Source organism: Emys orbicularis, chromosome 3, assembly GCF_028017835.1.
Source record: "Emys orbicularis isolate rEmyOrb1 chromosome 3, rEmyOrb1.hap1, whole genome shotgun sequence".
NCBI lineage: Eukaryota > Metazoa > Chordata > Testudines > Emydidae > Emys > Emys orbicularis.
Genome location: NC_088685.1, coordinates 116,274,258 through 116,418,436, shown reverse-complemented (window position 1 = coordinate 116,418,436; position 144,179 = coordinate 116,274,258). Strand labels below are relative to the sequence as shown.

The following is a 144,179-nucleotide window of genomic DNA, read 5'->3' as shown; positions in this document are numbered from 1 at the left end:
GGCACAACTCACCAAACCTTATTCTAGGCTGGCTTTCTGCAGATAAGGGACACAGATCACACGCTTCCCTACAGAGCCCCCTAGCCAGCAAGCACAACCAGGGAAATGCTTAGGATTTAAAGGGACAGCTTGTAATTTTTACAGTTTTCAATACACCACACACTTCAAAACAGAGACACACCTATGTGTGGGATGCTTCTCTAGGCCTAACCTAAACCTATTACAATGTCTCCTAGAGGCAGGGGGAGCCTGGGACTATGTAATGGAATGGTGAGAGGATTGCTATTTATGGAGAAGTGTTAAGAGAGATCAGACTGGATATTGTATCAATGATGTAATTTAGCTTACTTCATTTACTTATGTATTTATAAGCCATGCTCATTTCTGGGGCATTTGAGCACTGTTTCAAAAGTTAAAACAAATGTGAAAATAACCTCAGTCAGAAACAACCAGCTTTTAAATGAAAACATAGTTGCAGATGTGCCATAAAGTTTAATTAAAGGTCTGAATATGTAAATATGCCTGGATTAGGTTAGTATGACTCAGAGCTAGATTGTCTCTTGTCCTGTGCAACTATACAGGGATGTAAGAGCCCCTTTTACATCCCTGCACAGGCTACCCAGAATTGGAGACTGTGCACATGGGGGTAAACAGGTTTTGTGCATCTGCCAGTTGCGCGCCCCCCCCCGCCACCAAGCTACATGACTGGGGAGGCAGCAGAGACAGATGAGTGATTTTCTGCCAGTGAGCCACACCATTCTTGGCATGCTCTTGAAACTGGGTAGCAATGCACTGCCCCTTATTATGTGCCCATTACATTACAGCATACCCTAAAATGTACAGTTTCATGTGCTGTAATGGCACGTTCAAAGCAATATTGAAACACTGGTCTTGTTATAATCAATAAAGTTCCCCCTGACTGCGAAGCACACATATGCATCCCTGGTGAAATGCCCTTTACTGCAGCTAGCTCTACACCAGTTAAATGTATCTCTAGTTTTTCTTCAAGCAAGTATTCTCGTTCATTTTGTAGATAACCATTTGGAGGTAATGAAATGCAGTGCCAGCATTTGGATTTTGGGGGGGGGGGGGTCACCCACTAAGTTATTTGGAGATGGTTACCCCTCAACCTCTTCTCTCCTTTCCTCAAACAAACCCTGTTACCTCTACTTGGTGTCTTTCTGAAGTGGGCCAAGGGGAGGCCCAGCAATCAGAGCTCCACTGGTTCTGCCTCAGACACAAGCTAGGAGAGATCCAGTCAAAGCACTTTAGACCCCACATTAAATCTGAATCTGTCCTTCTCACTGGGGGGGCCCCTGCTGAGGCGTGATAGCTCTCAAAAGACATTTCTGATGCTGTTCCAAGAGTGGAACAAACAGAATCATGGATATATTCTTCCTGTCACTACCATCTTCATCCCCCTTGCCACTGACTGCAATGCAGCATCAGCAGCACAGATAAATACACCTGTCACAAAATAAAATCCAAATGCTTTTCTGAGGCATGAGCATTCTTCAGTCTCCCACCTGTACCTCAGGGGGTAAGCATTTACTTTGTCCTCATGAGACACCATATGTCTGGCAAGCCCTGAAACCACTCTATGCTTAAAGAATGCTGCTTTCAAAAACTGACTTGGAGGACATCCAGGGCATACCATGTATGTGCACATGAAAAAAAACTGGGTCACCACTAGTCATCTTCTCTTCCTCCTCCTCCTCCTCCTCCTCCTGATGCAGGTGCTCTGCAATGTGAGGTAACGAGAACAGCAGGGGCTAACAGCATTACAAAACCCATTAATAGATCAAGTGCCCAGGGACACAGAGGTTTAAAACTCATTGTGTGAGCCATTCCTTAGCCAATAATTCCCCATTCATCTTATTTGCAGCTCACTGAAGCAGAGTATTCAATCAGAATTAATTCTCACTTTGTAAGAATGAGAGATGGCAAGTTAGAAAATCTTAGTAGAGCTTTATATCAATTACCAAAGCAAGCAACCAAATGTTTCACCACAGTAGGTATAACTAAACAACACAAGTGAAAGTTCTTTTGTAAAGCCATTCCTTCAAATGGTCATATTTTGGCAAGGCAGACATCATAGAATAAACAGTGGCCCAAAACCTACCCAAGTCCACATTATGGTTGTCATTGCATTGGAAAGTTCCCATAGGTAAAATTCCTTCTTCCCACATGTAAGCAGTAGGTAAAATGTTTCATCAAAATTTTAGTGCTTTTAAATGACTGCCTCTGGAAGAGAAGGGAGAAATTGCTGTGCTAAACTAAGACTGAAAATATTCCAAGGTAGAATGCAATGCAAGTTTCATGCGTAACACAAGAAGAATTTATATTGGTCACCTGATCTGTAACAAAACCCAGGAATTTTTGTATTGGTAGAAGCCTTAATACAGAGTTTGGTCTAGATTCACCCCAGGTTGAATAGGCTTCCATGCCCAAAGGGACCATCTAAAGCCCATTGGGGTCAATAGAAAGATTTTAATTGGGTTTGAACCAAGCCTACAGTGAGTGAGGCTGGCTGAGGAGAGTGCTTGACTCTGCTCCGGGGAAAAGATGACAATGGAGTTATTATGCATCCCCTTAGCAGCCTCTTCCATCAGGGAATCTATGGAAAAAAGACAGTCTTTTGTTTAACTGCACTGGGCCAGGGACACAGAAGATGTGGGTTCTATTTCCAGCTCTACCATGACATCCTGTGTGACCTTGGGCAAGTCACTTAGCCTCTCAGTGTGGAAGTTCTCCATCTGAAACTAGAGATAATATAACTGTACTACCTCACAAGGATGCGGGGAGGTCAAATTCTTTAATGATGTCTGAGGGGCATCCATGTACTACTGTGTGGAGCCTATAAATAATATTGAATAAATAAATAAACGTGAGGCCCCAGCTGCAGTTTAAAGTTACTCACCTGAGTGCAACTCCTGGGAAGAGAGGTTCTGAAAACACCGCAAAAAAATGGCCCCCCTGGTCCCTGGGGATGCAGTTTACACACACACCGTATGCTAATGGGGATGAATCTTATTTTGCTCTCTTATTTTGAGCAAGTCTGTCCCTACTGTATCACTTTGATTGAACTGAATGGCTGATCGTGTTATCCATAGGATCACTGGATGCATATTGCAGCCTGCGTAGCCCACAACACTTGTAACACCCATAACAATGTCTAAACACAGCAGCATTCTCGTTCTCTTTTGTTACCATAGGTCCTCACTGTACTATATATATATATATATATATATATATATATATATATATATATATATATATATATATATATATATATAATTGAGGGAAGGTCCTCATTTACCTTGTACGACCGTGACTCTCTGTTCAAAGGGTAGCAAAGAGAAAGCTGACACAGAATTTAAACTATGTTGTGACGTGATTAAGTCTGTACATTGTGCCCGGCCAGGAGACAATGAACAAAGCTCCAAACAAAACTACATTTGTTTTTAGTGCGAGCACTATGGGGAATCCCCTTTCTTCCACTAGGTCTCCTTAGCCCCACACAACTGCTTTCTCTGTGGGTTTGCCCCTCTGTCCTAAGTAGGGCCTTTTGCACTTAAACTTGGAATCAGCATCCAGCACCCACATAAAAGAGGGATCCGAAGTCTGAACCAAGCTGCTTCGAGACATGCCCACATTTCCCCTCCTTTAGTTCCCATGCACAAACTCAAAAACCATCTCACTTGTAAATAGTGCCTGCTTCACAGACCAAAGCTGTCCTTTAGCATGAATATCTCCAGCCCTTCCTGAATCACGGCAGCTTCCTTCAGTTGAGGATAACAATCAGGCGCTTTTCCAATTGCTGCTCTCCCTCCTAATCTACCAGGAGGGATTGCATTGATTAGGACATGAAACATTAGCCAATTTCTCTCTACCAGAGTCAAAATCGTCACCAAACCCTGCTGGCCTGGGGAAGTGCGGGATTAAGGCTGGAATGTGAGTTGAGCCCTGCCTCACTGCAGTGAAATGCAATGCTGCAGCAGGCAGGCTCTGGCCTGTAAAATGTCTCCATTCTTTTTCAGGATGTGAATCTCACTAGTGGTGACCCGGTGGAGGCTGCCTGCAAACCATGACAGTTCATTTTCCTTTTATAACAGTTGCCTCAAATCTCAAACTACACGCCAGCACCCTGGTACGGAGCTGTTTGAAACGCTAGTTTTGGCTCCTACCTGCCTTTCCTGTCTCTTTCTCTACAGTCTCTGCCTGCGCTACATGCTTGCAGTGAAAGATATCAGAGTTTTTTTTTTTTTTTTTTTTTTTAACTCCTTTAAAAATGTCATGCTGAAAACAATTAAAGGAAGCCATTTCCTTGCCAGTTGGCCCAGTGTTATCACAGCACTGCTCCTTCTATGGGGGCTGATAGCATAGGCGGTCTTTATGAGTTGCTGGGGAGTGGTCAACCTCTGCTCCACCCCAGGCCCCCACTCCACCCTTCCCCCCCCCCCAAGCCCTCACCCCACCTCTGCCCACTCCACCCCATTCCACCCCCTTCCCCAAGCACATTCCACCCTCGCACCTCTCTCTCCCCCCCGCCCCAGCGCTGCCTGAATACTGCTGACCAGCTGGCAGGAGGTGCTGGGAGAGAGGGGGAAGAGCTGATGGAGGAGAGGCTGCCGGTGGGTGCTGATCACCCACTAGTTTTCTTCCATGTGTGCTCCAGTCATTCCCATTTTTGTCCAGGCGCCCCCAACTGACCTCACCGAGACCAGCCAGGAGCACCCATGTCTGCCCAGGCGCCCCGACCAACCTAACCGAGGTTGACCAGGCGCACCCACGGGACGACGACGACAGTTAGCAGTTGTATTGCACCATCTGCCGTCCGCAAGGCAAGGCAAGGGGATGCTGCTGTGTAGCACTGCAGTACCGCATCTGCCAGCAGCACCCAGGAGACATACGGTGACAGTGAGCTGAGCGGGCTCCATGCTTGCTGTGGTATGTCGTCTGCACGGGTAACCCAGGAAAAAAGGCGAGAAACAATTTTTTACCGTTGCTTTCATGGAGGGAGGGAGGCCTGATGACATGCACCTGCGACAATGTTTTTGCCCCATCAGGCATTGGGAGCTCAACCCAGAATTCCAATGGGTGGCGGAGACTGCAGGAACTGTGGGATAGCTACCACAGTGCAATGCTCCGAAAGTCAACGCTAGCCTCGGTACTGTGGACACACACCACCGACTTAATGCACTTAGTTGGGACACACAATCGACTGTATCAAATCGATTTCTAAAAAATCGACTTCTATTAAATCGACCTAATTTCGTAGTGTAGACATACCCTTGGTGATCTCCTTGCTACTTGGAAGCCCTGACTCAGGGTTTCCTCCACCGTAGCCAACCCTGCTCTCTGTGGATCTTCCAACCTGACTTCCCAGGCCTTTTCCTTTGGCTCCGCTTTTCCTTGCTCACCTCTCCTCGGTCTTCCTTCTTTGTTTTTTTGGCACAGTAACCTCATCCTATGAGGCTCTGATTGCCATTTTCTTCATTCAGTTTAGGGTTTTTTTTTCCCCTTTGAATCCTTTTATTCAGCCTAGTATCCTTAAGGAAACACAGCAGGTTTTTGTTTTTTTTGTTTTTTTTGCCGTTTCCTTGACATTCTCACTAATCCCTTTACAGAATCCATGCTATTGTTACACAGCTATCAGATTGCATTATTTCTGTAGTTAAGAACATTATTTCACTTATGTCATTTCTGCTTTCTGAAGTCCCTGTTCTGAGTGTCATAATACCTGACAAAGAATCAGATAAAATTACAGCTGCAGCTGGTCACACATCTCTTATCCAGGTTAGTGCCAATGTTATCCCCATTAGTTCAGCCATCAGAAAGTCAATAGCCTTTTAGATTTCTGGATTCAAGACTAGGAACACAGAAGACTGTTCCCACTCTACCCAGTGTTGTCATCTTTAGATCCGGCTGTATAGACTTGGCAAAGCTGGCTCCATTTTCCATAAATAAATTCAGAAATTTCATTGGTCATAATGTGTTTAAACATAACCATGTTAAAGGGTTTTCCCCATACAGTTCCAAATCCACCAATGGGGAATAACTGTCTAGCTGCAGTCTGATTGCCCATGACTAAAATTTTTTAGTTCTCTTGATTTTTCTTTTTTATATATCCCCTTTACCCATTTTTTAACCTAATAGTATGAAGATGTCTGAAATATAATATAATTATGTCTACTAAGCTCCCAACAATCCTCATACATCTATTTCGTACGTCTATTTTCAGGATTCCCTTTTACCTTTGCCCAAATGGTTAGATCTAATAGTTTCATCCTTAGATTTATAGGTGCTTCTCCAGTGGTTATTTGCAGCACACATACTGGTGCTGTTATCATTGCGCTACATGCCAATTGCAGAGGTTGGGCCTGGAGAAGTTCCCAGTCTCTAAGAGTTATTTTTGAGGGTGAACCAAAAGCTGGCATCTGTAGTCTAACGCTGGCCTTATCAATGCTTTATTCATCATCATCAGTACCTTCTGAACTGCACCCCATTTGTTTCCAGCTATGCCTTTAAGTAAGTTCTTCCTACTTTTACACTTATGTTTTATCTATGTGACCTTTCCAAATTAATTTAATATCAAACTACTCCTAGGAACATAAACTTTTGAACAATCTGAATTTTTTCACCATAAAGAAATAAGCCCCAGTCTTTCCTAATTATCTTCCTTGTTAAAAGCATTCCCTTAGTTTTTGAAAGTGAAAATTTAAATCCCCAATCACTTCCCCACTTGGAAATTCTCTGGAGTGCCTCATTTGTCTTTTCCACAGCTACTTTTAGTCTTTATACTTAGTCCATATAGCACAGTCATCTGTGAAAAGGGAAATATCTATTCCCATCTGCACAATTCCTGGGAAGTCATTTATCATAATGGAAAACAAAGTAGGGCTGATAATACTCCCTTGTGGAGTTCCATTTGTAAGAGTGTAGGTTTTTGGTAAAGCTTTTCCCACTTTGACTTATATAGTTCTGTCACTTGAAAGCCACCAAACATTCTCCCTTTTATTCCAATTTTGGCTAGTTTAAATAAGAGGCTTTCCCTCCATAGCATGTCATATGCATTTTCAGTGTCCAGGAAGACTGATATTATAAAGTTCTTAATTCTTTATGCTTTTTTTTAAACCTCCATTTCTAGTCTCACTATATGGTCAACTGTTATCTTCCTTTTCCGAAACCACTTTGTGCCTCAGTTATAGTATAATTTTTCTTCACGTATTCCACTAGTATTACATTAATCATTTTTCGCATGATTATCCCCACATATGCTGGGAGGGCAATAGGCCTAGAAGCATCAGGTCTTGTATGTACCTTGCCAGGTTTTCTAATTAGTATCACCTAAGCTTGTTTCCATTCTATTGGCAGCATTCCTTCCCCCCCATATCATTATATAACCACGAAAGAATCTTTAGACTCTCTTCTGACAAGAGTTGAAGCATTTCATTACTTATATTATCTTTACCTGGAGCTGTATTTTTCCTTTTTCTAATGGCAGCAATAAGCTCTTGCATACTAAATTTTTTGTTTAATGCATCATCAGTATATGCTCTCCAACCATTTAATAGGTGGCAGTTTTCCACAATAAACTGTTTTTTCTCATGAAACCCACTGCTTTGATTCATATCACTCCTGACCTTCTGACATTCTTTTGCTAAAATGTCTGGATTTCCTGAGCTGGCGACCTCAATTTAGTTGTTTACAATCAGACATTTACTTTTACTTCAAATTCCATTCACTCTTGGAATTTGTTTATATATTTCTGAATCTTTGTTCCATTTCCCACAGAAATTTCTCCAACTTCCTTTGTTGTCTTTTTGATAATCCTTAGTGCACCGCCTTACATCTTTTATAATTCACTAAGTCTTTACTATTCATTGTGTGTTTTGCTTGCTTGTATGCCTTATTGCTTTCCCTGATTGCTAATTTGCAATCCTCCTTCCACCAGGGAACCAGATTTCTAATTTGAAATTTGATGGGGGCAATTTGATGTTTGTAGATGGCCAGATCAGGTGCTGCTGTAATTCCTTCTATTAATTTTTTTTTATTGAAGTCTCCTAGATTGTCACGTGTACAGTTACTACATAAATATTCATCACATTTAATCCCGAAAAGGACTCAATCAACTTTTCAAAAATTCCAGCTAGGAACTTCATTTGTTTTTGCCATTTCCTCGGCCTTGGTACTCAATAAGTATAGGGAAGTGATCACTTCCCATTCCGTCTTCTTTATGAATTTCCCAGCTGTATTTACTAGCCATATTATTTGTTGCAATTCCCAAATCCAAAACAGAAAAGGAGCCATCCACTGAATTAAATCTAGTAGGTGCGCCTGAATTCCATATTACCAGGTAAAGCATATCAATAAATAGTACTAAGCATTTACCATTTAGGTCAGTTTTCTTACCTCACTATAGCTCATTATGACTATAAAAGTTTCCACAGATTTTGAATGGGTTTTTGACATTATTAACTAGTTTTTCTAATTCTAAAATAAGTAGTTTTTACATGGTGTAATGTGGTGTCTACCTCATACAAGATCTGAATAGATAGAAAGGGCTAATGATCCCCATGACAGTTGGTACCTGGAGGAGAGTCACAGCTGGTAAGCTCTGATGATGAAGCCCAGCTGGGCAGGGGCAGGCTGAGCTGGTATACAACCAGGAAGTGGAGAGCAAGAAGGTACGGCAGGAAGGAATACTGCAGTCACCTCCTAGAGAGGATGGCAGTGGGTAAGAGATAAGGAGGAGGCGGCCTGGTGGGGGAGTAAACCTGGGAATACAGACTCTAGCAAGAGTCCGAGTCAGGGTGAAGTAACCACAGGGAACACAGGAAGTTCCAGTGATAACACAGGGGATGGATTGGAAGACAGAAAAAGGAAGGTAGGAAAGAGCCTAGGGAAACAGCAACAGGGTCTAGGATTGCTTAGACAATGGGTGTTAGTCACATGTCCCTGGGCTGGAACTCAGTGTAGGGGTTGGGTCCTGGTTCCTGTACTGGGGAAGTGGCACAGTAGGGGCAGTGAAATGGAAGACTGCCTGTGACTGTTCATCCAGTGTGACTCTGATATCATGGAAGGGGGAAACTATAGTGGTTTGGCCAGAAGGCCAAGCCATGAAGAGGGAGCATTCAAGTCCAGAGAGAGAGAGAGAGAGAGAGAAAGAGAGAGCGCACAAGCATCTGAAGGAGGAGGCATCTGACTAGTTGAGAGCAAATGCCCAGACACACCCACAAGGAGACACCACAGCAATGAGCAGTGAACCCCCTGACACATGGATTATAAACATTATAAATCCATATATACATAGGCTTGTTCTGCACTGGAATCACAATAGCATTATATTCAAAACTTAGTTTCTGCACATCCATTTTGACGTAACGAAGTCCCTCTTTTATACATATGCAGACCTCCCTTCCTCTGGTAGCCTCTTGATCCCCCCTGAATATATCACAAATTTACTTATTATCCATGTTTCTTGCACACACATTACAGCATGCTTTTTTCCCATTTCAAAGATGGCTTTCTTAAATTCCTTTTCATGCATTATTAAACTACATGTATTCCAGCTAAGGATCATTAAGACCATGTTATTTAAGCTGTATTATTGCCTTTATTTAAAATTGCATGAATACAATCTATCAAGTGGCAGTCTATCTTTAGATATTTTTCTGCTGCTTTGGCTATGATTTTAATCCTTTCAGTTTTCCCCTCATCTGCAAGGTGCATTTAATGACTTCTATACACTTCTCTTTACCTACAAGCAATACAGCACATCATCTCCTATTCCTCTCTTTCTCTTCTCTGACCAGAGATGTGCTCTGCAGCCCCTATACATCTTTTCTCTTGAGTATTTTTCTCTTTCTGTTTTCTGCAGTAAGAACCTTTTGGTAGCCTCCACATATGATACTTTTGGAATAATTTTAAATTTTTCTAGTTTGTTCTGCTCTTTATATGCTGCACTGTGGTTTCTCCTCCCCCCAGATGCTCCATTTAGGTTCTGTTCCTTCCGCACAGTTCCCATGCGAGTGATTTCCTCCACATTTACTGCACCTCATTTTCCCCTTACAAATGGCAGCGGTATGTCCAAACTTTGACAATTATAACACCTCATGGGGCGGGGAGGGCAAAGGGGGGGAATATATGGTTTAACCCAGAAATTAGGGCTGTCAAAGGATTAAAAAATTAATCACAATTAATCTCAGTTTTAATCACTCTGTTAAACAATAATAGAATATTAATTAAAATGTATTATAAATATTTGGGATGTTTTTCTGCATTTTTAAATATATTGATTTCAATTACAACACAGACTACAAAGTGTTCAGTGCTCACTTTATATTATTGTTTTATTACAAGTATTTGCACTGTAAAATCATAAACAAAAGAAATAGTATTTTTCAATTAATCCCCTATAAGTACTGTAGTGCAATCTCTTTATCATTAAAGTGCAACTTACAAATGTAGATTTTGTGTTACATAACTGCACTCAAAAACAACACAATGTAAAACTTTAGTGCCTACAAGTCCACTTAGTCCTACTTCCAGGCAGCTGAGGCACAACAGTCAGTTGCTGCCTGGAGTTTGAAGAGGGAGAACCAGGTGCCTACCTGGCTGAAAGAGCAGCAGGACCATGGACAGCTCACTGCAAGCAGGACTGAGCCCAGGGAAGGCTGCTGAGGACTCGGTGCCCAGCTGGCTGGAAGAGCAGCAGGACCATGGACAGGTCAGTGCGGGCAGGCTATGCCCAGGGGACTGAGCCCAGAACCTAGCCAGACTTAAGCTATGTCTACACTGGCAACTGAATGACAAAAATTTTGTCTTTCAGAGATGTTGAAAAAACATCACCCCTCTGAAAGACAAAAGTTTTGCCAAAGACAGCTGCCGGTGAGAACAGCAGTTTGTTGGCAGGAGTGCTCTCCTCCCGACAACACTGATACCACTCATTGGAAGTGGAAGTTTTTGTTGGCAGAAGAGCTGACAAATAGTGGCTACACTGCGTGCCTTTTAGCAACACAGCCATGTCGCTAAGCTGAACAGTGTACAGATAGTAAATAAGGGTACTATGATGGGCCCTGCTGGTCTGGCTGAAGACTGAGCCCAGGGAGGGCTGCTGAAAGGACACCAACTGAAGGTACCAAGGTGGGCCCCTGATGGGATGTTAAAGAAGGCAGCATCTCCAGGAAAGATGCCTTGGTGCCACGGCCTCACACCAGGGCCGTGAGCAAGAACTAGAGACTCTATACCCTTGAAGGGGGGACAGTGTCTGCGCCTTGCCTGAAGGGCTGAATCGCTGAAGACCCACCGAACAACCTTCGGCCGGGGTGGGGTGCTTGTGAGAGGCGGGTGCCACCCCTTTGTAAGAACAGAAAGAAAAGCAGGCTCACACCTGACCAGAAAGGGGGCACCCCCGAGAGGTGGGTGCTCCCTGTTCAAAACTGACTAATTGCAGGCACGTATCAGCCAGAAGGGGGCGCTCGTGAGAGGTGGGTGCTGAAACCGTTACAAGCCACAAGAATGATTAAAGGTTAGTAGGTAGCTAAATCACTGGGGTGCTAGGCAGCTGCGTCCCTGGATCACTTCCTACCAGTCCTCTCTCTTCCACAGGGTAAAGTAAATAACTAAAATACAAAGAAATTCTACACCTTCAGTGAGTCACTGGTCCCTTCATTGCAGGCCTGGTCACTACCGCCAGGCCTCAAGCACCAAGAGCTCCCATGTGCTCTTTCCCAGGAGCCCACAGTGCAGTTCAGCTTACCTCCACCATCTGCTTGCCACTGAGCTACTCTGCTCCCTTTTTAAGCTTCTCCTCCAGCCTGTGCAGGCTTTGCAGGTGCGGTGGGGCAGGGTCACATGGGCCCAAAGCAGCTGTTTAACTCTTTCCTTTGCAGTCTGGGGTTAATGACATCCTGATAGGAAAGTAGTACGTATTCTGAAGCCTTTATAGATTTAGGGCCAAATTCATCCCTGGTTTGAGTACATGTAACTCCACTCTAGCTAATGGAGTTGCACCCATTTCACAGTAGGTCTGAATTTGTCCCATTTGTTTCATATTTATACCTCTGAAGGGGAAGTTCTTCAGTCACCAAGTCATATTGATGTTGTTGATCAACAATACAATACACTGAAGGCCAGAAAATCACTCTACGTATATCTGCACACTATTTATATCAAATGTGGTCTCCTACCTAGCATGTTGATAACTATGTTCCCCAAATCAAAGTATTAGTTTCAAACCAGTTTATAAAGTGACTTTATACCGCATTTGCGGAGGTCACCAAACTCTTTCCCATTTACTTGACACTGTTCCCATAGTAACTAATGTAGTTCAAGGAGGGGGGGAAAAGCGAGATGGAGACTAATAAAACAACAGTCACATAAAATAAATGGCATAAACAAAAGTGATGATGGATAGGAGATGCCATAAAGTTTTTATAACCACTTATTTGGGAAGCCCTGCATAACTCACTCAGCACCACTCATGATGAGTAATGTAATTTATAATCAGAAAAATTAGAGATGGAAAAGACTCATTGCTTTATCCATCCCCCAGTCAGAGCAAAGTTACTTCATAGTGTCTATTTTCTAGAGATTTGCTGAGTATACTTTCTAACACCTCCGCCCCCACCCCCAATGTATGGTATCCTATTCTATTCAGGGTCTTATGCCCTACCCATCACCCTGTTTTCTGAGTGCCTTACTGGCTTATTTGATCCCACATTGTAATTTAAAAAAAAAACCCATCTGCAGTGAAAATACAGTCTATATTCTCCAAATGTAACATCTAATCTCACAAAACATCATGGCACCCCACCCCACCACATATTCTAAGCGTACATTTTTCTGTCATAGAACTTTAAAGGGTTGTGCTGTGCTGCTGCATAGAAAAGTACTGGCATACTAGAAAGCACAATGCCAAAAAAATTCTCTCGATAGAAGGCACATATTCCAAACTCCATCTTTGTGTTTTAGGATAATATTTGCTAGACAAAGCTGGAGCTAGTTGGAGCTGTCCTGGAAGCAACTACTCTAAATGCTGCTTTGTATGTATACATTTCAGAGGTGATTACATATATTTTTCCTTCTTCTAATGGTCATTAACTATTGCACTAACTATATAAGCATGGAGATGTACACAAATATCATTTCCATGGGCATCAGATAAAACTTGTAAAATAATTTCTTTATGCTCTTATCTGTTAAATATTTCCCCTAGCCCTTATGAGAAATTGTGGTATTGATGAGCTTCATTGGGCTTCCTGACCAACTCTCCTCTACCAGAAAGATGTCTATAACAGGGTCATGAGAGTAGTAGTGAAAGAGGAAGTATAGAGGGAATCAAAGGACCTGACAGAGATAATAGCTGTGAATGTTCTGCTGTAAGTGCAAAGGTGTGGCAATGTGCCTACACAAACAGTCTGTCTATCACACGCTCACTTATGAATGGATGTATTCATTGAAGTAATCAGTCGGGGACATGTCATTTTTCATGCACTCCAAGTCTTACATACTTTGTTTGAAATTCAGACTTAAAAACATCATATGATATGAAAAAGTATAGGTTAAAACATCAACAAAACTGAAATGGACTAATTTAGAGCACCTCGGATCAATTAATCAGGCAGCTTTGTGTAGTAATACCGTACAGTAACTGCAGATATCATCTGTGGCTTTAATCAATGGTTGCTCCACCTGCCAGAGTGAAAAATGGGAGTCTGACTATGTAAATATTCCATCTGAGCAGGGCTCTGTTACAGACTGAATCAGGTCTTGTAGCACATATTTAAAGATCATTTGAAATGAAAGACTCAGAAAGGGTTATCACACTTAAACATTTCAGTCCAAAATAGCCAGCAATTTTAATAAAGCCATGACCTATCTTAATTAGCCTGCCTGTTCTAACTAATCTGTTGCTGCCATTTAAACTCTTTAATAATACAATAGGCTGTCAGGCAACTACTGTACAGATCTCAGCCTGAAGCCTGATGAACGGAATGATTTTGCTCTTAGCAGGATCCATTCCATTTCTGATATAGATGGAAAATGGAATAACTCCTATTTATTTGAAGGGCACCAAAGTGTCAATTACTCCCTATGTGTATCTCATGTTTTTTTGATCCCAAATATCTCAGTATAAATCAATCTTTACAGGAGCCTAGAAAAAATGGCACTTAACTGGCGGATGCCTCCATTGCAATGTACAGCACGGTATGTAGCTTAATACAGTGATGATGAGTGAGATACAAGAACTGAAATAGGATAATTCACAATTCCTACTGTACTCTCATATAAAGGCCACAAATAGGGAGAAGCTCCTTTGCAGCAGTTCTCAAAGTATTAATAGGTCTAGAGGTGGTCCTAGGGAACCATGATGGCTTTAAAGAGGACAGGAGGACATGCACACTGTCTACAGTTTGACTTCAGTGCATGGGACAGAAGAGCCATGCAATAGGCTCAGCAGAGGACTCCTAATAAGTAAGGTTACGGTTTTGTCAGGGACATTTTTAGTAAAAGTCATGGTCAGGTCACAGGCAATAAACAAAAATTCACGGAAGCTCATGACCTGTCCCCGACTCACTAAAAATATCCCTGACAAGGTGGGTTCAGCACCCACTGCTGCTGGGGCTCCCGGGTCCCCCACTGCTGCCGTGCATGGGAGCTCTGGGGTCCCCCTGCGGGGTCCCCCGAGTAAGTCCCCACTGCCTGCCCCGCTGGCAGGCAGCAAGGACTCCCCGCAGCTGTCCAACCGCGGCAGGGGGACCCTGCAGCTGCCCAGCCAGGGCGGGCAGTGGGGACTCTCCATAGCTGCCCAGCCAGGGTGACTGGGCAGCTGCGGGGTCCACCATCCCCCTGCCATGGCTGGGCAGCTGTGGGGTCCCCCCACCAGAGCGGTGGCTGGGAGCTACAGGGGTGGGGCTGGCTGGGAACTCCAGCCCCAGGGCAGAAAATGTCACAGAGGTCAATAAAGTCACAGATCCCGTGACCTCTGTGACATAATCGTAGCCTTACTAATAAGGTATGTGGGGTGAGGGACTGAATCAAGCATTTGTAGCACAATTTCTAAATCTTTCCCTCTCCCCCACAGGTATGAGAGCCTGCTGCAAAGCTTTGCGTGCACAAAAGGCACTCACACCTTCTGAATGCACAGATACACTCTACAATTCAAAGAAAAACATCCCCATTCTTTCATTCAATCATGTCACCTTCTCCCCAGTAAAAACCTCAGGACCCGCTCCTCACCAAAGTTAGAAGAGCTCTGAAATATGCACTACTCCTCCTCCTCCTGTGCCATAAAGATTTGCTTTTATCTTTTAACACCCCACCCCAATCTATAAACTAACCCAACCCAAAATTCTCCACTTTGGATCCAAACTTCACAGCTGGTGCCCATCTCTATAAAGGGACAAAACAAAAAGCCAGCATCTGCCCAGCCCTGACCCTCTAAGATTCAGATTTGAACTTTGCAACTTGGGCTGTAATATAAACAAAAACAAGCCCTGCAGATGACTAGATTTAGTTAAAGCAAAGTCCTGTAATCAGGACAATCTGCAGCATGAGAGATTCTGCCTGGAATTCCAATGGGTTGTTCACAAGGAAGTGTCACAAAGTGCCAGCCCAGTGGTTTTATGAATGCAATCCACACAGTCCTTTGACTTGTTGCTTCCTCTAATGTATGCTGTAAATCACTGCCTTCTAGTTCAATGCACACACTGAAAGGAAAAGGTCTATTTCTCTACTGCAGCAGCACCTGAATAACATTATAATCTTGGGGGCTGGGGGAGGATAATGAATTCATGCACAGAAATATTGTAATGGGTGATCAGAGAACAGGAACATTTGCTTGCTAGAAATCAATGAATGAGCACTTTCTCATTGTTATGCATGAATGACCCAGGTTTTTTTCTTCCCTTCTTAAAAAACTAGAACAGGAGGTTTCAAATGCCAAAGAGGTTCACATAAAGGTTTCTGAAGTCAATTTAAGTTGCATTAAATAATGAATGTTAGAAGGAAAAATCCTGGATTTGCTGCTTGTATGGGTAAATTAAAGTGCCATATATAAAAGAAAGGGCTAGTTCATTGAGAAATAGAGCTGTGCGGTGGGAGATTGCCATACATTTAGATGATGCTGTTTAGAGAGCAATTTCTATTTTTAAGTAAGGAAGTAAACCACCAATCACAAAGTAAATGAGTAGCAGGGGGAAATTGTTCTTGTTTTCCTGAGCACTGGCTTTTCAACCCCAGCTGTGATCTATTTAACAATTTCAGCCTCAGGATGATCTAGAATAGCTACTGTTTAAGCTCTCTCTAAGGGCTTGTCTACACTGGCAAGTTTCTGCGCAGTAAGGCAGCTTTTTGTGCTCAAACTGCAGACGTGTACACACTGCCAAGCCACTTTGTGCGCAGAAACTCCTCAGTTGCAGCGCTGCAAAAAACCACCTTGACAAGAGTCATAAGGCTATTTGCGCAGAGGCTCCAGCTCTCTATTGCCAGTGTGGACACTTGATTGCTTTCTGCACTGTAATCGGCCTCCGGAGCTGTCCCATAATGCCTCTGCTCATTGTTTTGAACTCGGCTGCCGTGGAGACATGCACCCCTCCCCTTTAGGCAGGTAGGGTGTGTGTGTGTGAGATTGCTGTGCAGAGAGCCCAGGGAAGGAGGCTGGGGCTGATGTCAGGGTTTCCCCCTCCGCCTGCCTCAGGACTGGTTGCTTCCTGCCGCTGTCTGGACTTACAAAACAGCATCCTGACAGAGCAACAGAGGGTCCTGTGGCACCTTTGAGACTAACAGAAGTATTGGGAGCATAAGCTTTCGTGGGTAAGAACCTCACTTCTTCAGATGCAAGTAATGGAAATCTCCAGAGGCAGGTATAAATCAGTATGGAGATAACGAGGTTAGTTCAATCAGGGAGGGTGAGGTGCTCTGCTAGCAGTTGAGGTGTGACTTTTTATGGCTGACCTGGAACAACGCTTCCTCAGCTCTCGTCCACTCACGCCCCTTCTCTACCTACGCTACATTGATGACATCTTCATCATCTGGACCCATGGGAAGGAGACCCTGGAAGAATTCCACCATGATTTCAACAGCTTCCACCCCACCATCAACCTCAGCCTGGACCAATCTACACGGGAGGTCCACTTCCTAGACACCACCGTACAAATAAGCGATGGCCACGTTAACACCACCCTATACCGAAAACCCACCGACCGCTACGCCTACCTTCATGCCTCCAGCTTCCACCCCGGACACACCACACGATCCATCGTCTACAGCCAAGCACTGAGGTACAATCGCATCTGCTCCAACCCCTCAGACAGAGACCAACACCTACAAGATCTTCACCAAGCATTCTCAAAACTACGATACCCACGCAAGGAAATAAAGAAACAAATCAACAGAGCCAGACGTGTACCCAGAAGCCGCCTGCTACAAGACAGGCCCAAAAAAGAAACCAACAGAACTCCACTGGCCATCACCTACAGGCCTCAGCTTAAACCTCTCCAACGCATCATCAGTGATCTACAACCCATCCTGGACAATGATCCCTCACTTTCACAGACCTTGGGAGGCAGGCCAGTCCTCGCCCACAGACAACCCGCCAACCTTAAGCATATTCTCACCAGCAACCACGCACCGCACCATAACAACTCTAACTCAGGAACCAACCCATGCAACAAACCTCGATGCCAACTCTGCCCACATATCTACACCAGCAACACCATCACAGGACCTAACCAGATCAGCTATAACATCACCGGCTCATTCACCTGCACGTCCACCAATGTTATATATGCCATCATGTGCCAGCAATGCCCCTCTGCTATGTACATTGGCCAAACTGGACAGTCACTACGCAAGAGGATAAATGGACACAAGTCAGATATCAGGAATGGCAATATACAAAAACCTGTAGGAGAACACTTCAACCTCCCTGGCCACACAATAGCAGATGTAAAGGTAGCCATCTTACAGCAAAAAAAACTTCAGAACCAGACTCCAAAGAGAAACTGCTGAGCTCCAGTTCATTTGCAAATTTGACACCATCAGATCAGGATTAAACAAAGACTGTGAATGGCTATCCAACTACAGAAGCAGTTTCTCCTCCCTTGGTGTTCACACCTCAACTGCTAGCAGAGCACCTCACCCTCCCTGATTGAACTAACCTCGTTATCTCCATACTGATTTATACCTGCCTCTGGAGATTTCCATTACTTGCATCTGAAGAAGTGAGGTTCTTACCCACGAAAGCTTATGCTCCCAATACTTCTGTTAGTCTTAAAGGTGCCACAGGACCCTCTGTTGCTTTTTACAGATTCAGACTAACACGGCTACCCCTCTGATACTTGACATCCTGACAGAGAATCTCTGTCCCCCAGAACAGTGTCTCTCTACTCCACCTCCACACACACACACAAGTTGGAAAGCAGCTGGCAATGTAGTAGGATGCCCATGGAACAATGGGATTGGAAACCCGCATCATGTGACGCTGTGCCTGCCCCATGAGGCATTGCAAACCCTTCCCAAAGCACCCTGTGGCCAGTTGTACAGTGGGATAGCTACCACAATGCACTGCTGTCTTTGCCATTGCAAGAGCTGCTAATGTGGATGTGCTCCAGCGTCACAAGGAGCAGTGTGGACACGCAACAGTGGTTTAATTCCAGTGTTTTAATAAAAGTGGTATAACTTGTGGCGCAGAAACTTGCCAGTGTAGACATACCCTAAGAAAGCATGTCAAATGCTTACACTCAAAAGCTTGTCTCTCTCACCAACAGAAGCTGGTCCAATAAAAGATATCACCTCATCCACCTTGTCTCTAATATCCTAGATCACCATGGCTACAATATTGCATACAACTCTGGCTGTTGACAGCATCTCTAGAACTGCACATTGTGGAATCAGATACTAGAGAGGAGAGAACTTCATTTGGTCAGCTTCTTCATGACTGGCTTATTCATTTTCCTTTATATTTATAATACAAATCTAATGTATTTCTAAGGAAGGCTACAGACCATAATATATGGAGATATACCTATCTCATAGAACTGGAAGGGACCCCGAAAGGTCGAGTCCAGCCCCCTGCCTTCACTAGCAGGACCAAGTGCAGATTTTGCCCTAGATCCTTAAGTGGCCCCCTCAAGGATTGAACTCACAACCCTGGGTTTAGCAGGCCAATGCTCAAACCACTGAACTATCCCTCCCCCACGCCGCATGCCACTTTCCCACCAAGCATTATCATCTTTGTCTTTTATACTTCTAGAGCATAACCAGAGTTTAAACAGAATTCTTCCTTGTTCTTGAAAACATTCCTCAGAGTTGGCCATAAGGATGACATCAATGCTATCTTCTCTACCTTAGATTACAGCATCTGGCGGTGCCCGTTTGAAAACTCTGATGCAGAGCAGCACACAGAACATATTATCACTGCAGCATGAAGACAGGTGCAACAATACGTCCACAGAGTCCTTTCTTAATGCAAAGCCATTCTGTTGAGCCTTTTATTCTTCTGACTGCTGCTGCATTGTGGTGCAGTGAACTGCTCAAATAGAGAGTAAAACCTTTTTCTAGCATACATTAGCCCAAATGCACCTTTTTTTAAAAGCACTCCTAGCAGGGAAGATGTTGGGACAAAGAGAAAAGTAATCAGTTTGTTTAACTATTCCAAGAGAAAATATAAACTAACTATAGCCAAATCATGAACCCAATCTGTAATGTCCATACCAATAAGGGTTTACTGGGTGACTAAATGATTCCTGGGATTAATCCTCAGTTATGGAACCTTTTATCTCTAAATCACAGATTCAAACCCAATCCAGGTCGGGATGGCTGGAAAATTAACAGGTTATGGCTTGTCAGGAGCCAATGTAAAAGTTAGTTGGTGGTCTCAAAGCCGTTCCTTGTGCATGGATGTCTGTATCACAACTGGTACCCTCTTTGGCAGTCACAGTAGATGAAATGGGGTTGGAGACTAAACTTCCCTTGCACTCCAAGAGGTGGCCCTGCCACCTCAGACTGACAGCGCACATTACAGATGCTCTGTCCCATTATCTGATGATGGGAAAATCCTCCTGGGAAGCACTGCCACAATATCTGCAGAAGGGTGAGGAGTATTGCATTGGCGGTTCTGTTTGCACCTGACGGAAGGGCCAGGGACAGAGTGGGCATTGCCTGATCGGAAAGGGAGGAGAACAATAACTGGAGCACTCCAGAGATCAGAAGTGGTCTGTCTCTCACCCAACTCTGCCTCATACAAGAGGGGATTCCCTATGACAAAGGCTCAATCCTAAATATGGTGAATTGTCAGTAGTTTGGTGTATACTTTAACTTACAATAAGGTCTCTTCAGATAATAGCTTAGCTCTTTTCAGCTTAGTCACAAAATACCAATGAAAACAGTATTCTTTCTGCTTTTTGGAGAGGGAGAGACAGAGATAGTGTGAGTGCACTGATTATTTGGTTGTTTGGAGAATAGAGTGGCAGCAGGAAAATTCTAAAAATGGCCAGGGCTGCCCAGAAAACAAACTGAACTGGAATCATTGGAAGCTCAGTAAAAAAGGAGTTCCTTCTCCTCAGTGTTTATTTCATCCCGTATGTATTACAGTGAGTCCCTGATCCTGACAGGGTTCTGTTGTGCTACTGTAATGCAAATAAATGATTCCTCACATTTTTTTAATCAGGAAAAGTAAAAAGACAAATATATCAATGATACTATTCAAAAAAAGAAAAATCAAGCAGAAGAGAGAACATAAGAGGCAGTTTCAGACACCGGGAAACAATTCAGGAAGCATTGTCATTTGAAATTTTCAATGTGGTTAACTTGTGCTGTAACATTTGTTCCTGACTTTTAATATCAAGCACTAGTATTTGCCCTTACATAAAATTTTTCTATGCAGGAAGGGACCTTTTTTAAGCAGGAGGGAGGGAAACAGCCTCATTTCCAATTAAAAATATCAAGGAACTCTATTTTCAAGCCAAATGGGATTTTCTATACAAAATGCAAAAATATGGATTTTTGCAAGGGTTTTTATTATGCAAAGGTAGCTATCTTGTGGAAACTATGAAAACACTAAGAATAAGGAGGTGTAAAATCTTGCAAAATGGTGAAAGTTTGTATACAAAAAATCTGTGAAATAGAACTTCAGACAGCTGTATTAAGGATGAAAGTGCTGTATAAATGGAAGATATTATTAGAATTTGTAATGATCTCACCATGGAAATAGCTGTCACGTCACCCACCAAGATTATGGTTGTGTGGACAAATAAGAGGAGCAGATGATATATGAAAGCAGTTTATATGGAAGCATTTTCAGAATTAGACTTCAATGACAAGGGAAATGAAAATGACATGTGAGGTCTAATTGGAATTCCTTTAGTCATTTGCAAAGGATATTTAAAAGCCTTTTTCAAAAGCACTCTTATCAACATTTTCTTCAGGAATTAGAGTACTGTATAATTTAGTCCAAGTGTAAGCATATTAATTTTTCAGTCTGATAGCAAGTGGCAGACAGCCGGCAAATATTGATGTCAGCAAGTGAATTTTTGTTTGAGTCATATCAGAGAATGAAGACAGGCTTTAGACATCATCCCTTGACTGAGCAAGTAGTGGAATGTATTTCCCTGTATGCTGCTTCATTGGAGGAATTCTCTGCATGGGCCTGATTGACATGGGGGCTACAGTGTGATCATGCCACAGAAGAATGCAAAGTTACCAGCTCTCTCAACCTCAGCATCTTAGCTTTCATATTAAAAAAAAGTTCTTGCCCTCCTGGGTGTGGAGAAGCACTTCAGAACACTGCCACCAAGTACACCTCTACCCCGATATAACGCGGTCCTCGGGAGCCAAAAAAATCTTACTGCGTTATAGGTGAAACCACGTTCTATCGAACTTGCTTTGATCTGCAGGAGTGCGCAGCCCTGCCTCCCCGGAGCACTGCTTTACCGCATTATATCCGAATTCATGTTATATCGGGTCGCATTATATCGGGGTAGAGGTGTATTCTAATAGAAGACAAATAACAAGAACGTAATATTTTAAAAACTACTCATTTTTGGAGCGTAACTCATGGGGGTTTTTGAATGCTGGGTGTTGCCCATAATGAGGATAGACCAGACAGCAAGTTCAACGTGAAGCCTGGATTGTGATAAGTCAACTGTCACCAGTGAAGGCTAACTGAGCCCAGCTAGGAGGCCAGACAATGGGTCCTGAAGCCTGCAGTGGAAAACATTATGTACAGGATGCATGTGTCCTTGCGTTGAGTCTCCTCACCCCACTCAATGTGCAGGTTAAATATCAGCCAAAAAAATAGCTTTAAATCAAATATTTTTTCTACTGATTTAGTTTCCACACATATAATATTGACTGTGGCTTCCTGCCTGCAGTGCCTACTGCATCCCTCAAGGCAGACCTGTCCATGTACACTCTGATCATTAACCTGGCACTACTGAATGTTAATAAAACACTTGATGAGAAGCAAAAAACTTGCCTTGGGATGTCCATTCACTTTTGGAGACTAGATGCCCAAGCAGAATTGTAATAGGCTAGAGAAACTTTACCTTAAGATAATCAGTTTGAATCCAGTCCAAATCAATAATGACTGGAAGTCAGTTCTGCCTAATGGCTATTCAGGGACCAGGTCTTGCATGCCCAAGAGAGGCAACTTCTCGGCCTCACCAATGCCCTTACACTGCAGAGTCCTTCCCCACTCCCATCTAACTATAAGGTTAAAACACTAGACGGTACCACATCATACTTCAGGCTCAAGTGTCAACAATATGCTGCTGATAATATGGAGCTGCCTTTAGCTCTCTCATCCCCCTCTGAGGGTCACAGCTAAATACAATATGGAACAGATTATTTAGCATAAGTAGTTAACACATATTTCAAGGGACCATTCAAGGTAAGTGGCCCATTAACACCCCTCCAGTCATATAGAGGAAAGGAACTGAGAGGAGGGTAAAGCAGATGGGGGGTTGTTAGTGGGTTACAGATTGTTGTAATAAGCTAGGGGTCAGCAATCTTTCAGAAGTGGGGTGCCGAGTCTTCATTTATTCACTCTAATTTAAGGTTTCACGTGCCAGTAATACATTTTAACGTTTTTAGAAGGTCTCTTTCTAGAAGTCTATAATATATAACTAAACTGTTGTTGTATGTAAAGTAAATAAGGTTTTTAAAATACTTAAGCTTCATTTAAAAATAGATTAAAATGCAGAGCCCCCTGGACCGGTGGCCAGGACCCGGGCAGTGTGAATCAGCTTGTGTGCCGCCTTCGGCATGTGTGCCAGAGGTTGCCTACCCCTGTAATAAGCCATAAATCCAGGGTCTCTGTTCAGTCCATGATTTTTAGTGCCTAGCAAAATTATGAATTGAAGCTCCCAGGCTCATTGTTTGAAAGTGCTGTGCAGATTTCCTTTGAGGATGAGCACAGAGGTCAGATGTAGAGTAATTGCTTTGTGAAAAGTGTTCACCCACAGGTGATAGGAAAATGATAAAGAAAACACCCTATGTGAGTTCATTTGAGAGCATAGTGATTTTCTGGTTTCGGCCACTTAGTTATTGGGGCATTTAGTGCACTGGATGAGGAAACTCACATGTTGTGATAGGCATGTGTAGAACCCATGGATCTTGAAAGGTGTGTTGTGGGAGGGTGTAGATCATTGTAACAAATGGAGATGCGGCTTCAGATTTTACATCTGTTCTGGCAGGGTCTGGTGCTCCTTTGAGTTGGTGTGTCCTGACTGCGGAAATCTTGCTTCTAATGATGATCTTGGAGAGGTTGAGGAGTTGTTCGCAGAACAGAAGAGGGTAGTTAAGGAAAGATTTCTTTCAGGATGGGGTACCCATTGAGTATGGGTTGTAGTTGTTTGATGATATCCTATGTAGGTTCCACTGTGGGGTGGTAGATGACAACTAGGGGTGCGCAGTCAGAGGGTTTAAAAAAAAAAAATAGAAATAGGTTCTCTTTTCCAGCAACGACATTCTTTGTCCACTTACACCCAAGGGTGGTACAGGCAAAAGGTTATATTAGCGCTCTGGATTAGTCCTGCACTCCCTGCTACTCCTGTCTCTTCAATGTATGATGGGGACAGGCCTTCTTCACTGTACACCATCCAAACTATGCTCTGAATACAGAATTATTAATTTCCTCATCTTTTTTATAGCACTTATCACTACAGGTGTCTGAGTACTTCACATACATTAATGGAATTTTCACAGCATCCCTGTGAGATGAGGGGTGATTATTAACCCTGTTTTACAAATGGGGGACTGAGGCACTGAGAAATTAAAGTCAAAAGTATCTACTAAGTTTGGGTGCCCAATTTGAAACACTTAGGAACTGATTTTTAGCATACTTACCATTTTATAGCACTTTATAAGTTCAAAGCACAGTTCCACCTGCAGCTGCACTTCTGCAAATCAGAGTCAGGTCTCAAGTCAGGCACCCAGAAAATGAGAAACACACAAGTAGTGGCCACCAGTGAAAAGGATAGTTTAAGTGAATTGACTAGCATCACATAGGAACTCTATAGCATTGAATGAGGGAAGGGACCTGTGTAAAAAATAGTATGCAGTCATGTAATTAAAGACTGTATCATAACACAGACACACTGAGCCCAAAATTAGGTTGTACAATCAACCTTAATTTTGGAATTTTCTAGCTTTTGAGTGCTTGACTTTGCAATCTTAATAATGTTTTTAATGTAATTGTGTGTGTATAATGTCCTAGGTTAAAAAAAAAAAATCCATCCCCTCCAAGCTTATCCTCTTCCTTCCCCATTCCCTCCAACCTCTCTATGTCCCAGTTGTGTCTCTTTCCAACCCCTGGCTTCTCAACTCAGTTCCATTCCCCTTACCTACATAGTCTTCATTCCTCAGGCTTCTCATCCCAGTCTCCTTGCCCAGAAAGTCTTAGTCTCACTCGTTCAAGCTCCATACCAGTGACAGGCCCAGCCATCCCCAGTTTACCCACCACCACACCTCCTCATCCAGCCAACCCCAGTCTCTGTCTATTCTCCAATGCCAGACTCCATTCCCAGACTCCCCATCCTAGTCTACTCCCCAGGCCCCAACCCCCAAGGCTGACTCTTGTACCCTCTGCATCTGAATCAGGTATATTCCTCCTCCACCCATCCTTGGCCAGCAAGGGAGTCACTGAGAGAACAGGAGAGACAGACCCCCCTGCTCTCATTTCCAGTGCCTGGCCTCACCCATGGCGATCCAGAGCTGCAATTGCAAGGGAATGACGATCATCCCTGGGCTGGAGTATGCTCAGTGTGGATAGAATCTTCAGGGAATTTAGCTGAAAAGCTCTAGCAAGTCTCTATTGAACTTCTCCTGTGATTTTTCAAAGGCTTATAACTTGGCCATATTTGGCTGAATTTGCATGGGGGATGTGAAAGGCACATCCCCCCAAAATATGTCAGACACACCTGTGACGGGTTGGATCACAGAAACCCCCTTGGGAGCTGCCACCCAATGTACCAAGACTACCCCTGCTCCTGTTTTCCCTGCCAGCTCAGGACTCCAGCACCCTGTCTTGCTGAGCCAGACACTCCCGTCTGCTCCAACACAGACCCAGGGTCTGAATCACTTGTCCCAAAGCTGCAAGTTTACCTGAAAACGGCTCACAGAAGTGTGCTTGTCTTTAGCACTCAGATGCCCAACTCCCAATGGGGTCTAAACCCAGATAAATCCGTTTTACCCTGCATAAAGCTTATGCAGGGCAAACTCATAAATTGTTCACCCTCTATAACACATAGAGAGATGTGCACAGTTGTTTGCTCCCCCAGGTATTAATACATACTCTGAGTAAATTACTAAATAAAAAGTGATTTTATTAAATACAGACAGTAGGATTTAAGTGGTTCCAAGTAGTAACAGACAGAACAAAGTAAGTCACCAAGCAAAATAAAATAAAATGCACAAATCTATGCCTAATCAAACTGAATACAGATAATCTCACCCTCAGAGATGCTTCAGTAAGTTTTTTCTCAGACTGGACACCTTCCAGGCCTGGGCACAATTCTTTCCCCTGGTACAGCTCTTGTTCCAGCTCAGGTGATAGCTAGGGGATTCTTCATGATGGCTCCTCTCTTCCTTTGTTCTCTTCCACCCCTTTATATATCTTTTGCATAAGGTGGGAATCCTTTGTCCCTCTGGGTTTCCACCCCGCCTCACTGGAAAAGCACCAGGTTAAAGATGGATTCCAGTTCAGGTGACATGATCACATGTCACTGCAAGACTTCATTGCTCACTTGCCAGCACACACATATACAGGAAGACTAACAGGTAAACACAGCCATCTGCAGACAATGGTCCTGGTTAATGGGAGTCATCAAGATTCCAAACCATCATTAATGGCCCACACTTTACATAATTACAATAGGCCCTCAGAGTTATATTTTATATTTCTAGTGTTAGATACAAGAGTGGTACATGTATACAAATCGGATGATCAAACTCAGTAGATTATAAGCTTTGTAATGATACCTTACAAGAGACCTTTTGCATGAAGCATATCCCAGTTACGTTATATTCACTTATTACCATATTTTTCTAAAACTATCCCCGTTACATTATATTCACTTATTATCATGCTTTTATAAAACCATATAGACTGCACAACGTCACAACACCCCTACTAAATTTCAAGACCCTGAGGTAGACATGCTGCATGGAAAATTTCAGCCCAAACAGTTAAAGTTTGACAAAAAGTTATAAGCAACTGAAAACAGGGTCTAATAATAGGAAGCACCAGAGAATCTGAAGTGGTGCTACCAGCTTCGCCTGTAATTATTCATTGTCATACATGAATGCCAGTGCCCAGAATGCTCTGGTCAGGGACACATTGGGCAATACTTTTGAGTCTCCCTCAAGAGAAAATGGTGTGTTTTGTATTTGCATTACATATAAACTGCACAATTTATACATACACATGCTTACAAATAAATCTAGATACACGTGTGTGTGTGTATTGATCCTTCTCTTTTCTGCGCTACTCTCCCCTGTTTCTGCAGGCCTAAAGGCTTTCAATTAATTTTCATTTATTGTTTAATCTCCCCAGCTGCCAGCCATTCCTTATCTGTTCTCTAGCTCCTACCTTCCCCTGGATTTTTTTTTTTTTTTTTAAGTCTACTTGTGCATTCTCCCTTTGATCTCTAACTGTTCCTTTGTCTCTCCCTCCATTCTATCCCTCATTCACAACTCCTGCCCACTTTGCTTCCCTACATCTCACTCATTCATCTATCCTCTTCAGTTCCCTCCCTCACACAACATTCAAGGCCTGACTCTTGCTCACTTGCATGCATTTTACATTAGCTCAACTCGGTTTGAATTCTATGGACTTACACCTTATTTCCCACTGGTGTAAGAGCAGAAATCACATCCAGCATTTCTCTTTTTCCCCATTCCACTCATTCATTCTGTTGATACATTTGTATAGTCAATTGCTTGACTACACTTCGGTTCGTTATAAAAATATATTTAAGAGACCAAATAACCACTGTCAGTCAGTATTATTAAGCCAATAAGAATATAGCACAGGAAAAAGGTTCAATATGGTACCAGTCCCTGGGAAGCCATCTTGTCCAGCATTGTTACATTCATCTTACATAGAAGGTATGCTCCCCACGTTACACCCCAAAGCCATCTTTTTACCAGTAAAAGGTACTGCGTACAGCATCTGAAACTAGATTTAACCATTCAGCTTTCTACTTGTTTTTAATGGTACCATGGTGTACTCCTTATTCCTTTGTTCTGAACACATGGGTTCCAGGTACCAAAGTGCATGAAGGCACCTCCTGGGTATACATTATGGTAGGACAATCATATGTCTTGTCCTCTTCCTATGGGACATTCCTGTGCAGGCCTGTGACAATAATGCCTTTCCTGTTGCAATGGTCAAATACTCATATGTCCTAATCCTCACAGCTTTCCCATTTAGTTAAGCCAAAGCTTACTTCAACTAATGCAAGGTATTATGGGATACTTACCATAAATCAACAGGATTATAGTAAAGTTATAGGCCAATTTAAGCTACATAATTGCTATAATAGTTGGGTATGCAGTGTTGTTGTATCCATGTTCGTCCCAGGATATTAGAAAGATAAGGTAATATTTTTCATTGGAGCAACTTCTGTTGGTGAGGGAGAAGCTTTTGAGCTACACAGCGTCTTCCTGATACATGCTAATATTTATATGGTATGGTAATTATATATGCTAGCCAGCATATATTGGTCAACAATTCACTTATCCCTCTGCCACAGCCATCAGCCTGTCTTAAGCAGGGATTTAGCTGCCCCTCCCCATACATATAATCAATCACGTACAGCCACCCACAACTACAGGCAGCAAGCCACTCCCACCTTCTCCGAGGGTCCTCCACAAGGATTCACTGCTGCTTCTGTGTTTCAGTGGCAGGACAGGAGACATTCCAAACAGAGCTGCTCCTACAGCCAGGCTTGAGATGCCACTTGATTTCCATCTGGGTCTGGGGATCCAAATATTAGTGTGTTGCCTGCTGCAAAACTCAGGAGGCTTTGCTGCAGAATTTAGAGTCAATGTGCCATTTCATTTTCTCCCAGCTGCTGAAAAGCAGAGGGGGAACTCTGCCTCTCTCATTCTGGCTGCTGTGAGCAGATAGTGGGTATAGGTAGAGAAGTGAGAGGAAAGGGGTTAGACATTCAGGATGAGCTTATGGGAAGAGGTCTGGCAGGCAAGATGTTGTGGTGGTTAAAGCAGTAGCCAGGGCTATGGAAGACTCAGGTTCAATTCTCTGCTCTACCACAAAAGAACTTAATGACCTTGGGCAAGTCACAATCTCTGTGCCTTGGTTGCTCATCTATAAAATGGGGATAATACTTCCCTACCTCACAGGCATGTTGTGAGGATAAATGAAGGGATCTGAGGTGCTCAGATACAATGGTAGCAGAGGCTTGTGAGTACCTAAGATAGACAGGAGTATTTTGGGGTAAGGGTTCAGAAAGGCTGCCAGGGGTATGTTCTAGTTTTGTGCCTTGAGGGTCATGTAAGTGCCACTTGTCTGCAGCACCCCAGTTAGAGACAACTCCCAGCCCACCCAAGGGAAAGCAGAGACAAGCAGACAGAAAGGGAGAGTTCTATTCAGGTGCACAAGCAGGTACGAACACAGAAGACAAGATGACAGCCACATTTCCAGAGAGAATAAAAAGGCAGATTTCTGTGGCAGCTAACTAAAAATATCAATTCTAAACCCATAGGAAAAGTCGCACGCACAGAACCTTCATTATAATAGCACCTTTTATTAAACTGATTATGTGGAAAAATTGGAAAGAGTCCAGCGGAGGGCAACAAAAATGATTAGGGGTCTAGAGCACATGACTTATGAGGAGAGGCTGAGGGAACTGGGATTGTTTAGTCTCCAGAAGAGAAGAATGAGGGGGGATTTGATAGCTGCTTTCAACTACCTAAGGGGGGGTTCCAAAGAGGATGGAGCTCAGCTGTTCAGTGGTGGCAGATGACAGAACAAGGAGCAATGGTCTCAAGTTGCAGTGGGGGAGGTCTAGGTTGGATATTAGGAAACACTATTTCACTAGGAGGGTGGTGAAGCACTGGAATGCGTTACCTAGGGAGGTGGTGGAGTCTCCTTCCTTGAAGGTTTTTAAGACCCGGCTTGACAAAGCCCTGGCTGGGATGATTTAGCTGGGAATTGGTCCTGCTTTGAGCAGGGGGTTGGACTAGATGACCTCCTGAGGTCCCTTCCAACCCTGATATTCTATGATTCTATGATTAGTCAATCCAGTCCTACAATCCAGATCAACCACATGATCTGCTATTTATTCTATGCACACTGGTCTATCCCAATGTGAACTTGCATTTGTACTTTAGTGTCTTTTGAAGTATTACCTAATTTATTTTAAACTGTTAAAGATTAAACATTATCTCCAACCTTCAGTTTTTCACCTCGTTGTATTATTAAATGGTCAATATTTAAAATTGCTTTATGAGACATGGGCTAACAGTATGACCAGTCCTTCATTATGAATTAAATTTTGCTTTTATTCAATGGCATTGTAAATAATTATAGTAGCATATTGGGATATACTTTACATTGTATATCTGTAACAAAAACAGCTATATGTACTTATTAGTAACACAGTACACTATTACTGCTTAGACTAATGAAACAATACTATAAGGTCCACTGAGTTTACATGAGACATCTTCCCAACACATTCTGCCCTTGGATATATGCATGCAGGGCCGGCTCCAGGCACCAGCATTCCAAGCAGGTGCTTGGGGCGGCAATCTGCAATGGGCGGCAGTCCGTGTGTTTTTGCCGCCCCAAGCAGTGCGCCGAATTGCCACCGCAAACGGTGGGGGCAGTCTGTGTGCCGTTAGGGCGGCAGCAGCAATTCGGCGGCAGCTTCTATATTCAGCTGCCCACGGCGGCAATTCGGCAGCTTCTGTCTTCCGGCTGAAGACAGAAGCTGCCACCGAATTGCCGCAGCTGCGGAAACACGTGTGCCACCCTAACGGCACACAGACTGCCCCCGCCGTCTGGCAGCAATTCGACGCGCTGCTTGGGGCGGCAAAAACAGTAGAGCCGGCCTTGTATGCATGCTGATTCTACTCAGGTTAGTTAGGAGCTGCACATGTGGAACTGAAGGCACGACAGTTACTTTTTCCATAACTGGTGTTCTTCGAGATGTGTTGCTCATGTCTATTCCACAATAGGTGTGCGTGCTCGCCACGTGCACCGGTGCCAGAAGTTTTTCCCCTAGCAGTACCCGTAGGGGAGTACCTTAGCGACCCCTGGAGTGGCACCTCCATAGCACGGTATAAGGGGAGCTGCGTGCTTCCCCGACCCTCTGTCCTTCTTGCCAGACAACTCTGACAGAGGAAAGGAGGGCGGGATGTGGAATAGACAGGAGCAACACATCTCAAAGAACACCAGTTACGGAAAAGGTAACTGTCTTTTCTTCGAGTGATTGCTCATGTGTATTCCACAATAGGTGATTCCAAGCTATATCTGTTGGAGGTGGGAAGGAGTTCACAAACTCTCGGGATGGAGGACAGCCCTGCCAAACCCGGCGTCCTCCCTGGTGTGAGAGACAATCGCATAATGCGAGGTGAACACGTGAACTAAAGACCACGTGGCAGTCTTACAAATGTCCTGAATGGGGACATGGGCCAAAAAGGCAGCCGACGAGGCCTGCGCCCTAGTCGAGTGTGCCCTCACAATTAGTGGCGGAGGGATTCCAGCCAGGTCATAACAGGTACGGATGCATGAGATGATCCAATTGGAGAGATGCTGAGTGGAGATCGGCCCACCTTTCATGCGCTTGGCCGAGGTGATGAACAGTTGCGAGGACTTTCTGAACGGCTTAGTCCACTCCAGGTAAAAAGCCAGAGCCCATCTCACATCCACCGTGTGGAGGTGGCGCTCCTCACTGGATGCATGGGGCAGAGGACTGGCAGAAAAATGTCCTGACCCATGTGATAGATGGAGACCACCTTCGGAAGGAACGAAGGGTGTGGGCTGAGCTGGACCTTATCTTTATGAAAGACCGTGTACGGGGGCTCAGAGGCCAGGGCCCTGAGTTCCTAGACCTGCCTAGCCGACATGATCGCAACCAGGAAGGCCACCTTCCACGAGAGGCATGACCAGGAGCACATGGCTAACGGCTCAGACAGGGGCCCCGTGAGACAGGCCAACACCAGTTTAGGTCCCACTGCAGGACTGGGGGCTAACATATGGGAAGAGACGATCAGCCCTTAAGGAATCAGCCAGTCATAGCATGGGAGAATACTATGTGGCCCTGCACCAGCGGATGGAAGGCCGATATGGCCGCTAGGTGCACCTTGACTGACGCGGACGCCAGGCCCTGGGCTCTAAGGTGAAGGAGGTAGTCCAGAATAAGCTGGATCGGGGTGGCCACCGGGGAAACGCCCTGCTCATCCGCCCATCTGGAAAACTGAGACCACTTTGCCAAGTAGGCTCAGCGTGTGGAGGGCTGCCTGCTTTCTACCTAACCATTGAGCAGACACACCATGAGGTGGAGTGCCGCTAGGTTGCGGTGGAGGACATGGCCCTGGTCCTGGGAAAGCAGGTCCGGGCGGGATGGCAACGGCCATGGCGGGGCGACCGCCAGGCCCATGAGGGTCCCATACCAATGCTGCCTGGGCCATCACGGGGCAGTCAGAAGGACCTGGGCCTTGTCCGTCTTTAACTTTTCCAGGACCTTGCCCATCAGCGGGAAGGGGGAAAGGCATAGAAAAACTGACCTGACCAGGATAGGAGGAAGGCATCGGAGATAGCGCCCAGTCCCAGCCTGCCCCGTCCCAGAGCAGAACTGGGGACAGTGACGGTTATGCTGAGTCACGAACACCTGGGGAGTTCCCCACACTTGGAAAAGTCTGTGCACCACCTCTAGGTGGAGAGACCACTCGTGCGGAGAGTAGAAATCCCCGCTCAAGCGATCCGCCCGCACGTTCCGGGAGCCCAGAAGATGGAAGGCCTGTAGGCAGATGCTGTGTGCTATACGAAAGTCCCACAGCCTGAGGGCTTTGCGGCAGAGGGCAGAGGATCAGGCCTCGCCTTGCCTGTTGATATAGAACATCGAAGCCATGTTGTCTGTGAGGACCCTGACCACCAGGCCCTCCAGGGGTGAGCGGAAGGCCATGCACACCACCTGTACCGCCTTGAGCTCCTTGACGTTTATGTGGAGGGTCAGATCCTGAGCCGACCACAGACCTTGGGTCTGAATGTTCCCCACATGGGCCCCCCCATCCCGGGTCCGACGCGTCGGTTACTAGTTCCAGCAACGGGGCCCTGCCCCTGGATGGGACTCCTTGGAGCATGTTTCTCGGGGAGGACCACCACTGTAGGGAGGTGATCACTGGCTCGGGCACCATGAGGACTTTGTCCATCCTGTCCCTGGCCTGGGAAAACTTCGAGGCCAACCAGAGCTGGAGGGGCCTCATCCTGAGTCTGGCGTGACAGACCACATACATGCACGCCGACATGTGACCCAAGAGCTGGAGGCACGCTCTGCCTGTTGTCACTGGAAACCCTGTGATCATGTCAATGAGCCCCTTCAGGGTCTTGAACCTGTCCAGTGGGAGGGAGGCTCTGGCCGACGAGGCGTCCAGGACCGCCCCAATAAACTATGCATTGTACCGGGACTAACGTGGACTTGGTGTTGTTTACCAACAGGCCCAAAGTGGTGCACGTGGACAGAAGGAGCGCCATGTGATCCCGCACCTGTGACCGGGAGCTGCCCTTGACCAACCAGTTGTCCAGATAAGGGAAGATCTGGACCCCCGGGTGCCTGAGGTAGACATACATTTCGTGAATAACCTGGGGGCAGTGAACAGGCCAAACGGGAGGACCGTAAATTGGTAGTATTCCTGCCCCAACGTGAAACAGAGGAAGCGTCTGTGCCCCTCGAATATATGAATGTGGAAGTACGCGTGCTGCAGATCGAGGGCGGCATACCAGTCCCCAGGATCCAGGGAGGGGATGATGGAGGCCAGGGAGACCATGCGGAACTTGAGCTTCACATTGTACTGGTTCAGGCCTCACAGGTCCAAGATGGGCCTGAGCCCCCACCTTTGGCCTTCAGGATAAGGAAAAAGCGGGAGTAGTACCCCTTGCCTTTGAACTCCCCCGGTACCGCTTCCACCACTCCTAGGCCCAGGAGCCGCCCCACTCGAGCAGAGCCTCATGCAAGGGGTCCCCCAGGAGGGATGGGGGCGGGGGGTGGTTGTGCGGAGAGAAAGTAAACTGGAGGATGTAGCTCCAGGAGATGGTGTTGAGGATCCATTGGTCCAAGGTCAGCTGCGACCACTCTGGGAGGAAAGCACACAACCGATTGGAGAAGGGAAGCTTTATTGAGGGTGGATCCCTGATGAGAACTGGCAGCGCGCCCCCAGGCGTTCTGTCAAAACCGCCTTTTCCCCGCTTGCTTGCCCTTGGAGGACCCAGGCTGGGGGACAGGCTGAGACTGACTCTTATAGTCCCATGACTTTTTATAAGCGGTCTCGTATTTTGAATGGGTGGCTTGAGCGGGAGTCTGCTGCGGCTTGAACTTAAGTTTAGCTGGAGCCGGAACATAGAGACCCAGAGTCTGGAGAGTCGTCCGGGAATCTTTCAGGCCATGCAGCTTTGTATCCGTTTGTTCCGCAAACGGAGCTTTGCCGTCAAACGGGAGGTCTGCACCTCGCTGGACAGCCCAGAGAGCAGGCACCACGACGCCCTTCTCATGGGCACCACAGAGGCCATGGACTGTGCAGCCGTGTCCGCAGCATCCAAAGCTGCCTGCAGGGTTTCCCTGGCAGCCACTGCACACTCCTCCAGCAGCGCTTTGAACTCCTTCCTGTCACGCTCCTGGAGGGAGTCCTCAAACTTGGGCAGAGAGCCCCACAGATTGAACACATACCAGCCCAGGAGAGCCTGGTGGTTCGCCACCCATAACTGGAAGCTCGAGGATGAATAAATTTTTCTTCCAAATGAGTCCAGCCTCCTTGAATCTTTACTTTTCGGGGTAGGGGCTGGTTGGCCCTGTCATTCCCTGTGGTTGACCGACTCTACCACCAGGGAGTTAGGAGCAGGGTGGGTGTATAAGTATGTACCCTAGCGGGTACAAAATACTTGCATTCTGCTCTCTTAGAAATGGTGGCCAATGAGGCTGGGGTTTGCCACAGGGCATTTGAAATTTTCGCCACCCCTTCGTGGAGAGGCAAGGCCACCCTGCCCAGTGCCGAGGAGGATAGTACATTAAATGGGGAGTCTGAGGGCACCTTCATCTCCTCTGCCTGGAGGTGGAGGCTTGATGTCACCCTTTTTAAGAGTTCTTGGTGGGCCCTAAAGTCCCCCTGCGGGACGGAGGGAGGAGGGTCCATAATCGCCTCATCCGGGGAGGGTAAGGAGGTTGGTGCGGTACTTTGTGTGTCCAACAGCACCGTAGGGTCCACCACCTGGTCAGTCTCCGGACACGGTGCCGAGGATGTACGTCCCACCGACTCCTTCCTCGGAGGTCTGGAGAGGGAGGCCGATAGTCCTTCCGAAGCTCCGGCCACCAAGCAAGCCACCACCGGGGTCTGCATCAGGGGCCACAGTGCCCACTGGTACCATTGGGTCGGCCACGGGGCCCAGTGCCACTGCACCTGCTTTAGCACCAGCAGATGCGGCTGTTCGGCCTGGATGGTCTGGCCCATCGATGGACGACTACAAAGGGAGGCTGGGCTGACATACGACCTGCCGTTGTCCCTGGACCGGGAGCAATGCCAACCATGGGACCGCGATCCCAACGTGGAGGAATGGTACCATCAGTAACAGCTGCTCCACGATTGGCTCCAGTGGGCGGACCTGCGACGGCGAGACGCTGGCAATCGACGCCCAGGGCTGTGGAGGCGGTGCCGTGGTAAGGTCCTGGAGCGGGACGACGAACGGGAACGACGTCAATGTTCGTGCCGTGACCGGCTGCGATAGCCCCTCTGAGATGAGGACCTTTGGTGTCATCTGCTCGGTCCCGTCGCTGTTCGCTCCTCAAAGAGGAGCGGTGCCGGAAAGTCTCGGTCAGACGGAACCCAACCAGACAGCCTGGTGGGTGACGAGGGCGATCCACGTCGACTTTGCCCTGAACGGATGCTGGGCGGAAAACGGCATCAGGAACATTCCCTCGACCGAGACCAGTACCGAGCCAGGGGTGACTGCGGAGATCCCAACGGCAGCTTGCCTTTGGAGTGTGGGGCTGACATCGGCGGTGCTCTTGGTACCGGCATGGACATAACATCCCGGGCTACCTGCAGGGCCTCCGGTGTGTAGGGCATCCGGACATCCGGGGAGGCCTGCTCCGAATGGGCCGGGCTACTCCGCTCGACTTGAGTCGGAGGCCTAGAGGCCAGTGGGGATCAAGGACTGCCCAACATGGGTCTAGCCTCTGTCCCGGGTTTACTCCAGTGCTGCGGTGAAGGCGGCCTCTTCCTAGCCTTCTTGGAGTGCCCCATGGACGGGGAGCAGTGCCAACTAGTCGATGGCACCGAAGGGTCGCCGCGCATCGACACTGTGGTGCCCGGTGCCGACTTGGAGCGGCACGCCGGAGCTGGGGTCAGCGCTGACTCCATCAGAATAGCCCAGAGCCTAATGTCCCTTTCTCTCTTGATTCGAGGCTTAAACGACTTGCAAATCTTGCAGCGATCGCTGAGATGGGTTTCCCCCAAACAGTGTAAACGGTCCGTGTGCGGATCACTCACTGGCATAGATCGCCTACAAGTGTCACATGACTTAAAACCCGGGGCATGCCCCGGCCTGAGTGCTCTAGCTAAACTAAACTAACTAAACTAACTACAGGTACCATACACTGAACGAACAAGCAGTTTTGGGGACGAGCTACAACAAAGCTGGAGCAGAGCAGTTCCGAAGCACCTTCACTGGCGGCAAGAAGCAACTGAGGGTGGGGGGAGCGCACAGCGCCCCTTATACCACGCCATGGAGGCACCACTCCAGGGGTCGCTAGGGCGCTCCCCTACAGGTACTGCTAGGGGAAAAGCGTCCGGCACCGGTGCACGTGGCGAGCACACACACCTGCTGTGGAATAGACATGAGCAATCACTCGAAGAAGAACAAGTAGATACAACCACCTTCCTTTTACCATTTTTGTTTTTAACTTGGAAGTTTGCAGGTCTACTTATCACCCCCAGTGACGTGACAATGAACTGGTAGTGTTGCTGCCCCACAATAAATGATTTCTCACAATCCTGTTGCCTTAATGATATCTGAAATACTGCATGCCTCCTGGCAGATGCACTGTATATTGGATTAGCGTGAGGTTGTGAGAAGCCAAGTCACTATTCACTAAAGTTAGGCAACATTTTTCATTGACCTGTTTCCCCACCACCACCCAAACATGAACAACACTTTCTGAATTAAATGAAAGTTTTCATGAAAGAGTTTGTTTTCACTGAAAATTGTCAGAGGTTTTTTTCTCCACCTCAGGAAATTTTGGAGATGAAACATTTCTTATTTTTGTTAAAAAAAATTTCACAGAAGAAGGGTGGGGGAGTAATCATTTCCCAAACAGCTTTACTTTCAGTTAGTGATGCAGCAGCTTTATTATATATCAAAACAGTAACAAAGTCTTTTCAGTGCAAGCATCTAAAGAAAATTAGAGTCAAAACTTGCAAAAACCACCTCAGCCTTTGTGTCTACAATTAATTGGCCCGTCATTTCCATGTTTAAATTGGCTAGAAAGATATCTAACTACCAGACTGAAACTCAGCTTTCTGGTATACTCAATATCATGTCTATGAATGGAGAGGCAGGATTGTGGATCCTGTGAAAATACAACCCTAAATATTTGAGAGACCAGGACAAGTAAAAAGATCTAAAAGAAACTAGAGTTTTCCTACTAATGGATAAGATTTTTAGAAAAAGAGCATGAGACATTCTAGGACTGGAAATATTTAATGTAGGTGAAAGAAAAGCAAGCAATATAGGAAAGCCAGAACGTTTCACTCAGCGTAAGCCAACCCATCAAACTATCAAAAACCAGAGAGTCAACACCAATACAGCAGCCATTTCATGTTTTCATTGACCACATTATAACTCACCTGGAGAGAAAGAAAAAAAAAAGATTGCTGAACGGAAACATTAACATTGCCTGAAATATATTGCCATTGGTAGTCACTACTGGAATAACAATAACACACCAAATCCATGCCATCCCTTACAATAGTAACATGGGGATTTGCACTGTGGCTTGTCATTCTGGTTCAGCTCAGTAACCTGATAGGGCTCTATTGCTGGGGAATAAAATGTAAAGCATCTACTATAGTTAGCACTATCCTTACAAGTACAGCACTTCCTACCTACACTGATAAAAATAATCTGCATTGGTAGTTTATACATGCTGGAAATTTGGTTTCTGTTTTGCACTTCATATAATTGAGACAGCCTTTCTATAAATACTTCTGAGGAAATACCTTCCATTGAATGAAACTATTAAACGGAATATTGTAGAATTTTTTTAAAAACTGATACAAAGCTTGCAGCTATCTAAGGTACTTATATGGCCCTCTTTCCCATAGCATTTGAATCCCTCACAATCTCTAATGAACTTATCCTAACACCCAGTGAGGTAGGGAACTACTAACAACCCCATTTAACAGATGGGGAACGGAGGCCCAGAAAGATCCTTAAAGGTATTAGATGCCTATTTGCCTCCAGGCATCTAGGTCTACCATTCAGGTGCCACTAACAAAGTCATCACTCAGTTGCCACCTAAGCCCCCATGATATTTAAATCCTCTGCATGCCTAAGTTCTCTGCCAGCTGGCATTTGCCAAGCCGGCTAAGTGCGGACACCACCCCACAGCTAACAAGTTGTTCCAAAGCCCTAGGTCAAACTGAAGCCCCTAAGGCCCCAAAGCAGGAGTCTCAAACTAGGCATGGGAGAAAATCCTCTCTCACCTGTGAGGCCCAATCCCAGAGGCTTGCTCAGAACATGCCTAACACCTTTTACCTGCCAGCCCCTACTGACAGATGGAGAGGCAACAGAGCGCCAACACAAAAGACAGCAGAAGTGGGGGGCACAGGCAAATGGAGGGCAAGCATAAGAGATATCGAGCATGAGCAAGAGACAGAAAGACAGTTTCAGCTGTAGGACATGAGCTACCTAAGCAGCTGACCTGGTAAGGTGCCTATCTCTAGGAGAAGGTTCACAGCTGAGAATCCCAAACAGAAAGAGGCGCTTGTCTCTGGCCCGTCAGCCAAGCACACCAGGTCAGCCACTGAGGGGATGCCTATACTGAAATTAAAAACCTGCAGCTGGCTCGGGACCGGGCTAAGAGGCTGTCTAACTGCAGTGTAGACATTCGGACTCAGGCTGGAGCCTGGGCTCTAGGACCCTGCAAGGTGGGAAGGTCCCAGAGCTCAGGCTGCAGCCCAAACCCAAATGTCTACACTGAAGTTAAACAGCCCCACAGCCTGAGTCCTATGAGCCCGAGGCAGCTGGCACAGGCCAGCCACGGGTGCCTAGTTGCAATGTAGACACACGCTTAGGTGCCTAAATCCTTCTCCTCTGCCCACCCCTCAGCATTTCGCTTCTGGCTAGTTTAGACACCTCCCTGCTCCCCTGGTCTGCTTCTGCAAATCCCTTCCTCTCCTAATGCATTGTACCGAAAGCCTGGGCACTTAGCTCAGCACTCAAAGTTCCACTGGGCAGCAAGGCACTTTGGGGGTAGGCACTGCAATGCTAAGTGGACACCTAAGTACCTTGAAGGATCTGGGCCGGGGAGTCTAAGGCTATGGCTACACTAGAGAGGTTCCCTCAGCACAGCTTCACAAATGCAGCTGCACTGCTGTAAGCTCACTAGCGTAGCTACTCTAAGCAGATGAGAGGGAGCTCTCCCATCGACTTAATAAATCCACCTCCAATGAGCAATGAGAGAAGCTCTCCCGCCAACACAGCGCTGTCCACACCGGTGCTTAGGTCGGTGTAATTTATTCACACCCCTGAGCGACATAAGTTATAAGTGATTGGCCCAAGGTCACATATGAAGTCTGTAGCAAAGCTGAGAATTGATCCTGGGTCTCTCAAGTCTCTGGATAGCACCCTAACCACTGGACTATCCTTCTTCTCTGTATTATTAATTCATTCAGTTAACTTGGCTTGTAATGTGATAGGTTTAATTCTAAACAGGAGAAAGCCTAAGAATAAACTGGGAACAAACAGCAACAATACTTGGAATGATTACGCTTTACAATGGGAAGGCATGTGAGATTTATAATCACCACCCCTTTGCCTCCATCCCCCCCCCCCCCGCTTTTTTTTTAAACTGTACTTGGTTTCAGGCTGCCAAATATCATCTAAAACTAAAGGTGATAAAAATAAGAAATTGAGAAGCCAGTGCAGTAGATGAAAATATACGTAAGACTCAAAACAAACTAGGCAAAGCCACCCACACCTCCAGGTAAACACCACTGTTGGTATTCCAAGCTTATTCATATCATCTGAAGCTTTTAGGGCTGCAAACCAGGCTGTCTCCCTCTCAAAATCAGGTGCTCAAGAGATCTCACCTCCCTCCATAGCTGTACCAGTAACAACCTCTCTTACGGTATTTTGTCATTTCACATCCAGGCTAGCTCCAAATGGGGTAGAAAAGTGAAAACTAATGGGCAAATAAATTAAATGAACTTTTGCCAGTCCTAAAATAAGTTCATTTTGAAACTCTGGAAGAAAGGTCAGGGTGTGAGGTTTGTATTGCATCCAAGCCATCTCTTCAAATAACTCTACTTCTCCCAGCAGAGATAATGCACTATACCTAATCCATTCCATTTGTCAGTGAATATTGTTTCAAACTGACCTTCCTTCAGCCAACATAATTGCAAGATCTGATCATGATTGTGGGGAAGTCAGTATCTTTTTGAAAGTGTATAAGTGTATTTGGCTTGAGGAATTTAAAGCCACTTTCACTGGCAGAGAGAACATTCTATACCCAAACCCTTTTCTTTTATTCTTGGTTACCAGTAGATGTCTTTGCTCATTTCATTGATTAATTCCCTTCCCCAGTCTGCAGCATGTGACCTTGTTCTTTCCACAGGCTATTTACTAAGACCATGCTCTGTAGCAGAGGATAATGCAGACCTTGAATTGAGGGAGAATTCACTGAAATGCCTCTTCTCGTGTTAAAATAGCAGAATTAGTAGTTTCTGCATAAAAAGACAGAGGAAAGGAGTAGTCATAGTTAAATAAGCCCTAATAGGAACACTTCATACTTTGCTTCTGTATTGTTTACAGACTTATTTAACACAGGGGGGCTTGTTTAGGGGTTTCTTTTTATTCAATTTATTATTTAAATAAGGGATGAAAGGGTTGTCCTCTATACAGTTCAGCAAAGGGCAGCATTGTGCTTTCAGAAAATGGCAGTTTATTTAGCCACATGTAAGTGAGTTGCATATTTACCTATGTATCATTCTGCTATGCCTATTGTATTAAGCAGCCACATTAGTGCCTAATGAGAGAACAGCCTTCAGTTTCTATAAATAAGATTTTCCGAAAAAGGGACCAGCAAGTTTGGGGGAACCTCAATTTCTTAGGACCCAACTTGTGACACCTTAGGCCTGGTCTACACTACGACTTTAATTCGGATTTAGCTGCCTTAATTCGAATTAACGCTTGACCCGTCCACACAACGAAGCCATTTAATTCGAATTAAAGAGCCCTTTAATTCGATTTCTGTACTCCTCCTCGACAAGAGGAGTAGCGTCAAAATCGGTATTGTTAATCCGAATTAAGGTTAGTGGGGCCGCAATTCGATGTTATTGGCCTCCAGGAGCTATCCCACAGTGCACCATTGTGACCGCTCTGGACAGCAATCTGAACTCGCATGCACTGGCCAGGTGGACAGGAAAAGCCCCGGGAACATTTGAATTTCATTTCCTGTTTGCACAGCGTGGAGAGCACAGGTGACCACAGAGAGCTCATCAGCACAGGTAACCATGCAGGCTGATAATCGAAAAAGAGCACCAGCATGGACCGTACAGGAGGTACTGGATTTGATCGCTATATGGGGAGAGGATTCAGTGCTAGCAGAACTTCGTTCGAAAAGACGAAATGCCAAAACTTTTGAAAAAATTTCCAAGGGCATGATGGAGAGAGGCCACAATAGGGACTCAGATCAGTGCCGCGTGAAAGTCAAGGAGCTCAGACAAGCCTATCAAAAAGCAAAGGAGGCAAACGGTCGCTCCGGGTCAGAGCCGCGGACATGCCGCTTCTACGCCGAGCTAAATGCATTTCTAGGGGGGGCCGCCACCACTACCCCACCTCTGACTGTGGATTCCGAGATGGGGATAATCTCATCAGGTACACCTGATGATTCCGTGGAAGGGGAAGGGGAGGAGGACGACGAGCTGGCAGAGAGCACCCAGCTCTCCGTTCTCCCCAACAGCCAGGATCTGTTTCTCACCCTGACTGAAGTACCCTCCCAAGCCAGTACCCAAGACCATGACCCCATGGAAGGGACCTCAGGTGAGTTTACCTTTTAAAATATAAAACATGGTTTAAAAGCAAGCATTTTTAATGATTAATTTGCCCTGAGCACTTGGGATGCATTCGCAGCCAGTACAGCTACTGGAAAAGTCTGTTAACATGTCTGGGGATGGAGCGGAAATCCTCCAGGGACATCTCCATGAAGCTCTCCTGGAGGTACTCCAAAAGCCTTGCCACAAGGTTTCTGGGCAGTGCAGCCTTATTCCGTCCTCCATGGTAGGACACTTGACCACGCCATGCTATTAGCAAGTAATCTGGTATCATTGCATGACAAAGCCTGGCAGCGTATGGTCCCGGTGTTTGCTGGCATTCAAGCAACATCCGTTCTTTATCTTGCTGTGTAATCCTCAGGAGAGTGATATTGCTTAGGGTAACCTGGTTGAAATAAGGGAATTTAATTAAGGGGACAGAGGTGGCCATTCCTACTGGGCTGTTTGCCTGTGGCTGAAAAGAAATCCTTCCCTGCATTTAGCCAAGTGCAAAGGGGGGGGGGGGGGAGAGGATTGGCCCAGAGCTTTTCGCGTTTTGCTAGCAGGGATCTTCCCTGATACCAGCCACGCGGTGGGGGGAGGGATAAAGCACTCATCCCAGAGAATTCATGGCGGGTTGGGGGGGGGGAGGTGTTAGTTTGGTTCCTGCAGGGATCTTCCCTGATACCAGCCACGCGGTGGGGGGAGGGAGAAAGCACTCATCCCAGAGAATTGGATGGTGGGGGGGTGTTAACCTTCAGCAGCAGAAAACAAGCTAACAGGAAAACTGCAGCACAACGGGCTTTGCTTGGTATGTGGGAAAGCAGGGCGCAGAAGCCTAAAGACAGTGGCTTACCATGGCAGCATGCAAGCTGAATTCTGTTGCCCGGACCTGCGTCTGTGATCTCTAGCAGCAAAGCCACAAGCACTCAATATTAAGAGGCAAAATGCGACCTTGCACAGAAATCACATGTGCTATGTAATGTGAATAGTATTTGTCACCGTGAAAGAGTATAAGCATTGTTCTGAAAAATGTATCTTTTAAAAAAATTCTCTCCTTTTTTCACTCCCTCCAGCAGCTGCAAATGTTACAAGCCTCCCTCCTCCTTCCCGAAGGCTATCCCAGATAAGGCGTCGGAAAAAGAAGACACGAGACGAGATGTTTGCAGAAATCATGCAATCCACCAGGAGTGAAAGAGCTCATCTGAATGAGTGGAAGGAGACGGTTTGCAAGTATAGGAAAGAAGCCAGTGAACGTGAGGACAGGAGGGACCAACGTGAGGACAGAAGGGACCAACGTGAGGAGAGGAGAGACGCTCGAGATGAGAGGTGGCGTCAGGAAGATAAGATGAGGCAGGATGCAACGCTGGGGCTTTGCTCAATGCGTGAGCAAACAGACATGCTCCGGCGTCTGGTGGAGCTTCAGGAACGGCTGCTGGAGAACAGAGTGCCGCTACAGCCCCTGTATAACCCCCCTACCTCCTCACCATGTTCCATAGCCTCCTCACCCAGACGTGTAAGAACACGGGGGGGGAGGCTCCGTACACCCTCCCATTCCACCCCAGTGGACAGCCCAAGCAAAAGGCTGCCATTTTTTTAACCTTTTTTTAGTGGGCTTTTCCCTCCCGCTGATCCTCCTCCCAAACCCCACTCAGGTTCTCTCCCTCTTTTTATAATCAATTAATAAAGAATAAATGATTTTTAAACAATAGTGACTTTATTTCCTTTGAAAGCAAGCTGGGGGAAGGGGGAGGGTGGGTTCCTTACAGAGAATGAGTCAATAAAGGGGGCGGGTTTTCATGAAGGATAAACGAACAGAAATTTCACACTGTAGCCTGACCAGTCATGAAACTGGTTTTCAAAGCTTCCCTAATGCGCAGCGCTTCCTGGTGTGCTCTTCTAATCGCCCTGGTGTCTGGCTGCGCGTAATCAGCAGCCAGGCGATTTGCCTCAGCCTCCCACCCTGCCATAAAGGTCTCCCCCTTGCTCTCACAGAGATTGTGAAGCACACAGCAAGCGGTAATAACAATGGGGATATTGGTTTGGCTGAGGTCTGAGTGAGTCAGTAAGGATCGCCAGCGACCTTTTAAACGGCCAAATGCACATTCTACCACCATTCTGCACTTGCTCAGCCTGTAGTTGAACAACTCCTGACTCCTGTCCAGGCTGCCTGTGTATGGCAGCATGAGCCATGGCATTAAGGGGTAGGCTGGGTCCCCAAGAATAACTATTGGCATTTCAACATCCCCAACGGTTATTTTCTGGTCCGGAAAGTAAGTCCCTTGCTGCAGCCATTTAAACAGATTGGTGTTCCTGAAGACGCGAGCGTCATGAACCCTTCCCAGCCAGCCCACATGGATGTTGGTGAAACGTCCCTTGTGATCCACAAGTGCTTGCAGCACCATTGAAAAGTATCCCTTGCGGTTTATGTACTGGGTACCCTGGTGCTCCGGTGCCAAGATAGGAATATGGGTTCCATCTATCGCCCCACCACAGTTAGGGAATCCCATTGCAGCAAAGCCATCCACTATGACCTGCACATTTCCCAGAGTCACTACCTTTCGTAGCAGCACCTCCCTGATTGCTTTGGCTACTTGCATCACAGCAGCCCCCACAGTAGATTTGCCCACTCCAAATTGATTCCCGACTGACCGGTAGCTGTCTGGCGTTGCAAGCTTCCACAGGGCTATCGCCACTCGCTTCTCAACTGTGAGGGCTGCTCTCATCTTGGTATTCTGGCGCTTCAGGGCAGGGGAAAGCAAGTCACAAAGTTCCATGAAAGTGCCCTTACGCATGCAAAAGTTTCTCAGCCACTGGGAATCGTCCCACACCTGCAACACTAGTCTGTGCTTGTTTCCCGGGCCCAGAATCGGCGTTCCAAGCCTATAACCTGGCCCATTAACATCATAATCTCCAAAGCACCGGGGCCCGCGGTCTGAGAGAATTCACGGTCCATGTCCATGTCCTCATCACGCTTGTCGCTGCGCTGCAGTCGCCGCCTCCTCCTCCTCGCCTCTTTTTTCTGGTCCTGGCTCAGCATAAACTCCACGAGAACGCGTGAGGTGTTTACAATGTTCATGACTGCATTCTGGAGCTGAGCGGGATCCATGCTTGCTGCGGTATGGAGTCTGCAGAGTTCACTCAGGAAAAAAGGCGCGAAATGGTTGTCTGCCGTTGCTTTCAGGGAGGGAGGGGGAGGCTGTACCCAGAACCACCTGCGACAATGTTTTTTGCCCCATCATGCACTGGGGTCTCAACCCAGAATTCCAAGGGGGGTGGAGACTGCGGGAACTATGGGATAGCTATGGGAAAGCTACCCACAATGCAACGCTCTGGAAATCGATGCTACTACGGTAGCTTGGACGCACACCACCGAATTAATGGTGCCTAGTGTGGCCGAATACATTCGAATTTATAAAATCGGTTTCCTAAATTCGAATTATATAAATTCGGATTAATCCCGTAGTGTAGACATACCCTTAAAGGGACCTGCTTTTCAGAAAGTGCTGAGCAGTCACCCTTTGAAAATCAGGCCCCTTTAGAGGTGTGTGCTAGAAATTGAGGCATCCAAAATCTTGGCCATGGACCTTAGCAAGCTTTCAGCAAAATTTGGGCTGCACGCTTTCTGGGCTGGGGAAAGAGGGGTATGCTAGCAGTGGGAATCATAACTTTGGCTCAAAGATCTCTAAACCACACCAGCTAAACTACAGAAACTGATATTTGCCTGCAGAAAAATTCTTAACATTTTTTTTTAAAAGAATGTAACCCCCCTATTTTTGTGTTAAACCACCTTAGAAAATGGTGCCTCTTACTGTGGAGGGGGTTGTTTTCTATTAATGATAAATACCTTACAGCCTGTTTAAGCCTTGGAAATGTAATAAAGCAACATCAATTGCTCACCAGCAGGATTTCTAGTTGTTACATCTGGCACAGTGGCTCTTCACAGATGACCTGTAAAGTTCGCATCAATTATTTTTTGGCACACACAAATAAATATAGGTTTACAATAGTTAATTATTGAGGTCTTCTTCTAGTGACCAATTGAGGTGTGGGGGAAGGGTGTAGCTACTGGGATTCCTTTACTTCTGTTTAAGGACATGCCTTTAAAACAGCAAAAAGGATTAATTCCAGGCATTTAAGAACATATATAATAGTGCTGCTGCTGCTACTAATGAGTTTACCTTGGAAAAAGTGCTTTGTTCCCAGGAGGAAGGTTCCAATTCAGTAGCTGAAGACAATTTGGTAGGGGAAGATGTTAGAAAGCAGCTAATCAGCCAAGAGACTCCCTCAGGTTTTGCTTCATTTTTCCAAGTCACTGCCAACTTTTGCCTCTCTCTTGCTGGCTGCTTTTGATATGTCAGCTGCTAAAATGAGCTATTCCATTACTTTTGCTAAACTAGAAATATGGGAGGGGGGAGGATAAGGAATGAAAGGTGCTGATATACCATTTAGATACCAGAAGTATTGCATTCAAGAAATTGATGGAACTGACACTTTTTTTTGGTCTAAAGGGAGAATACTGGGAATCAAGATGGAGATTGAGACAGACAGACAGAAACTGCACACAAGAAATTACCTTCTGCTGTAGCTGCCATACCTAGTATTAGACACAGGATAGTTTGCTCATTTGTTTTCCTAAGGGCAGGAGACTACACTACATAAAATAGGCCACTTGTGTGTGTTGAAGACCCACATAATAGGAAAAGGGTTTCTGCTCAGTTTTGCAACTCCAGTGTTGACTGTCACCTGGGCATGCTGGTGGGGGGGAGGCATAAGAACAAAAAAAATTACATTTTTTAACTTTAGAAGAATTTTGGATTTGGTTACAACTCTTGCATTAATCAAAAGCGTTTGCCAATCTCTAATATTTAACAAATGAATTGTGTGCTTTAAGAGATTATTCCTATTTAAATCCTACGGGAATTTAAGCCCCCCAAAATACTTTAGAGGGGAACAATTTAATTATTGTCTGGATCAGTTTCATTTTCTTTTTTCCCCACTAAAGTCTATGTAGGACATAAAATGAAAACACAATATAGGTCAAAAGTTGGATTCTAATACAATATATAATCAATTTTGCATTCAGCACATATTACATTGCAATACAATTATTTCAGCAGGTTTGACAAATATATTTAACAGTAATGAACAGAGGGCAAAATTCTGCTTCCTACTACACAAGTGTAAATCTGGTTTCAGTTAAATTACTCTAGATTTACATTAGTGTAATAAAACTGAGCTTGACTTTACATGGTGTAGTGCCATGTAGATATAAAGAAAGGTCTTTGAGAAGGTCTTTGCATTTTCTATCTGAATAGGTGGTGACATTTACTAGAAGGAGACTCTCCTGGGTATGGTTGAAGCAGAAATACTGTCCTTTTCTGGAACGATGGCAACAGCAGGGTCTAAGGTAGCAGCTCTCTCCTGGGTAGCTTCTGTTTTCCTTCTAGGGAGGATAAGGGGAAAGCACACGTTAATTGCTTGTACACCATGAATTCTATAATGATCACTGTGGGACAAAGAGTGTAAGGACTGTGACCTTTAACACATGGACATATGCAGGTCCTCTGATCCTTCTGCATGGGAATAATCACTGAATCCTTTCGGGTTAGAAAAATATTACTCCATGGCTACATCTGCTGACCATGCAAATTGTAATATGCAGACTGTTGGCACCAATGGGTTGCACTATCACCAGTATGCTAATGACACACAGTTCTATCATGTTCTCCAAAAATATTTCTGTGATTTCTTAGTGCCTAAATGAGCTTTGGACCTGAACAGGAGCTGTCTGGCCAAGACTGAATTGGGACAAAAAGCAGGGGCAGGCTACAATTGCTCTTCCAAGTCTTCTTCCAAGAAGCACTAGCCATCCCAAAGGAACTGGGAAGAAGTCTACAAACAGAGCTGCTCGGCTGCACTGGTGAGTATATGCACAGCACTCCTTTAAGGGGCATAGCCATGTACATCTGCCTCCTAGCAACCTGCAAGCTTTAAGAGAAGGCAAAATGCTTCTATATGCTGCTATTGAAGAGGCACCGTTCAATACAACCTCCGATACAGGGCCATGGCAAAAAGTTACAGACTTTTGTCAATGCCCTCCAAACTTATTGTAGCTTACAGATTGACTCTAGCAAGGGAAGTTTGTAGCTTCCCATTTTGGCATCCCTTTCCCGCTTTTGAAATAGACTTTAGACTTTCAAAAGGCCCTGGACAAGGTCCCTCGCAAGAGGCGACTGAAGCTAAATAGTCATGGATGAGAGGCAAAGTATTGTCAATGGATGAAAAACTAGCAAAGAGAGCAAAAAGAGTAGCATTAAATGGTCAAATTTCATCATGGCAAAAATTTAACAGCAGGGTCCCACAAGGTTTCATAGTATGTCCCGTATTGTTTCATATATACGTTAATGATCTGGAAAAAAAGAGGAGTGGGACAGGGAGTGAGTATTGAGGTAGCAAAATTTGCAGATGACACAAAAGTATCTAGGTTAGTCAGGACTAGTGAGGTACTTCAGAGAGATTTAAACAAGTGAGGTGAATGGGCAACGGCAAATAAAATTGTATTGATAAATGCAAAGAAAGCAATACTTTAGAGACAAATATTAGATTCCTCAGATTCATTAATTTGCCTGTCTCAATGTGACTGGCTTCTTGTAAATGAGTAAAATATTTTCTCTGGTTTCATAGGACTTAGTTAAGATCACTTACCTCTGCCCATTTATAAATGGTGTATTATCCACAGTAAATCAAACAATTCCTTTGTCCATCTATACAGTGTTCTGGTAATATATGATACACTAAGACAAGACTCACTGTGGATTTGGCGATGATACACTTTGGTTTTAGTTTAGCTGGGAAAGAATCTCTCCAACAGAGGCAGAACCTCTCTTAAGGTGTACTATCTCTTGAAAGCTCTCCACTAAAGAGACGTACAAAACAGATTCTAGCTGAGGTAACATTGTTTATAGTTTATGTTGTTTTATTTAGTTTTCTCTCTCTCCCCCTTTCTTTAAGGAGTCTCAGTTAATAATTGTGTTTATTTTGTCTTTAATCATTATGTCCTCTTAAGGAAGGTGAGAAGAACCCTAAGTGACTGAAATAGTGGAGGTCACATCTCCAAATTGGCATTGAATGACAATCATCAAGATTTGGCCCCTACCATTTCTTGTTTTTCTAGACAAGAAGTTTTTAGTAATTTGGGGGGGAAATTACCTGGTGCTCATCACCTTAAATCATTCATTCATACAGAGAAAACGGATTTGAAGATGCCATTACTGCTGCCAAAGAAACGGTGGAAAACTTAAAAGTTGAGCCTGTCTTCAAAGAAATTCATATTCATTGGAAGACGAGAAAGTACATGGGTAGAGATTAGGTGATGGGAAGCTCCAAAGAAAAATTCAAGAAGGAGGTTTTTTTGCTCACTGGTTGACACTGCTCGAGTGTCCATCAAAGAAAGGTTTGGGCAAATGAAGCACCACAAAAAACCTAAGGGCTTTTGTATGACCTTAGTAAGCTCCGGCAGACAGGAAAACACACTTGAACAATTGTACATACAGACCCTCACCAGATGCTGACACACGGGGAATGTTCAGATGTCAATAAAGACCTCTATGTTGAATTGGACATCAGTCACATTTTGCCACATGGGAAGCAATCTCCACTTGCCAGTCTTTGGATCTCTCTGACGCTGTGCTTCACTTCACGAGGGCAAAGGTGGAAAAAGCGACCTTTTGAACTAAAGGACTTGGGTTAACATTCTAAGGCTGTCACCTACTGTAACACTACTTAATACTGGTCCACCCAACATTGGTGCACAGTTCAATTTCTTTGTGTTAGTACATTTCAGTTATTCTTAATATTAAAAAGTTTCTATAAGTTTAGAGGAAACTAATTTTTTTATTTGCTTATATTGGCATGAATGAATACGGATTTACAGATTCTAACGTGCTAATTTATCTTGTATAACAGGGATAAATCACGCATGCAAATCATACATCAAAGTCATGAAATGGGCTACAAATGCAATAAAAAGTAAGGTATTCAGAAGTTTAACAAATGGAAGAGACGGGGGGCGGCACCGAAGATGCTCCTTGCTTGGGACGCCATTTGGTCTAGGGCCAGCCCTGCTTATAGAGAGCAATCATATCTGCCCCCAGCCTTTGTTGTGTTAAACGAGCCAAGCTCCTTAATTCCCCTCTCACAAGGCATGTTCTCCATTCCCCTGATCATTCAAGTACCCCTTCTCTGCATCTGTTCCAATTTGAATTTATCTTTCTTAAATAGGGGAGACCAGATGAGATGTCACCAGTGCCTTGGACAATGGTAATAACACTTCCCTCTATCTACTGGAAATACCTCACCTGGTGCACCCTACAATTACATTAGCCTTTTTCCATTAGTGACTCAGTCATTCTGTGAGCAACCAATACACCCAGCTCTGTCACTTCCACCTAGTAAATCCCCAGCTTGTGGCAAAAATGCCTGTTTAGATTCTCAGTGCATGACCTTTGCATATTTCATGCCATTTCTATTACTCCAGTTTCCAAGGTCGTCCAAATCTTCATGTATGTTATTCCAAACCTCCTCTGTATTGGCAATACCTCCCAACTTTGTCTCCTCTGCAAATTTTATTAGCAGATTCCCACTTTTTGTGCCAAAATCATTAATGAAAAGGTGAAATAAGATTGCAATCCGTGTCCTCAGCCTTGGGACCGACCAATGACAAAAGGAGCTGTTCCACAGCCGTAGGAACTCCACCTCCCAAAGTGACAGTGGCTAGGTCAATGGAAGCATTCTTCTGTCGAATTACCTGTTATCTACCCTGGGGGTTAGCTTGACATAGCTACAGCATTCAGGGGTGTGGATTTTTCACACCCTGAGCACCATAGCTATGTCAGCCTATGCTATAAAGGCAGACCAGGCCTAATGTTTGTTGTGTTTCCCCCCAAAGGCACAATTTGGGAAGTGAATTGTAATTGGTTTTGGGTGTTAGCTAGACTCCACTGAAACACATTTTTAGCCTGAAGTCATTTTCTAACCAGCTTGTTTCTTTTTGAAGAGGATAATTTGTAACGGTATTGAGAGCAATTGCCTCACACCATGCAACCAAATACAATATTATCCCAGTGAGCAGAAGCCATTATCCCCATATAATCCAGAAAAACACAAAAGTTATCAGCTAAAATTTTATTCTCTAGCCCCAATTTAGTGAAAGTGCATCTATCATTTAACAAAAAGGCCAGTCTCTGGATTTTTAAGTGGATGATTATAAACAGAAACGGACTTGAGTTGCAAAATTCAGATTGAGTTTTTAGACATGCCAAAATTCAGGATGTTAAAGTGGGCTGTCCCTCCCTGGCAGCTGCATACAGATGGGCACCTCCACAGAGAACCATTAGGCTCACTGGGCTACATGCCAACCCAAGGGTCTGCTTGTGCAGATCGAGTTGCATGGGCAAGGCCTTAGTTTGGACCTTTTAAAAAAAAAAAAAAAAAAAGCCAGTTGCAGTGTGGCTGACTCATGATTTTATCATAGGTCGTTCGGGGGTTTTTCTTAAAAGCCCAGTAACTGAAGGACATGGTTACATGAGACTCTCAGCTTTCATTTAAAAGTACATTTCAAGCCCTCATCATTGCAGGGGGGGGGAAAAAAACAAAAACCAGGCAAATGTGACCCACCCACAACCCAAATTAAAAAACCCAAAATGTATTTTTTTTGAAGTCTCATGATTTCGGGAGGGTCAGTGGGGAGGGGGCGCAGCACTTGTCTCATGTTTTATGAACATCTAGGGTGGCAATGCTTGGAACATCCTGAGCGTAGGGTTGTTCCAATCCTCGCTTTTGGTTTGGGCCCATCTCTAGTCCTGCTGTACATCACTGACAACAGCTGCTAGATTTCCAATTAATGACACTTCAGATTATAGGTATAAAGTATCCAAAAGTTCAGGTTCTTATCCAAGTTGATCTAGAAATTAATATGTTATAGAAATTGGGCTAGTAATCTCATGAAATCAAGCTCACTTGTAGTCAGTTCATGTTTTGGACTGGGTCCCATTCGTCTCACCTCCTGTGGCCTTCCCTAGTTCTTATGCTATCACCGCAAAGGACTTGTGATTTAACATGCAATATATTTCTTTCTCCTGTTTGAATTCCTGTTACACAAAGGTGGTAAAAGCAATAAACTATTTTTTAAAAGCCAAGAAGGATCTCCAAATCTGCATTTTAAAAACAAGTTTATTGCCTTCCACACCTTTAGAAACGGAATTTCAACAGGAGAATGAAGTGCTCTTTTGGGTTAGGTCATGTGCCAACTACAGCCATAACAAAAGAACTAGAGGCCAGCTAATAAGGTCAGAAAAAAAACCATCTTAAAACTTACAAACCGTTTGCACGTTTTCAGATCCCCCTCGGAGTCTGAAGAGCAACAAGGAGGTGGAAAGTTAAGCAGTTATTTGTCAGTCTTTTCACTTAACCCAGCATATTTCCTGCAGAAGCAAAACTGTAGGGGCTCCCCACGTGATTGTTTTTGAAGAGGCTAGCCAGATATTTTTTAAAAACCAGTTTGTCCTTGTGTCAAGGGTCAAGAACCCAGTCTCGGAGTGATTAAGGACTAAGCCCAATGCCCAGATTCATACGAGAAGACATAATACAATACAAAAACTGGCAGTTCACACGCAAGGTACATCTGAGAACAAAAGGAAAAAAGATGACTCTTGAGATAGATAAAACCCTAAAGTGTCAATTCTATCATTGCAAAAAATTCACTGCTCCTGTTGGTATGGAAACAGAAAGACAGCACTTTTGTAAGTGTAAAGACATGAATCTTATAAACTAGCTACACTTTAAACTCCCCCCGGACTAGTATCATGTAGAAGCAGCAAATATTAACCAGCACTGGACTCCTTCCCCCAGGGGGATGTTTGAGATGGCCAGGAAGACCAAGATTAAGGACAATCTGGATATAGGAGGTATCAAGTTCAATAGGACCAGGTCAAGAAACATTCCAACAATTGTTTTTTCTCCCAGAAAAGGAATAAATTCAGGAAGTTGTTAGTTTATGATATTGCATGTAGTTATACCTATTAAGAAAGAGACTAAAGTTTAAGGGATATGCACAGGGGAGAGAGAATTACACATTCTTCAAGTTTGAGTTGGCAAGAAAACTCACTGCATTATAAGCAGGTTCTTCAAAAAATAATCAAGATAGGCCTGTGGGAATGGGGAAAACATATTAATTCAAGCTATAGAAGAATGCACCATGACAAAGCTTGAGGCAATAGATTCTAAAACTGATTTGGTTACCTAGTGCTTTGATAGGCTTGAAATTAAAACTAGAACAGAAGGATGCAACTCACTGAAGATCATTTATTACTTGTACAAGGTGTGAAAGTCCTTGAGAGACAACTTTAATTAAGGGTTAAGGGCCAAATTAATCTCTGGTGTAACTATTGTAGTCAACCAAGAAATTAAATCTTTCAAACTGCTGCAGAGGACTTAAATCTCCATTACAATGTACAGGCTGTACCTGCCTGTGCTGCACCTCAAGCAGCATTTTCAAGCCAAATCCAGAAGTGGCAACTAGATGTTATTAATTAGTAATTGTGTTTATTATGATAGTACCCTTGTGGTACCTACCACACATTCGTGATCGGAAGTTTGCCACCACTAAACTTTCCAAGTAACGTAGGTCCCCATTCTTCAACTGGCTGTATGCAGGCATAGGGATCTATCCACTGAGGTAGTTGCAAGATCAGAGCCATATTTGGCAATAGAGTTGTCAGTACTTGCCAGTGTTTTGTGTTGTTACCCACCTGTGGGAGGAGCATGTGCCTCTCCCACTCGATTACTTGGTGCCACCTTCTACCTTCAAGGGTTCAACATTAAGTGCATAAGGAGACTCTTAGCTAGATCTTCCTCCCTCCCTGCTTTGTCATTTTTAATCCCCTTGGAAGGTGACATTCCACCCCCACCGCTCAAATGCCCTCTTTTCAGGATTGCCAACTTTACAATTTACTTCTGTGGGCAAAAGGAAGCTTGCCCCATGACTAGAAGCATTTTTAATAGGTGAGTATTTGGGACAACCAAGTTATCTGCTTTTCTTCTCTAGCACAGGAATTTACTTACCTGCTCTTGTTGCCTCCAAAGTCACATAGCTGGTGTGATTAAAAGTCAGGTGGTCTGGAAACAAAATCCTTGCATGCTCCAGCTAAGTTTAGGCCATTGGGAAGAGTGGATAGTGAAGATTCCACATTGCTTTGGTGCCAGCTACTTCTGTAAAATATGCAAACACTAATGTGGAATTATGCAAAGAGCGTACTCTGAAAACCTATGTTCTTGTTGGCAACTCTGCTTGTACACTAAAGAGGCAAAACAAAACTCTGCTTCAATGTGTATTCATTATGGAGCCAATTCAGTACAATTCACTAGCAGATTTTAAAGCCAAAGGAAATTTGTATTGCAGCCCAACTTGGCCCTTTTTATTCAAGTTGCCCAGTTAGGCAGTGAAGATGACTTGCAAGATCTTATTTCTAGTTTCACTAACAGTGTGTGCTATTGAAACCCCACTCAAGTACTGTAGAGTGCTAGGAACACCCACACATACAAAGAGATAAAGCACCATGAGATCTTAAATCAACAAGTTAATTTCTCCTCTCACACCAGTGAGCCAAGGGTAGCTCCATTAAAAGTCAAAGAGGAGAATCAGACCTTGTAGGTCCCCAGGCACATTATACCAGCTGGAAAGAAAGGCTATTTAGAGTTCATTTCTGCTTACCAAACACTTTTTAAGAGTGAAGCATTTTCAGCATTACGGCTGGGGGAGTGGAAGCCCTTCCCAGCGTTGGCCCTTCCATAGTCACACAATCGTCAAAAACAAAAATCGCAGACATTATCCTTGATTTTTAAAATCAGCCCTAAGGGCATGATTTATCTGTTCCAAACAGTTCTTCAAAGGACGGTACCATTATTTCCAGCAATATCTGCTGTGTGCAAATCAGAAGATCACAAAGGATGCAATTAACGATGAAGAGAGCATATTACACCTTTCTGGCTAATTAACATTTAGCAACATTGTGCATAATTTTTAGGCAAAATTTAATATAGTGGCAATTTATTGTTTGTGAAGAACAAACAGCAGCAGCATAATTATCAATATATTTGTGATTTGGTGTAGCTTTAGTTGTACTATGCTTTATTACCACAGGACTAGAAAGTTTGCCATATCTAAAATAAACAAACAAACAAACCCCTTTATGGGCCAAGTCACAAAATTCAGACATAGATTCCAAATACCACAACTCTCAGGGTGTTCAGATCTAGGATGTTGCTACTAATAAGCCAGCTAGATTATTCAGAGAAAGCAAAGTTCTGTGGTGTTTAGAACTAGGGAGTTGTTCTAGGCCCGTCTCCATTAGACACATGAGGAGAAACAGGTATCCAAAGCTGGGAGATAGTAGGGTATAATATTCATCTAAGCCGATATTGTTCCAGTAACAAAATAAATATAACCACTAGTCTCTATGCCAGTGGTAAGTCTCTCAAACTGGAGTGTCTCTCATTGTCAATACTTCACTGAATTATTACTTTGGAGATTATGAAAAGGTCTCTAAGTGTGTACATGGCAGTACGTTTTCTAGAGGGAGGCATGTGAAAGCCCCTGAATCAGCTCACATAATGCATTCTTTAATGACTAGAAAGAACGACTTTAACTTTGTACCAAACCCAGAATTTGATTTCAGTCTGCAGAGACTATTGAAATCTAATACTCAAACATTTGAGGCTAGGTGGTAAATTAAGGAAGGTTCCCATATGAGTCACTTTCTTTAAAATGTGGTGTGGTTCCGGACATTCTAACATGCGTCAGTCTGCAGCATATCATCCTGTACAAGGACCATACGCCAAGACTACTCTCCACATCAGAACAGTGACTTTAGTCTTAAGAGACCTGCAACAGAGTTAAAGAGAAGTATTTCTGCTCTTTTGCTTCTTTATAATGCATTAACACCTGGAAAGGTTTTACCGGATATTTCTAGTGTCAAAAACGGGGAGAGCAAAGGGTAAAACCCTAGCCCCGTTAAAGTCAATGGCAAAACTCCCAGGATTTCACCTGAAGTGGGTCCAGGATTTCACCTGAAGTCTCAACTTCAATGGTTTTGGCTGAGGCCAGCTCTACACTACAGACCTATAACGGTATAACTACACCCCTCAGGGGTGTGAAAAATCCACACCCCTGAGCGACGCAGTTATACCAACCTAACCCCCCGGGTAAATAGCATTATGTCAATGCGAGAGCTTCTCCTGCCAACATAGGGAGGTGGATGAACTCCGCCGATGGAAGAAGCTCTCCCATTGATGTAGCTGCATCTTCACTAAAGCGCTATAGTGGGGCAGCTGCACCGGTCTAACTGTGCCACTGTAATGCTGTACATGAAGACGAGCCCTGAGAGACTCTTTTGGAAGATGGAGCTGTATCAAGACGTCAAGAGGGACAAGACTTAAAACTGAGCTTCTGTGAGACAAAGTTTTTAAGACAACCTAAAACTGTTTTCTTTTTGATCTACATAGATTCCTGGCCATGCTTGGGATAAAAAGGTCCCCTTGGTGACAGATTCAATACCTTCACTCTACGACTGATGACTGAGAAATTTTCCACTCCAGTTCTTTGGTCATCCAAAGCACATCAGGAAAAGAAAGTTTCATATTCCTAATATTCTAGTGTAAAAAATAAACAGGGAAGGCTTTTTTGAAAGCAGTTTTCAGGCTCTATCCATTAGAGAGCAGCAAATAACTAAATAAAATAATTTAAAAAAATTCCTCCTTTTCAGATGACTTTTAAAAGAAAGGGAATTCTCCAGATAATTTCTTCATAGAAACTCCCCCCTCCAACCCCACACCAAGCCAGGGTATTAGGCCAGCCTAAGCTGGACTGACATGTATTGACCAACTCGTTCCTTCTGCGTATACATCTGTAGAACTATCATTGAATATAGGCACTAGTAGCTTTGGGAAGTGTAGATGTAACAAGAGTCACAAGTTGTTCCATTTATTTGAGTAAATATCTGGTAAATAAAATCATTGATAAACATTACAAAATTAAATACATTTAAAAAAGCTTGCCAGCATACATAAAATTCACAAACATGTATTTCTTATTTTTAAAAATAAAATATGTTCAGAGCACCTTTGATATAAAATGCCTGACTAACTTCATCTACTGGCATATGGTAGCTTACGGAACATCTGGAAAATGTCCTTAATTAAGAAGTGTCAGGGATCCACTGAAAGTATTCCATTCTTGCTTTCACAAGAAAGGAGGACCCATAACTAACAAGTCCCCCTTAGTTCTGGGGACAGAGCTATAAACAAATGCTACACTGTTCTTTATTGAGAGGGGGATCTGCATTAAAACCTCCAATGCAAAACAGTGCTTTTAGTTTGTTCTGGTAGCACTTCTTTCCCCCACACTGTGAAACATTTTTTAGATGGTGATTGACATTTCTCAAGGTATCACGTCAGGCTCTTATACAGTAGGTTAATACAACTCTAACACACCGTGAGGTGAAGAGGAAATGATCTGGCAAAGCATCAAAGTCAATAAAACAATTAGAAGTCTACAAATTAAGCCCTTAAACTCCCCAGTTCTCATATGTTGCTTTCTGTATGAGAAGATATGCTGAAATTCTTCACCTTGGTGCTTTAAAATGGATTTATAAAATGGCAGCACTCATTTTGGTAATCTAAACGGTTGCCCTCTGGTAACACGTTTGCTTCAGCCACCATTTAAATAGTTTACTGTAACAACTCCCCTTCCAGCCACGTGAAACAGTATTCACACCCCCACTTTACAACTTATGTACATACAAGCACAAGAAACTTGACATCCATGAGTTAAATGTACAACCAACTAAAAATGTTATCCAACTAGTTGCTAGGGGAAAATAAAAAGGCAATTCTTCTAGCTCTGCAAGTTTACATACTCTTCTGATTCACCATGTGGGATTGCTGCCCTTCATTGCTATGGCGTGGTCACTAATGCCTGGGTTCTTCACCTGGTTCAATAATCCTTTAGTAGGATAGTGGAGCAGCATCCAAAAATGTTGGTATCCTTGATAAAAAAATTGACACTTAAAAAAACCCTTAAAAGCACATGAAATAGGACTCCCTTGAGTAAATGTCAAAACTGAACCAAACCAAACAAAAGTTGCTCGGAAAGACAATTCTATTTTAATAAAGGTCTTGTAGTCAAAGTCCCATTTCCCTTGCTAGGTTTCTTGTAGGAGTGCTACTATTTGAGTAGTTATATACTCTTCTTTTGAGGGGGGCTGAGCTTTCTCATCCCTCTTATCCGAGTTAGCAGTTCTCTGATAAATTCCTAGGGGGAAAAAAAGATTAGAAATAATCAATATTTTGCATCATCAAGACATCATAGTTTTGGTTTGTATTTTTTTTTTTAAAAGGAGGAATACTAAAGCAAACTGTACAAGCTTATCCAGGAGATAAGATTTTACTGATAAGGTGGAATTTACATGAGCTCTTGGAGCTATACGCACACTTCCATCATGAAATGGAAAGGAAAGAAACTCATTATTCCCTCCATGTGCAATACAACTCAATTGCTATTCATCTTCTACCCTTTTATTACACAAGTCTATTTGACAGTTGTCCACTGAGCAGCTTTTTTCAAAAGCTAGAAGCAGCAGCTCATGTCAAATGTTATGTTTCAAACTTAGGGCTGGTCTCCAGTTCCGTGGTAAATCGATCTAACTTATGCAACTTCAGTTAAGTGAATAACGTAACTGAAGTCGGCGTAGTTGGATCCACTTACCGCGGTGGCTACACCTTATGCTTCTCGGGGAAGTGGAGTACACAAATCGATGGGAGAGTGCTCTCCCATTGATTTAGCGTGTCTTCACCAGACCCACTAAATCAACACTTACCAGTAGATTGGTACTGCTGCAATCAATGCAGCAAGTGTAGACATGCCCTTAGTCTTTCTTTTTTTTAAATGTAGCTCTGTATGAGATCAGAGTTAAAATCTAAGTGCAACAAGGTGTTTTCACCTGCACTTTCCTCAAACACAACAGAGGCAATTTTGGTAACCTGCCCTCAAAAAATTTCACCTTCAGACAAAGATCAAGCTCAGGAAATTTCATCCCCAGGAGGACAGTTTCAGAAAGCTACAATCTTGAAAAATATGAAGTTATTATGAAACCTCTGACTATAGTGGTTACTACTGAGAAATTACTGACATTTATGCCACATCTACAGTGGAAAAGCTTGCCAAAAATGTTCCCTTTCCCCATCACTGTTAGCCCCACTTTTGCCAAACAAGTAGTCACACTAGGGTTCCCTCTAGTGCTACATGGGTCCCAGAGCCAAACCCCATTTTACCACCTTTTTAAATTAAAGGAAATTTAATTGACGCAATAATAGTGGGTCTGACTGAGGGATTCTTGCCCACATGAGGTCTCCCAAAGGTGCTTTCACAATTTCTGCGGAAGCTGGATCACCATAGGTGGGCATATATGTAAGTTTACCTAGTGTAGCCAAGGCTTACATCAGGCAAAACCAGCAGCTAACATCTAGATAGAATTTGAGTGGTTAAGGATGGTTTTTAAACTTAAAAAGGGCCAGTGCTGTTTAAAATAATAATAAACTTATGCACATGGTTCGTCTTTAATCAAACTAGTAGTCTGATTGACTTCAACGGGTTTTTCTTTCACATTTAAAGACTAGTTATGAGTCACAGGTTTGCAGAAATAGGCCACAATTTAAAATTGCTTTGTTATTATTTATCTACTATTATTTGTATATGATCAGAGCTTTTAGTTTACATTTAATGAATTCTGGTACAATATCACCTCTTAGTACAGGTAAAAATCAAACAAATTATACAAAATTAGTTTATCCCCGAATCAAAATTTTGATTAGATCCCAAAATTTGTTTTTTTAGTTGGAATTCCAACTAATCTGAAGATTTTTAATGTCATTTGAGACTTTTGGATAATTGAGTTTACCAGTAGTGCCATCTGTAGTACTGTAAAAACATATGGTAATTTGTTGACGCAAGTACTAGCACATGTGAGTGTCAGCTTGGCCATTAAGTTCTTAAATACTGAAATATAGCAAGCCAGGAAATAGCTGACAAGATTACTTTCATTTCCATTTTGGAATTGAAAGTACTCAGACCTAGATTTAAAAGATATCTTCATTAATGTCGCTATAGTGATATTAAATAAAAAATAAAGCCCTTTGCTTAGCCCATAACAAAAGTTGCACTTCCAAGTTTCATTCCCGGGGGGAGGGTTAGAAATGCCAGTGAACAAAGTCAGCACCTACATGCCACACTGATAGGCTCAAATACACATGTTGAAACCTTGATAAAACAAATGCTTAAGTTTGTTTGCTATCAGGGCTACAGTATTTATGGGAGATGTCACTATGAGTAACATTTATGGTTAGATATATATTTAACTCAAGAGAGGGGTCAGCGTGTTTCTGGATGGACTGCATGAGTCTCAACACATATTATTCCAATGCAGTAGAAGGAAAGCAAGTTTCCTCCCTGCCCATTTAGAAGAGATTTGATTAGGGGAAGCAGACTTTTTAAAACATGGAATAGATTTCTCCCTCAGCTGTCCCAAATGAAAAACAGTATGCATCAATGTCTCAAACATTGGATTAGGATAGTTTTAGGAGGAGGAGAAATTTTTTCCCCTTCCTTTCTGCCCTATTTGATCAGTCTCCCATTCCCTTTCTAAATGCCTGGAACTTCCCTATCTGCTCCCATAAAAGGCTGCAGGTACTTCTCCTCCTTTGCCCCCTGAATAGGCAGCTGCAAAACATCGAGCTCAGAACTTGGCTGACTCTTTAACGTCAATGGGACACAAAAGAGCTGCTCAGTAACCTGTGTACCTAAGAAGTGAGTAGAGGAACCCTTATAGCTGCACTTCTGATATTGGCATGCTCAAGTTTTCCTATTTGAAATGGGGCCATGGAATTCCACTGAGTCCTCTCTCACCCCTCCTCCTAGAGGAGCTGTTCAATAGTTTTCCCCCTTTGATATCAAATTTAACTATGGCCAGCTTACTTTCAGCTGAAATCTCTGTGTAAAATGAAAGCAAACATATGCATGGGAGATTATGAGCAATCAGTAGAAGAAACACAGTTTTAGAAATTCACAGAGGGCTTCCCCCTCCTTCTTTGAAGTAGAACCACAACCCTCCTACTCCTTATACAGAGCAAGAGGCTTTCATTTTACATTGGAAATTTCAGCTGGTTGCTGCTTAATACTCCCAATAGAACATCAAAATAAGCTGATTTGGCTGGCTGGTGGGTGGAAAAGAGAAATCCCCAGCCAGATCTAAGCTAAGTGAAGGATGTTGATCAGGAAAGGAGATAAATGAATGGTAATGTGTGTGGTTTAAGGAAATAAATGAAGTTATTAGAAATGATTTCCCCCTCAGGAGCAATTGTATTTGTGATAAGGAAATCTAAAATATAAACTTACGACTATCAATGCATTTGTAGGTTGCAGACACTTCACACCATGCAGTAGTTAATATATGCCACAGGTATGCAGTGAAGCAAGCTCCTAATCAGAGTGCTTCGAGCACATTTTTGCTTTGCACTGGGCATCATTCTGCACCTGATGCCTGCATAAAACTCAGATACTAATACACAGCTGTGCCTTTCTGCTCACATACTCAGCTGTTCTTTGCTTTGAAAGCATGCAAAGAGAAAGCAAGAAGGATCTCACAAGGCTGCAGATTTGTTTTCCTTGGCTGATTGGGAGATGGGAAGAGGAATGCACAATAAACCATTATGAAGCATTTTATAATCACCAAATTAGCTAACTCAATACTTCTGGCACAGCAATGGCCCTTTGCTTTCTTTAAATGCTACACAGAAAGGATTGAAATTGGTTGTTTGCACCTTTTATTCTTTACAGATATATAAGGAGGCAGCTTAATAGGTGGGGGGCTATTTGTTCTCTCCCCCACACACACATCCTCAGAAACAGGTTTCCCACTATTTACTTTTACATTAGAAATTCTGGTTCTCTCTACCTTGTTTTTCTTGGACTGCTTGATTGACTATGATTGAGAACTGGTAGGTTTGACAGTTACCATGCAAATGAAAGCTGATTGCGTTAAAGAACCTGATTTTTTTAAAAACCAAAACACTTCCCTTCCCAGGTTTTGTTAACATCTGTTTAACTCATATGCCTGAGAAACACTCAGGAACAACAGTTCTGTTAAGAATCAAAGGGCTAAGAAAGTTCGCTCTTTGATATCTCCAAAGAGTCCCTGCCTGCAGCAAAACTTGGCACCCCTCTTATTTTTAAAGAAGAAAACACAAAGAACCACACTAAGTAAGGCCTTTATTTTCAAAGCAGTAAAAAAAAAAAAAGGCACAAACCTCATTTAATTTCTTTTGAGGTCACCTGTAAACACAATTTGTTACAAATGTGGAGATCCCTGTTAATGAACCATGGGAGGCCATTGTTTCTAGAAGACATGCCTTTCTAATTCAAGAGAGCAAATTTGCATGAGAGAGAGTGAGACTAAATCTATATTTCATTTGAATTCATTTATATTCAGACCTTCAGGCATTTTCCCGGTCTCCCCCCTCTAACATTTTCCCTAGAATCAAAGGCATGCAGTTCAGATAAAGCAGAATTTTTTAAAAAAAGATGAAATGCTAATTCAGCAAGAGGGGGGAATCATTTCACCTCTCCCCTTTGGAGGTGTGATTCACTGTTTTAATGACCAACAATGAATTCCAGGTTTCCGGTTTAAGTTATTCCAATTAGTTCCAGAGTCTAATTGGACACCATCCCAACAGATGTTTCTCCACATGTACAGGATACTTGTGATAAGATCCTCTTATCCTAGAAATACTTGGAATCCTATACAGAAGCATTTCTAGTCTGGTTTACTAGACAAGCCAAATAAAGGGCAGTATTCATTCGCACAAAGTAACCTTTCCCTCCACAGTCTTAGCTCTCCACAACCAAGTAAAACTCCTGATGGGGTCATTGAGCAACACTGGCCACAGGCGGAGGACATCTCTTCAGAGGGACACTGATCAGCTGGAGCAATACAAGAACAGCGAGCTATCGCTGTGTTGGTCCCAGGACATTCAAGAAGTTGGCCCAATAAAATATATTACCTCACCCACCTGGTCTCAATAAAGGAACAGACTGACAGGTCTTTACACAGGTGTGTGTGTGTGGGGGGGGAGAAAATATTCAAAGCCTCAGCTGCCAGCAGTGTGCTAAAGATAATGCAGGGTTTGTTTCCGCTATGGTCCCTTGGTGGAACGGGGTGGTGACAGGTGCCTCAAAAGGGGAAGGAAGGAGGTGGAGCCATGGGTCTACTTTCTCTCCCCAATCTATATTGGTCCAAAGTGTGAGTGGATAGCAGTCCTCTTGCACACTAAGCTGCTCACGGAGACATAATCCCTTCCTCCAAGTTGTCCAGGGGATAGTGCCACTTCATTGGGACTGACCTTTCCCATCTCTATTGTGGCATTTAGCCAGTGGCTTGCACAAGGTATACCCTGAATATTCCCACACCTTCTGAACTATTCACAGGCACTGCTGTTTCTTCTCCCCCACACAGTGCACCAACATCACTACAATGGAAACACATTTCTGGTCCTTTGCTTATGTTTGTGGTATTAAAAGAGTGCAAATCTAGTGCTCTCCGGTGTCACGGTACAATGTGAAGCAGATCCTCAGCTGCTGCAAACTGCCATAGCTCCATTTACTTCAATGGAGCTAAGAATTTATGTACCATCTGAAGAACTGCCCCTATGTTCTCTACACTCGGTTTGGATTACTGCATGTCCTCTCTTGTAAAAGGTGCCTTTCTTTGGTGTTTAGTTTCCTACTTGGTTTTGAACAGTAAATATTACAACCTTGTGATTAAAGATGAAACAACAGTCACAAGTTCAAAACTTCAGGGCTGCAGCAAATTTATGATTTTTTGGCTTTGAGGTTGTAAACTTCTAGTTTGAAATTGAACTTGCTGGCCACATCTGTAGAGTAAACTGCACAATATGTGCATTGTGTGAGGCATTCCCAAACACTTGGCCCAAACTGTAGTCCAAAAGCTTTGTTACAAAGCTATCATTTCCTCTAGTTAGAAATTAAACTTGGAAAAATAGATCTGTAGGGAAATGCCAGCTCAAATGCGTTCCTCCCAATGCAGGACTGAAAATTTCTGAAATGCTCTAACTGTTCAAGTAGCCAGGGGGTACTGACTAAGTCACTTAACTAATAGAGTCCTGTATTTTCTTTTGCTGACTCCACTCATGGATATAGGATGTTGTTAAGCACATAATTTCCTGCCCAAGAGCTGCAGTGAAGGGGCAATTGCACCTTTGCCATTAGACACTGTTTGACTGGTTGAAAAATGCCAATAATTCTCAAAGTTTCCAGTGAGAAGGTGGTTTTTTTTTTTTTTTTTTTTTGGACGTTTCCACTCAGTGCTTTTGGTTTCCCCCTACTTTTCTTCCCTTCCTCCCTTTTCTCAGTGGAAAATAAAGGGTAAAAGGAAGAGTAAAGAGACAAGTTTTCTAGCATTTTGTCAAAAACAAAATTTCAAGAGAAACTGAAGTTTTCTATCTCTGGTATGTGTACACATACACACCACCCCAGTCAGAGACAGCCTAGACATGAATTATCAGAATTACCAACCTCATTGGTCTTGTTTACAACAGGAAATCTCCTACCATTGTGCTAGTCACTGTGGCAGCCCCACCAGCGCGAGCACTAATGTAGACCAGCCAGAGGTTTCTCAGACTTGCTCTAATACTAGCATTCTCAGTATTGCTACCAACGGTAGAGCTGCATCAGTGGGAGATTCTCAAAAGTTAATACAGACAGAGTCCTCAACTTCTTCAAAATAGATGCCTTGATAAAAAACTCATTCTTTTTCAGGTCCACAACAGTTCTTTAATATTCAATTTTCAATAGATTGTCAAAAAAGTTCTAGTGTCCTCCTTGACAGGTGACAATACCCAGAGGCTTTTCTATGGTGCTTATCACTGCAACATGAGTGCTACAAACATTAATTTATCACCACAAACACCCCCTGTGGTTCAGGGTAAGCATCCCCGCATTTGACAGACACGGAATTTGAGGAACAGAAATATTGACTTGCCCCAGATCTGTCTTGATCTTCTCACTCCCAGGACAGTGCAGAAAGGCCATGCTTCTTCCACACGCTAGAGTATAGGGATGGTATTCTTTTCTGAGAATGGCTAGCTGTTTTGAGCACAGAAGCTCAAGTTCTTGCAGAATACATAAATATTAAAATCAACTGGAACATGAAAATTTATTAAGTGACCCTCACGGGTAAAGAAAAATATGGACCCTCACCTCTTCATGACAGTTATTTTGCAGATGAGACTTAAAATGCTCTTTAAGTTTCTCCATCCATCTAAAAAAAGGAGCTACAGTAGTCTTCCAAAATATTCATTCACCCCAAAATATTCATTCTGTCACAGAAGGATCCCCAATTTTTGAACTGTGTATAATGAAAGGAGTATCCACTCTTAGGTGATGGAAAGACTTCAGCAATACAATTCAAAGTCTTGCCCAAGTTTGAAAAATTCAGTTTGCATACCAGACTTGGAGGCTTTTCTTTAAACTTATATTCTCTTCCCAAGCCTGGGTTTTCTAGAGGTATCTCAGTTTCTCTTCAGCAGGTGTGACCTAATCACATTAAGGAAGCAGGCCTTTATTATTTATACTTTAAGATCTAACAGTAGCTTGCAAAGTGTGCCTCTTAGCCATTGCTTTTTAGAAACAGTGAAGTTGGCATCATATGGCCAGAAGACATTTTTAGTTCCTGGCACACACGACCAAACTTGCTTCTGAGATTAGGGGACATATCAGTCACATTACACATTTTTCCTGATTAAGATGTTACACTGAATATATTTAAATAGCTTTTAGTCAGTGGGTCTTATTTTATATGCAAGCCAAACTATAATCCATAATACCTTCTTAATCAAAATGATTTGAGAATATTGAATGACTGATATTTCTTTATTTGAATAATTAAGTTTATAAAGTTATGAAAATGATAATTTACTGCAATATGCCAGCTTTAAACGTGTTTCGTTCAGGTGAAAGTAGCAGCAATTGCTGTCTTACACAACCTAAGCTTTTAGAATAACTGCGCATGCTCAGGAGTCTAGTTGTATTTTACTTTGAAGAAAGATAAACACTCATAAATTAGTGCCTATTATTATTTTAGATAATTTAAAAGAGAAAACCTTAAAACCTGCCACTTGCGGAGTGACCTAAATAATTCTGTTTCTTCAGATCGGAAAAGCCATTGAGTATAAATGCACAAAAGTAACTCCTAAAACTTTCCTTAACCTTCCGCCTCCTAAGAGAGTTGAGGAAACTAAGTAGAATAGACTTCAGATGACCAATCTGCAAAAATGATACCTTATCCATATAATGTAGCTTCAAGTTACTGAACTTTGATTTTATTGGCTTTCCTTTCATGTGCTGTAAAATTGCAGATTTCATGCTACATTAATTTTTTCTACTTAGAACTCAGGATCACAAGCATTTTTCAGGTGGTAGATCTTTAAATGTTAAGTCCTTGCCAGAAATAAAACTTATCATGTTTGAGTTACAGCTCCTTAGGAGAAATGCCACACACTACACTGCTCTCCACACGCGCGCACACACACACACCTCTTGCTCTTATAGAAATAATTCACATGCTAGTGTGATAAACAGCCAGATACACACACACACACACATTTTCTATATAGTTGCTATTTTTTTCTTCCATGTCTCAGGATTTTTTCTTTTCCCCTTCTCAACCCCAAACTGGGCAGATTACCCCACTGGCAGAGGAAGAAGAGACTCTGCTCACTGCAGTCTGTCAATTCTACTCCCATGCCAGCTCAAAGGGTCACCAAGGGAGTGAAAGGAGACTCTTCAAGGTAAGAGCATTGCCTCCACTTCACTGGCACAGGAGTCAAGGACCAAGAAATTAGAATACTAAAAATCTAATCCCCTATCATGGTGCCTTCAAACTTTGGCTCTTCGCTTTCAGTTTAACGTTAGTGGGTTTAACATTAGTGCACACACAAATCTACATACTATTCCATTTAAGCTGCCATACCAATTAACCCTGTCTTTATTACTGTAAGTGCATTCCTTCACGCATACAGATATTTTCTAAAATTATGTTAAACACCGAACACCGCCTCATTCTCAAGTGTCATGTGTATATTTAAAAGAAAGAAATAAAATTTGTATCTGTCTCAATAAAAACTAGACAGAATTTTGGTATAATAAACAGATTTTTAAGCAAAACAATTTTAGCTTAAACTAATTTTTTAATTATTAGTTAGCCCTCTTGCCCTACCCTTTGCTCCCAAAAAAGCCATCCTCACACATTTATCTAGTTGGGAGAATGGGGTAATCTTGCAAGATTAAAACAAAAGACACATTCAGAGCCAATCTAGATAAGTCCATTTGAGCTATTAGCATCCTGTTCTGCATCTCTTCACTCTTCCTCTCTCCACCTCCCCCACCTCAGAGGCCAAGGGACATCAGCAACGTCAGGTTCCTGACACCAGATCAGTCATCCAGACCAATAGCATGAAAAATAATTGAAGTTCAATGGCCTTTGCTGGAATATGTTGACTGGGTCATCTCAAACGTAGCACAACTACTGAGAGACACATCAGGAAGACTTGGCCTTTTAGCCTGGTATCTCTGGAGGAATCCCAGCAACGTATCACGTCTACCATTTCCATCACACTGAAGAATAAGCTATACAAGCATTAGTATCCAAGCCTTTCTGAGCAACATTTCCATCATCACAAACAAAAGACTTCGTTGGCCATGGCTGCAGCAATTGGTCATAAACAGACTTCTCCAGTATAAGGTTCCATAAGAATTTAAGGCAGAAATAGACAAAGAATTGTCCTTTCAACCATGACAGAGGTTTTGCCTGACAGATTGCTTCAGTATTCTATGTTAAAGAAAACAGCTCAGATTACAACCATTTCAGCCCTGTTCTCCCTTGAAGCAGAACCATGTTGCCCACAGCCGTGTTTAATAACGGCACACCCCCCTGTCAAGCACAGCTTGACTACAGCAGTTACCAAATAGTGGAATCCAAGCTACCATGCATTCCCCACCCACAACTGCAGTATCTTTGATACCAGTATTTGGCATTTGTTCAGAAAGTATTGATTTTTATAATGGGGACCACTTTATTTTAAATAAACTGTTCAGTAACCTAAAAGCTTTGATCATGCATTTTAGTACTTCAACTATTGCGGTTTTATGCATAAAGCCAAAATATCCGTTAGCTCACCAGGCTCACTCTTCCTAGTAAACATGTGCAATTGTATATATTAAAAGTGGTATAGGTGCATACAACTATTTTCTATTAAAATATTAAACTTTGATCCAAATATCCACTTAATAGAAGTCTGTTGGCTTAATCATTCCACTGTATTGTATTTAGGGTGACCAGACAGCAAGTATGGAAAATCGGGACAGAGGTGGGGGGTAATAGATGCCCATATAAGAAAAAGCCCCAAATATCGGGACTGTCCCTATAAAATCGGGACATCTGGTCACCCTGATTGTATTTGTATCCATTTATAAGGTGGCTGGACACATGCAGCTCAAACAAATGTCTGTATAATAAGATGCAAGTCTCTCCCCAAAGATAAGCTAAAAAAGACAAGAGTCTAATGGTCTTGTTTAGGAAACCAAACAATACATTTAATAGGTTGAAACAATGTTATGCAAATATAGTCATCCGTTCAGTTAGATTTTTATCATTTCAGATGAAGTAATTCCATTTGTTCACTTCTTCACATCTGAGCTTCACATCTTGATTTAGGTATTACTGAAGGCAACCAAAGCATTAGAAAAGGACAAGTAACACTACATTAATAGTTTGCACATTTTACCTGCATCAGAAATCAAAACCCTAACACAGGCTTGCACAACTCGTAAAGCGGTGAAGGCCATATTACTCCAAAGAAAACAGCTGAGGGCCGAAACCCTCTGAGCGCCGACAACCCCCCCCCCAGTGCCACCCAGCCCCCCCCAAAACACAACACCCCCCCCAACGCCGCCCACCCCACGGAAACAACCCCCCAGTGCCGCCGAAACACCCCCCGCGCCACCTGCCCCGTGGAAAAAAACCCTCCTTCCCCAGCGCCGCCCCCACCGAAACAGCAGTATTGAACCTCGGTAATATGTTATAGCGGGCCCCTAAGGTAGTATAATTAAGGTAAAAGAAAAATGTCTTTTTGCTAGAAGTAGAATAAGATCTTCCCCCCACTTTGTAATCAATTGCCCTGTTGAATAAATGAGGTGTGAATGAGGAAGGCTTGGAAGGCAGGCACCTCCAGAAAGCTGCAACCCTTGGAGAGGGCAGGGCCGGCTCTAGGATTTTTGCCGCCCCAAGCAAAAAAATTTTTGGCCGCCTCCCCTTTCTTTTTCGTGCCCCTCTGCCCCCGGCCCCACCCCAACTCCACCCCTTCCGAACCCCTTCCCCAAATCCCCAGCACCGCCTCCTCCCCCAGCGTGCCGCATTTCTCCCCCCCCATTGCTTCCTGCGGGCCCCCCCGTGACCTCCCGCCCTAGCTCATCTCCGTTCCGCCTGCTCCCCCCGGGTGTGCCGCCACTCCGCTTCTCCCCCCTCCCTCTCAGGTGAGCGAGGGCAGAGAAGCGGAGCAGCAGCGCGTTCAGGGGAGCAGGCGGAGGAGAGGTGAGCTAGGGTGGGGGGCAGAGGAACCGCTCCCCGCTCCAGCTCACCTCCGCTCCACCACCACCGCCTCCCACGAGTGCCCGCCGCTCGGCTTCTCATCCCTCCCAGCCTTGCTGCGCGAAATAGCGGTTTCGCACGTGGCAAGCCTGGGAGGGAGGGGGGAGAAGTAGAGCGGCAGCGCGTTCAGGGAAGCAGGCGGAGCGGAGGTGAGCTAGGGTGGGGGGGGGCGCAGGAAGTAACGGGGGGGTAGAGGAACCACTCCCCGCTCCAGCTCACCTCTGCCTCCCCCGAGCACCCCGCCGCTTGGCTTATCCTCCCTCCCAGCCTTGCTGCGCGAAACAGCTGTTTTGAGTGCGGCAAGCCTGGGAGGGAGGGGGGAGAAGCGGAGCGGCGGCGGCACGCTCAGGGGAGCAGGCGGAGGTGAGCTGGGGCGGCAAGGGCACTTTTTCCCCATGCCCCGGAGTCGGTACCTATGATGGCCAGCACCAGAATGCCGCCCCTAGAAATGTGCCACCCCAAGCACCTGCTTGTTTTGCTGGTGCCTGGAGCCGGCCCTGGGAGAGGTGATGGGAGCCAGACCAGATCAGTAGAACAGGTCAGCCACCAACTCACCACTCGCCTCCTCAGCCCTCCTCCCCCGGCTTGCCTACTCACCCCCTGCCACTGCCTGCTCGCTCGCCTCCTCAGCCCCCCACCCCTCCGGCTCGCCGGCTCACCTGCCCCCCCGCCACTGCCTGCCCGCTTGCCTCCTCAGCCTCCCACCCTCCCTAGCTTGCCTACTTACCCCCCATCACTGCCCACCCGCCTCCTCAGTCCCCCCTCCCCCGCCACCGGCTCACCTGCCCCCCCGCCACTGCCCGCCCACTCGCCTCCTCAGTCCTCCCCTCCCCCACCACCAGCTCACCTGCCCCCCCTGCCACTGCCCGCCCACTCGCCTCCTCAGCCCTCCACCCGCCCGGCTCGTCTACTCATTCCCCGCCACTGCCCACCCGCTCGCCTACTCAGCCCTCCTCCCTCACCCGCCGCTTGCCTACTCACCTCCCCGCGGGGCGCACAGTGAGCCCACACAGGCCGCATGCGGCCCCCGAGCCGCATGTTGTGCAGGCCTGCCCTAACACTTAGCTAGGAATAATCAACTTTCTTCCCAAGAGCACAATCCTGCTCAAGTCAAATAACAGAACTCCAGCATTCAAGGGGAGACTGTCAGGCCTGAAATGTTCAGACCCCCTCAACTCCAATCAGCATTCCCATATTTTTAGCTATTGTACGACTACACTGTTTTTAACAGGGAAAAATGGTATTCAAGAAAAGGGGTACTTTACCTCTGTTGGTTTGTAGCAATCTACAAGAGCTTCCTAGAAGTGAAACATGAAAGAAGTGTCAGTTTCTGTATTAAGTCATGTCAGTTTTGAAAAGTAAAAACAAATCTATAATCTTAGACTATCACACTTTCATAGTGTTTTTCCCATATATAATCAAGCTACGTCTATTAGTTTTCATGTAGTTTACAGAGGAGAGATGTGCAATCTTTACATTCAATAACAACTCCACCCAGAGTGTAGCAGCATAGGTGGAGCAAAGTATCTATAGCAGAAAGGGACTACACCACTGGGCTCAGAGGGGAAGTAGTAGCAGCTTCCTTAAAAAGGAATTCTACATTAAAAATCCCAATTTGTACATCTCCAAGGAGATGGGCGAGAGGAGGAGAAGCTAAGATTTCATACATACAAACACTACCCCCAACACACCCCAAGATTCAAGTAACTTTTCACTGGGAACTTTTCACTAGGGCATCACTAATTGGGTTCTTAACATGTGAACTGGGATGAATGTCTGTATACTAGACCTTGTTTCATTTCCTCTCATATATCTTAACTATTACCCATTTTATGGCAAGTCCCGCATTGGCCTGAAGTGTCATTTCCAGACACACAATTATTCTTTCTTTCTCCCCACTCTTCCCTCCCCCACTCCATTTCATTAACATTTACCTCAAACAAGATTATGGAATTAGAACAAATCTACTGTAATTGCCTAATTCAGCTGACATACTTTGGATTTCCCTGTTCTGTTAATTCTGGTTGTTGACTATCTTGATCTTTTCCCCACATTTTTAGATAGAGCCCTGAATGGCTACCAATGGGTTATGCTTTTACACTCAAAAAATTGCACATTTCAACAGAAGTTGTAGTTATTTCTTCATGGCTAGGAAAAGATTAGTAATGTAATGAAGACCACAGGGATCAGTATACATGCATTAATAGGGAATAACTCCAACACTGTCATGACCAGAACATCCACTGATTTCTGAGGTTCTTAAAGTTACCCATGGGTTTTTTCCTCTTCATATTTTATAATATGAATGACACTTGGAGAAAACTTAAGGTGCTCTACTACTTCTCAGAATAATTATCCCTCTCACTGGTGTACTAGACCTTGTGTTTTTACTATTGTCATCCTCATTCAAGGAGTTTCCTCATAATGCTAGGGAATCTGTTTACATTCAGACAGTAGTCCTAGATAGGTTACATTAAATTCCCTTTTCTCAAATTTAGGAAATACTCATTCTAAGGCTACCACCAGAGCGGAGTCATTCAGAATTAAGACATAGTGACCCTGATATGTTAAGTCAGCCATGTTCAAGTTTACTTTAGGAAAAATATTTTACCTGTAATTTGATAGCTCTCTCCTCTTCATTAGTTGCATCAAGAAGGTCATCAATGTCAATTTCTACATCTGGCATCTCTTCTTCCTGCAAAAGGAAAAATCAGGTTGAGTGCATTATGTTGTCCTTCGACCTAAAAGCTGAGCTGGCAGTCTAGCAATAGCATGTGCATTACCATCTGCTGGGGGTCAGAGGAGAAAGAAATCAATTAGAGACACCAGGTTGATTCTTCATTCCTAGGCCAAAAGAGGTCACAAACAGCATGCTTAGGCCTTGGTAGTATAGGAAGGGAGATTTCTCTTAATCAACTCTTCTGACAATTTCAGGAACAGTTAACTACTTCAAGAATAGCTGCATACAGCCCTCCTTGGATTGGAGCCAATGAAGTGTTCGGTGCGGGGGAAGGGATAGAGAAGCAAAAGTATTGCTTTGAAAATTATACTCTAGATTGGCCTTTTGGCTGTTCAGACCTTGTTTCGGTTATGGAAAGTCATGCTCATTCACTGTTAGCACAAAGTGACAGCCAAGTCCCCAGCAGAAAAGTTCAGATTTCTAGTGCCCACAATGAAGAAATGAGAAATCTCATGCACAAAAAGTCTTTCCCCGTAAGATTTTTATATTCAATTGATATCCCAGAGCTTTTGCATGACCACTGAAATCAGACAGATGTTACATGTGAGACAAAGCCATTCAGAAATTGGATCTTTCTGCCCACCAGTTTTAGGAAACACGAGCAGTAATATATAGATTTTGAAGTACTACATGCTTCTTCAGTCTCTCCAATAGAAAGCATTTTTGCTAAATTTAGATATCCCTGCTTACTGCATTTAAATTATGTTAAAAAAAAATTCTGTTGAGCGTTTTAACTGTCTGACCAAATACAATGTCAGAGTTGTTCCTCTGTACTTACAAGTATCTTGACATTAGCAGTCAAGATTCATTTTACTCATACCATCAAAATAACTAGCCAGATCACAGATTCCACCAGCAAACAAAACACCAACTAGGACAGAACTTAAGCTTCTCCTTTAAGCTAAGTTTGCATTTTGTTATTTCGTGAGGGATGTGGATGGATTTTTTTCCTTTTGAAAAAAGTAGAAATGTCACAGAAACATCCTAGTGTAGAACTGCAGACTGTTAGATAATATCAATATGGATATAGAATGCAAGTCACTTGCATGATTAGCAAATGCACTGCTTTGCAGCAGACACTTCAAGCAGTAAAAAGCAACAGAGGGTCCTGTGGCACCTTTAAGACTAACAGAAGTATTGGGAGCAATTAGTCTTAAAGGTGCCACAGGACCCTCTGTTGCTTTTTACAGATTCAGACTAACACGGCTACCCCTCGGATACTTCAAGCAGTAGTTAGGCGTGGACGTTCATTGAGTAAAATCAAAAATACTTTCAGTTGGAAGTTACTTTTTTCCCTAAAATACTGTGCGCACGCACACACACAAAACCACCAACCTCTTTGGGTACAAATTAAGTCTAAGAAGGGTGTTTTAAAAAAAAAAAAAAAAAAAAAAAAGGTACTTTGAAAGTATTGTGTGGACTAAAAAAAAACCACCATTCAATTGAAGTCAGAATTCTAAAGTTAAACATAAGAGCGGCCATACTGGGTCTGACCAAAGGTACATCTAGCCCAGTATCCTGTCTTCTGCCAGTTGTCAATGCCAGGTGCCCCAGAGGGAATGAACAGAACAGGTATTCATCCCGCCGCTCATTCCCAGCTTCTGGCAAACAGAGGCTAGAGACACCATCCCTGCCTATAGTGGCAAATAGCCATTGATGGACCTATCCTCCATGAATTTATCTAGTTTTTTTTTTTTTTTTAATCCTGTTATAGTCTTGGCCTTCACAACATCCTCTGATAAAGAGTTCCACAGGTTGACTGTGCGTTGTGTGAAGAAATCCTTCCTCTTGTTTCTTTTAAACCTGTTACCTATTAATTTCATTTGGTTACCTCTAGTTCTTATGTTATGAGAAGGAGTAAATAGCACTTCCTTATTTACTTTCTCCACACCAGTCATGATTTTATAGACCTCAATCATATTCCCCCTTAGTCGTCTCTTTTCCAAGCTGAAGAGTCCCAGTCTTATTAATCTCTCCTCATACGGAAACCGTTCCATACCCCTAATCATTTTTGTTGCCCTTTTCTGAACCTTTTCCAATTCCAATGTATCTTTTTTGAGATGGGACAACCACATCTGCATGCAATATTCAAGATTTGGGTGTACCATGGATTTATACAGAGGCAATATGATATTTTCTATCTTATCATCTATCCCTTTCTTAATGATTCCCAACATTCTGTTCACTTTTTTGACTGCCGCTGCATATTGAGTGGATGTTTTCAGAGAACTATCCACTATGACACCAGGATCTCCTTCTTGAGTGGTAACAGCTAATTTATGTTGGGATTATGTTTTCTAATGTGCATTACTTTGCATTTATCAACACTGAATTTTATCTGCCATTTTGTTGCCCAGTCACCCAGTTTTGAGAGATCCTTTTGTAGTCCTTCGCAGTCTGCCTGGGACTTAACTATCCTGAGTAGTTTTGTATCATCTGCAGATTTTGCGACCTCACTGTTTACCTGTTTTTCCAGATCATTTATGAATATGTTGAATAGGACTGGTCCCAGTACAGACCCCTGGGGGACACCACTATTTACCTCTCTCCATTTTGAAAACTGACCATTTATTCCTACCCTTTGTTTCTTATCTCTTAACCAGTTACCAATCCGTGAGAGGGCCTTCCCTCTTATCCTATGACAGCTTATCCACGGAATCCCCCATGTCCACATGCTTGTTGACCCCTTAAAGAATTCTAGTAGATTGGTGAGGCATGATTTCTGTTCACAAAAAACATGTTGACTCTTCCCCAACAAATTATGTTCATCTGTGCGTCTGCCAATTTTGTTCTTTACTATAGTTTCAACCAGTTTGCCCGGTATTGAAGATGGGCTTACCGACCTGTAATTGCCGGGATCACCTTGGGACCCCTTTTTAAAAATTGGCATCACATTAGCTATCCTCCAGTTATTTGGTACAGAAGCGGATTTAAATGATAGGTTACAGACTACAGTTAGTAGTTCTGCAATTTCACATTTGAGTTCCTTCAGAACTCTTGGGTGAATACCATTGGTCCTGGTGACTTATTACTGTTTAGTTTATCAATTTGTCCCAAAAACTCCTGTAATGACACCTTAATCTGGGATAGTTCCTCATATTTGTCACCTAAAAAGAATGGCTCAGGTTTGGGAATCTCCCTCACATCCTCAGCCGTGAACACCGATGCAAAGAATTCATTTAGTTTCTCTGCAATGGCCTTATCGTCCTTGAGTGCTCCTTTAGCATCTCAATCGTCCAGTGGCCCCACTAGTTGTTTAGCGGGCTTCCTGCTTCTGATGTACTTAAAAAAAAATTGCTATTACTTTTTAAGTCTTTGGCTAGCTGTTCTTCAAATTCTTTTTTGGCCTTCCTAATTATATTTTTACACTTCATTTGCCAGAGTTTATGCTCCTTTCTATTTTCCTCACTAGGATTTAACTTCCATTTTTTAAAGGATACCTTTTTGCCTCTCACTGCTTCTTTTACTTTGTTGTTTAGCCATGGTAGCTCTTTTTTGATTCTCTTACTATGTTTTTTAATTTGGGGAATACATTTAAGTTGAGCCTCTATTATGGTGTCTTTAAAAACTTCCCATGCAGCTTGCAGGGATTTTACTTTTGGCACTGTACTTTTTAATTTCTGCTTAACTAACCTCCTCATTTTTGTGTAGTTCCCTTTTCTGAAATTAAATGCTACAGTGTTGGGCTGCTGTGGTGTTTTCCCCACCACAGGGATGTTAAATTTAATTATATTATGGTTACTATTAACAAGGGGTCCAGCTATATTCACCTCTTGGAGCAGATCCTGTGCTCCACTTAGAACTAAATCAAAAATTGCCTCTCCTCTTGTGGGTTCCAGGACTAGCTGCTCCAAGAGGCAGTCATTTAAGGTGTCAAGAAACTCTCTCTGCATCCAGTCTTGAGTGATACATACCTAGTCAATATGGAGATAGTTGAAATCCCCCATTATTATTGAGTTTATTTTAATAGCCTCTCTAATCTCTTTGAGCATTTCACAGTCACTATCACCATCCTGGTCAGGTGGTCGGTAATATATCCCTACTGCTATATTCTTACTATTAAAGCATGGAATTACTATCCATAGAGATTCTATGGTACAGTTTGGTTCATTTAAGATTTTTACTTCATTTGATTCTATGCTTTCTTTCACATATAGTGCCACTCCCCCACCACCACGACCTGTTCTGTCCTTCCGATATATTTTGTACCCTGGTATTACTGTGTCCCATTGGTTATCCTCATTCCACCAAGTTTCTGTGATGTCTATTATATCAATATCCTCATTTAATATGAGGTACTCATCTTATTTAGACTTCTAGAATTGGTATATAAACACTTAAAAAACTTGTCACTTTTTAGCTGTCTGCCATTACATGATGTAATTGAATGGGATTTTTTTTTCATTTGACAGTTTCTCATCAGATCCTACCTGTACTTTATATTCTTCCATCCTCTCCTCCTTACTAGGACACAGAGAATCTCCATTAGTAGATCCTCCCCTAAGGGATGTCTCTGTCCGAACAATGTGTTCCTGCGCACCTGTCAGCTTTCCCCCAGCCCTTAGCTTAAAAACTGCTCTACAACCTTTTTAATGTTAAGTGCCAGCAATCTGGTTCCATTTTGGTTAAGGTGGAGCCCATCCTTCCTGTATAGGCTCCCCCTTTCCCAAAAGTTTCTCCAGTTCCTAATAAATCTAAACCCCTCCTCCCTACACCATCGTCTCATCCACGCATTGAGACCCTGCAGTTCTGCCTAACTGGCCCTGCGCGTGGAACTGGAAGCATTTCATAGAATGCTACCATGGAGGTCCTGGACTTCAATCTCTTACCTAGCTGCCTAAATTTGGCCTCCAGGACCTCACTCCTATCCTTCTCTATGTCATTGGTACCTACATGTACCATGACCATCGGCTCCTTCCCAGCACTACACATAAGTCTATCTAGATGTCTCAAGAGATCCGCAAGCTTTGCACCAGGCAGGCAAGTCACCATGTGGTTGTCCCGGTCATCACAAACCCAGCTATCTATGTTTCTAATGATTGAATTCCCCAAAACTATTACCTGTCTCTTCCTAAAAACTGGAGTTCTCTGCCCCAGAGAGGCATCCTCAGTGTGAGAGGATATCATGACATCATCTGGAAGGAGGGTCCCAACTATGGGATCGTTTCTCTCTGCTCCAGTTGGATGTTCTCCTTCCCGGAGACTTTCATCCTCCTCAACAGCACATAGGCTGTCAGACAGGGGGTTGGACCGTTCTACTGTATCCCGGAAAGTCATCTATGTACCCCTCTGTCTCCCTCAGCTCCTCCAGTTCAGCCACTCTGGTCTCCAAAACCCGTACATGGTCTCTGAGGGCCAGGAGCTCCTTGCACCGAATGCACACAGACGCCACCCACCCATAGGGCAGGTAATCATACAAGCTGCATGGGGTGCAATAAATTGGATAGTCCCCACACTGTTGCTGTACTTCTGCCAGCATTCTCTTTTTACTCCTGAAGCTCGTTCTTTTGTTGCTGTTTTGTTTTTACGGGGGGTGTTTTTGGTTTAAGTTTAAAAAACGTTAAGTGTATCTAGCCCCACACACACACATGGCCCCTCTAAACTCCCTCGCAAAACTCCCCCATTAGCCACTCCTCTGGTCGCTTAGAAGTGGGCTTTTTAAAGCCCTGGTCTTCCTGAGTAGCCCCGCCCCCTGGTTAAGGGTTGATGGGTGCTAGAGGGCTTAGGGATCAAAGCCTTGTTAAGAAGCTCTCAGCCTTGCCTAGCAGGCCGCTAGACTCAGCACACACACGGTCAGTATACGGGCCCCCAAACAAATAGACCACACAGTATATTTCAATCAAGCAGCAAGCACACCACAAACAAACACAAAACACACGCGTAACAGACAAACTTACCCCAAGAGTCATGTAATCACTCCTCCTTCACCTGGAGAAGTCCCTCGCAAAACTCCCCTGTTAGCCGCTCCTGTTCGCTAACTCCCTAGACCATTCATTAGTAGTTACTCAAGGTGCCTAACTAGCCTGGCCTACATTAATTTTCAAATCATCCATGTTAAAAATCCAGAAAACTGATCAACAGATCCTGCACCTTCACAATATTTTACATATGCAGTGTATTTTGGCTACTGTTAATTCCAAAACAAGGATTCTTTGGGTATTAAGATGAAATTCAGAATTTGTTCAATATTCTTAATACTTGTGTATATGTACTGCAAACTGTTATTTCATTAACATGTAGACATTCCTCTAAATCGTCACTACAGAGCTGTGTATAAATACTGATTTATATAGATACCCAGGCTACAAAACTATTTTGAGTACACACGCAAAGCAGGGTCAAAGTTAGTTTTGTTTTTAAACCAGACACATTCTGTACCTGCCATTATGGAATAGCAACGGTGGTCAGCACATCACACATAGTCAGGTACAATTTTCCAAGTAATCCAGGATCTGGGAGACCAAAAAGCCATATGTGCATTCTGATAAGTTTTAAGTTAGCTTCTTAGATTTAAAAGCAGCAACAGATTTTAAAATTGAATACAAGATTTCCCTGAAGAAATCTGCCCTATCCTCAATGCTTTCTTCTCCCATACTGATTTGGAGGCTTCCTCCAAATCAACCTGTTTCCCGCTTCTGCCTCAGATTTAATGCAAGTTCCAAGCCTGGGCTAAACATAGGCTTGTACAAGTTTGTAGGCCAGGTTACTGTAGAATCATGGAGTTTAAGGCTAGAAGGGACCATCAGATCATCTAGTCTGGCCTTCTGTATGTCACAGGCCACCAACATCACCCAGCACCTGCATACTAAAACCAACAATAGAAAAGAAACCAAAGTTTTACAGCCCATAGGAGACTAAACTATAGTGTGCTCCTGACAGAGCGTAGGAGGGACTGAGGTGATGGGTTAGGATCCAACCTTCTCATATAGGAGCCATATATCCACTGGGGGGGGAGGGGGCGGGAGGGGAAATCAGCCCTTACTAGGCTGGGCTAGAGTCAGACTGGTGACCAACAAGGTTTAGTAGCCCACTGGCAGTGTTCTGAGAAATCCTATCTTCCACTAAATGCTAACTTAGATTGTAAGCTCTTTGGGGCAAGGACTGACTTTTTGTTCTGTGTTTGTACTGCACCTAGCGCGGCAGCAGAGAATAAGCATGATGATAACACAACTTGAGAGGGTGTCTCACACTCACTCACATGTTAAGGTTTTGAGTGTATGGCTCTGTAAGTTAGGAAATGTGAGAAATAAGGTAGCCCATGCAAACTTTATTCAATCTGTATGTGCATATGCATATGATGCAGTCTTTACTAAAACTGTTATTTTTCTCCTATATGGTTTGTTAGCAGGGTTTAAACCCAGGACCTCATTATCAGACCTCTATACTGCTCAAGCTAAAGGAGTAACAGGTAGTAAAAGTAGGCTATCATCCTTCATGTAAGCCAGTGACTGGGGGTAGCTGGGAGGGTTGTGTGTGACACTTTTCCAGTGGTTACACAACTATTTGCTAGAAAGCAGTGCAGTGGCCCATGCTGCAGAGGAAGGCAAAACTCAAACACACCACCAACAAAAAAACAGGGTCTCTGTCAATCTGACCTGGGGCATAATTCTTTCCCAACACCAAATATGACAAATCAGTTAGACCCTGAGCATGTGGCACCAGACACTCACCCAGGAAAGAATTCTCTGTAGTAACTCAGAGCCCTCCCCTTTTAGTGTCCCATCTGCAGTTGTTGGAGATATTTGCTAACAGCAGTCATGCATGGGTCATATATCATTGTAGGCAATCTCATCACATCATCCCCTCTGTAAACTTATCAAGCTCAGTCTTAAAACAAGGTTGGTTTTTTGCTCCCACTATTCCCCGTGGAAGGCTGTTCCAGAAATTTACTCCTGTGATGGTTAGAAATTTTCATCTAATTTCAAGACTAAACTTATTGAGGGCCAGTTTATATCCATTTGTTCTTGTGCCAACATCAACCCTTAACTTAAATAACTCCTCTTCGTCCCTGGTGTTTATCCCACTGATGTATTTATAGAGAGCAATCATATCTCCCATCAGCCTTCACTTTGTTAGGCTAAAATCTTCCCTCATAAGGTAGGTTCTCCATTCCTCTGATCATCCTAGTAGCCTTTCTCTGCACCTGATCTAGTTTGAATTTATCTTTCTTAAACATGGGAGACCAGAACTCTGTACAATATTCCAGATGAGGTCTCACCAGTACCTTATATAATGGTAACAACACTTCCCTATCTGTACAAGAAATACCTCGCCTGATGCATCTTAGGATAGATTTAGCCTTTTTTCAGAACCACATCCCATTGGTGGCTCAGTCATCCTTTGATCAACCAATACACCCACATCTTTCTCCACTTCCAACTGATATGTCCTCAGCAGATAGCAAAAATTCTTGTTGTTACTTGCTACGTGCATGGCTTGCACTTTGCTCTATTACATTTCATCCCATTTCTACTATTCCAGTTTTCAAGGTTGTCTACATCTTCTTTAGGTTATTCTGGTCCTCTTCTGTATTGGCAATACCTCTCACCTTTGTATAATCTGCAAATTTTATTAACGCACTCTAGGGTGACCAGACAGCAAGTGTGAAAAATCGAGACAGGAGGTGGGGGGTAATAGGAGCCTATATAAGAAAAAGACCCAAAAATCGGGACTGTCCCTATAAAATCAGGACATCTGGTCACCCTAACGCACTCCCACTTTTTGTACCATGTCATTAGTGAAAATGTTAATAAAGATTGGTTTTTCCTAAAGAATATTGACCACTCGCACCCTTCCTCCAGCCTGACAGTTCATCTTTGAGTATGACCCATTGTATCTCCCCCTTTAACCAGCTCCTTGTGCTTTCAATTCTCATATTAATTCCCATCTTCTCCAATTTAGCTAATAATTCCCCATATGGAATTGTATCAAATGCCTTACTGAAATCCAGGTAGATTAGATCTACTGCATTTTCTTTCTTCGAGAAGATAACTGATTTTCTAGACAAAGAAATCAGGTTGGTCTGGCACAATTTACCTTTTATAAAACCATGTTGTATATTATTCCAATTGCTGTTTACCTCTCTGTCCTTAACTATTCTCTCTTTCAGAATTTGTTCTAAAATCTTGCACACAACTGAGGTCAAACCAACAGGCTGTAAGTTTCTCCCCCCCCCCCCATCACTTATTTCCCCCCTTTCTTAAATATAGATACTATATTTGCAGTTCTCCTGTCATGCAGTACAACCCCCGAGTTTACAGAGTCATTAAAAATTCTTGCTATTGGGCTGCCAATTTCATGCCAGTTCCTTTAATATTGTTGGATTGAGATTAACCAGGCCCCCTAATTTGCTCCCATTAAGCTGCTTGAGTTTGGCTTCCACCTCAGATGTGGAAATTTCTACTTCCATATCCTTGTTCCCATTTGTCACCATGCCTTTGTCCCCAAGCTCCTCCTTACTCTTATTAAAATTTAGGCAAAGTATTTGTTCAGAAGTTAGATAATTTAAGTATAACCTTCAATCTCCACCCCATCCTCTCTTTCCTTGTTTTCTTTTTATTTATATGCCTAAAGAACCTTTTGCTATTGGTTTTAATTTCCTTTGCAAGGTCCAACTCTGCTTGGCTTTTAGCTGTTCTCCATTTTTCCCTAAACATTCTGACCTTTCCTTGCTGATCCATCCCTTCCTTCCATTCCTTGTATGCTTTGTGCTTTCTCTTAATAACCTGTTTGAGATGCTTGTTCACCCAGTTCGGTCTGCAACCCTTTCCTACACATTTTTTTCCTTCTTACTTGGGATGCAGGTTTCAGATAGTTTCTGCAATTTATACTAAAAGTAATTCCAAACCCCATCCACATTCAGATCTTTGACTTCTTCTGTCCAGTCCCATTCCTTAACTAATTCCCTTAAAAAAAAAATTTAAGTTTTCCCTTTTGAAATCAAGGACCCTAGCTGCAGACCTTCCTCACCATCCCTCCCCCAAACATCAAGATTTGGCAGAGACTTTGAGCTGCCATATTACACATCTAGATTCTATTCCCATGTCAGGTGTTACATGTTAAGTCACATGAATTCTTTGTAGACAACAGACAAGGAAATGTAGTTTGTTAACATACTTCAGAAGTTTGATTACAAATAGTGGTAGTTATTCCATGGTTAAGGTTTAAGCCAATTTCCTGTTATAACCCCAATTCTTAAACTCTCACACTCTCCTCCCCCCCCCAATTTACCAGTCCCACATAATTATATATGGCCCATACCGTGGTCAAGTTATGAGAAGTCTGGGTTGGGAGGAAGAGACATTTCAGTTGCCTTCTTGGAGAAAATATATTTACTGTATTTATTTTAATGGGGATAGGGGGTGTATGGGAGCAAAGGGGTTGGCAAGGAAGATTCAGTCAAGTTGTTGCAAAGATATATTATCTATATTGCAGAAGTGCCAGCGGGCCCTCAACTCCTTCATGGCTCAGAGCCCCCTAACAGAAAGCCTGTTCAGGAAGGATAAAGATGAGAGGGTGGCAGTGTATATTAAAAACACCATTCCTTATTTTAGAGTTATTGATAACTCAGAACCTACAGGATCTTGAATGCATATGGATCAATGGAGGGGGTGATGGTGAGGCTCTGTTTCAGACCCCCAAATCAATCTAGAGAACAGGATAAGTCACTTCCTAAAGCACTTGTCTGTAATGCATCAAACACAAATTGTGGTGTTATGGGGACTTCACTTTGGGAGTCATGTTGGAGTGTCTCATGCAGCCAGTAGTAAGACTTAAGAGTTTCTAAAAATAAGAATTTTCTAACAAGAGATATTTCGCTCAATATGAGGTAACTATTATAGACCTCATTAAGACAGATAAAGATGAATTAATCACGGATTTGGAAGTTGGTGTTTGCCTAGGGACCAATGATCATGACCTGATTACATTCAATATGGGCAAACAGAAAACTGTTCCAACCAGCAATATATATAGTTAGTGTTTCAAGAGGGCTCATTTCCCAAAGATGAGGAAAATAATGAGAAAAATTGACTAGAAGGAAAAGTTTAAAAAACAGAAAAAATGAATGAAAACTGGGATTCTTTCAGAAGAGTTGATTAGATGGTCAAAAAACCATAATTCCACAGTAAAGAAAGAGGATAATTTTGGCTAAAAGCCATCCTAGTTTAGAGGCAAATTGAAGGTAGTAATCAGAAATAGGAAAAAAAGTAATATTAAATAAAAAATGAGGAAATAGATAGCAATTGATATAAATTAGAAGTTATGAAGTATAGAAAATTGATAAGGGAGGCTAAAGAAATCATGGCACAACCTATGGCTGGTAGGTCTAAGGACAATAAGGTGGCTTTTTAAGTACTTTAGAAACAAAAGATATCCTAACAATGGTATAGGCACATTATTAGATGGAGTTAGCAAATTGTTAATGATGCAGAAAAAGCAGAAGTATTCACTGAAGACTTCTATTCTGTATTTGGAAAGAAGTTGGATGATGAGCTTGTATCACATGAGGATAAATTACTTTCCAGTCCATTAGTAACTGGGGAGAATATTAAACAACATCTATGAGGCATAAACATTTTTAAGTCAGCAGAACCAGATAACTTCCAGCCAAAAGTTCCTAACGAGCTGGCTAAGGAGATCTTAATGTGCCAATATTCAGAAAGGGCAAATGGTCTTACCCAGGTAACTATATGCCAATTAAACTAACATCAATCTCAGGAATGAATGAAAACTGGGAGTTTAAAACAAAAGGAAGTATTTCTTCATACAACACACAGTCAACCTGTGGAACTCTTTGCCAGAGGATACTGTGAAGGCCACGACTATAACAGGGTTAAAAAAAAAAAAAAAAAAAAAAAAGAACTAGGTAAATTCATGGAGGATAGGTCCATCAATAGCTATTAGCCAAGATGAGCAGGGATGGTGTCCCTAGCCTCTATTTGCCAGAAGCTGGGAATACGCGACATGGGATGGATCACTTGATGATTTCCTGTTCTGTTTATTCCCTCTGGGGCACCTGGCATTGGCCACTATCGGAAGACAGGACACTGGGCTAGATGGACCTTTGGTCTGACCCAGTATGGCCATTCTTACGTTGGAAAAGCTAATAAGGAATTCAATTGAATTAAGGGTAGCAATATAATTAATACCTATCAGCATGATTTTATGGAAAATAGGTCTTGTCAAACAAGCCCAATTTCATTCTTTGAAGAAATAAATGTGGTTGATAAAAATAACTCTGTAAATATAATGTAACTTGGACTTTTGTGAGGCGTTTGACTTAATCCATTTAACATGCGCCCTATTGATTTGAGAGATGACAGCACAGGTCTGGTAGGGCAATACTGAGTGATGAAAGATTACATTAAAAAAAAGAAAGAAAGAAAAAACTAGTTATATCCCTTAACTCTACACCTACAAAAAAGTTTTCTTGTAAAGAAATAAAGTTTTAAAATGGCTGTCAACAGGACCTGGATTCCATTGACATAATTTCAATTGAAGTTGTTAAACAGATTTGATTGGGAATAGGCAATTTCACTCTTCCAGTTCTGAAAAAGATCTTTTGAACTTTATTGTAAGTGCTGTCACAAAGCATTATAAGCAAATTAAGACATGCAATTTAAAAAAAGAGGAATTTCAGTTATATTTCTTGTAACACTAGACAGGACCTGCATAACACATACAGTATAAGCCCAGAAAAATGAGGCCAACAAGGAAGATCTGGAAGAGCGCCTCAAATTAGGCATTCAGTGTGTCCTAAATGCCTTTTTGTGCATTTAGCACACCCCTACTCAGTTGCAGCCTGAGAATTCTTTACCTGGAAAGAGTTACAAGATGGCAATAACCAGCAGTTTGCAAAGATTCCAAGGACAAGCTTAAAAACCTGATCTCAATATCCCTAAATCTATATTCCATACACACATCAACAGGAGAATGACATGTTTTATATAGCCAAAATTCACAAAATCTGTTTTTAGAATTAGAATGGAAAATATACCTGCAGGGCCTCGATTACACAATGCACAGAATTCATTATAAATGCATGTTTATTTCAGCTGAGAACACATTAAGTAATTAATAACCAGTGATAATCCTTTCAGTAAGTGTGGGTAGAGTATGCAAATATGTCATTAATTTCCCTTAAATCTAGTTCCTCCACTTCGTATTATCTGAGCTAAAGTTGCCAACCCTCCAGGATTGTCCTGGAGTCTCCAGGAATTAGAGACTAATCTTTAATTAAAAATTATGTCATGATGAAACCTCCAGGAATATGTCCAACCAAAACTGGCAATCCTAAAAAGCAGACCCACTTTCTTATTCAGATATTTGTAGACCATTTTTCCTTGTTATGAATTAGCACTGACACACCATGTCACAGCCTTATAGGGTTTCTGTGATTGAAAAGGAGATAAGTTAGGAGAAGCATTAATGCTGTTGTTACAAGTTCTGTTCTGAAAGTTAGATTCCATTTGGCAATGAACACTGTGTACACTAAGGCTTTACAGATAAAGGCTGTAAGTACCCTCTAATAGCCCTCCTCAAAGATCTGGGGCTCCAAAGCAATACTTTTCTTTTGAAGGGCTTTGCTCTTATTTTAGTTGAGTGGGGGAGGTGTATGGGTAGTGATGAGAATAATATGCCTTAAGGCAACTATTTTGAAAGCCCCTTTGTGGCAATTCTTTATGGAGGAGGATGGGGAACAGACTTCAATATGTAAGGACTACAGAACAAAGATTTCCACTCCTTCCCCCTCCCCCCCCTTCACTGAACACATCCCCACAGGGAAAATAAGGTTAATCTACATAGACATGGCGCAGAGGAACAGCTGCTGTCTTTTTTGATGCCATTGCATCTTTGTCTTTTTTATTCAGTTACAAGGCTACAGACCAGAAACCTTATAGAAAGTACACCCCCAATTTCCCCTGGACAAACTCATTATCTAGGTTACAGGTTCTCCAAATGCTAAATATAAGTCAGATACTTAAGTCTTATGCTGTTAAGAATACAGCTGACAAGTACAGCACTTTGCAATGGGCGCCTGGTGGTGGGGGGAGGGCAACAGAAGTGAGAACAGTTGTCTTAAACTGTCAAAAGCCAGTTGAAAGGGAGAAGGGAAATGCAAGTTAACTATACAAATGCTTGTGTAAGTATAAAGAGATTCCCCAAGGTGAAGAGAAGTTATTTATGGAAAGAAAGGTGGGGCAGATTTCAGAGGATGCCTTGTAACAGATGCAGAAGCAAATCTTCAGTGCAACTAAAGTTTCTCAGAATTTGGGCAATACAAAATATGGACTGTTCCTTCTATCTTGGTCTGACATTCAGTTCATACATAGTAAAATATACTATGTGTATGGAATATGGATTGAAACTATATTAATAAGCCACACAGATAGCTGCGTTTTCATCTGAAGCATCATGCCACTTCATGTTCCACAAAACAAAAACAAAAAATACCCTAAGTGGTCACAGTCCATAGAAGAGCCTAAGCGTCAGGTTCCTGATCTGGCCCATTTTCATAATGCAGCTCAAGCTTTTTCATAAGGATGTTGCAATACTGCTAGCCTAAAGTGCTCGGAAGTCTTGATTCAGACCCCACTAGTACAATAAGATAGAGCTGGGTTTATTTTATTTTTTAAAAGGCCAAACTCAAGATTGTAAAAGCTTGAAAACATCAACCCTGAAGATTAACTATATTCTAAGACTATTTAAATGTAAAATTTGGTTTTCTATTTAAAACTTAGATTCTCCCAAGGGAGATTTTGTTTAGATATCAGGAAAAGCATTTTAAATGTCAGGGTAGTTAAGCACTGGAACAAATTACCTAGGGAGGTTGTGGAATCTCCATCATTGCAGATTTTTAAGAACAGGTTAGGCCGAGGGTCGGCAACCTTTCAGAAGTGATGTGCCGAGTCTTCATTCATTCACTCTAATTTATGGTTTCGTGTGCCAGTAAAACATTTTAACGTTTTTAGAAAATCTCTTTCTAAAAGTCTATAATATATAACTAAACTATTGTTGTACGTAAAGTAAATAAGAGGGTTTTTAAAATGTTCAAGCAGCTTCATTTAAAAAATTAAATTAAAATGCAGATCTTATCAGTTTAGTGTTAGTGTGATCCTTGCCCTTGCTGAGTTTTCCAATGTCTGGCACGTATTTGGATACTTTAAGCTGCACACAGGGCCGGTGCAAGGAAGTTTCGCACCCTAGGCGAAACTTCCAACTTGCACCGCCCCCCCCCTTCCCCCCGTGGCAGCTAACCCCGCCCACCGGGCAGCTAACCCCGTCCACCCACCCCTCCCCCCCCGAGGAGCCCCCGCCGCAGCAGCTTACCCACCCCCCCACCCGGGGAGCCCCCCCTCGCAGCAGCTACCCCCCCTTGCAAGCCCTCCCTCCATGGCAGCTAACCCGGCCCGGGGAGCCCGCCCCAGCTCACCTCCGCTCCGCCTCCTCCGCTGAGCACGCCGGCGCTGCTCTATTTCTCCTCCCCTCCCAGGCTTGCGGCGCCGATTGGAGGAGACTTAGAGCGGGGTCTGTGTGCTCAGCAGAGGAGGCAGAGTGGAGGTGATCTGGGGCAGGGAGCGGTTCCCCTGTGCGCCCCCCGTTACTGCGAGCACCGCCCCCAGCCGCCCCAGCTCACCTCCACTCCACCGCCTTGCCTGGGCGGGTTTTTAGGCGCCCTCAACCACTAGGCGCCCTAGGTGGCCGCCTAGTTTGCCTAAGTGATTGCACCGGCCCTGGCTGCACACAGGCTTCTGAGGGATCAGTTGTTAACCAGCTCCGAGAGGGACAGAGGACAGATTTCATGTGTGAAAATACCTATTCACACAGGTATGTGGATCCAAATGCTGAAAGCATTGCAAACGCAATTTTCTTCAAACAGTTAAATTTCACGGGCAGGGACGTCCAGCAGGTCAGAATAGGGGCCCCATGATCTCCAAACTTTGATGCCCACAATTCTGAGCTTTTTAACTGAATGAGCTGCATTTTGAAATCTTCAACACCCATCCACTGAAATACAGACAAATCCAAGTCGCTTTCATTGAACTTTTCACGTTTAATTAGAAAAGAAAGCATTGGGCCAAATCGCTGGAAATGTTGACATCTGTCAGAAAATTCTGATTCCAGTTCTTGCATGTACATTCCAATCTCATCGACACGGACAATGCAACGTGTCGATAGCTCGTGTGTGTGTTGGAAGTCGTGGAAAGTCGAAGTTCGAATCTCCCGAGAAAAAACTGCTAGTTTTACAACAAATGCCTTCCAGGCTTCATAAAGATCCAGAACCGTTTGCCCTGCACCCTGGAGACAGAGATTGAGTTCGTTTAGGTGAGCGGTGATGTCAGTTAGAAACATGAGCTTACACAGCCATTTGTCATCATCCAGTTCAGGGTAGTTTTGTCCTTTTTCCGACAAAAAGGCCTTGGTTGCATCAAAACAGTTTACAAAGCACACCGAAAGCTTGCCACGACTTAGTCACCGAATGTTGCTGTGAAGTGGAATGCCGTTATAAGCACTGTCCATCTCTTCTAGCAGTGCTTGAAACTGTCTGAGAGTCAAAGCAGATCGAGCAACAAGGAAATTCACAATTCGCACCACTGTATTCATCACATTATTAAGCTCTGAATTAGAAATTTTAGCATGCAGGTATTCTTGATGGTTGATACAGTGAAATTTGACTGTCGGGCGGCCAATTTGATCTTCAAATAACTTTACAAATCCCTTCTGTTTTCCGACCATGGCAGGCACACCAGCTGATGTCACACAATATTTTTCTGATGTCAACTCCTTGTTCTTCAAAATGGTTTACAAAACTTTCCACTATATCTTCCCCTTTTGTTGTGCAGAGCCTCCCAGACCAGTGGCAAGGACCTGGGCAGTAAGAGTGCCACTGAAAATCAGCTCGCGTGCCGCCTTTGGCACGTGTGCCATAGGTTGCCTACCCCTGTGTTAGGCAAACACCTGTCAGCAACAGTCTAGATTATTACTTAGTCCTGCCTAAGTGCAGGGGACTGGACTAGACCAGTGGCTCTCTACCTTTCCAGACTCCTGTACCCTTTTCAGGAGTCTGATTTGCCTTGTGTACCCCAAGTTTCACCTCACTTGAAAACTACTTGCTTACAAAAATCAGACAAAAATACAAAAGTGTCACAGCACAATATTACTGAAAAATTGCTTACTTTCTCATGGTTACCATATAATTATAAAGTAAATCAATTGGAATATAAATATTGTACTTATATTTCAGTATATATTATATAGAGCAGTATAAACAAGTCATTGTCTGTATGACATTTTAGTTCATACTGACTTCGCTAGTGCTTTTTCTGTAGCCTGTTGTAAAACTAAGCAAATATCTAGATGAGTTGATGTACCCCCTGGAAGACCTCTGTGTACCCCCAGGGGTACATGTGCCCCTGGTTGAGAACTACCTGACTAGATGATCTATCGAGGTCCCTTTCAGTCCTACATTTCTATGATTCTATGGTCCCAGGAGCTGGGACTTTAAAATACTAAAGTATTATGAGATTTAGAAGAAGATTAAATATTGCCCACTTTCTCAAAATTGCCCTCTTCAGTTAATCATCCACAAGAACTAACTTTACACAGTCCTGCATGATACGCTTACCACCAGAGGCACACAAAAAAAATCTAGATATACATATTTACATCATTAGCTAACACTTCTACTTCTTAACACCAATACAGCTGCAGAGCGACACCAGGGATTGCCAAAGGTCTATCCCTGTATCCAGATTCCTTGCAGACTTGGTTATTTAGACTGTATTACAACGGTAGCCATATTACAGTTTCTGTGGGGTTGGTCCACGGGTATTGCTCCAACAGCATGCTAGAAAACAGGCGGAGATTCTGTCTCAGGTTTGGTTCATTGGCTGCCAGAGAGTAAGAACTATAGATAAAGTATGTGCCATACCCCGACTGGTTAAGCAGAAGTACAAGCTACAAGAGGAGTCCCATCCAGCCCAAAATTATACCGTCTTGCACTGAACAGGGAACTATACAGCGTAAGCTCATACAGTTCGCCCCCCCTCTCAAAGTGGAGAGGAATATACAACAGCCTCTTGCCCCTGAGTTATGATTCCCACACACTGGTTTAGATAAAGCAAAAACAAAATTTATTAACTACAGAAGATAGATTTTAAGTGACTATAAGTGATAGCAAACAGATCAAAGCATATAACATAGCAAATAAACAAAAACACAAACTCAACTTAATATACTAAATAGCTGGGTGAGAATCTGCTATTCGTAACCAAAAAGAGGATACAAGCAGGCTGCAGATTCTGAAGGGGGAAGCTGCCCTTGCTTACAGCTTGGAATCCCCAGGTGTTCCATTCACAGGCCAAAAGCCCCTTAGCATAAGTCCAGCACTTCCCCCAGTTCAGTCTTTGTTCCCCAGGTGTTTCCAGGAGTCTTCTTGTGTGGGGAGCGAAGAACACTAGATGGTGTCACTCCCTCGATTACATAGCTTTTGCATATGGTGGGAACCCTTTGTTCCCAAAGCTTGGTTCCCAGACCAGTCTGTGGAAAAACACTGACATCCCAAGATGGAGTCTAGAGACATGTGGTCTCATCACATGTCCTTGTAGAGTCATAGCAGCCATCACTCACAGGCTGTTTGGAGCGTTCACAGGAAGGCTCCCCAGGTGGGAGATATGTCTCCCCTAAGGCCTATTGTTTTTCCCTAATGGCCCTTCCCCAGCCACTATCTAGAATGAAAACATCTTGTCTAGTTGGAGTCTCCCAGGTGTAACTACATTTGAAATAGAGATTCATAGTCAATACTCATAACTACAGATACAAAAATGATACATGCATACGAACAGGATAATCATATTCAGCAAATCATAACCTTTTCAATGATCTTACATGACCTATCTTGCATAAAATACACATAATGATGCCATACTCGTATTATAATCATATCACTATGGAAAAGATGGGGTGCAGCGTCACATGTGTCATCAGAGGTGCTATGTTTCAGATGAGTTTGCAAACACATGTTGCCCACTTGTGGCCATTAAATATCCTTTTGCATGAATAAGGGACAAGGGCATCAGCTGAACTATTGTGGCCAAATTACAGTAGGAGAAAACTTTCTGCATGTGTAAATATCCTTGTTGCTTTAACTGGATACCATATGCCTCATTTCAAATCCTTAAATCATTGTGTAGTGTTGCTGGCACCATTACAATGACTGTCGTGTTCCACTGCAGAAATGGCTGAGTGTCTGTGGTGGGGGAAGAAACCCCAGTATTTATGTAGTTTGCATTTCCATGACTAGCTGAGGTTTGTGCAAGGAGCTTAATCAATAAAAGGAAAAGATATATGTTTTAACTTTCTCATCTCTTTCCAACAGGGGTTCCTTCCACCTTTTCACAATATTTGAGCTGAACAGGGTATTTGTAATGAACCAATAAGTCTACCTTTTTTTATTTATTCAGGTACCTGTGAACACACTAAGAATTTATGTACTCATTTTTCAGCCCATGAGTTCTTTGCACCATGTTTTGACTACAAGTAAAATTTTCAAAAGCCGTGAGTTAGGAGCTTAAGTTTCATTGAAAGTCAATGAGACAGACTCATAAGTCACTTAGACAACTAAAAATGTTACCCTAGATCTTAGATTTGCTATTTTTATTTACCATGCAAAGTCATATGATTTGTTTCTGCTCCCTGAGTGGCTGACTGAAGCTTTAATCAGGAGATGTGCACTTACAGGCAGATAATAAATGTCTGTTCATGCACTTTTACTAGTGTTTGCATAAAAAAAAAAAAACACTTCCCTAATGTTTGTGCAAAAACACTGATGAGTACCGGCCAAAAGCAAAACCAAAAAAAGGACACAAACTTGGTTCAATAAGCAGTTTTTTGGACTCTAAAGATGTTCAAGAATACAGTTTTGCATCATTTGCCCTGTTCTAGTGTCTCAGCCAAATCTTTAAGTATTTACATCACTTCGTTTGAGGAATAAAATTAAATGTTTGGAGCGATGCTATTTTTGGTTTGAATCTAATTATGTAAGTACTGAAAACTTAGGTAACACTTCTATAGTTCTTGAGGTCAGATGGCTTCAGTTATAAAGTTTGGCACTGACTAAGAAGATTGGTTTAATGAAGAGTTTTGCAGGTTCAAGAGAAGTTGCTAGAGCACCTCATCATGCTTTCTGCTCTCTACTGGCACACTCTCAGATAAGTTTATAGGAAAGAGTTAGTTATGATCTAATTTAATGGCTGCGCCTGCGTCCAGGAGAGTTGCCTTCCTAGTCACTGCTCTGCCAGAGATGCAAGCAACAAGCTAGTTTCCATTATTGCTTTAAATTCAGTTTGGACAACCAAATACTAAGATATTGATATTACTGTAGCACTGTACAGTTGGGGTGCATGGAGCTTCGCGGGAAAAAAGAAAAGCAATAAGTCCCTGACTTGAGGCGTTTACTGTGGGGATAATGGAATGGGTAGGTGAGTACGGGGTAGATAAGGGTTACAACAGTAAAATGATGAGATAATGCTTTGTTCTTTAATTTATGTTGCTTTGATACATAACTGCATATCTATAATTTATAGATAAGTGTCCAGTTCCTTTCCTTTTATGGAAGGGTTATGTCTGTCCTTCCAGGGTTGTCAGCTGGGGATTTTTATCCTTCGGGCCCTGAAGTTCAAGGTATGTCTTACCTCTAGCTTAACTGCACATGCAAAAGCATTTTAAGATCTATTGTACCTGCTTGCAGGTCCAGGGTCTTGTTTGTTTATCATCCAGTTTTATCCCCACTCCTACCAAAACCCTGCCAACACATCTAAGCTTGCTTGGCATCTTTACAGCCTTGTTGACAGCAGTTTGAATTCCAGGCTTCATGCTATATTAGCCTCAGCCTAGAAGACCTTAGGAAGTTTGACAGAAATAGCTTCCCATTTAACTCCAAGGGTACGTCTTCACTTACATCCGGGTCCGGATGTAAGCAATCGATTTTCTGAGTTCGATTTATCGCGTCTGGTTAAGACGCGATAAATCGATCCCGGATCGATCCCGGAAGTGCCCCGGATCGATCCCGGAAGTGCTCGCCTTCGACGCTGGTACTCCAGCTCGGCGAGCGGAGTACGCAGCATCGACGGGGGAGCCTTCCTGCCGCGTCTGGACCGCGGTAACTTCGGACTAAGGTACTTCGAATTCAGCTACGTTATTAACGTAGCTGAATTTGCGTACCTTAGTCCGAAGTGGGGGGGTTAGTGTAGACCAGCCCCAAGTGTGCACCTTAAAGCGTGTATTGGGAACACCCCTGTCATACAAAAAGTGGTCTTTGTACTTTCACACTGCATCACATTTATTCTTTCATGAGACCCTCTAAGACAGATAGGCTCTAATGAAGCTGTGGTTGTTAGACATTAAAAAGTCTTAGTACAAGTCATGCATACATTTTTTATTTGAATGTATTTCCCTGTATCTAAAGCGTTGAGTGCAGTATAGCAATGAAAACCACATAAACACACTTCCAAAAACAAAAAAACAAAAACAAACCAACCACCACCAAACCTCTTAAAAGCCCTCCTCAACCAAGTCCCCAAAACAAGTTCCACTGCACCATCCTACCCCTCTCTCAATGCAGGCTCCCTGCCCAGCGATGATCTCTGAGAACTGGCAGCTTTTGAGTTGTCCTGAAGTCACCTAAACAAGGCTCCAGTGACTCAAAAAGGGAGCTGAATTCCAAAACAAAAAACGATCTTTTCCCACCAAGGATATCCAGCAACCACCCTTCACTAGGTGACTACTGAGCAGCTAGCTCAAGCACCTCATATGTTCACAACCATTCAAGGAGCCTCTCAAATCATCTATTCATCACACACATCTCTTCCTAATCAGTAACATGGTGGGGAAAGGTATTCTCCACAATCCATGAGTGGCAGGAAAACCACTTCACCTCAGAGCTTCTAGAGCCTCTAGTTGTGAGGTAGCATTACTGCTGTTTGGTTTCCTCAGACCCAGCAAGACCATACGAAATTAGTTCTCTTCCCCACAGAGTTTAAAGCTCTTTGTAACAAACGCTACTTCAGTCTGCGACAGGACAAATGCAAGCTGGATTTAACAGCTAGTCCTTAGTACCTCACACGGAGTGGGCGCTATATTTAGTGTAACCAGAACCTTTCCCCCCCCCCCCCCCCAGTGGCCTTGTCTGTTCCATGAACCAGATTCCTCTCTTTGCAAGAGGACCTACCAAGAGGCACAGCCAACATAGGCATGTGCTAGAAAATCATGGGTTAAGGGAGGGGTGGGGGGCAGTGTTAAGTGTTAGTTCTTGTACACCTGGTTTTCCCCCTCACCGTTACACAAGTATATATTTGGTTAAGAATTTTATAACCATCAAGCCATTTGTCTCTTTGGATATAAAACAACCCTGGTCTGATGAGGAGATATGAGCAGGGCAGTAGTTGTCCTATATAGAGGGCCTTTTTTTAAAGCCTGACCTGAACCCAAAATGAGCACAGCCAATCCGAACCCAACCCAAGAATGCGGAGTCATTTTCAGACCCAACCTCAGACACTTTCCCCAGAACCGGTGTCAGCGCCACCATCTCATGCTTGTGGCTTAGCCTTGTGGGGGCTGCAATTCATCTCTAGCCACCTCCTGCCCCCAGGGTCAGTGCAGCAGCAGCTGCATGCCCCACTCCTGCCAGTCACCACCACCTCACTGTGCTACGATGCGAGAGGCACTGTGACTTGGCCACCCTCACTCCACAGCACACAGAGCACAGCAAGGCGGTGGTGGCCGGCAGGAGCAGGTCCTGCAGCTGTTGCTGCAATGACCCCATGGGAAGGAGTGGTGATTGGAGAAGTCTCAACACAAGCCCAAGAGGGTTAGGCTGTTTTAATAAAGGGAACCTGGGGCAAAAAGTCAAATATTGCTCAGATGTGCAGTCCCTTCTTTTGCATCTGTTTTCATAAGTTCCTTTACATGACCAAATATGTCTGGAACCTCCTTCCTGAGTCCATGCACCATGACTCAACAAACCCTCCTCTCAAAATACACTTCAGGGGCTACAAACCCAAGTCATCAATTTTATATTCCTTAAGAATGAAGCAGCCACATGAATCTTATTGCGGTCACCTTTTTCCTCCCAACCCCCTTCGGGCTGACCATGACAAGCTAACAGGTCTTTAAACATCCTGAACACTGTCTATAAAAAATGCTAACATTTTTAAAAGGGCACTGAAGACCACCACATGTTTTTCCCCTAGTTTTGACTTGTCAAGAGACTGATAGAAGAATCAAGGGTTGCAACTAAAAATCCTTAGTTTCCAGCAAAGTGGATAACTATCACTGGCCAAAGGAAAGTGTATGTTTCTGTTTCCAGTGACCGTTCTGGACAGTTCAGGGAGAATTAACAGTTATGGATGATATGGGGCCTTTTTTTCAAATAAAAAAGGGAGAGAGAGAGAGAGAGAGACTGACTTACGGTTCCACAATCAGAGACTGAAAGAACATTCATTTAGGACACATGGAAATAAATGTTTGAGAAGGGCAAAGCCAGCTATTTTCTGCTTTGGCCCAGGATGAATGTACAAAATAAAGAGGGACTGAAGTGTCTAATCTGCATACAGCATTGCATTTCAAACTCTTGCAGTGGCAGCAGGGGATGTCAAGGGAGGCGATTGTAATTGGCTCTGCTGCCCATCTGTTGAGAAAACAGATAATGGAAGTAAAAGTTAAAAGAACAGGGACTCCAGTAAGGATTCAGACAACCCTTTTCTATCCACCTCTACTGCATTCACCACCCTCGTTTGAGCATCTGAGTTGGGGGATTGGATGGAACTCAGACCAGCTAAACGTTTTATGAATATATCAACAAACTTAATACCGCTATAATGTACAAGAGCAAGTTGTTTTGCTAATGCACTGTTCAGTTAGTATTCTGGCTTAATTATACTCTGCCATGTGGCAAACTAGACAGAGCAGATGGACAATAAGCTCTATTAAATTGTCAAATAACTCCACGAGTTCTGATATTTCTAAGCTTACAAATCTTACCAAGCTCAATACCAACTACCATTCCAGAAATAATAGCATAAAAAAAATTAAAGTGGCTGCTTTTTTGAAGCTCTAATCCTGAATTTCACTGAGCAACTTCAGTATCTATCACAGCAGGGGCTCAAACTCATTTGAAGTCACAAGCATGTGAGAATAGAGCACAGTAATCTGCAGCAAGCCAAGAAATAGCTGACTTTTGAAGTCAACCATTTTGTATCAGAAACACAATGAACCATAGTATTTGGATGAAAGTCATTTGGAACTAGGATTAAAGTCAGACAGTTTTGTTATTACAAAGAGGAGGGGCTGGGCAGGGCACAAATTTTAGCTACAAAAAAAGTTTAAGAACAAGTTTGAAAATATTTTGTTCTCTATCACACAAAAAAGTGTTACGGTTAAACCCAGAAACCCTACATTGTACCTCACTCCGTATAGTACTTTGATCCTCACATCACAATGTGAGATAAGGCAGGAACCTACTGTTTTAAAAACAGTGAAATTTGAGCCTGGTTGAAAGTGCATAAGTCTCTTCATGTGAATGCAAAATTCCAACTCAAAACACTGCTACACCTAGTTTTGTTGTGTCAGCATCCAACTGCTCCAGCCAATGCATCCTCTTCTAAGCAACCCACTAACTGAGAAGCATTCTATAGAAGGTTAGGGCTCCATTTTGAGATGCTTTCTGAGCTGGGGTACATCTTCTTTACTCCTCACTCCCCTCATCTGTTTTAGCATTTTGACAAACACTCCTTCCTCTCCCTAGCCACTTTCAATGATAGCAGGTTTCCCTTTACAGGCCTACAGGTGCTACAAGTTTCTACTTCAGTATTTTCACGGAGAAAAAAAATATGCTGCCATTACACTCAACTTCCCATCCCTATGCAGTTTTGGAGCATAGCACTTATGACAACCCTAGTACCAATTGTGATTTTAAAAAACATGACCTACATGCAACCCTACGGCTCCACAGAGCCATTTTAAAACCACACATCGAGAGAGAGGAGACTGGTATTTTTAAAATGCTAGGACAAGAAACTTGGCAATTTCTATCAGGATAGCTAGGCCATTCCCCTTCCCCATCAAATAAAAGCATCTGTATCAGTGGAAAATGCTTCATACCTCTCTCAGGGGAAGTTAGCATTATTCACCATTTTGTAGGAAAAACAACTGAGAGCTTACAGAAGGTCATGCGAGGAAGAGTTAGGACTCAGGTCTCTAATATATCAAAGTCTCAGCCATTTTGCCACCCTGTCTTTCAGATGGAACAAGCCTAATGATGGGCTAGAGCAGCTATATGACGCAGTGTTTACCCGGGGGGTCTGTGTCTTTCTGTGGTGAGACCACATATTGAGGTTTCGGAGTCTGCAACTTCCTCAGAATTAGAGGCTCAATTTTATATCCACAGGTCCCAGGCTCAGTGCCAACAAGTGACCTAAACAGTGTGTCCTTACATTTGGATATGCTGCCTCTAGGCACTACATCATATAAATGTGCTCACAGAGCCAGGAAGAGAATCCAGGAATTCTGATACACGTGGAAGAGGTCTGTGCTGGGGATCTGAAATTTGTGGGTTCAATCCCTGCTGATGATCCATAATGGAGAGGGAATAGTAAAGAAAACACGTGTAAGTGTGTGCACACACACACACACACACACACACACACACACACACAGTTGGAGAGGAACAAGAGCTAAGTTGGGACCCCTGAGAGAGAAAGGAGAGGAGAAAGCTGAGTCTTTCCTGTCTCTTATTCCTGTTGCTTAGTATTTTAATACATTTTAACAGCAATATAATTAAAGCAATTTAACACATTTAATCACATTAATGTCTCTAACAACCTGGAACCATGACCAACAGGGGGCATCAAACACTCACTCTATATAAACAAAAGCTTAAAAACAGAGAATGACAAATCTAGTCTGAAAAGCAATTTCACATTGAGGTTTCGGATTTATTACTAACATTTCTGGGGGGGAGGGGGAATACTTTAAGTATTTTAAAAGTGGACATTGTACTGCTAAGCCAAGAAGGAAATAGTAGTAAGATTTCAGTTCAGTTCAATGAGATTTTATTGACATGGCAAGCTATACAATAGTAGCCAAAATGTAAAAAAGGTAGCCCCATCTGAGATCTCTAACAGAAACAGGGGGTATGATCCACCCAGGAAAGAGTAACATACTATGCTTGGGTTTGGATCCCTTGTGTCCATTTACAGAACAATGTTGCAATTTAGGCCGTTATATTACAAGAGAAAGAAAACTAGTTCCTCTCTTTGTAGGTCTGAGTTCAAGATATCCAACACAAGTTCTGCATTTGGAAGTTGTAGAGAGAGGCTTATGAAACTGAAATCTGATGCAACGCAGAAGTTTTTAAAAGTTTCCTACTTAGGAAAATGTAGCAGTTAATTCTGATAAAGTTCCCTGACATTCATGCTAAGTAGGCAACTTTCCTGCGAAAATATTCTTTCCTCCTGTGTTTTAGCTCTTTATCCTGAATTAAGGCAACCAAGGTTATTTAGTTCCCCAAAACATGTCTGTCCTGTTTTGATGGCAATCCAAACTGGCACCAGATAAAGCAAAAGCCTCCAGGCCTTCCATTTGAAGTGGTTTGGCAAACCCATCTGCTGGCCTGAGCCTGGAAAAGGTTTCCTGCCCACAAACATTAAAGCCCTTCTTGCTCAGGCTTTAAGCACTGCCTAATACCAGTCTAGGAGGTCTTCACAATTATGGAGCTTCCTTTTATCATCGTTAAGACCCAGTGCTTGAGGCAATCCAACAACTGCTTTTTTCCCCAAAAAATGATTCAGTTGTGACGCCGTGAAAATGTTACACTAAATTGTGTACAGTCGCTCCTTTTCCACTGGTCCCTCCCAGATTTCTTTAACGCCCTTACCATACTTCATTTTCTGGTCATTTTAATTATGCTGGAGTGCCATTATGTAATATCTGTGAGGGATCACATTTTTAGAATACCTTCATTTTATCAATGGAGAACTTCTATGGGAGGAAGAGAGTCAGTATAATCAAAGTGGCAGATAGGGTGACCAGATGTCCCGATTTTATAGGGACAATCCCGATTTTTGGGTCTTTTTCTTATATAGGCTCTTATTACCCCCCACCCCCTGTCCCAATTTTTCACATTTGCTGTCTGGTCACCCTAGTGGCAGATGGATTTTAAAATCCCTTCAGGCCCAGAGTAATATTAGTAGAATACCCAGTTTCAAATTAAAAGTTAGAGTGAATAGTTTTGACATGTTCAGACACTAAAGAGACATTAGTATTTTATCAACAATAGACCAGAGATGCCAAAATAGAAGAGCAAAGTGAGAAGTGGCAGTTTAAGAATTGGCTAAACGAACACCTGTCAGACATGGTCAGTGGTGGGGGCCCATGCCCAAGGACCCCAGCCAACTTGGGGCCCCCAGAAAAATCTCCCCCGCCACAGCCCTGGGGCTGAAGGAGCTCCCACAGTGGGGTCACAGATTCTCCAGTCTTGGGGCCGCAGCGAGAATGAGTGGGTGGAAAGGAGCGAGTGGGGCGGGGCTGTGGGCAGAAGGGGCCAAGGCTGCTGGCAGAAGGACTGAAGTGGGGCCACAGTTATGGCACTGGGGCCCGCACTTGCTCCAGCCCAGGAGACCTTAATCCACCTCTGGACATGGTCTATGTATGCTTGGTCCAGCCCAGCCTTAGCACAGGGGGATGGAGTAGACCTCTCAAGCCCTCTTCCAGCCCTACATTTCTGTGATCCTAAGTTTCTCTTTCACTGTTCATCCTGCATCCACGAAGCTAGACAAACTCCTTCCATGCCCTTAACATACAGGGGAGGGCTCTGCATGTATGCAGCCTCCAAAAGTGAACCAGATTCCACGGTGCGCACACACACACACACACACACACACACACACACACAAAAAGCAAGCATTCTTTCTAGCTCACTCAGTAGAACTCCTATGCTTTGTTCGCCGACAGCACTTGAAGTGTCACGCATGTCATCACAAGGTGGCATAATCTGTTCCTTTTGCTGGCTTATTACTCATTTGTTTGTCATCAGTTTCATTTGAGGCTAACCATCTTAGTCACTGGACTCACTAGAGAAAATAAAGTTTAAACTTTACCTGACAAGTGACATGAAGTCTCCAGGATTTTATGAAACTGCATTCGTTACGGGCTCTGCATGACCGTATCAGTGGCAGCTTAAACTATTGGATCAACTATTGACATGAAACACTGAGGAATTATTCTAGCAGTTTAAAGACAATGCACTCTACAAAATACAGTCACAACTTCCCCCCTATACCTTCAAATCCCACACTATCTTCTACCTGGATTTAAAATATATACTCAACGTATACTAGCCTGGGGACTAGGCTTCCAATACCTGTACTGACATACTCCCAGAGCCTCACCTTCTGCAGTTTAAAAGTACAAATGTGAATTGCATACAATCACCTTTCTATGTGCTTTTTTTAAAATGCAACCTAGTTCATCTCTCTTGGTTTTGTTAAGTCTTCTTACACCTCCTTCCATTTTTATTCTTCTTTCCTAGAAGGCCACGGGGCTTCTTTTCTGCACTGTCATCAGTTTCTTCCTTTTCTCTCCCCATACATCCATTCTTTTAGTCCTCTGCTTCCTCCTCTACATTTAGTCTCTCCTCTCAGTTCCCTCCAGAATCACTGTATATTTATACTGCACTACACTTTCGATCAGATAAGAAAAAAGCCTCCTCCCTCCTATTCCTCCATCTACATGTATACTGTCCTTGGGCTTGAACATTTTACCAGACACTTGAGAGTTAGAGAATGAAACCTACTAGCCCAAGGACAATAATACAGAAGGCGGTGCTACTCATTAGGGTATTGCCCCTGGATAGAAGGCAAACCTCTCAGCCTTTCCTCACACCTGCTAGGAAAATGGAAGGTGCTGAGACTGCTATCAAGCTGCAACTTCTGGACACTGCTTGGGAGCTCCACATTTCACATCAGCCTCGGGCTAGTCGGTGTCTAAACTTGAAAGCTTTCCCAAGTTTGCTAGAGAGACAGGTAGAGGAAAATCTAATCATCTGCACCTCCTGGCTGCACCAAGGGAGCATACACAGGGATTTCAGCTGTTCTACTCCCCCCCCCCCCCCAGCCTTCTGTCTGACATGCAGAGGCATCTCCATTACATCATCCAACCCCAGCCTCCATTTTGGGGTCCTTCTCTCCAGTGCCAAATCAGGCAACTCTGTTTCCCCCAGGCAGCACCAGGATGAGATGATCAACCTTAATTCTTCTGAAGCTTGCAAGAGTTCTGAGCAGCACCACCCAGGCCCTGCAGCCATTTGCAGACTTGGAGACTGCACAATATTGGTTTAAAATATTTATTGTTTAAATTGTCATTTTTGTCAGAAAGCCAGAGACTTCACTTCTCTTTTATTAGAAAGAGAAAGCTATTCTGTGGAGGTTGGTGGCACACACACCAGGAAAAGCAGCCTGCTCACCACAGAAATAGATTTTTCAAGTCTCTCCAGCAGTAACCTGTGCCAGCATGTTACATTAAAAGATGAACATGACCCTGTGTGACAAGCCACCCATTAGTTTTATCTGTGTAAACCTCCTGTCTGGCAGCATCTCCATGTGAACTATGTAAAACTGCACTTAGACCCTGATTGCTTGACAACAAGCGTGTGCAGATGGTGTTTACTATCTTAAGTAGCCCTACTGGATTCAGTGAGGCCACTCACCCAAGGAAACACTGCACTCAGTAATAAGTTTTTTGCAGGCTTGAACCCTTAGACTGTAAGCAGATTTTGATAGTAACCCTATTTTTGGTCATCTCTGTGCAGCACAATGTACACCTGTGGAGCTTTATCGCAATTGCAAATAAATAATCATTTGAATCTATATCTCGGTGAATGGTCTAATGCAAAGAGGTTCTGTAACTGATTTGTGGAGTACAGAGTGGCAACATGATACCATCTCCTCACTCCCACCAGCTAAAGTCACATTAAAGGACAGCTAAAAATGCATTAAAACGCCCATCTCTAAAGGAATATTAGGTAGCTGCCACAAGGATCTGATGCAATTGCAAATGGGAAGTAAGATGGTCCACAAGACACACACTGTTAGATGGTGCTCTGCCCTTCAAAGGAGTTTGAGGATCCTGGTCTAATGCCTTTGGTGCCATTGTTTGATAAAAAGATAAATCAGGACATGAAAGAAAGACAAAAAATATATACATTCTACCCAAACTTGTGAAGTTAGCTTCAAAACACTAAGATTAATGATCATTCATTTCATTAGAAAAACCCAGGCATTAGATTCACTTGAGATTTCTATAAAGATAACTCATTTTGTTCTAGCAGTTACAGAAACCGATTTCGATAGCTGCATATTCAAGAACAACCATGGAGGCAATTAAACTGCCTCGCCATGTCCTTATATGCTATTCCTCATACATTTACACTGTCAACCACTTGTTCAATTTTTGGAAAGGTCCCAGGCTACATTTAATAGCAAATACAGATTTGGACGGGTGCATCCCGAAATGCTTTTTTGATAGTCAGAAGAGTGCCTAGATCATGGAGGTACGGTGATACAACCAAATACTTGGGAGGATTGAATTACACAAGAAAATACTTAAGGAAGGCAAATTAAAGCTAGAGTTACAAGATATTGCACAGAACAAGAGCTGCATATCTACAGCTTGATAGCTGTTAAGTGTTAGAAGTGTACTCAGTCTGGGAACCTGACTCAGGTGCGATGAGCATGTACAGTCTCACTTATTGAGCCAAAGTTTCACATCAGAACAATCTCATGAAGTTTTGCTCTGTTTTACAAGCCATAATTAGTTTTCTCACATGACTGTTCTTTAATAATGGGCACCAAAGGAAAATTTGAAGAGGAGCTGCCAACACCTTTAGGCTTCTCTTCACTAAAGGAGTAACTCTGGCTCTCTCCCAGGTGTTGCCCCAACCCAGCTCTCATCCACTCACAAAAGGCACTCAGCTAAGGGCGATGATGCTTTATACCTGAGCTAGCTGGCCCCTCCTGGGGCACAGGCTAAAGCCCGAGTGCTGTTTACAGTCCAGCTGGTAACCCACCTATGTTGCAGTGAGGACACAAGCTAAACCACTCAAGTGGTTATAGCTCTCCAGTGCCTGCCCACAATTCGCCACCTGTGCCCAGAAAGAAGAACAAGTTCTCCCACAAGAATCAGAGCAGCTCAGCTTACTGCAGTATGAAGCACCATGAGCTACGCCCCCAGAAGTCCAGAACCTCACAAAGGTGACAGCAGCACCAGTGCGCGGACACAATAATTCAGGAATGGCTTAGCAGTGTGGCTGCTCACACATGATCAAGGCAAACAGGAGGTGCTCAAATCTAAATGCACATCACTGGAGTTAACTCTGCAGTGAAGACATACCCCTAGCTTGTGTAGAGAGCAATATGCACCTTGAACACCAAATATTCTTACACAGCAAGATTGATACAGGAGGCTTGCTGGAGCACTTCCTCTGAACAGCTATTTAGAGAGTTTAAATGATTTTCCAGAATACACTCATCTGGGGAAGCTTCTTAGAGCCTATCAAACATACTGATATTGATCTCAGATATTAGAATATCATTCCCAACAACTAAATTACTATATATTTAAATTCAAACACCTATTAGAATATTAAAATCAGGATTTGCTAGATTTAAGATTCCAACAACAGGAACTCTTCTCTACAAAAATACAAGATGTGTACTGACAACGTTCAAACACTGTGGGCTGAGGACTGCTAGGGACCTATGAAGAGCTAGCTGGTTACATAATGCTGACAGTCTTCCTTGTTTCTTGTTACAAGGTTGCATTAAGAGAAGGTAAAAGACACGCTATGCCCAAGCAAGTACTTGCTGTAGTTGCCGTAGGATTATTATATAGTTTTAAAGGGAGGGGAAGGATAGCCACAAGATACCGGTACTCTTGATATGTAATCCACCCTATAAAAGAGTGAAGACATGAGACACCTAGTTTCAGGAAGTATGCTTTATAAATAATAGCAAGGAAGGGTGGTCTGGTGATTAAATCAGAACAATGCGAGTAGGAATCTGGTAACCAGGACCTACCATGAAATACCTGAATGACTTCGGGCAAGTCACTTAATCTCATCATGACTAAGACCAGCTCTATCCTACAAACTTACATGGGTATAACTATATCACTCAGGGGTATGAACAACACTATCCTGACCTAGCCCCTGGTGCAGACAGTGCCATGTTGACAGCAGAGCTTCCCCTGACAACTTAGCTACCACCTGATTAACTAGACTGAATGGAGAAGCTCTCCAGTTGGCATGGTCACATCTTCACTAAGAGCTAGTCTACACTGGCAATGCTAAAGCACTGCTGCAGCAGCGCTTTAACGTGGCTTGTGTCGTGGCAGAGCGCTGGGAGAGAGCTCTCCCAGCGATCTATAAAAACCACCTCCACAAGGGGCATGGCTTCCAGCACTGGGAGCAGGGCTACCAGTGCTGGTGCACTGTCTACACTGGTGCTTTAAAGCGCTGAAACTTGCTGCGCTCAGGAGGGTGTTTTTTCACACCCCTGAGCGAGAAAGTTGCAGTGCTGTAAATTGCCAGTGTAGACAAGCCCTAAAGGGCTACAGCAGCACAACTGCACCAATGCAGCTTTCTAAGTATAGACTAGCCCTTAGTCTCTCCATCTCTAAAATTGAGATAATACAGGTGTAGCTCACTAGACTGTTTAGGTTTAGTTAATTAACATTCACAACTATTTTGAAATCTTTGCATTGACAGTGCTTTAGAACAAAACAAAACATTTAGCCAGGAAACAGGCACAGAAACTACTCTGTGTACAAAAGAGCAGAGTTAACCCTGTTTTTAGAACCTTGTCTTTACACTGTTTGATTGTTCTTAACTGTGTAAGATTAATGTTGCACTAACACTTTTTTATGTATTTTTGTTTAATCACACAGGGACTTTTGTTTTTTAAAGACAAAAGATGTTGTGTGTTTAATATTGGCATTTAAATGGACCATTAGAATTAGAAATTCTCACCTCATTGAGATGACTGAGATGGAGAGGGTAAATTTCTACTTTTACTGTTGCTATTTGACTGCACAAAGTTTTCTCCAAGGCAATGTTAACACAGTAGCAGCACATTGCAAACCCAAGACAAAAGCTTGTCTATCAGGCAAAAGATAATCTTTTCTGCCAAATAAAACCTTAGTATTTCTATAATATTTAACGTGGAGCCAAATCCACAGGGACACCCCAAAGTTATAGAATGGAGTAGTTTTTGTACCCACAATTCTCCTCTCCCTGATGTTAAGTTATCACTGTTGGATGCAATGATAGATACTGCCATGTGAGGGCCATGGTGTGGCTTACTGCCAGGGGATGGAGGGAAGAGATGAACAGAAAACAGAACTAGTACTTTCCGCTCCTCATTCGCCCTGCAGGTAACTTCTGATCCCACTCATGAGGAAGAGATGCTGCATTCCTTCTCTGCAGCCAACAGCCTCAACCACTTCCTGCATGCCAAAAGATCAAATCACCTCTCAGACTCTCTCAGGTACCAAGCATGCCTCATCACACGCCCAGAAGGCAAAGCCTCCAACTCTTCTCCCAGAAACATCTATAATTTGGTTATTCATCAATGCAATGAATCTGCAACACGCTGAAAGCAGAGAACTTGCGTGCACCATAAATTAGATTAAGTATTTCTTGGATTTGTTCATAATTAAAAACCTCATTTTTGTTTTTGAAGCTTGTGGCAGGATTTCCTTGTATGTCTTTTGTGGGTTTGTTAAATATGAAGTCAATAAAGATTTCACAGAGTTCCACTTAAAAGCCTCTGTGGTTCAAGATTTTTTTAGCATAACTGTTGAAGTATAAAAAGGGAAAGGATGAAATGAGATTCAGAATGCTGATCAGGGCTCACATGAGCCAGAACGTTTGGCTCCAGAAACCCACACAATAAATTAGGTTCTGAAAATCAGAATGTACAGTTAGATGCCAGCTGTTTATTAAGTAGCGTATTCTGCCTGGGAAGTAACTGACAGATACTTCTGTAGCTAACCTCAAGACATAAGCATATTCCACATTTAATATGAGAATACTAACCACAAGATTATTATCACATACATTTTTCTCAGTAGCCCTAAGCTGATCAGCCAGCATGGGAAATCACAGCAGCCACAGGTGCTACTGCTATAATTCAGTCAGCACAGCAGAGCTAGGAGCCTTGAGCCCCCGACACTGAACTTCAGAGGAATTACTCCTCCCTATAGAGTGCTTGCAGGAACTGGTCCTAAATATTGTTTCTTTTTTGAAGGCAGGTGTGAGGAAGACAAGAACTCCCTATTAATCCCCTCTCCACTCTATGCCTCCACCCTTATTCCTGCAATATTATTGATATCTAGTGTCAGAGTGGACATGCCTTTTCAAATCCTGATCCCACTGTTTGATGGTCGGGTCAGATTTTTAAGAGGTCTTTAGGTGCTTAACTCCCATTGATTTCCAAATCTGGCCTTCAGTAATCTGGCCCTTGATCCTTAGTCCCTCAGATTCTTTAATGAGCAGGCAAAAAGGGGGGGGGAATTGAATTCCAGCACATCTAGAGACCTGATATTAAAACAATTATAAGCAAATGGCTCTTCCAGCAGGAAGCAAACAAGCATCTATTGGTGTATGAGGTTGCTTTTATTTCTTATGTATATTGTATTTCCTATTAGAAGATATCCCAAAAATAGGATTTAGCTTGACAGGGGGGGGGGGGGGGGAGTCAAAGGATTTGATTGAGGTAGTTGAAAATAAGAAGGGCATAGTAAAAACTGATCCATCCTCCCTTTTTACCCTGTCCCTTCACAGGGAATGAAACCTGAAACTAAGACAACATTAAGTTTAGAACCAATAAAATGAAGCTCTCAATTACACAGTACGTAGTCAACCTGAAGGCAGTTGTGGAGTCAAATACTGTGGTTGGATTCATTTATGTCTACTAACGTTGTAGCTCTGCAAAACAAGTGATAAACTGACCAAGTCTCAAGCTTCGGGGTGTAAGCCAATTTCCTACAGTGTTTCAGGAACACATTCGTCCTACTCTCATGCAATACTGTATAGTTAAGGTCAGTCCGTTAGTTTTTGCTTTCCTCAAAGCATCAAATATTAGCTAAATAGTGACAAAATGGTGGCCTAGACCAAACAGTAGGCTAATCTGAACTAACAGGATTTGCAATATTATGTGGATATCTGAATACACCAATATCCTGTCTTGAAATTAACAGTCTAATGGAGAAAGATCACATCTGTACTTGCACTACAACATTACAGAGCAAGTCAAAGTTCTCAAAATAAGCAAACTTTACCTTGGGCTCAAATATTAGTCCTGCAAGAGTCTTTCCTGCAAGAGAGCAATGGTAGCAAAGGCTTAGAACTATTCTATCTCCTCAAGAAACCCACAGTTCAGACACCCAAATGGACAGTTCCTACTGTGAGGTGCTGCACGCATTCAGCTCTGCGGGATTGAGAAATGAGGGTTCTCTGCAACTTGAATGATCAGGCCCCAAATTTGCCATCTGATTATGAGCAATCATCACTGTTACCAGAGAAATAAATCCAGCATGTCTGGTACTGTCATCTCTGGCATATATTAAAAAGATTAGCAAAGATTCCACAATCATGGTATCAAAGAATCTTTAAAAATCATCTGTTTCAGATTAAAAAAAAAATAGATAAATGCAGGGTGTGGTGCACCTAACAATTTGTTTAGCTTTCAAAAGCCATTAACTATGCAGAGAAAATTTGTAGTATTTTCACAGTACCAGAACTCTAGTATCATTGGGTAAGTATGAGGAGCGAGCTGCCATCCAGTTACTCCATTTAGTCTACTCTATTACATTAGCAGTGCTTGATATTCTGTTTTAATTACTCAAATGTCCAAACAACTTCACTGTATTTAAAGTAACAAACAAATTAAGGAATTGTAGTCTACTTTGTGTGTTTCTATTGTTGCCTGAAAGGATCAGAGCATGAAATTGCTAAATGCGTAGTACAAGCATTGAGCTACAGCAGACCGAGGAAAATAAGGAGGAAAAATTCAGAATTTCTTAACCATCCCCACAACACTGGTCAAGTCTCAGCAACCATTTGTCAAATTCAAGTAGTATCTTCTAAGCAAATACCTCATCTTCTGATACAACAATACAACATGCTAACTGTATCCTCAATTGTTACTTTTGTTAGATAAAGCAGATACAGGGGACATGGTTTTCCTGTTCTCATCCTTCACACAAAGTAGAAACATTTCAATATTAATACATGTTGTTGTACTCTTTGATTCACCCTTACACACGAATACCTGGAAAGCATAATAAAGTTCTGAACCATCACAAGCCTTCTATGATAGGATGAAGTAATCAGCCTCATTATACTAGCAGAATGATCCCAAGAATTGTTACGAGGGCATCCTACAACCCATACCATGCTCTCCTGGCAGCATCTGGGGAAACCAGGATCATCCATGCTATGTCAAACAATACCAGATTCTGGTCATGTGCTGTAGAACCTGGAGAGACTGCATCTCCAGAGGAACACAGATTTAAATGAAATAATGTTTTTAGATAACAGGATAAAATGACCATTTGTGCTGTGGAAGTTAGACCAAGCAGACATCCAGAGCCTGGAGGACTGGATTTCAGAACAACCAATCAGATGTAATGTTGGGGCTGAGAACTTCAGCCTACAGTCAGTAGGCTCTAATTAACAGAGATGCTGGGAAGAATGTGAAGGAGCACAGTGCTAAATTTGAGTCTTTAAATGGTCTGCCTTACCCTGTTAATTTCTCAGACAACTCTTTAAATATTAACTTAGGACCTTGATTTGCCATCATTCTTTCTATTTTCAAGTGTTGCGAAGTGGTTCACTGCTATATTGGTGGGTAAGTTTCCCATGGAGTCCCAATCAAGACTAGAGTCTATGGTCACTTAAGAGAACTTAACACCGTTCTATGAAAAGAGAGTAATCTACTACTGTACCTCACTTATCAAGTTTTTTTATTATACTTGTGCATCATTTTCAAGATCATCATGTAATCCCAGCCACAGAACAAACCTATGATGTTCATAGTAAGGACATCAAGGCCCCAACCACAGAAAGAGGTGCATGTGCAAGGTAGACCTTTATGGTGGAACGGAGTCCTTTTTACTGCAGTGGGACTCCACACTCCCATATAAAGGTGCAGACAGCTACATCCCTTGATGACTCAGGTCTCATGTTTGTGCCATTATAAAGCGTGTGAGGAAAGTGCATTAGGGAAGACCCCAATATCAAAAAACAGTTTAGTTGGGCATTTAGAGCCTACATAGAAACTTATAGTGCAACATGAAAGGAACATGTGGCTGAACCTATTTGCATATTATATACGACTACAATTACCCTATTAACATTTAAATCAAATGCAAAAAGCTTCCAGTTACTAGAATGTAATCCTGTTGAGACAGTCAGATAAGAGGATTTTCACTATGAAGCACTGATTGTGCTGTAATTCCGTATTTATAAAGTCCTGCATACAAAACTTAAATTTACAATCCTCACATTAGCAATGTAGTCAGAAATGCAAGATGCCTTTTATTTTCAGAACAAAAACTGCACTATAATAGACTAATAAAATCACCTATAAATTAGAGCCTTCTGAATAAGAGTAAGAGATAAGAAAACATTAAAGAGACGTAATAGCAAATGTTTAGTGTGCTAGTTTTGTACTGGAGCCAGAAGGGTGTTTCACTGGATTAACGAAGCTATCAATTTTGTAATAATTGAAGTCCACACACAAAACAGTACGACTTCCATCAAGGTTTAAGTACACGATCTCCACTACTGGTAACTACCATACAGACAAAACAGACACAGGTCATAGACACAGAAAGCATTTTGTCTATTCCCTGGAAATAGTTTGGATACTGTATTGAACAGGTTCCTAGAATAGCATGATGGATTTTTAAATAAAGGATTTTATCAATTACCAGAACTTAAGTCAATTTATGATCTACAATCACCTTAATGAAGATTTGTACCCCAATATGTACTCAGACTCATGCTCCTTTGTTCCAAGAACACCATTATCTTTAATAGTTACGTTTATTTAACCTTTGAAATAATTGCTTATAAAATGACAGCCAGTACATGCAGCAGATATAGGATTTTAAATTTGACTCCCTTTCTCTAGTGTTGATAACCTCTAGAAAAATCACTTGTGTAATTCCATTCTGTGTGTCACACTGGGGTTGTGAAACTGCCAACATTTTAGGACGTGCAACTAGCAGTTGAACTGACAGATGGATAGTAATGTTTAACCTACTCAATTTGTGTTGTCAAGCTGAAGTTTCTGGAGCTCCGTGGGTGGGTGGCCAGGAAGAACGAAGAAGGGGAAGATGAGAGAGAAGTACTCTCTCATGGTAGGTAAGCAAGATAGAAGTTTGCAAGAAGAATACAGATTGATACTTCTGCTGCTTCGTAAGAGGAGTCTGCTATTCACTTTGATTCAGGTTACAGGTCGAGTGCATATTTAAACCTGTATGCAAAGCAATTCTTTGAGAGCACAGGAAATGAAGAGATTATCCCTAGTGTACAGTGAGATTGTTTGGAGATATGTTTGCAGGTCAGGGTCGAGGGACAGCATCTTTTCAAGTGATGAGAAGCACTACCAGACTACAAACAGGAAATTCAGCACGTATATGCAAACAACAAATGAGTGCAGAATCAGATTATTCACAGGGTAATCCTGAAACAATTCACTATTTGGAAAGTGAGATTTTACTTCTATTAGAATGTCTTCTTACCCAGATACCGAGTCTATTTAGAGACACTTCACTGTGCCTCATAACTAGAGTCTGACATGCAATAAACATTTTCTTCATTTAAAGAGGGTTATTTTTGTTTCAAATATTTGTTTCAGTTGCAGAATTTAGATCCGCTTCTATGGCAAGATGAGAGGACTGGACCAGATTCTGCCCTGACTTGTACCCTGTTAAATGGGATGCAAGTCAGCACAAAATTTGGTTGACTGTCTTATAACAGAAATAGCTTGATATATCAAGCTATCTACCTAAAGGCAGAACAAAGCTTATAACTATGACTGCTTACAGATGTTGTTTTATACAATTATATACTTAAATAAGTGACTCATCTTTTCCTTGCTTTGTCAAAAGCCAGCCACACCCCACCACAAAGAGCAAGACCTGTACACTCTAGAGTGAGAAAGAAAAAAGAAAAAAAAGGGAAAAAAAAGATTAAGTGAATTAGTTCTCCAGTTTAACTTGTTCATCTCTGGACCATCAGTAATCAGTAAATAGGGACTTCATCTGCATGGGAAGATGATTAAATAAAGACAGTCAAAGTCAACTTTAAAGTCTCAGAAGCAGAAGTCAAGGACACTTCTTATGTTTTAAAATCATGGTAATGACCAGGATGCTGAAAGGACAACAAAATTATACAATATTTACATGATTTAAAATACAACCTTTTCCTTCAGGGGGCAACATCCCTAAAGTTACAACAACAACAACAAAAAGAAGGAAGGAAGGAAAGAAAGAGGAGACAGCTGAATGTTGTGTTCAAAGCCAGAATTAAAAAACCTTGTTTCTAGATTTTACAGAAGTTTAGGTAACACATTTATATAAACAAAAAGAGACTGAGAAACCATTCCTGCAAGTTCCTAAGACCCCCCAATCGTGAGTGAGCTAAGCACCTCTCTATCTAAAAGGAACATACACTTTCCTTACTTAAAAAAAAAACACACACACACACACACACACACACCAAGGAGTCCTTGTGGCACCTTAGAGATTAACAAATTTAGCCCACAAAAACTTATGCCCAAATAAATTTGTTAATCTCTAAACTGCCACAAGGACCCCCTCATTGTTTTTGCTGATACAGACTAACACGGCTACCCCTCTGAAACCTGTTTCCTTACTTAGGCCCTTCTAGACCAAGCATGGTACGTGCCTTTAACTTCATGGGAGTTTAGTAATTGCTTCACATATCTTAGAGTGTTGTTAACCTGAGTATTTAATCTTTGTAAAGAGCCCTGATCACAGCACTCAATTCACTAGCATAGATCTGTTCAGTAGGAAGTGGGGGCAGTATACTACGAAGTCTAGGCCGTTCCTGATCGGTTTTCTAAAGGAGGTCATCTTAGATGACTTCATTACTAGTGCCGAGTTAAGTTCTTCTGTGCGATGTTTCAAAAAAAATAAAAATAAACAAACAGTTGAATGGAGCTGTAGTTATTCAAGCACCGGGTTACCGTACTGAATTCCTTGAGAAAAAAAAATTCAGAGAGCCTAGCTACTTACTTATATCTGAGTAAAGAATTTATTCTCCCTCACTCCCCAAATTATTGCTAATGCATCTCATTTTCCTGCCACATCCATTCTATTCAAGAATGAATATAGACACCAATTACCCTGGGGAGAGTGGGGTTCCACCCAAATTAAAAGGAATCTCTTCAAAGAGAGACACACAAGTCGTGTCACACAACTGGCACTAAATTTCTATACCCTAGCAATATTTTACACAACGGGGGTCCAATCCTCTTTGGAATAAGAAACTCTGCAAGAAAAATAAAGAATATTTCAACCATTGCTCCAAAAACTGGATAAAGAGTACACCATACAGCATCAGCCCATTAAATCCATATAGCTATTTGCCATGTCAACAAAAACAGCACAAGTGACTTCAACGAGGATGGGATGTGCCAAATAAATAAATAAATGTTTTACCTAGATGTTGCAAACACTTCCATTTACTGTTTCTGCAGATGCAGAACAAGCAGATTGCTAGTAACCATAGCAACCACCTCAGAGAGTTAAGGTCTGCATAGCACAGACACAGTGGCAGGTGATGGTAGGGGCTGAAGCAGACAGACAGTACTATTGTGGAAGACCAGAGGTGAACAGGAAGGCAGCCACAAAATCCCAGGCAGGCACCTTGTAATAACTGAGGTAATCAGAGATGTACAAGAAGCTTTGGCTCACTAGCACGTGAATGCATACAGACATTGATGCAATGTGCTATGTTCAGTGGTGCAGTACATACAGTATTATCTCTGGTATACCTGTTAATACCCATTAGCCTTGACTAGTGTTTTGTTAATGAGATAGGTGCTGGAAATGCCGTGAATGATGACATTAAAGAAATATTTAGCAATACAATAGTTTCATCTCTAAGACCTGTCCTATTCAGAGGAGATTGTAAATTAGTAACTATATCTTTTGTAGTACTACTGTAGTAGCTTTAACTTGCTCCATTTCGGTACTGTTCTTGGAAAGGATTATGATGATTAGTACAGTTAAGACCAAATCCCTTATTGTGCTCAGATTTCCATACCACCCTATCACCATAGTATGAGCACCTTCCAGAAACCCATTAGGCAACTCAATTAGCATCTGTCACGTGTGGTTCCCCTCCCTCATTATCTCTAGAGGGAGTGTTGCAAGAGGTTTTGTTGGAGGTTCTCATAACTGTTTTACGTCTGCTGTGCTTTGTGTTTACTATGGAAGGCAACATGGAAAAGGGCACATTACACTTGGAATGGAAAGTGGTAAGGTTTGAAGCAGTTCTTTGACCATTTGGGAGTCTGTTCCCCAGCTCTGCATGGGCCTCCCAAGAAATCTACATCTACACGGATAAGCTTCACCCTTGTGGCAGACAGCATAGCTTCATTGTCCCCGGGAAGCAGAGCGGGAAACATGGAATCTCACTCCTTCATCCTGGAGTTTTAGATGATTTTAGGTATCCTAGGCCCAAGCCATTAAGCACTTTGAAGATAAAGACTAAGATCTTCACTTTGGCTACGTTCTGTAGGGACAGACTTAGCGTATTTGTGTTAGTTCATAGAGCTGAAGAGACGTGCTGCTGCATTCTGTGCTAGTGGGAATTTCCTCAAGGGCCGATTGCTTCTTGCTTCATGCCCAGGTGTACTTCCTGGCTGGACTACAGCAATGCAATGCAGTAACAGACACACTTATTACGGAGATTGGTCACAGTCTGCTAGACAACCAAACCACCCTTTCTTCCAGTTCCCACAATATGAGCAAGTCATCTGCATCATATTATACCTACTCTTGCTTCTCTGAGATCATAAGGTTGTTTAAAAAAATGTAATTTAGATATGATAATCTGAATAATACAACTTCCATTTTTTGGTCAAATGCATGCAAGACAAGATAAGATATAGATAGGCTATTGAAACCTATTACCTGTTGAACCTTGCCCCCCTGAATCAAGGTTTAGAACAAAACACAATCAGGCATAAAATAAATTCTCTATTGTTCTAAACTCTATAGCTGAGCAATTTAAATTAAGCATATAGAAGTGAACGAAGCAGAAGGCTGCAAGACATCTTGTCCTGCTCGCATTCAAATTTGATTTACAGTCTACAGCCAGCAGAAGGAATGAGAGGGAAGAACAGCCATCTGAAGTCAACTCTTGGTTTTCCAGGTACCCTCAACATCTAATCTAAATCAAAGTCTGCAAAGCAATTTGTCCCACTGGACAGAGACCACCTATTCTCACAATCCAGTAGCCAACTGTAGGCGTGCACAATGAGCACATATTTCTGTACTGATACCACTATGTACTCACCTCTACTTGCCATGATCCAAATGCCATACAAAGCAAAGAATGTTTTGACAGTGAACTTGTCCTGAACTTTTTGGTTGGGTAATGTCCTCAACTCTCATAAAGGCCCAAAAGAAGAATTAATTTATAGTACTAGAAGCCCTCTTGCTTTCTAGTATACAAATGCATACATACCACAGGTCTACCAACAATCTGTAATACAAACTGGATTCTTCCTCAATGTTCACTGTAGGTTTTACATGCTATTATTCCCGCCATGTGTGTTCACCACATAAGCAGGAAGCCACCACTATGCCTTATTAGTGGAGTCCTACCCAATTCATGGTCCATTTTGGTCAATTTCATGGTCATAGGATTTTTTAAATGGTAAATGTCATGATTTCAGCTATTTAAATCTGAAATTTCACGGTGTTGTAATTGTAGGGGTCCTGACCCAAAAAGGAGTTGGGGGGGGTCACAAGGTTATTAGGGAGAGGGTCGCGGTACTGCTACCCTTTACTTCTGCACAGCTGCTGGCAGCGACTCTGCCTTCAGAGCTAGGCAGCTGGAGAGCGATGGCTGCTGGCTGGGAGCCTAGCTCTGAAGGCAGAGCCGCAAGAATGGCATGGTATGGTATTGCCACCCTTACTTCTGCGCTGCTGCCTGCAGAGCTGGGCCCTCAGTCAGCAACTGCCACGCTCCAGCTGCCCAGCATTGAAGGCAGCAGCACAGAAGTAAGGGTGGCATGGTATAGTATTGCACCCTTACTTCTATGCTGCTGCTGCTGGCAGGGCGCTGCCTTCAGAACTGGGCAGCTGGCCAACAGCCTCCACTGTCTGGCTGCCCAGCTCTGAAGGCAATGCAGAAGTAAGGGTGGCAATACCGTAACCCCCCCCTAAAATAACCTTGCGACCCCCCTGCAACTCCCTTTTGGATCAGGACCCCCCAGTGTGAGAAACGCTGGTCTCCCCTGTGAAATCTGTATCACATAGGGTAAAAGCACACGAAAGATCTGATTTGACAGTCTGTGACACCTTTTTCGTGGCCGTGAATTTGGTAGGGCCCTACTTATTACAGATATACCTGTTGGGAGAAAGTACCACAGCACAGAAAGTTACTTATAGAACTGACCTGATCATCTCTGAAATTGTCCCAGGGACTCTGTAAAATTTTAAATCTGGTGGTGAATATAAAGCAAAGGCAAACGATGCATATGGAAATCGACACTGGTGTAACTTACATGGCCACCAGCCAGATGGTATAAATTACACAAATTTTGATTCTTTTATTCATTTTCAAGTGGTTCTAAGGCAGCATCAGTTACAAAACCTTATTCATCACCTACGAATTTGGTCAGGGGTTTTAAAGGTGCCAGACTTGTGGAGAAAGATGCTTTAAATCTTTTTGTAGGAGTTTTGTTTTTTTTAAACTAAAAAAAGAAAAAAAAAAGACATTGCAGAGGTTGAAGAAACTGACCAGAATGAATTTACACAGTATTAGTCCAGTGAGGGCCACTAAAACTTGTGCTACTAAAGGCTAATATGACTTAGGCCCTACATTTTCACTTTACTGATTCATTAGTAAATATGTATGTAGTTTAGGATAATTTAGAGCAGAGATATTCAAACAATGGGGTGCCCTTCTCCCTGAGGAGGAGGAGGAGAGTGTGTGTGCCAAAGTGGGGGGCCAGTTTCCTCTCTTTTGGCCAGGGATGTAGTGCTGCTGGAGCATCACTCCAACCCCAAAGTAAGTTCTGCAAAGGCTTTGGTGTCAGTTTCCTCCCAGTTTCCCGGTTCTGGAGCTTGGCCACTCACGCCGGGGAGGAGTCACTGCAGGTGTGGGGTCCCTGTATCTGGTTGGGTCGGGTACCAGGGGGAAGCCAGGGCCCCATGCAGTCCCTGACCAGGGTGACATGCTGCCTTCCCCATAGTGCCCGTACAGCCTACCCAGCTGGTCTCAGCCAGTGACAGCTCCACTTCAGCCCCAGCTCCACCAGCCCCAGGGACAACGATGGCACTCATGGCCGAGGTCACTCCAGCTACTAGCTCAGCACCCTCACAGACTTCTTGCTACGCCTGACCTATGTGGAGCATAAAGTGTTGGCGACCTTGAGTGCTAAACTCTTGACTCCCTGCCCACGGACTCTGTCACCCCCACGCAGCCACAGGTTAGCAATAGGCACACTCCAACGCCTGAGCCCTCCATGCGTCCCCCTGTGGTGTCTAGCCCCCTCGATTCACTGGACACTCACAGCATTCACAGATTCACTGCTCCCAAAGAGGCAGTACACCCAACTTGCCAGTTCCAACTCAGAGCACCATTCCATTTAACATACAGCACTTGGGTATGTTTACAGTAAAAACAGGTAAAAGTTTGTTTAAAACAGTATAACGATTCAGGCAATAACAAATAGAAATATTGGAAACAAATTGTTACATATGGTTTTATTTTATAACATGCATTCCAGAGCCTAGATTTAATAAGATATTATGGCTAATGTAAGTATTGTTCACCAGCATTTTCTAGCCCGGCAGGCTGTAATCCCTTTTTCATGAGACAAGCCATACTGTCAGCTTGTCTCTTCAGTGACGGATGCTCTCTCTCTTTGCAACCCCAGATGTATCAAAACAGCCTTTTGATCTTTATTCATAAACTGGACACCCTCCTGTTCTGTGTTCTTTCCTATAGATTTCATGATAACTTGTCGATTTCACAATCTTGATTAGCTGGTGGCTCCCTATGCAGGTAGACTTACATCGTGAGACACACAATACACAAAAACTAGTCAGAGAGGTAAGCATCTACTACCGCCTGCCTGATCAGAACCTGTCCAAGGCATGTCACCTCCAGGTGAAATGCTTTAACTTCAAGGAACCTAATTTCCAGTGCAGATGTATACCTTCTTAAATGTATTCCATAGATACATTTTGCAATGATTGTGACCACCAATGGGCTATTGGCTCTCAGTAGAGACCTTACATGCCCCCTTTTAGTCATTGTTCTGCATATACTTGACCCAGGAGATACCTGTAAAACTGTGCGCCCTCAGCCACTAAGCACAAAGAGGTTGTTTGGCGTTATGATTTCCTAAAATGTTCGTGCAGTTTTATTTTAGCTGTTATGATTTGTACTCTTTTTGAACAGACCTGTGAGAGAACATGAAAGGTGCTTTATGAACTAAAATTAGTATCTTTGACACTCATACGCTTATAACTACATTGATCAAAGCTCTTCTACTCTTGCAAAGCATAGGATTATATTTGAGGAATCCTCATACTCTTGCAAAGCATAGGACTATAACAGGGTTCAAAAAAGAACTAGATAAGTTCATGGAGGATAGGTCCATCAATGGCTATTAGCCAGGATGGGCAGGGATGGTGCCCCTAGCCTCTGTTTGCCAGAAGCTGGGAATGGCCAACGGAATGGATCACTTGATGATTACCTGTTCTGTTCATTCCCTCTGGAGCACCTGGCATTGGCCACTGTCAGAATACAGGATACTGGGCTAGATGGACCTTTGGTCTGACACAGTATGGCCGTTCTTATGTTCTCATTCTTTGCGTTGTCTTAGTAAACTATGGGGAGGCGCAATTGTTTTGAGAGGTTTTTTTAAGCTTAGGGAGGCTCATTATGACAAATAAGAACCCCTGATCCAGAGTAATTCACTTAAGTGCCAGAGGTCATGTGAACAGGCGTTTAAGTTGGGTTCATATTTGCGTTTTTAAGGCCAGTCATCCTGAGAACTTGGCACAACTATATTCGTGAGTGGGTTGGATCACCTTGGATTCCATTGGACCTTGTTTCAGAGCACCTTTACTTGAAATGCTTCAAACTCAATCCTACTCCAAGTTCTTTGGTCCTGCAAAGTTTCCTTTCAAAATAGCAGCCCTTCACAATGCAAGCCATCCCTCATCCCCAACATAACAACTCTAAATGATTGTTTACATATGATTAGTCTTCCTTTTAAAAGCAACTCAAGTTTTGTATGTTGTAATTGTGGCAAGTGTCTTTATAAAAATAAAAGACTTCTCTGAAGAAAAATTGATGTTCTAATGAAAAGCTTTTCATTATCCAGCTTAACTTCAGGTTTCAGTTTTTTAAATAAAAAATTAAGAGGTTTTCAAAGTCACAAACTTTTTAAAAATCCTGTTCTCAACTCCTATACCCCGAGTTCTCTCAAGCACTGGAAGCGAGACACAGGACCACATTTCAGGTTTCAAATAAAGGGACACTTCTGGTTTTGGAAGTATTTATTTACCAATGAGTCTTACTGTAATTCATTAGAAAGAAGCTATTTAAATGGAGATCAGTGGGCAGACAGCAAATTTACCCAGTCACAATATTAGAGTCCAAGCTTTATTTTGTACAAATTTTCTGCACTAAGCTTCAAAGTACCCCTCATCACCCTACTTCTGCTTTTCCCCAAGAATGGATGGTAATTACTTATTTCCACCATCAGTGAAAACTGCAGATGCTGAGTCCCTTAACAGATTAGACAGGAAACCTTACCATGGACTTGCTATTCCAGAATTATCCATTCCACAGCTTAGTGACACATTCTGGAGGATTAAAATTCTTTCAGAATCTGAGCATCACCATATTATGAAATTGTGCTGGATCTTTCATAGAAGCTAAGCTGACCAATTCCTCCCAACCAGCTTTCACTCAGTTATTAACAGTGTGATTAAGTTTCAATACGGGAGCTACAGCCAAACCTAAAAATAATTTAAGCAAAGAATCTTACATTATTCATCACACTTGCCACCAGACTATAGATATTTAATACGATTTTGAATGTTGACAGCCTAGTAATTGTTCAGCCCTTTGACTATTGCCATCAACTCTGAAGGTATGTCTACACAGCAACTACACACCCTGCAGCTGGCCTGTGCCAGTCAACTCGGGCTTGCAGGGCTGTTTCATTGCTATGTAGACTTCCAGGCTCAGGCTGGAGCCCGGGCTCTAGGACTCTGCAAGGTGGGAGGGTCCTAGAGCCCAGAAGTCTACACAGCAAATGAAACAGCCCTGCATCCCAACCGCCGTGAGCCTGAGTCGGCTGGCACGGGCCAGCCATTGGTGTCTAGTTGCTGTGTAGATATACCATGACACTACAAAGTACCATAAGTAGGTCCCTACCAAATTCACAGCTATGAAAAACGCGTCACAGAGCCTGAAATCTGGTCTCCCGCTGCACCCACTGTGAAATCTGGTCTTTTTTGTGCTTTTACCTATATACAGATTTCACAGGGGAGACCAGCGTTTCTCAAATTGGGGATCCTGACCCAAAAAGGAGTTGCAGGGGAGTTGCAAGGTTATTTTAGGGGGGTTGCGGTATTGCCACCCTTACTTCTGCACTGCCTTCAGAACTGGGCAGCTGGAGAGTGGCAGCTGCTGGCCGGGTGACCAGATCTGAAGGCAACGCCCTGCCAGCAGCAGCTCAGAAGTAAGGATGCCAATACCATACCGTGCCACCCCTATTTCTGCACTGCTGCCTTCAGAGCTGGGTGGCCAGAGAGCAGCACCTGCTGACTGAGGGCCCAGCTCTGCAGGCAGCAGCACAGAAGTAACGGTGGCAATACCATACTATGCCATCTTTACTTCTGCTGGCAGCGGCTCTGCCTTCACAGCTGGGCTCCTGGCCAGCAGCCGCCACTCTCCAGCTGCCCAGCTCTGAAGACAGCACTGCCACCAGCAGCAACACTGAAGTAAGGGTAGCAGAACCACAACCCCCCCTACAATAACCTAGTGACCTCCCCCCCCCCCCCCCAAAAACCCCCTCCTTTTTGGGTCAGGATCCCTACAATTACACCATGAAATTTCAGATTTAAATAGCTGAAATCATGAAATTTACAATTTTTAAAATCCTATGACTGTGAAATTGACCAAAATGGACTGTGAATTTGGTAGGGCCTTAACCATAAGGTGACATGTCTAGCAAGAGCTGGGGAAAACAAGACATTAACCTAAATTAGTATTTCTAATCCAAGCTTTACACCATTTTCTTAAAAAACTTGGGTAAATTCTACAGATCTGAAATGAGCCAGTCATGAGAGTTTGCTAAAAAACAAGAAACTTCAAGAGCAAAGTAGTTATACATTTATCTTTACACTTATCTTTCCATTTAACTGTTAAAGTTTTCTATAAGAGATCCCCTGCTCCTTTCAGACCAAAGGTGAATGCTTTTTTCACCATTTGGGGCAGGGGAAAGGGGAGCAGCCTGTCTGAGGAGTTAAATTTACAATGGTTTGTTTGGTTTTTACTAAGTTCCCACCTATCCTCTTCCCTCAGTTGATGATGAAAGTCCATGTGTCAGATTAGTTAAGACCTTTGAACTTGTTACACACATTTCTTAATGAGGGGAGCAACCTTAGACAGTATAGTATGAAGCCAGTTTTAAAATATAGACATGCTGATTTTAAAGACGCATGTGTGTAAGATGCCCAAGGCCTGGTTATTCAAACCTCACATCTAATTTAGACATCAGCACTTCAGGACGTATCAAGCTTTTCCTTCTTTGTTGACAGGCACTCCTGACCCTGGGGTGAAATCCTGGCTCCACTGAAGTCAGTGGCAAAATTAATATTGGCTTCAATAGAACCAAGATTTCACCTCAGAACAAAAGCTGAAGAGGTGATCCCTAGGCAGAAGTTGACATGGTATACAGGGAAGGAAAGGCAACATTGGAACTTCAGTTGAGAAGTGTCTAACTTTGAGACCTTGTAAACGCTGGACTATAGCCCTGAGGATGTAGGGGTTGCTTTTTGTGGGGGGGTTTGGTTTGTTGTTTGTTTTGGTTTTTTGGAGGATTTTATTTTACCTATGCTTTAGGCAAAAGACATTTTAACTAAGGAATCACTCACAGTATATGTTGTCCTGCATAGTCTTCAGTAGAAAACCTCCCCCACGTTCATCTATTCTTCGCAAAAGGAAGTGTTTTGTTCCTGAGGCCTGGTCTACACTACGACTTTAATTCGGATTTAGCTGCTTTAAATCGAATTAACGCTGGACCCATCCACACAACGAAGCCATTTAATTCGAATTAAAGAGCCCTTTAATTCGATTTCTGTACTCCTCCTCGACGAGAGGAGTAGCGTCTAAATCGGTTTTGTCAATCCGAATTAAGGTTAGTGTGGCCACAATTCGATGTTATTGGCCTCCAGGAGCTATCCCACAGTGCACCATTGTGACCGCTCTGGACAGCAATCTGAACTCGGATGCGCTGGCCAGGTGGACAGGAAAAGCCCCGGGAACATTTGAATTTCATTTCCTGTTTGCACAGCGTGGAGAGCACAGGTGACCACAGAGAGCTCATCAGCACAGGTAACCATGCAGGCTGATAATCGAAAAAGAGCACCAGCATGGACCGTACAGGAGGTACTGGATTTGATCGCTATATGGGGAGAGGATTCAGTGCTAGCAGAACTTCGTTCGAAAAGACGAAATGCCAAAACTTTTGAAAAAATTTCCAAGGGCATGATGGAGAGAGGCCACAATAGGGACTCAGATCAGTGCCGCGTGAAAGTCAAGGAGCTCAGACAAGCCTATCAAAAAGCAAAGGAGGCAAACGGTCGCTCTGGGTCAGAGCCGCGGACATGCCGCTTCTACGCCGAGCTAAATGCATTTCTAGGGGAGGCCGCCACCACTACCCCACCTCTGACTGTGGATTCCGAGATGGGGATAATCTCATCAGGTACACCTGATGATTCCGTGGAAGGGGAAGGGGAAGAGGAGGAGGAGGACGACGAGCTGGCAGAGAGCACCCAGCTCTCCGTTCTCCCCAACAGCCAGGATCTGTTTCTCACCCTGACTGAAGTACCCTCCCAAGCCTCCCAAGCCAGTACCCAAGACCATGACCCCATGGAAGGGACCTCAGGTGAGTTTACCTTTTAAAATATAAAACATGGTTTAAAAGCAAGCATTTTTAATGATTAATTTGCCCTGAGCACTTGGGATGCATTTGCAGCCAGTACAGCTACTGGAAAAGTCTGTTAACATGTCCGGGGATGGAGCCGAAATCCTCCAGGGACATCTCCATGAAGCTCTCCTGGAGGTACTCCAAAAGCCTTGCCACAAGGTTTCTGGGCAGTGCAGCCTTATTCCGTCCTCCATGGTAGGACACTTGACCACGCCATGCTAGTAGCAAGTAATCTGGTATCATTGCATGACAAAGCCTGGCAGCGTATGGTCCCGGTGTTTGCTGGCATTCAAGCAACATCCGTTCTTTATCTTGCTGTGTAATCCTCAGGAGAGTGATATCGCTTAGGGTAACCTGGTTGAAATACGGGAATTTAATTAAGGGGTCAGAGGTGGCCGTTCCTACTGGGCTGTTTGCCTGTGGCTGAAAAGAAATCCTTCCCTGCATTTAGCCAAGTGCAAAGGGGGGTGGGGGGGGGGAGGATTGGCCCAGAGCTTTTCGCGTTTTGCTAGCAGGGATCTTCCCTGATACCAGCCACGCGGTGGGGGGAGGGATAAAGCACTCATCCCAGAGAATTCATGGCGGGTTGGGGGGGGGGGTGTTAGTTTGGTTCCTGCAGGGATCTTCCCTGATACCAGCCACGCGGTGGGGGGAGGGATAAAGCACTCATCCCAGAGAATTGGATGGTGGGGGGGTGTTAGCTTGTTTTCTGCTGCTGAAGGTTAACAGGAAAACTGCAGCACAACAGGCTTTGCTTGGTATGTGGGAAAGCAGGGCGCAGAAGCCTAAAGACAGTGGCTTACCATGGCAGCATGCAAGCTGAATTCTGTTGCCCGGACCTGCGTCTGTGATCTCTAGCAGCAAAGCCACAGGCACTCAATATTAAGAGGCAAAATGCGACCTTGCACAGAAATCACATGTGCTATGTAATGTGAATAGTATTTGTCACCATGAAAGAGTATAAGCATTGTTCTGAAAAATGTATCTTTTAAAAAAATTCTCTCCTTTTTTCACTCCCTCCAGCAGCTGCAAATGTTTCAAGCCTCCCTCCTCCTTCCCGAAGGCTATCCCAGATAAGGCGTCGGAAAAAGAAGACGCGAGACGAGATGTTTGCAGAAATCATGCAATCCACCAGGAGTGAAAGAGCTCATCTGAATGAGTGGAAGGACACGGTTTGCAAGTATAGGAAAGAAGCCAGTGAACGTGAGGACAGGAGGGACCAACGTGAGGACATGAGGGACCAACGTGAGGAGAGGAGAGACGCTCGAGATGAGAGGTGGCGTCAGGAAGATCAGAGGAGGCAGGATGCAACGCTGGGGCTGCTGTGTGAGCAAACGGACATGCTCCGGCATCTGGTGGAGCTTCAGGAACGGCTGCTGGAGAACAGAGTGCCGCTACAGCCCCTGTATAACCCCCCTACCTCCTCACCATGTTCCATAGCCTCCTCACCCAGACGTGTAAGAACACGGTGGGGGGAGGCTCCGTACACCCTCCCATTCCACCCCAGTGGACAGCCCAAGCAAAAGGCTGCCATTTTTTTAACCTTTTTTTAGTGGGCTTTTCCTTCCCGCTGATCCTCCTCCCAAACCCCACTCAGGTTCTCTCCCTCTTTTTATAATCAATTAATAAAGAATAAATGATTTTTAAACAATAGTGACTTTATTTCCTTTGAAAGCAAGCTGGGGGAAGGGGGAGGGTGGGTTCCTTACAGAGAATGAGTCAATAAAGGGGGCGGGTTTTCATGAAGGATAAACAAACAGAAATTTCACACTGTAGCCTGACCAGTCATGAAACTGGTTTTCAAAGCTTCCCTAATGCGCAGCGCTTCCTGGTGTGCTCTTCTAATCGCCCTGGTGTCTGGCTGCGCGTAATCAGCAGCCAGGCGATTTGCCTCAGCCTCCCACCCTGCCATAAAGGTCTCCCCCTTGCTCTCACAGAGATTGTGAAGCACACAGCAAGCAGTAATAACAATGGGGATATTGGTTTGGCTGAGGTCTGAGCGAGTCAGTAAGGATCGCCAGCGACCTTTTAAACGGCCAAATGCACATTCTACCACCATTCTGCACTTGCTCAGCCTGTAGTTGAAGAACTCCTGACTCCTGTCCAGGCTGCCTGTGTATGGCTTCATGAGCCATGGCATTAAGGGGTAGGCTGGGTCCCCAACAATTGGCATTTCAACATCCCCAACGGTTATTTTCTGGTCCGGAAAGTAAGTCCCTTGCTGCAGCCGTTTAAACAGATTGGTGTTCCTGAAGACGCGAGCGTCATGAACCCTTCCCGGCCAGCCCACATGGATGTTGGTGAAACGTCCCTTGTGATCCACAAGTGCTTGCAGCACCATTGAAAAGTACCCCTTGCGGTTTATGTAGTGGGTACCCCGGTGCTCCGGTGCCAAGATAGGAATATGGGTTCCATCTATCGCCCCACCACAGTTAGGGAATCCCATTGCAGCAAAGCCATCCACTATGACCTGCACATTTCCCAGAGTCACTACCTTTCGTAGCAGCACCTCCGTGATTGCTTTGGCTACTTGCATCACAGCAGCCCCCACAGTAGATTTGCCCACTCCAAATTGATTCCCGACTGACCGGTAGCTGTCTGGCGTTGCAAGCTTCCACAGGGCTATCGCCACTCGCTTCTCAACTGTGAGGGCTGCTCTCATCTTGGTATTCTGGCGCTTCAGGGCAGGGGAAAGCAAGTCACAAAGTTCCATGAAAGTGCCCTTACGCATGCGAAAGTTTCTCAGCCACTGGGAATCGTCCCACACCTGCAACACTATGCGGTCCCACCAGTCTGTGCTTGTTTCCCGGGCCCAGAATCGGCGTTCCAAGCCTATAACCTGGCCCATTAACATCATAATCTCCAAAGCACCGGGGCCCGCGGTCTGAGAGAATTCACGGTCCATGTCCATGTCCTCATCACGCTTGTCGCTGCGCTGCAGTCGCCGCCTCCTCCTCCTCGCTTCTTTTTTCTGGTCCTGGGTAAGCATAAACTCCACGAGAACGCGCGAGGTGTTTACAATGTTCATGACTGCGTTCTGGAGCTGAGCGGGATCCATGCTTGCTGCGGTATGGAGTCTGCAGAGTTCACTCAGGAAAAAAGGCGCGAAATGGTTGTCTGCCGTTGCTTTCAGGGAGGGAGGGGGAGGCTGTACCCAGAACCACCTGCGACAATGTTTTTTGCCCCATCATGCACTGGGGTCTCAACCCAGAATTCCAAGGGGGGTGGAGACTGCGGGAACTATGGGATAGCTATGGGAAAGCTACCCACAATGCAACGCTCTGGAAATCGATGCTAGTACGGTAGCTTGGACGCACACCACCGAATTAATGTGCCTAGTGTGGCCGAATACATTCGAATTTATAAAATCGGTTTCCTAAATTCGAATTATATAAATTCGGATTAATCCCGTAGTGTAGACATACCCTAACACAGGACAGTTTTGCTGTGCCCCAAGCTTTTGTTATCAACTGCTTAGATGTAATAATGCAAGATCAGAATGCTGAACTCTTTCATCCTAGTGACTTTATAATCACACATTTGAAAAAGAAATGCTGTAATATTTACTAGTTTTATTTAGTGGCAAGTTCTCTGGAGCAAGTACTTATTTTTAAAATATTGTCCAGAACTGAGCAGAACATCAGCACATAAATGCTATCTTCAGAATTGCTGCTATAATGTTCTGACAAGACTATTGTATCCTACAGTGTACACTATATATTTTACCATATTAGCACAGCCTCTATAGAGCTTAAAGGCTGATTCCCCAATTTAATACATTCACTTCGTTTCTGTGAATACAGAAAAGTGGGGAAACATGTAAGGTAAAGAATGTAATTAAATAAGCACTTAATTTATGTTTAATGCAGTAGGAATCAAGCACTAGTTTCTCCATTTATTCTGAAGAATGTGTGTAATATGTTATTCACTAACATGATGAGCCTCTGGAATGCTTCCCTTTTGTTCCCAAGTTACAACCAGTTAGTCTCCAGTAAAGTGAACAATGCTAAAGGCAGCAGTCAATATCCAACCATTGCTATTCTTTCTACTAAAAGGCTGCCGAATACAAAACAGAATAAGCCAGAGTCTCATTTAATAGGGCCATACATACAAGAGACTTAACATATTCACACTGAAGCCTAAAGAGAAAATATCCTCTTTAAAGAACACTGCCCACAAGTCACTCAATTTAGCTTCTCCCTGACAAGCATTTCTTATATTTCTGCTAGCTTTCCCTCATGCAATTACGTGGTTAAAGGAAGGAATGGTTTGGAGACAATCCTAAGTTTTAAAAACATGTTTTAATGTACACTAAGCACCACTTATATTATAGTCATTCAGCAGCATACTATGTAAACTGTAAACATAACAAACTTGCTGCTCTATATAATGTTACTTCATAGGATGACAGTATTCCATTCAGACTCACATGTAAGACAAGACAAGACAAGACGGGGGAGGTAATATCTTTTATTGAATCAACCAAGACAAGCTTTTCTTCTTCAAAGCTCTAAAGCAGGGGTAGGCAAACTTTTTGGCCCAAGGGCCACATCTGAGTATGGAAATTGTATGGCGGGCCATGATTGCTCACGAAATTGGGGTGAGGGCTCTGGCTGGGGGTGCAGGATCTGGGGTGGGGACAGAAAAGAGGAGTTCAGGGTGTAGGAGGGGGCTCCGGGCTGGGGCAGGGGATTGGGGTGCAGGGGTGCCCCAGGCTAGGATTGAAGGGTTCAGAGGGCAGCAGGGGGATCAAGGCTGGGGCAGAGGGTTGGGGCACAGAAGGGAGTCAGGGGTGCAGGCTCCAGGTGGCGCTTACCTCAAGCAGTTCCCAGCCAATGGGAGCTGCAGGGGCAGCGCTTGCAGACAGGGCAGCCACAGAGCCATCTGGCTGCCCCTAAACATAGGAGCCGATGGGGGGGAGAGACAAACTGCTGCTTCTGGGAGCCGCAGCGAGCATGGAGCAGTCCCTGACCCTGCTCCCTACCTGGAGCATAGGAGCGGGGCAAGCCCCAGACCCCGCTCCTCAGCAGGAGCTCGAGGGTCGGATTAAATCAGCTGGCAAACCGAATGTGGCCCGTGGGCCGTAGTTTGCCCATCCCTGGTCTAAAGCTTGTCTCTCACACCAACAAAAGTTGGTCCAATAAAAAAATATTACCTCACCCACCTTGTCTCTTTAATACCCTAGGAACCAACATGTCTACAGCAACACTGCACACACATAAGACAGGAGGCAGCCTAAGTAACTGAAGCCAGCCCAGCGTTTTTAAACCGCTTAAATCAATTTGTACTTATAACCCCTTTATGCAGCAAGAGACAGGTTTAGAGGCAGGAGGATCAAAGCCAGCTTACCGCAGCATGCCATGTATATGATTATCAATATTGTTTGAACAGAAGGCTTGTTCCCCTCCCCCCCCCTTTCTGGGGGACCGCCGGGGAAAGGGAAGAGAAAAATGAAAGGATCACCTTCACACAAATCGGAGCTGCTCAGGATCAGTGCAAACCAGACTTCAGCCCCTTTGCTCTACACATGGCCACTAAACATGTGTTTTAACAATCACACAGGCACCCTGCAACCCCCCGTTGCAAAAAAGCCCTTTGCGCCTCTGCAGTGACTATTCCCGCTGAAAGATATACTTGCGACGAAATTAATTAAATGGCTTAACAGAGGAACATGCATCTTGCTTTACGAACATAAGAAATGAGAGGGAGGAAAGGGGGGAGGGGACACTAGAGCTGGGAATGTCATTTAGAGGTGGGTTTAAAAAACAACAACACTTCAGCGTTTCCAATTATTCAAACCATAGACACGCGCAAAAGGAAAAAGTTTAAACACGAACCCCCCCGATGTGTCTCCAGGTAGAGTTCGGGGGGGGAGGGGGGAAGAGGCACAGGCAGCATAGGGAGATCTCACACACACACCCGAGAGAAGGAGCAAAGGGGAGAGCCCCTCTCTGTTCACACAGAGTGTGCGTGTCTCCCGCGGCCAGGGGGTGCAGCGGGCGATCGCCCACACGCCGGGGGCTCTCCCCGGGCAGTCTCGCTCCTTTCCCAGCCGCGCCCCGGGCAGGTGCGGTACCTCGCAGCCGTACAGCTGCCCCAGCTGCTCCACGATCCACTCCTCCAGCACCAGCCTTTTCCGCAGCTCCTTCCGATCGTACTTCACCGTCACTTTGCCTTGCTGGTGGCGCCGCTGCTGCTGAACCTGCACCACCGCCGCCGCCGCCGGGGCGGAGACCGAGTCCTCCCGGGAGGAGCCGCCGCCTCCCCCGCCGCCGCGGGGGCTCTGAAAGAAAACCCGGTTCCCGCCGCCTCCCCCAGCGGCACCCGGCTCGCTGCCCCCGGTCACCACAGACATGCTCCGCGCCCGGCCGCGCTGCCGCCCCTAGGGAGATCGCTGCCCGGTGGCCCGGCTCGGGCTCTGGCCGCGGCAAGGGGCTGCCTCGCTCCGGCGCCCACAGCTCCCTCCCGGCTGGTGCAGCAGCAGCAGCAGCCTCGGCTTGTGCAGCTCCGCTCCGCACCTGCGGCGTGACGGCTGCCCGGGCGCGCACAGCCCGGCTGGGGGAGGGGCGGAGGGCTGTGCTTCGGGCCCCCGAACCGAGGGGAGAAGGCGGGGACAGCGCCTTAAAGATACAGCCAAGGACAGCTGAGCCGTGCCCGCCCCACGCCTCGGGAGCTCCCCCGCCCAAACCTCCCCCTCACACCTCTGCTGCTCTCCCTGGCTGCTCGCCGCGGGCCCCGGCAGGGGCAGGAAAGGGCACTGGCTTTACCTTGCTCCCAAAGGTCCGCCCACTGTGAGCCCCTTGCTCCGCTTGGCATGTCACTACCCCTGGATCAGAGGGGTAGCCGTGTTAGTCTGAATCTGTAAAAAGCAACAGAGGGTCCTGTGGCACCTTTAAGACTAACAGAAGTATTGGGAGCATAAGCTTTCGTGGGTAAGAACCTCACTTCCCCACGGGAAAGAAGGGGAAGGCTGGAGCGGGGAGTGCGTGGGACTCGCTAGCTGGCCCAAGGGCAGTTTCCCCCTCCAGGATGTCGCCTATTCTTGCCCCTCGTGCACTCTCTGGGTCCTACTTGGCTAAAGCTCTCATTGCAATCAAGGAGAGTGTAGCCTCAGTGGGGACTGTCGGGCTTGGGCTTGTGACTATTTTTTCTTTAAGGGGGGTGATTTTTCTTTTTTAAACTATGCCCCTGGAAGTGCAGACAGCCCTAGGTCAGAAAAAGGCAGATTGGGCTGTTTCCAGCCTGAGGAGATGGCTAGTAGGGTTACTGCTGCAGTGTATGGTTACCAGTGTCCATCTGTGCTGGCTGTTATAAAGGCACACTCACCATGCAGCACTGAAGGTTTCTACATCCTCTGTAAAATAAAATTACCTGTGATACTAAAACAGGCATGGCAAGTGCTCTCTCCCTTGTTCTCTCTCACACACAGGCACCCTTTCAAGTTCTTGCTTACGAGACAAAGGCATAAATGTCATACATATACAGGCCTTTTCCAGCAGTTGCCTGGTATCTCTCTCACACAAACACAGAGTCCTTTTCAAGTAATTATGCTATATAGCAAAAGCATAGATATTTCTCACCCTCCCTCACACATACACACACACAAACATGTTTTCAAGACAATTACCTTGGGTGGTCAGTATACCTGGATCGCTCACAAATGTTTGCAGACTTGGCAGTAAAACAAATATTTCTTACTCTGGTTCATTCATACATGCATCATATCACAAATCTGCAACATAAATTTACAAGTGACTGCATGCAGCACTTTTGCAATCTGGATAATCACACCATTGAAATCCAAATCTTTTCCAGGCAGATTGTGCTCCTCTGAATTTTTCATTTAGCTTTTCATTTTCATCTAGTAAAGTATGAATTCAGCAATCAATGATCTTTACACAAGACAGTATTTTTCCCTTTATACTTTTTTAAAAGGTATTTCTGCCGTGAAACACAAACTGCATTTATTAATATTACATATCCAGATACTGGAGCATGAAAATGTTGATCATAATCATCTTCTTTGTAGGGAGGCTGAATATTTCCATTGTAGTGATATCAAATACTCAGCAAATATTTCAATCTAACACCAATTTTCTGATAATTAGCAAATTAAAACATTTTATCTGAAAGATGCTGTTTAGGAGGACAACACTGCAAACCTCTTGGGATTAGTGTTTTGATTTATTCTATTAGTTTATAACTAGAAAGGTCCCCTTGAAACATCCACTGCAGGAGGTTCTTTTGCTGTATTATAAAAACCAGGTTTGACAACCACAGATTTCATTTCCCATACACAGAAACCTGGTTATGACCACCAGTAACCAGCTAGCATAATTCAAAAACTGTTCAATGGGGACCTCCAGGTCACAGTTAGCAAAGATGCTAGTAAAAAAAAGAGTTTGTTTATCCATAGCCTAGCATCTGGATAAAGCCAATAATGTACATGGTGGTACACTATACTAGCAATGTTCTGGTGGCTCCATCAGTTTTTTATCTACCCTGAATTTTCAACTACAAATGTAGCTGTACCAGGCTAGCTGCTCTAGTGTAGACATGGTTTATACCTGTCATATGCATAATCCCAGTGTAGACAAGGCTTACACTTTCATTTTAAAAAAGAAATCCAATTTTTCAAATCTGGTTGCATAAAAGTAAAGCAACTAAATCCATATTTTAGGCACCTTAAGATTTTCAGAGGTGCTGAGCACCTGCAACTCATATTGACATTAATGAAATCACACTTGCTTGGCTTGGCTTGGCTTGTGGGCAGAGTAGGAAGGAGTATCACCATCAGTATGACACATTTTCAATATTAACCTGATTAACTATTTCGCTACTGATCATTTGAGCAGAAACATCCAGGTACTATGTTAATGAGAGGTGTCTGAAAAAGAGTGCCACCATTCCCTCCCTCCCATTTGGTGCACTTCACTACTTCTATCCCGACAAATGTAGAGACCAGTCTATCAGGCTCCAGCTCTAGAATGCTTTTTAGTTTTTGGAAATATAGGCCTGGAGAGTAAGAAAGGGTCACTGTCAGCAACTGCTTCTGACACTTATGGAAACCATAAAAGAAAACAATGAGGGTTTAAGGAGGGGAGTGGCTGCCTTTTGAATCTTTATGTTTTGAGATGCTTGTAATTTGGGTTTTAAGCTTTATATGTCATCTGAAAAGTCTGGTCCAGAGTTTCTCAACCATATGCTTTCAAACTTCTCTCCTGGGAGCAGAGAGATTTTCAAGTTTTTATCAAATCCTTCTAGACAGATTCTGACCTCGATTACTAGAATTTGATACAGTTCAGTAGTTTTCTGAGAAAAATCTAGGCTACTCAGGGGGAGGGGAAAGTACTCTGGGCCAGAGCCTCTATTGTGAGCCACTCTGAGGCTCTGACCCTCTGTCTTTTAGTCCCCCCTCCCTTAAGGGGAGTTGAGCACAAAGACCCACATCAAATTCCATAGTAGGAAACTTTCCAAAGCCAATAGAGCACCACATTCCACATATGTCCCCACACATGGGGCCTAAGGCTCAAGACAATCAGCCTTGGATTTTTGTTCCCCGCTGTAGCAAATATCAGGTGTGCAAGTGGCTTGTGTTCTTATCTAGTCTAAGTGTGATACTCCAAAAAGATGTAACTTAAATACCTTTTAGATATTGTACTAACAGACATCATAATCAGTACAGGCACCAGAGAGGAGACACCTGCTGTTCAAAATAAACACTCTAAAAGTGGAAGATGAGAACTCATTTCCTCATAGGCATCCTTCAAAGACAATTTAAAAAATTACATTTTTAAGATAATGTACAGTGATTGGTGAAAGGGGAACTGGTAGAGCTGAGAACAGCATTCTCAGAAGGCAGTTTCCATGCACAGTTGGTTTTTCATTCTGTTTTTAAAGAAAATGCATTCTCAGGAAGCCAAGACAAAAATTACTGCCAAGAATTTTGATTACAATTTTGCTTCAGTTGAGAAAAAGATCAAGTTGCTTGAAAGTCAAACTTGAGGAAAAACTTTTAGAACAACTGTTAATATCCTGGGAATGACCAATGCTACTGCATAGACAGAGTTTATAGAGTTTACTCCTGAAGTCAGATATGAATAACAACCACTTTTTAGAGAAAGAAGCTACAGAGATTTCCTTAAAGAGTCTTTCCAAAAGCACTGATGATGGAACCTTTAATTGATAAAGACAGCAACCTGTGTGTAGGAAGGAAGACATCTTCCCCATCGCCCCACTACCAGTCCAGATTATGTTATACCCACACCATTATGTTTAATCTAAAGATGGTTATTGATCCAATAGCACCAAAGGGTAGCCAGAATGTGATACCCTCAGAATACTATGCTGTTTCTGTCAGCTGGTGGTCAGGCTCAGAACCCTGTCTAGAATCAGTGATGCATGTAAATTGACTTTCTAGGAGGAAACGTCAATAAAAAAGGCAGCCTGAAGCGTTAGAGCCAATTCCTGCCCCCCCCTCCCCCCAAATAAGATTGGCCACCTCCCTACCAGGTGATTCAGATTAAGCTGAAAAATGAGAAATTGAATGGAGACATACTGATGGAAGTGGCTGAATTTTCTGCAGGTTGTGAATCCCTAAAGTAAGTGGGAGTGAGTGGAGATGAAGAAAAGTTTGCTGGAGCTTGCCCCAGAAATATGTTGAAAAACAGATGCAGCCTTCTAGTTGCTTTAAGTTGGGCCAGAGGCCAGTTCAGCCCCATGGATCAAAGGAGGAAACCAGTATTTCTGCAATGCTTCTCCTCAAGTGTGCTGAGCAAAGTCCCTTTTCATGCACCTGAGGATCCAGACCACTGTCTCTACCTTTACTATAGTCTTCCCCCTAGTTTATGTTATCTGGTTCCTCTATTTACCTCTTACCTTTCATGCCTCAATACTCCTATCATTTTTCCTTTTTTATCCTGTCTCCTCTGTTCTATCCTCTGCCCTTTTCCTCTCTTCCCCAGCTCTCTCTACAATATCCTATTCTGCATCACTGCTGCACTCTCATGGAGTACTACAGTAATTCAGCTAGAAAGGGAACCTTTGTACAGATTTAACACTGGGCTTTCTCCACCTTCCCTTCGAGCAATGTTGCATGCCACTGTCTGGACCACTCCAAAGGCACAAGAGAGAGCCTATGTGAGATTAGCAGGACGTGGCACCCTGAATTTTCAATACCTTTTATCTCTAATGCCAGCTTAATGGAGTTTTGTGGTAGTAGTACTACTACTAATGAACTAATTATAAACTACTATATTAATAATATTAGCCTATCAGTTTTATATAGTACATTTATTTTAAGAGACTCCATATCGAAATGTGGGAGGGTATTGCACCTCAGCAGAAGATGGCTAGACATTTGCAAACAATACAAGCCAGGCTGTGCCCAGATGCTTTATCAGTGTGAAAGGGGAAAGGGGTGCAAATAAACACACACACACAGACTTCTACAGAGCAACTGGGTACAGTTATGCTAGCAATCCCCGCACTCCCCAAAGTACAGGAACCGATCCTTATTTGTACACTAAGGGTGCAAGCCACCCCAAGCATGGCAAGGAACAGGTGGGGTCATGGTTCTGTTTCTCACTGTGCACCAACCAAAGAGCTGACCCCACATGCTGGAGGGGAGAGAGTTTGCTGCCAGCTGAAAAGTTGTAGCAGCAGGAATTCTGAGGCCAAAATTCCTCCCAGATCTCCTCTGGCACAGGGCAGGGCCATATTGCCTCTGCAGTGGGCACACGTGAGCCCTATAGCTGAGTGTTCTGGGTATGTATATGATTATTTGTACACATGTTACCATGCAGCCTGTTGCTTTTCACACAAAAAAATGTGGATGTGCTTCCTTTTTATGAAGGGGCTTGGTGGAAAGATAGGGAATCAATAATATAAAAGGTTTGAAAAAAGAACACCTGCAGTGATAGGTAAAATCACATAGCCTCTATTAATATTGATTTCTGTTGTGACCCTGAGCCCAGTTATGTTTAAATAGAAGTGTTAACCTTTTGATACAGTGTGCAAGGTGAAGCATTAATCTTGACATATGGAATTTTTTTCCCCCTTATTCCATACCAAAGAACAAACTAACAAAAAAAAAGTTAAAATATGCCAAAATCAAAGTTGTCCTAATGAGTCATCAGTAGGGTTTGACCCTAGAACCTACAGCTGTAACTTGTACCACCTGAATTAAAGCAATAATTGGTAACAATCGTAAGCTGTTATCCAGCCTGCAGGGAGGGATGCAACACACTTACACTTGGTCAGGGGGTTAAACAAGTGGTTGCTAAAGAGCAGTGGCATTCTGAGACTCAAGAGACCTGGAGTCTGTTCTTTTCTCTATGTAGGAAGTGTTGTCAAATGGGGGCAGAGAGCTGAGAATTAGGATTCTTGGGTATTCTATTTGTTAATTATCCTTTGCATTTACAGAATGGTCATTCCTCTGAATGCGTCAAAGTACTTTGTGAAGATAGGCATGCAGAATTAGTCCTAGTTTACAGAGCATAGTCAAGCATGTAACTTGGTGAAATCATTTTGAAAGGTAGTATGGCTCAGTAGATGGGACCTGGGTTCTATTCCCAGATTTGAAAAGTAATCTTATGCTATCTCACAGATCCTCATTTACCTTATCTTTAAAATGTGGGAGTGATACTTGTCTACCTACTATGGTTAGAGTTTGGGGCCTTGTCTAGATAACCAAGGTTGTGAAGAGCACAAAATGATTAATGTCAAATCAGTGAAAGTTGCAAAGAGTCCTGTGGCACCTTCTAGACTAACAGAAGAATTGGAGCATAAGCTTTCGTGGGTGAGACGAAGTGGGTATTCACCCACAAAAGCTTATGCTCCAATACTTCTGTTAGTCTAGAAGGTGCCACAGGACTCTTTGTCGCTTTTTACAGATCCAGACTAACACGGCTACCCCTCTGATCAGTGAAAGCTGTTACACTAGAACTCATGATCGCCTGGTTCCCAACATAGTGCCCGGTCCTTCCTGCTGAAAGTTATTTTGATGGGGGAACTGCAAGCAAGCAAACAAGATGAATGGCTGGTACAAACAACTCAACAAAGATTGGGCGCATTTGCAGTGCAGATGGCGCATTCAGAAAATTAAGGCGCAAGATTCAGAGTGGTAGCCATAAAAAGAACAGGAGTACTTGTGGCACCTTAGAGACTAACAAATTTATTTCAGCATAAGCTTCGTGGGCTACAGCTCACTTCTTCAGATGAAGAAATTAGCATTAGTAGCTTCTCGGCCTTTTGGCTAAGATCATGTTTAGTAATCAGATTAGGCCTGAATAAAGACTGGGAGTGGTTTTCCCCAACACTAATTTCCCCCTACTGTTACTCACACCTTCTTGTCAACTGTCTGAAATGGGCCACTCTCATTACCACTTCAAAAGTTATTTTTCCTCCCTTGGTATCCTGCTGTTAATTGAATTGTCTCGTTAGACTGTCCTCACACTTGGTAAGGCAACTCACAATTTTTCATGTATTTATATCTGCTCCTGTATTTTCCACTCCATACATCTGATGAAGTGGGTTCTAGCCCACGAAAGCTTATGCCCAAATAAATTTGTTAGTCTCTAAGGTGCCACAAGGACTCCTCGTTGTTGTTTTTTTAAGGAGCAAGAGTAAAACAAGTTCTACTGCTCATATGCAAAGGGTGATTGTTCAGAGGATCGTAATTTAGGCAAACTGGGTAGATTTTCACAGGGATTATGAAAGGCACTGTTCTAATCTTAGACATATCCCTCTGCCACATTTCAAGTTGCTGCTCCAAACCAGTTCCAGCCAATGGAGAACAGTATTCAAGAATTAAAGAAAGGAATTCAACAAAATGAAACAAGCAAACAATCTATTTTTATCAATTGTACTGTTTAGCTTTATATTACATAGTTTGAGCACAATGTAGGATCCTTTACCCACAAATGTTCTCTTATATTTAAATTTTAAAATGTAAGGAGAGAAGAAAGAAATGTCATCCAGTTCAAAAACTGCAAGGAAACTAGTCCAGTTTTTTTTTATAACTCTTGGAGACTTTAAAGGTATTCTCTCTTTTGGGGCATAGATGGTTCTAAGCACTCTTGGGAGTTTGGGTGCTCAGCACTTCATAGAATTGTGTCCTAAAGTGGGATTCAGAGAATCATAGTAATAGAAGCCCTTTTATGTTGCCTGTAGTAGTAAAAACAACATCATGGTTATTATCTGTCTCTTTCAGGCAACTATTGGAGACGTATCACAGGAATCAGTTAGAGCAGTTTCCTATTCACGAGGCCTAATCAATATATTAGTTTTAGATAGAGCAACATCAGCAATCTATGCATGAATTTTGTAACGTAGCTCAGTTTCCTTCTGTCCTGTAGATTGCACCTGTATATTCATTCATGCACCACTACATAATGTGGTGAGTTATGGCGGGGGGGGGGGAATAATTCCATCAATATGCAGGTGCTATGCTATGTGAAATGGCATGGCCTTGGGGCATGTTTACAACATTTTAGAATTAAATGTGAATATACTAGTTTGTAAATACAAGAACTGCCTAATATTAATCTAATCATCTGTCTGTCCATCTAGGCATTTCTAGTGACAGCTATTCCACTAGCCCAGACTCCTCCAGAATGATGCTCAAAAATTCATTAGATTTGACGTAAGATGCCAAAGGTCCCTTCTAAACAGAAAAAAACCCCCAGATTTAGATGTCTAATAAATTGTGGTATAGTACATTATCAATGCACCTTTAAAATATTGTATGTAAAATATTCCTGGTATGCTGTAAATGGAAAAAGATTGCACTCTGTCATAGGTTATGTTTAGAACAGGAGGAAGAGATTAATGAATCTAAGAAAAATGAGAGGAAATTGCATTTGAGGAGGCACACCTGTTACATGACTTGGTTTTTGATGAGTAGGCTAGTTCTAAGGCAATTTTCTAAAAAACTTAAGGTGACGATGAAATAAAATACAGAGATAGAATCTGTGGAAAAGAATGAACCAGATTCTGGGACTATGTGAAATGGCTTTTCCAATCAGGCACATGTTACATATATGCTAAAAAGTAGCAGAATTGTGTACTCTTACACTGTCACCAGCAGCACATAAGAACAGCCCTACCGGGTCAGACCAAAGGTCCATCTAGCCCAGTATCCTGTCTGCTGACAGTGGTCAATGCCAGGTGCCCCAGAGAGAATGAACAGAACAGGTAATCATCAAGTGATCCATCCCCCATCGCCCATTCCCAGCTTCTGGCAAACAGAGGGTAGGGACACCATCCCTGCCCATCCTGGCTAATAGCCATTGATGGACCTATCCTCCATAAATTTATCTAATTCTTTTTTGAACCCTGTTATAGTCTTGGCTTTCACAACATCCTCTGACAAAGAGTTCCACAGGTTGATTGTGCGTTGTGTGAAGAAATACTTCCTTTTGTTTCTTTTAAACCTGCTGCCTATTAATTTCATTAGGTGACTCCTTCTTCTTGTGTTATTAGAAGGAGTAAATAACACTTCCTTATTTACTTTCTCCTCACCAGACATGATTTTATAGACCTCTATCGTATCCCCCCTTAGTCATCTCTTTTCCAAGCTGAAAAGTTCCCAATTTTATTAATCTCTCCTCATATGGAAGCTGTTTCATACTCCTAATCATTTTTGTTGCCCTTTTCTGAACCTTTTCCAATTCCAATGTATCTTTTTTGTGTGGGGCGACCACATCTGCATGCAGTAGTCAAGATGTGGGCATACCATGGATTTATATAGAGGCAATATTATATTTTCTGTCTTATTATGTATCCCTTTCTTAATGATTCCCAACATTGTTAGCTTTTTTGACTGCCGCTGCATATTGAGTGGATGTTTTCAGAGAACTATCCACAATGACTCCAAGGTCTCTCTCTTGAGTGGTAACAGCTAATTTAGACCCCATTCTTTTATATGTATAGTTGGGAATATGTTTTCCAATGTGCATTACTTTGTATTTATCAACACTGAATTTCATCTGCCATTTTGTTGCCCAGTCACCCAGTTTTGTGAGATCCCTTTGTAGCTCTTCGCAGTCTGCTTTGGATTTAACTATCAGTAGGCTATGTATAGTTTCACTCATGTAGATTATATCTGGAATAATCTGCCTTGCAGAGCTATGCACTGAAGCATACTCACATAAATACAAAGACCATGTCCCCTCAACAGATAGTCCATCTTGTCACACTCTGGGAAAACTTCTGTATAGCTTCATTCTTGGAAAAACTACAAAGCAGCCTCTCTCCAGATTTTAAGAGCAGCCAGAATAGGTGCATTCAACTCCTATCCCCGACTCTCAGTGCTGGGTGCACTTTTTCTAGTTGGGGGAGAGTCTATCCATTAGGCTTGCTGGAATTGGGCCCACAGTGTTTTAGAAGTGAAAATAATGCTTTAAAAATCAATAAGGCATGCCTGGCTGATGGCTTAACCTCTAGACTGACATGTCTGCTAAGAGAAGCACATTCCTGGATCACTGCAGAGGAAAGCAGCAAAAACGTCCAGGTGGGTTACATTTGGAAGCTTCTTTTTAAAATAAAATAAGCAAAGCATCCCCAGCAGTGACTCATCAGAAATGGAGATAGCAGTTCTGAATTAGTATTGCGCCACATTTTGCTCCATCTGTTTCAAGGCATCAGACTGTTTGTAAAATATCTATTATATCGGACAGGATATTAATGGCACCATCAATTACACCACTAAGTAGCAATTCAGCAGTAACCAGTTGATTATTTAGTAGTGTATTTATTCAACAGATCCCTTTTTCCCCCTTGTAAATCTGTCATGGACTTTGAGTTTTCTAGGTTCATAAATTAACATGACATGACTTCACTTTTTTATTTATGTTGAAGTAAATAAAAAATAAGAGGTCTTAAATAAGCCTGTCTCCTAACACTACCTCTAAGCTGTTTGTTTCCAGTTTTCTTACCAGTACCTTCATTATTAAACATCATTCCTGATAGCAGAGTCCTCTGCATTATCTGCAATGTCAGTCTAAATGTTTTTCCATTAGTGTCTCTATTAACAATGACACATCTCTTTCTCTCTGCTGTCGCATGGTCTGAATGCCTAGCAATTTCACCACCACATCGTGATTGACTAGAAGTAGGGGCTCTGTCTTTGCTGTGTTTTGTCTCCCTCCATCTCTCTATGGGAATTTCCATTGCCTTTGACAGTGATGCATCTGCTCTGGCATCTTAACACCTCCCACTTTATGTCTACGATGCACTGCTCTGAGGTGATCCATCTTGTCTTGACTTAATTTAGAAACAAAAAAATACATCACATTGAAGTGTGTGGGGGGGGGTTATATTATTGGATTACTAATGTGCTTTTTAAAAAATACACAATGTTTATTAAATGATTGTTCAGTCACACTTGTAACTAAGCTTGAAAGGATTAGAATTTTATTGGTAAACATTTTTCACTGTATATACAAAGTGATGAAAAAAATATTTCCATTGATAACTGAAATGTACAGATAGGAAAACTAACAAAAATGCTGCGTGAGACTTGAGTTTGATTTAAGGCTATTTACTTTGTATATTTTGGCATCTGCTGTTGGCAATTTGTGTTTTGATGGTTATAAAGCTTTAATTTTTTGAATCTCAATGTCTATTGTCATTAAATAATTATTGTCTGACCCCCTGTAACGCCATCAGCACCCACCTCTCACGAGTACCCCATCTCTGGCTGATACGTGTCTGCAATCACTCAGTTTTGAACAGGGCGGCACCCACCTCTTATGAGCACCCCATTTCTGGTTGGGTGTGAGCCTGCTTTTCTTTCTGTTCTTACAACGGGGTGACACCCACCTCTCATGAGCACCCCCCTGACCGATGGTTCTTTTGGCGGGTCTTCCATGACTCAGCCTTCCAGGTGAGTCACACACACTGTCATCCCCCCCTTTGGGGTATACAGTCTCTAGTTCTTGCTCATGACTCTCTTATGGGGCCATAACATCAAGGCTTTCTCCCCAGAGGCACTGCCTTCTTTAACAGACCAACAGGAGCCCTTCTCAGTATGCTCAGTTGGTGTCCTTTCAGCAGCCCTCGCCAGGGCTCAGTCTTCAACCAGATCAACAGGGCCCATCATGGTACTCCCGCCTGATCTGGCTAGGTTCTGGGCTCAGTCCTACTGCTCTTCCAGGCACCCAGTCCTCTCTCTTTGAGCTCCAGGCAGCAACTGACTGCTTTGGCTCTGCTGCTTCCTTTTATATGGCCCTTCTGGCCCCTGATTGGTCACTCCAGCAGCCCTTCTGATTGGCTGCTCCCCTGCAGCCACTCTAGGGTGTCTGGAGCACTTCTCCTCTGCTCTTTTCTGGGGCGGGGTGAGGCAGGGCACAAGGCCTCCAGCAGGAGGCCACCAGACCTAGTCCACCCCATCACACAGCCCCATAATTTCTTGCCACTATGAAAATTTAAAAATGGGGAAAAATGTTTAACTCATAATTTTGCACAACTGTGAAAATTTAAATAGATTAAAAATAAATAACGCTTAAAAATGAACATTGATATTATCCATCAAAGTTATAAAAAAATTGAATTCTGCCATGCCTACTTTTAACCTTGTTCATAATGGTTATACTGCCTCAAGGTTAGAACCTCTGTCATGTGATGTTGTTGAAGCCATTCTTGACTGCTGCATGGTCAGTGGTTTTGAGATGATTTCTGAAAGTATCCTTCTTATTTCTGATTGTTTTGTTGTAGTTCTCTGGCCTTCCTATTTAACTATTGCTTTCTTTTATTTCACAAATGCTAAAAAAATGGCCCCTACCCTTACGCTCTAGCTGCCCTTGACAACATTTTAAAATACCCTACCGTAACTAAGGAGCAGCAGTACAATACAATATGGCCCATGAGACTTGTACTTTCTTTTATGCTTGCTTTCCTTGGTCCCAATCCTGCAAACTGCTTTTCATGGAAAACTTCAATGGGCCTGTGCCCATGAGGGACAGCTTGCACTATCTGGGTCTTAAATTGCAAATGGTACATTACTTCCTTATTATAATGCTTTGATGTTTTAATTTGAACAATGATAAACACAGGCTATAAAGATCTAATGTTATAACTGATCAATTTTTTCCCCCCTTAGTACTTAAGGAGCTGCTTAAAATATAGAGAGAAATGTACATTGTATTAAATAGGGAATTAGTTAAGTGGCATGTTTATGCAACTTACCCTCCCCCCCAAATTTAGAAAGATTTAAGAAGAATCCTGAAGGATTGCTAATAAAAGAAGGTACATATTAAATATTGTTTTTTGAAATAAATTTTTTAAGGTACTGGGCTAGATTCTGTGCTGCATTTCCCAGAAGACACAGCCCCAGGGGAAGCAAAGATGGATGTATGCTATCTCTACGTCACACCGATTCTGCCCATGCCAGGAGACTTACCATGCCTTCCCACAGCTGCTCTGAATCTCTTGAGCTACTCAGTGCTCAAGGCCCATATCTTTCTGTGTGTGTTTGTACAGGGTCTAGCAAACTGGGGTCTTAGCTCTGCATGAAAAATTTGGTGCTACTGCAATAAATAAATAAACATTGTTCCTCTTTCATTTTATCTTCTGAATGGGAAAAGCAATGATTCCATAGTTTTTTCCCCATTATTCCCAGGAGATTTTCTTGTAGTGGTGAGCTGCAGGGCCAGATTAAGGCAGGGGCTTTAAGAGCTGCAGCCCAGGGCCCCGGCTCAAGGGGGGGCCCTGCAAAAATTAAATCACAGGCAGCGATCTCTGGGCCGCTAAAAGGGGTATTCAGGCAGGCTGCCTGCATGCCGTGGCCCCACACCGCTCCCGGAAGCGGCTGGCTGCTGGCACGTCTATACGGCCTCTGGTGGGGGGGAAGCGGCTCTGAGCACTGCCCCCACCCCCAGCACCATCCTCACAGATTCCATTGGGCAGAAACTGGCCAATGGGAGTTTGGGGGCGGCGCTTGTGGGCACGGGCAGCGCACGGAGACACACTGTCCCCCTCCCCTCAGGGGCCGCAGAGATGTGCTAGGAGCCATCCGCTTCTGGGAGCAGCATAGGGCTATGGCAGGCAGGCAGGCAGCCTGCCTGAGCCCTGCTACGCCACTGGCTGGAAGCCGCCTGTGGTAAGCGCCTCCCGGCCGGAGCCTATACCTCACACCCTCTCCTGCACCCAACCCCCTGCCCCAGATCAGAATCCCCTCCTGCACCCAAACTCCCTCCTAGACCCCGCACCACCTCCTGCACCCCAATCCCCTGCCCCAGCCCCCTCCTGCACCAAACTCTCTCCCAGGAAAAAGACTTGTATACAGGGGCCCCACAAAATCTAATAGCTTTAGGCCCACAGGAGAGTTAATCCGGCCCTGGTGAGCTACTCTGGAGGAGAATACATAACATTGTTTTATTCAGCAGCAGGGTTGTAATTAGGTAAGTATATTGAGCTGTATGACTTATCTTTTACACTGAATGTTTTCTATGACTATAGGTCTGGCAATTTCTGTGTTGACTCTGTGGCTAAAATGATGGATTGTTGATTCAAGTGCGAGTTTGTCACCCCTCCTTTGCTTCAAGCCATGGGATTTTCTGCCCTGATAAGTAATTTTCTGGTCTTAGCATAAGGGAATGTGCCATAACAAGAGGAGATGCTGCCGCAAGCACTGTCCTTGGGATTGCTAACACGTTCTGTTCTTGTGTTATAGAACATTAAAATCTCATGAAGGAATTTACGCTGGTAGTGAGTACAACCAGAGGTGGGGAGGAGTGGGTGAAACTGAGCTAACCAGGGTGAAAAAATCCATGAAAACTCATTCAAATTTGAAAAATTATTCAAAAGTGGCTGTGTTCACACCCCTGTCGTGATTTCTTTCTGCAGATATTTGAGCGATCAGGCTTTACGAGCACAAACACTCTCAAAACACACATTTTGGTCCAGAGTCTCTGCTGTGCCATGTTTCTGTTCAGCACAGTAGAATGGGGGACACATCAGGGAGCTATTGCTCAGGTCGTATCTACACCATTGCATAGGCTGGATCAGATCTATGCCAGCTGTCAATCGTCTCCAAGGAGCCATGTG

At 43.4% G+C, this 144,179-nt stretch overlaps 1 protein-coding gene across 1 annotated transcript; it reads right to left on the bottom strand.

The window, feature by feature from the left end:
- Positions 1-58,291: 58,291 nt before the first annotated feature.
- On the bottom strand, positions 58,292-129,486 carry PPP1R14C (protein phosphatase 1 regulatory inhibitor subunit 14C). The gene is made up of 4 exons (XM_065402108.1): positions 129,208-129,486; positions 72,442-72,525; positions 71,096-71,128; positions 58,292-58,366 (listed from the first exon to the last, which is right to left on the bottom strand). The coding sequence occupies exons 1-4, from the start codon at positions 129,484-129,486 to the stop codon at positions 58,292-58,294; spliced, it is 471 nt and encodes a 156-aa protein (XP_065258180.1).
- Between the last annotated feature and the right edge of the window lie 14,693 nt (positions 129,487-144,179).

Coding starts and splice junctions, on each gene's coding strand:
- PPP1R14C (XM_065402108.1), bottom strand. CDS start 129,486: ATGTCTGTGGTGACCGGGGGCAGCGAGCCGGGTGCCGCTGGGGGAGGC. Junction 72,526..129,207: donor GGCAGCTGTACGGCTGCGAG/GTACCGCACCTG, acceptor TTCCTTTTGCAG/GAAGAAGAGATGCCAGATGT. Junction 71,129..72,441: donor AGAGAGCTATCAAATTACAG/GTAAAATATTTT, acceptor TTTCACTTCTAG/GAAGCTCTTGTAGATTGCTA.